At 48.0% G+C, this 144179-nt stretch overlaps 5 protein-coding genes and 1 long non-coding RNA gene across 6 annotated transcripts; 4 read left to right on the forward strand and 2 right to left on the reverse strand.

Annotated features, from left to right (window-relative positions):
• The first annotated feature begins 40360 nt into the window (after positions 1-40360).
• On the forward strand, positions 40361-41612 carry LOC136544993 (uncharacterized). Its single transcript, XR_010780886.1, has 3 exons — positions 40361-40537; positions 40929-41021; positions 41459-41612. It is a non-coding gene; the product is annotated as an uncharacterized lncRNA (long non-coding RNA).
• A 2561-nt stretch (positions 41613-44173) lies between these two features.
• On the reverse strand, positions 44174-46014 carry LOC136544994 (uncharacterized). The gene is made up of 2 exons (XM_066537051.1): positions 45880-46014; positions 44174-45805 (listed from the first exon to the last, which is right to left on the reverse strand). Exon 2 carries the CDS (start codon positions 45758-45760, stop codon positions 44336-44338), a length of 1425 nt encoding a protein of 474 aa, XP_066393148.1. The 5' UTR covers positions 45761-45805; positions 45880-46014; the 3' UTR covers positions 44174-44335.
• Positions 46015-65256: 19242 nt separating this feature from the next.
• On the forward strand, positions 65257-73903 carry LOC136541384 (probable homogentisate phytyltransferase 1, chloroplastic). The gene is made up of 12 exons (XM_066533229.1): positions 65257-65713; positions 69529-69818; positions 69929-70012; positions 70101-70175; positions 70262-70345; positions 70911-71000; positions 71898-71999; positions 72173-72268; positions 72407-72478; positions 72554-72649; positions 72962-73066; positions 73260-73903. The coding sequence occupies exons 1-12, from the start codon at positions 65437-65439 to the stop codon at positions 73299-73301; spliced, it is 1413 nt and encodes a 470-aa protein (XP_066389326.1). The 5' UTR covers positions 65257-65436; the 3' UTR covers positions 73302-73903.
• A 1966-nt stretch (positions 73904-75869) lies between these two features.
• LOC136544996 (uncharacterized) lies at positions 75870-80285 on the reverse strand. The gene is made up of 6 exons (XM_066537052.1): positions 79957-80285; positions 79072-79307; positions 77900-78127; positions 77720-77810; positions 77055-77298; positions 75870-76937 (listed from the first exon to the last, which is right to left on the reverse strand). The coding sequence occupies exons 1-6, from the start codon at positions 80181-80183 to the stop codon at positions 76620-76622; spliced, it is 1344 nt and encodes a 447-aa protein (XP_066393149.1). The 5' UTR covers positions 80184-80285; the 3' UTR covers positions 75870-76619.
• A 7026-nt stretch (positions 80286-87311) lies between these two features.
• Positions 87312-88576, forward strand: LOC136544997 (uncharacterized). The gene has a single exon (XM_066537053.1). It carries the CDS (start codon positions 87626-87628, stop codon positions 88373-88375), a length of 750 nt encoding a protein of 249 aa, XP_066393150.1. The 5' UTR covers positions 87312-87625; the 3' UTR covers positions 88376-88576.
• A 31161-nt stretch (positions 88577-119737) lies between these two features.
• On the forward strand, positions 119738-120644 carry LOC136544998 (uncharacterized). Its single transcript, XM_066537055.1, has one exon. The coding sequence runs from the start codon at positions 119886-119888 to the stop codon at positions 120642-120644; it is 759 nt and encodes a 252-aa protein (XP_066393152.1). The 5' UTR covers positions 119738-119885.
• Positions 120645-144179: the final 23535 nt, after the last annotated feature.

The following is a 144179-nucleotide window of genomic DNA, read 5'->3' on the forward strand; positions in this document are numbered from 1 at the left end:
CATTCTCCATTCTTTATTCTTTTTCTTAACAAGAACAGGATTAGCTAACCAATCTGGATGATACACTTCTTTTATGAATCCGGCAGCTAAAAGCCGTTTTATTTCTACCCTAATTGCCTCCTTTTTGTCTGGCGCGAATCGTCGAAGTTTCTGCTTGATCGGCTTAGCGGTCGGCGAGACATTCAAGGAGTGCTTGATCTTCTCCCGTGGTACCCCCGGCATGTCTACAGGTTTCCAAGCAAACACATCGGCGTTGGCACGTAGGAAGGAGACGAGCGCGCTTTCCTATTTGGGGTCAAGGTGAGCCCCAATTTTCACCGTCTTGGAAGGGTCGTCGAGGCCGAGGCCGATCTCCTTGACTTCCTTGGACTTGGCAGAGGCCCGGGGAGGCTCTGGGATCTCCATGTCGTGTGCAGATGCGGTCTTGGCTTCGGTGACCACGCTGGCCATCTGGATGGAGAGGTCGGTGGCTTCGGCGAGGGTGAGACTTTCCGTCTCGCAGGCGTAGGCGACGGAGAGGTTGGCTCGCAGAGACAGGACTCCAGCAGGCGAAGGCATCTTCAACACTAGATACGCATAGTGTGGAACGGCCATGAACTTGGTCAGAGCCGGGCGCCCTAGTATGGCGTGGTAGGCAGTGTCGAAGTCGGCGACATAAAAGTTGATATGCTCCACTCTGTAGTTGGTTGCCGTGCCGAACTGTACTGGTAGGGTAATTTCCCCCAGTGGTCTGGATGCCCTGCCGGGCACCACACCCCAAAAGGAGGAGTCTGAAGGCGTGAGGTCTGTTGTCCTGAGTCCAAGCTCCCTTAGGGCCCCGGCGAAGAGTAGATTCAAAGCGCTCCCACCGTCGACGAGGACTTTCCTGAAGAGCACCTTCTGAACAGTCGTGTCAAGGACGAGGGGAAAATGCCCTATGTAGGGTATGTCTGCCCACTGGTCGGCCCTGCTGAAGATGATGGAGATTTCGGACCACGGGCGATAGCTGGGGTTGGCGGTAGTTTCTTCTGAAGCTATGGCGAGCACTCGTCGGGCGGCGAGCTTCCGTTCCCTTCTGCTTTCGTTGGAGGCGAGACCCCCGAAGATGGTGGCGACCACCTTGTCGTGGTCCTGGAAGGCGTTATTATTATCCCCTGGTGGTCGGCGTCCTCCGTTCCCACCATTGTCGTCGTTGTACTTTTTCTCCTAGAATTCCTTAGCCAAACCAAGGCAATCTTTCATCTTGTGTTTGGCGTTCTTGTGCAGGGGGCACGGACCGTCTAGAATCTTTTTGTACTGCTCGTCGTAGTTACGCTTTGTGCGCGGCTCATTGACGTTGGCGACAAAGTGATCTGGTCGGCGGCGGCGATTCTGACCAGGTTTGAATCCATCTGGCCGATCACGTCCGCTGTCCCGGTGGAAACTACGGTCATCGTAGCGGCGATCGTTGTACTGTCGGTTGTTGTTGCGGTCGTCGTGGCGGTGAACGTTGTGCTGTCGGTCATCGTTGCGGTCGTCATGGCGGCGAGACGGGCGATTAGTGCCCGTGTCTTCGTTAAAACGCACCTCCGCTTCCTCGGTGTCGGCGTACTGATTGGCTGTTGTGATCATCTCGCCGATGCCGGTGGGTGGCTTTCTATTGAACTTAGAACGGAGTTCTCGGTGATGAAGTCCTCGGACAAAGGCGGTGATGACTTCGGCCTCCGTGATGTTGGGAATAGAATTCCTCATCTCGGAGAAACGTCTGATGTAGCTGTGGAGTAGTTCGAACGGCTTTTGGTTGATGCGGTTGAGGTCGTGCTTGGTGCTCGGCCGCCTGTATGTGGCCATGTAGTTGTCGGTGAAGACTCCCTTCAGATCTTCCCAAGAGCCGATGGAGTCCGAGGCGAGGCTTGTGAACCAGCTCATGGCGGCTGGCGTGAGCATGACAGGAAGATAGTTTGCCATGACGTTGGTGTCTCCCCCGGCGGCTCGGACGACGGTGGCGTAAGCCTGCAGCCACTGAGTTGGGTTCATCCTTCCTTCATAGGGCTCGACTCTAGTGATTTTGAAACCACGAGGCCACTGGAGCGTTCGGAGTGCCCTGGTGAATGCAGGGGGCCCTTCCGGGCTGTCAGGACCAACATCGGCAGTGTTGCCGGCGACGATCGGCTCCAGAGCTACGTCCGGGTTGCCGTATTCCTGCTCGTACTCCTAGCGACGTCGTACTTCATCTTCATGGCGCCCAAAACGTCGTTGGTCGATACGCCGTCGTGTGTCCCGAAGATTGCTGAGGTGCACTCGGGCGTCCTGTTCGACCTCTTGGTCGTGCTGGCGATGATGCTCGGCGCGGTGGCCTCCAACTCCCCCCTGGGGAGGTGGTGACTGGTCGGCGAAGCGGCTTTGACTGGGGCGGCGATTGGATCTAGGATCAACTGATCGGCGGATCACGCTTGTGGAGCACGAAGGTCTCTGAACTTCTCGGATCTCGTTAACTTGATAGTGTGCCGCTTTAAGCATGGCGGCGACCTTGGCGAGCTCGGGCGTCTGCGGGAGGTGAGCGAGTTCGTTGGCGGCCACAGCCAAATTAGCGCTCAGAGTCTTGAAAACGTCGTGGCCGTCAACGTGGAGGAATTCTTCGTTGAGGTTGCGATGAAGGGGCCTTCCTTGTGAATCGATCTGGTTATCACGAGCGGCCTCGGCCATCGCGATGGCGCGTTCGTTATCACGCCGTTGCGCGCGGTTGGCGTTCCTGTTTTCACGGGCGGCGCGTTCCTCGTCTGTTTCGCCGTTCCGGGGGGGGCTGTCGATACTGACGTTGAAAATCGCGCCACCCCGGAAAAGCAGGAGAGGAGGTTGCTTGGTGAAGGTCTCGGCGAGGGGCTCGGTGGATCCTTGAGATTCGGAGTCCGGATTTTCCTCGAGGATAGTTTGGAGGGATGCTCCGAGATCCCGACCGGCGTGCAGCATGTTGACGGTTGGTGGAAATTGGTCGGCGAGCTGGTCAGCGAATTTGCCCCTCAGGGCGTCCTGATATGTAGTTGCGGTGTTGGCGAGCCCGAAAGGCAGGGCGGCGGGCCCTGGAGTCTGCCGAGCATTGATCGTTGATAGATCGGGATCGGAGGGTGCTCGGTGCTGAACAAGGGTGTCTAGAGCCGACTCAGCAATGGAGAGGCAATCGGCGAGTTTTAGGCCGACCTGATCGATAGATTCGATCAGATCGTCGTTGTTGACATGCCTCCTCTGGTAGCAGGGAAGCGAGCGGTGGGTGGCTGATGGAGCCGACCTCGGAAGTGGTTCCGAGATTGGATCTGCAGTTGCGGATGCGAGGGTGGTCGGTGCAGAGCCGATCTGCACCGGCTCGAGAAGCTCTCCAACTCCGTCGGCGTTGATGACCCACGTGATGGATCCGACCGTGAAGATCTGGCCGGGCTGCGGAAGGGACGAAGAGCCTGCGGAAAAAACCATCTTGTTTGACAAGGAAACAGCACGCACACCCCTACCTGGCGCGCCAACTGTCGACGGAATATCGTCGGCAGTCCACCGAGGGGCACCCCGCGATGGTAGATTGATCGGTAGAGGAGCGTGTAATCGAGAACAAGAAGGCAACAGAGACACACGAGTTATACAGGTTCAGGCCGTCGATACGACGTAATACCTTACTCCTGTGGTCTGTTGATTTGCATTAGCTATCGTATGATTTGTCGTGAATTCGTAGGGGTCCCTGCCCGCCTTATATGGTCCGAGGGGCAAGGTTACAAGTCGGTTAGATCTGAGAGATAACCGGAAAGTAATAACAGATTACAAGAAACATGGGATCGTATATATCCTATCAGATCTCGTGACATCTTTAGGATATCCTCTCCGTGCCTTGCAGGGGTCGCCGAACAGAATCGTGCCCCGCAAGGCTCCTTCTTGCGGGCTAGACCGCCCCTGGAAGCATAGCCCATGTGACCTGCCATGGGTATCCGGGGTCGTACCCCCCACAGTTATGATTTTTAAATTTTCAGTCTTGTCATGTCGCTTTCGGTGGCGCGACAGAATAATACTGTCGTGCCAACGGAAGTGGCGTGATAAGGTTTTTCACATTTGAAACACTGTCCAACGTGGCACATCTTGTCGCGCCAACGCATGTGGCGTGACAGCGTTATTTGGTCATGCCAGCCCCACCGGCGCGACAAAAGGGTTAGATCTGAATTTTTTTTGGAGCGGTTATTATTAAAATATTGAATAAAAAATGATTAAAATATTGTATTTTGTGCCAACATAAATCAGTTTTTATCAGGTTTGTAGTTTTGTCTAACGGTTTTTTAAATTTTAAGATGATTTCAAGCAACACTATTATACCCCTAATAACTAGTACATGTAAATTATTAATTTTGTGATTTCTTATTTATCTTTGTGTCATCATATATTAAATTTTTGTCCCTGTCTACCTATAAAAATAATTGTAAATTGCTAATTGTATTTTGTGCCAACATAATTCAGTTTTTATCAGGTTTGCAGTTTTGTCTAACGGTTTTTTTTATTCTCAGTACAGAAATTGTTAATTGCATATTGCGCCTACAGAAATTGCAATGAATGAATATGCAATTTTTGCATAAAATATATGCAATAACCGTCGCCCGCACCAAAATTTAAGCAAATCCCAAATTTATATCATTATTTTGATAGGTCAGGACATATAATAATAAATGAACACTAAAAATATAAAATTGTATTAAACATAATGATATAAAATTGACAATGTATTTTGTCCACTATCACCTCACAAATTTTGAAATTAAAATTCAACTTGTACTTAAAGAAACAAAAAAGAGAAATTTTGTTAGGGGTAAATTGGACTAATTGAAATAGTTATGGGGAGTAAACTGAACTAAACATTAGCTTAGGGGGTTATTTGGAGATAAGTGATACTTGGAGGTAGTAATTTGAACCTTTTCTTTTATTATTATTAGCAAATGTGCTCATGGATTGCAACGAGATATTGTTTGTTGCATAGTCACATGGACAATCTGTGTCAGTGGCATCACCCAACCAAATAGTAGCTCCACAAAAACAAGATCACTACTATACCGTCAAAACCATTAGATTTCGAGTTCTTGTAGGCTAACCAACAAAAGTTCCTCAGTTTGCAAGTTTGATTGGTGCCAACAATTACAACTAGATGGATATGTGAATGGTTCCTGACAACATACCATATCAACACGACGAGATAAACTAAAAATTTTGAATACGATGAAAGTAGAGGAATCTAAAAAGGAATTATTAGACTGCCAAAATACTTCGACATATGTCATCAAGAAATGAAGTCATCAACAACATTTGTGGAAAAATCGACCTAGAAATTAATGGACTGTAGTAATATGATTGTATTGTTGTAAATCAAATTGATCCAACGAATATCATATTGTAATAAAATTGTACAAAATCCCAACTTATTGTTCTCCCGCGGAAGGCCGAGGCTCGCAGGCGCACGCCAGGACAGGGCGGGGGTAGGGGCGGCGGGCGCGGCCGCGCGTTGCTACGGCGGTGGCGGCGGGCCAAAGTTCGCCGAGGTGGGGGCACGCGCAAGCGCGGTGGAGGCGAGGCCGACCATGGTGGGGGCTCGCCGGGCACGGAGGCGCATGGGGCCAGGGCCAAAGCTCGTAGGCAGCGGCAGGACGAACTGAGAAGGAGAAGGAGAAGAAACGCTCGAGGAAGAAGAAGAAAGGAAAATAGACGAACCGGTACGTGGGATGGGGTGTGTATTAAGTGACATGGTGCGTAATTTTTTCCAACTCCACGAACTTTGTTTGGCGGAGGACCCCTTGAGGAGCTCCATTAAATTGGTTAATCTGGCCCCAGAACCACTGTTTTGGTGAATCTAGATTTGGTCGATCTAGAGCGTTTGGGAAATTTTTAGTGAAGTGGAGCTGTTTTCAGTGAATGTGGAGCTGGTGAATCTCTGCCAAATAAGCCCTTAATCAATGTGTTTCCATTGAACTCGGCATTGGTCCAGCAGTACAAACTTTGGGATCTTATAAACTTACAGCTTGTGGAGAAAAGGCTGTGTCAGTTTGGAAAGTTAGTTTTAGGCTAAATACCATTGTAAAAGATAGGACTGTAAAATTATACGGTTGAATTGAAAAAAAATGCTGCTTGGATGGTCGGTCTACCTACTAAAATTACTGGTGTTAGAGGCTATTACAACCAGAAAAATAATCATGTCGCTGGCCAAGCTCCGCCGCTCAATGAAGACGGGAAAAGAGGTTTATGTACAAATGGCAGCTGAGGTGCCTAGACACCATGGTCTGAAGATCGAAGAGAAGAAAAACACTTAGTTTAACAATAGAATTTTCTTCACTGGAATGTCAAGGGTACTGATAAGATTCCGGTATTTATGGCACCACACATTCTTCTCCCCCGCCATTGTAGTGTGGTAAAAGCACAATTCAAATAAGGTGGTGAAAATCTAGCACTAGAAGAAGTATCAATGTAACTGTCAATGGTGTGAGATAGCAGCAAGCTCTGCATGACAGGGCAGCCAGCTAGTAGGGAGTTTAGAGAACTCTCAGAGATTCTGACATCCAAGAGGCTGAGCTGCTTGAGAACCGGCAAGTGGAGTAGCGCGATGGCGTTGCTTCCATCCGGGAAGCCACTGCAGCCGCCGAAGTTGGCAACGCGAAGAGTGGACGAGAAGCGGCGCACTGATGGCGGCAGCGGCGGCCGAATCTCCTCGTCTGAAGATCCGTAGTGGAACTCAAGCTCCTGAAGGATCGGAGCCAGCCTTCCAGTTCCAGGGTCGCGTCAGAGCGGCCGGGCAGATCTATTAAGTACGGCACGGGTACGGAGAAGCGGCGGCTGGAGCCCTGGTGCGAGGAAAGAATGCGGGAGATCTCACCACGGGAGAGCTGCTCGCCGAGCGCCGCCAACGGGGGAGGTCGACGTTGAGAGGAGAGGAGCGCCATAGGGGCCCCCAGCGGGAGGAGAGCACCTGCGTGCGAGCGCCATCCTTGGTGGGGAGCAGGGAGATGATGTCACCGAGGACGCCGTCGGGGAGGCTGCTCACCCGGTCCTGGCCCGGGAGGCGATCTCCTCCTTCCCCTTCCTCCAGTCTTCTCCCCTTGGCTCCGGCGGTCTTCCCCATGGCGGCGCGGGTTGGCGGCCGGCAGCCGGGATTGGGGAATCGGAAAGGGCGACGGCTCGATGAGTGAGCACTGAGCAGTGATTTTTTTTACATTTATATACCCTTAGAGGATTTTTTTTATTTTTAATCTTTTTTATTCAATATTTTAATAATAATCGCTTCTAAATTTTTTTTAGGGATGTGACCCTTTTGGTCGCATCACTCCCTGCGGGTGCGACCAAATTGGCGTGACAATATCTACCACGTTACGGCGTTTTCGACGTGGAAAACCTTGTCGCGCCACTCCCGCTGACGTGACAGTATAGTTTTGTCGCGCCACTAGGAGTGGCGTGACAAGACTGAAACTTTGAAAAATCATAACTTTTTAATACGACGTCGAATGGAGATGAACTTTATATGAAAATTATAGCTCTCAATTAGATCTACAACTTTCTTGTTTTGAGTTTTTTCATTGAAGGATGTTAGAATGCTCAAAAATTAATATAAAATTTTAGGACCATAATAATCGCGTACTTGTGCTCGTCGCATTAGAAAAATAATATCTTTTTTTGTATGTTGTCAAATGAAGATACTTTTTACATCAAAGTTGTAGCACTCAGTTGGATCTACAACTTTGTCGTTTGTTGTTTTTACATTTGAGATCATTAAGATGCACGAAAAATAATATAAAATTCCAGCACTTAACGACCTCAAATGTAAAAACTCACCTAGTGCATGATTATTAAGCTGCAGAAATTTTATATTATTTTTTCGTGCATCTTAACGACCTTAATGTAAAAATTGAAAACAACAAAGTTGTAGATCTAATTGAGAGCTACAACTTTGATATAAAAAGAATTTTCATTTGACAACATACAAAAAAAGATATTATTTTTCTAATACGATAAGCACGAGTACACGATTATTATGGTTCTAAAATTTTATATTAATTTTTTGAGACTCTTAACGTCCTCAAATGAAGAAACTCAAAACAAGAAAATTGTATATCTCGTCGAGAGCTACAATTTTCGTATAAATTTCATCTTCATCCGACGTCGTATTAAAGAGTTATGATTTTCAAATTTTCAATCTTGTCACGCCACTCCCGGTGGCGCGACAGAACAATACTGTCATGCTAGCGGGGTGGCGTGATAAGGTTTTCCACGTTGGAAACGCCGTCCAACGTGGCATATCTTGTCGCGCCAATACATATGGCGCGACAGCGTTATTTGGTCACGCCAGCCCCACTGGCGCGACAAAAGGGTTAAATCTGAATTTTTTTGGACTAGTTATTATTAAAATATTGAATAAAAATGATTAAAATATAAAAATTCACCCCCTTATGACAATAATGTTTTACAGATCTAGTAAAAGCACGGATGCACGTGTACAGTACAGTATACTGATACACATTGTTCCAGGAATTCGTGATACGGTATTTCTGGACTACATAGAGCTGGTTTGTGTTTTTATAATAATAAAATAAAGAAATGGTTGATTAATACGGAGTAGATACCTACTTCAACACTGATAATTTTTTTTGTAAAAGGACTGATAATTAGATTTTGTTTTCTTTTTGCAAGCAAGTACGAGGACTACTATGCATTTGAAGTAATGGAAACCTTTTGCCTTTCAAAAAAAAATCTTCTTAGTTACCACGGAATCTCCTTTTGGGCCTTGTTTAGATCACCTCCAAATTCCAAGTTTTTTCACTCTTTCTCCATCACATCAATTTTTAGCCGCTTGCATGGAGCATTAAATGTAGGTAAAAAAAATAACTAATTGCACAGTTTAGTTGAAAATCACGAGATGAATCTTTTGAGCTTAGTTGATCTACGATTGAACAATATTTACCAAATAAGACGAAAGCGCTACTATTCATCGGGTTGTAATTTTTTGCAATCTAAACATGGCCTTGGGGACACGCCCAACCTTGTGGTGCAAAAAGGGGCTTGGCAGGCTTTGTTTTGATAGCCACCCCGCAAGTTCGGCTAGCGGAGAAGAGGAGGGAAAAACCTATCATTCGACAGACTTTTGGCAGCAATGAACCGACGCCAGACTATTCTTCGGCTTGCCATATTATTATGTCGTCAGCTTGTGGCCAACATGTTACATCTCGACCGCCGCACGACGACGATCATGGGCCTCTGCGTAAGTGCGTAGTGGGATTTGTTAAAACCAGCACGCACGCATGCTTTTTGCGGTCCTGTATATCCCGTATTTGGCTGTGTGTGCCCTCGATTGCGCTATATATATATATATATATATATATATATATATATATATATATATATATATATATATATATATATATATATATATATATATATGTGCGCGCGCGCTACGTACTTACATCTACCCTATTAATTCATTGACTTTTTCTTTGCTAAATCCACACCAAAAAATGTCCCCCGCTGAGAAGCTCCTCGTCCGTCCACCCAAAAAAATGTACTCCGAAAAATAACACCTTTGAAGCGAACTATCCAGATTTACTTATAAGCCTTCTCTCTCCTTACTCAAATTCAACGGTCGAGATTGAGTGTGTCAACCTCCCCGTCCTTCCCCGCCCAGCGAAAGCGCCGCCCCACACGCGCTCTGCCCCAGCACGCGCTACGCCGCCAGAGATCGAATCCCACGGGCACCCAGCACCTGCATTGTCATTTGTTTTTTCTGATTTTTCTTTCTCCCCCGTTCGAACAGGAAACGCACGACTCCACCTCGGCTCGTGACCTCTCGCGAGTCGCGACTAGGCCGGCGGAGTCCCCTCCCTCTCCGACCGGCACCTCCCTCTTCCACTCCTGTCAGCACCGCGCCACCCTCTCTCTGTCCTCTACGAGCGCCTCGATCTCCTTCTCCCAGTTCGGCGGATGACTAGGGTTTCAGTCGGCGGCCTGCACAGAGTATTGGGGCGCGTCTCCCCTGGCCGGCTCCGTGGCTAGGGCGCGGCTGCTCGGGCCACCGCCGTGGCTGCCCCCATGGCTGGCCGCGCGGCGCCAGGCCGGGTCCGAGGTCGCTGCATCGGCAGCGGAGGTGGAGGAGAGGGCGGCGTTAGTTTAGTCGACCGGTTCCTGGACGCGTGGCGGTGGTGGTAGCGCCTGCGATAGGCTGGACCAGCCTAGATCTGCTCGCTCGCGTCTCGGGGAGGCGAGGGGGTTGTTCCTGGCGTTAGTCAAGCGGTTCCTGGACGTGGACGTGGCAACAGCCGCGCCATGGGAAAGCGACCGCACGGCGAGGATCCTTCCGCAGTTGAAGTGCGTCAATGACTGGTTGAGCGAGATTAGGAAGCTGGCGGAGATGACGCCGCATCCGCCCTCAGAAGATTGCAGCCTGGTAAGGTGCGGATTGGTACAAAAGGTGTGTTCAGAAGACCTTCAACTTACCTCTTCTATATGATATTTGTGAGCTTCGTTCAAAATGTTTTGGTCAAGGTTTAGCATATGGCACTGATATATGAAGCAATGGCGAGGCCAGAAAGGATGGACCCAATTAAATTTGAAACTTATTTGTTCTCCTGAATCAAAAGTACAATTTAGAAGATTTTAGTGTTTACTTAAATTATTTTCTATAAATCCTTTGACTATAAATGAGGTATGATATTTTGAGAAAACTACCTGGAGAATTTAAAAAGTGCTTACAACAATCGATTTGGCACCATATTCCACTATGATTACATGAAAATTGTTTTCCCCTTTGAATAGGCTCACAGTCTGTCTTTTCTCCTTCTCCAGACCAATTTAGAATATCCAAGGAGACAATTTCATGATTTTTAATTAAGCTTCAAGTTCTATTTTTGTCGGTGTTTGCATTTGTTTTAGAATTGTTCTATCAGCCAGCAAGTGCCTGGTAAATTTACTTCCCCTTACAAATGTATCAAGTAGTGAAATCATGTAGGCCCTGAAGTTTTCTGCATTCCAATTTCAGGCTAAGGGGATCTTTTGCATTAATCCGGAGAATGACCGAGACGAACACGTGAGGGACCAGCTAAACAAAGGAGTTGTACCTGAGGACATTGGTGTTCCCTGCTTGGCCAGCCTCATTAAGGTAGGACATCTGTCAGCTTGAAACAACCATGGAACTTTGTTTAAATTGGACATACATGGTTCAGAAACTTTAGAACATTTAAATTGGACAGGCATGGTTCAGGGAACTTCCAGAAAGAGTCCTCTCCATGGCCTCTCCCCTGAGCAAGTGCTTCAATATAATTCTGAAGGGGACTTCCTTGAGCTTGTGATGATGGCCTTGGATTTTTGCCACTAAACTGTTGCTACTGAGAACTCACGACATGTTGCATATAGCTGGTATTTTCATGATTGTTTTTCATGCATGGTTCACTAACTGAAAACTCACAAATTATTACTTTTATAGGAGTACTGAAATATGAATCGGCAAGGAGGAAACCAAGGGTAACAAAAGAAGGTCGTCAGGAGTTCAATATATATCACTAACTGAAAATATTTGAAAATGCTATTAATTCATAGAGGGAACATCCTGTATCCCGCTACCTTGTGAGGTCACGATGACTGAACACTACTACAGGACAGCCTTATTGTCCCAGGCGGTAACGGCCTTTAGTCCCGATTACCGCGCCGGGACAACGATCCCGGGACTAAAGGTGGAACTTTCAGTCCCGGGTCATCGAGCCGGGACTAAAGAGGGACCTTTAGTCCCGGTTAGTGTTACCAACCGGGACTAAAGGCCCTCTAGTCGAGTAAACGTGGCCGCACCCTTTAGTCCCGGTTGGTAACCCCAACCGGGACTAAAGGTTCCTTTTCTTTTTCTTTTTTTTTTGTTTAATTTGTTTTCAGTTCAGTTACACATATTTGTTTAATATATAATATGTTTTTATGTACGTATTCTACGCTGCTAATATAAATACACGCACGCATATAATTACATCTAATTCTCATCTCGAGCATTATTATATTCGAATAAAGTATGAAACTATATATATTATAGATATATATGTATATATACAATACTTTTATAATCTTGTTCTCGAAAATAACGATATCAATAAACATTTAATTTACACAATTTATTCCTTAGGATCAAAGTAGAACTCGTCGTTGGGATTTAGCACTTTTTCTAGAAGAAATCCTGCTATTGACTCTTGAACTGCTTTCAGATGGTCTTTTTACATGACCCTTTGTTTCAACCATTCAGTCTTGCATTTGAAATAAAAGGAAAAATATTAATACATATATATATATATATATATATATATTCATTTAAAAATAAATAAAAAATTGATATATATGTACTCTGAGGACATCTTCAGGAGTTTTTCTTATGTGTGCAATGATAAATTCACAAACGTAGTATCCACACAAGTTATTACATGTTTGCTGCCGCAAACACCACTGTACGAGAAGAAGATTATTCTCATCATCTCACACGTAAATTGAAGTACGATATAGTAGTTAAACACGTGGGGAAGTATATATAGTACAACTTACTGGTATTTCAACTATATTAAGTGGTGCCTTGCAATCCTTGCGGTGTTGCCGAATAAACTCTTTCCAAACCCTGTGCGACCAATAATGTACGATCGTTAATAAATTATGGCAAAGTCTATTCAATAATAGTTGTGCGCGAGAAATCGAAATTACCCCTGGATAATGTCTATCATATCTTGGTATAGTGCCCGCTCTTTTCTCAACGAGACCAAGATTACTAACCGACTTGAGTTTAACTCAATGATAATGAGTATCTAGTGAAACCTGCATTGGTTTATACACACACGTACATGCATATAAGTTGTATTGATATTACATAAAATGTGTAGACTACATTATTATTAACACTTAATCAAAGTTGTACGGGAAAAGTATTGTTGCCTTGTCATGCTGCTTCACGAAGAACCTCATGATATTCTTCTGTGCTTCAGATACCCACTGCTCCTTGACAATAATATCGGTTTTGAATATGATATAAGGATCAATGAAGCCAACACTGATGTCTTATATTCTTTGGAGCTCTGACATCTGGAATCTGTATATAAATATAAGTTACATATGAGGATAATTATATACACGTACGCATGGAAGTGAGTTTATTAAATAAAAGTAAGAATCACTTACAAACAAAAGCAGCTAATGATTGATTTGTCCAGAGCGTCCATGTGGTATAGTTGATGCAATTCTTCAAAACTAATATGTAAGATGTCATCGCCACGGAAGTAATGATGGTCTCTAAATCTGACAAAGATCCACTCCTCACCCCTGCCACACGCCTGCATGTACCACTTGTTGTGCAAGTATATTTGCGTACCCAATTCATTCAGAGCCGTAGGGTTATACAGACTTTTGCCAAATTTATAAGTCTTCCAGGTATCAACTTCTAGGTTCTAGATTGGAGCTTTGCCCATCAATTGATCCAAGGTTAAACCAGTTAGTTCAAAAAAAGCATTAAGGTCTTGAACTGACACTTCTCCAGAGTTGTCTGGTCGATAGACTTCTATGTTGGAACCATATTCATTAGCAACAACAAGATTTTGCATTGGTTGTTTCTGTTGTCCAAGCTGTGGGTCATCCTTCCCTGATCCTCTTTTCCTTTTCTTATCTACATCATGTGACTTCACGAGGGAGCGGTCATAGTCTGATAGTGGCGGAGGCTTACGAACTTTAAGCATCTTTTTCTTGTGAGCTTCGACCTTCTACCTTAGTAGATCTCGTGGTATGTAAAAGTACGGCTTCTCGTTAAGCTTCGCTTGTCTCTGCTTTTGGATATCTATAAAAAATCTTTCACTTTTTTGTCTTCTTCAGCTACTATTTGCTCATCAGTCTTTTCAGAAAGTATTTCTTGAGAAATAACTCTTTTTTCAGGGTCTTCTTTGCCGCCGGGACCTTAGACGTCTCTGTAGTGCGTCGCTGTGGAGGGGGTGGGGGCGGTGTTGGAGACCGTGTGGAGGCGATGAGGCCGGTGTTGGAGACCGGCGTGGAGGCATTAGAGATCGTTGTGGAGGCGGTGGGGCCGGTGTAGGAGTTAGAGATCGTTGTGGAGGTGATGGGGCCGGTGTAGGAGTTGGAGATCGTCGTGGGGATGAAGTCGTCTCGCCCCCTGCGATGCTGTGATGGGATGGGGAATGAATGATTGGGCTAGGCTGGGGGAGACCCTGCTACAAAAACAAGTTGTGAGTCAATTATTTTTAAAGCCAATATAAAATTAATGGAAAATAATATTTCATTCACTTTCATTCGTACCTAGGGTGAGGTAGGGGAAGCGGTGGTGCCCTAGGAATGATGATGAAGCGTTTGCGCCATTGAATAAATGTCTTCTCTGCTTCTCCTAGTGTCTTCTCCCCATCACCGCCTTCAATGTCAAGAGGAATATTGCTGTAACCTTTGAGCACTCTATCGACCGAGACGCTAGCATATCTAGGTTGAATAACTGACTCATGGATTCTTGGTGTCTTCGTTCGGTCTATTAGAGATACAACCCCGACAGCCACCATGATTGATGCATTATTACCATCTGAAATGTACAGCTCACATGTTGTTAGAGGCTCGGTAATGTCATCAACAGGGAAGCGCAACCCAGCGTCATCTTGAATAACTGGCAGCTTCGTGGAAGCACAACTGCTTTCATCTGACCAACGGGGCTAATGGTGACTCCCGGCGTTGATTGCGATTGCATTTGACTCATTGCTAGCTGCACTTGCCTCTTGATCTCCTCCTGCATTCTTGCCTCAAGAGATTTTTCTCGTTCACGTGATTCAAGCAATGCTTGTCGTGACTCATTAACAAATTGCTCCAATACACGGATTCGGTCTGCCTCTTCATCCTTCTTTCTCTGGCGGCTTCTGTAGGTATCCTTGTCTGCTGGGAATGCTTGTAGCCTTAGAACCGCCCCATAGCCTCTTGTTCGACCACCGTGTTCGGGATTCTCTAGGGCATATGTCAATTCATCCTTCTCTCTGTTGGGCTTGAAAACACCACTATCAGCTTCTTCCCTAGCACGAGCTAGTCTCTGTGTTGCTCTCTCAATTTTTTGGCCGAAAATTAGCTTGCCAGTGTCTGGGTCTAGGCTTCCCCCATGAGCGTAAGACCAATTCTTGCGTTGAGGCCAGTTCTTCTCTATTGTTTCAGGTATGATTCCCTTGGTAGTAATCTCTGCTTCTAGGTTCTGCCACTTGGGAATAGCACTCCTATAACCACCTGATTCCATGCGATGATGGTATTGCTTCTATCGGGCATTCTGCTGATTCCTCATCACACGTTCCTTACTCTCTTGAGATGTCTTGTATTGTACGAAGTCATCCCAATGGGACTCTAACTTGACAAACGCCTTAGCATTGAAATCCGGCGTATCATTCTTCAAGATAAACTTTTTATACAATGTCTTCTTCCAACTCTAGAATAATGTTGCCATCTTCTTCATTGTCCAATCCCTCACTAGCTCCTTCAAAGCATCATCTGCTTGTAATGTGAAATGCTGAGTGATATCTCTCCAAGCTAGGTTCTTGTCACGATCAGATACAAAACTAACATTAGGAGCGGATATCTTCTGCTTTCATTCACAAGCACTAACTAGGATCCTATCCCTTACAATGAACCCACATTGATTGACATATGTCTGAGCATGTGGTCCCAATGGTTTACCGGTGTCGGTGTCGAATTCTGATATTATGAAACGGCCCTCTAATGGCTTTTTTTGCCCTCGGACTTTCCTACTCTTGCCGGTGGTTGATGTAGATCCAGAGACCGGCTACATGAGTAGAAACACAACGATTTACAACAAATATACGTACGCATGCATCTATAAGAGATGATAGATAATCGAATATACCTCGCCAGTATTTTCTTGCGCGACAATTTGTTGATCTTCAACCACCGGGATATTTAGGATATCCTCATAATCAGCAAAGTACTGACTCGTGTCATCTACATCTGCATTGGTGCCGGCGTTGATAATATCCGCCATTATGTCATCATTCAAGTTATCATCCGGAGCAGCCATTTGTATCTTCAAGATAACACATAGATAGAATTACTATGGCACATAACATAAGTACATGTGATAACACATATAGAATTACTAAATCCAATTAAATATAATAACACATAATATTTCATTAGGATAAACAATAATAAGGTATAGGCTTTGGAATCGAATCAAAAACACTTTCGATCCAAAAACATGGAAATAAGTACATGTATATATACACATAGAATGATACAATTTTCTCTCTCTCTCAACACATAGAAATAAGTGCATATGTATATATCTCTAGATATGCATGTGATAACACATAGAATGTCTCTCTAGATACAATTTTCTCTCTCTCAACACATGAAAATAAATACATATGCATACATATAGAATCTCTCTCTAGATATGCACGTGATATAGATAGAATTACTAATAAAATATCCAAGTGATATATAGATAGAATTACTAAAATAAAATATGCATGTGATATAGAGATAGAATTACTAATAAAATATGCATGTGTCAATTACTAAAACAAAATTAAATCTAACATATATATAGAGAGATAGAATATAATTACTAAATCCAATTAAATATAATAACACACATATATCTAGATAAATTTAATTACAAAATCTAATTAAACCTAACATATATACATAGATAGAATTACTAAATCAAAATTAAATCTAACACATATATATAGAGAGATAGAATAATAATTACTAAATATATCAAAAACTATAATAAAAACTATCTAAAAAACTATCTAAATAAAGTACTAATTAAATTTTAATACATTTAAATCTAATTAACATATATCAAAAACTATCTAAAAACTAACTAAAAAACTAAGAATAAACTACTAATTAAATTTTAATACATTTTAATCTAACATATATATCAAAAACTATCTAAAAAGCTATCTAAAAAACTATCTAAATAAACTAGCCGAGAGCAGCTAGCTAGCAGGCTAGCTAGGGCGGATGGCGGGCCGGGCAGGGCGTGCTGACCGGTCAAGGGGCCGAGCTGAGCACCTCGCGCGAGGACGACTACGGCGAAGACGACGAGATCGCGTGGCCGGGCGAGAGGGACGACGACGGCGCGGCGCGGCAGACGAGCTCGACGGCCGTCGGGCGGGGCTCGACGATGAGGCCGGGCAGGAAGCGATGCGGCCGGATTGGCACGGCCGGGCGGGGGTAGACAACGACGGTGGCGCGGCAGAGACGAGCTCGACACGGCCGGGCGTGGCAGAGACGAGATCGACGTGTAGATCGAAAAGTAAAAGATGAACAGAACAAGAACTGTTCGATATATATAGGCCGGGACCCTTTAGTCCCGGCTGGTAACACCAACCGGGACTAACTCTCCTTTAGTCCCGGCTGGTAAGCCGAACCGGGACTAAAGGTCCAACCCTTTAGTCCCGGCTCGGCTTACCAGCCGGGACTAAAGGAGCTTTAGTCCCGGTTGGTGTTACCAGCCGGGACTAAAGGTATTTTTGGGCGGGCATTCCGCCCACCCTTTAGTCCCGGTTCCTAGCCTAGGCCGGGACTGAAGGCCTGAAAATTTTGGCAGCCCGCCAGAGTAATTGGAAAGGCCTGGGATTTTGATTTTGTTCTCTTTGTTTAATACTAGGTTAATCAATTAATTCTATAGCAACTTCAATACTTTGCAATATTTATTTTAAAAAATACTATTGATTAACTAATTATTTATTGTAAATAGGAAAATTTTGTAACCTAAAGTTTTTAATTTCTTTTATGAATATAGAATATAAATGTTACTTGTCGGGTACCGTAGAACCGGGTACCCCGAGCAAATATCAAAAGGGTCACTCGAATCCTATCAAAAAGCAAGCTAGAAGCTAAGCCGTAGGCTCCTCATCGGCTACGTCCGAGCCTACCAGGCTCTCCGCCCCGCCTCGGGCCTCGCACAGGAGGTCTTGGCGTCCTGACGCAATCTCCGCCTCACGCGAGGCCTTTCACGGAAGGCCTCGGCAGGGAGCGCAATCTCCGACTCGCGCGAGGCCTCTCGCGGAAGGCCTCGGCAAGGAGTCCGATCTCCGTCTCGCGCGAGGCCTCATTCTCCTTATCGCTCGAGGCCGGTTCGTCCATAACCCGTCGCCCCTCGCCTCGACCGACCCCCCCGACAGCACGTCATGTCCCATTAATACACCAACCACTCCCGCAATCTCAGTCGGACGATGGCTCGACACTGCAGAATGGCCGACGGGACCTAAGGTCGCATCAGCGCCATACCGGCTGGGACAGGGCACGACGGGGGTTACCGGCAACTATGTTCTGACGCTGTGCCCACGATCAGCGCCCACACTACACTGTGCCCCACAATCCCCGCCTCGAAAACAACATTGCGCGGACAACTTGGTCCGGGTCATCACCGCCTCCAAGCCAGCACACCGGATCAGCCGCCCACTCGGGGCCTCGACACTTTGCACCGAGGTCTCGGCTATCTCGGGATTCATGTCTGCCGAGGCCCCCCTCTACGGTGCAGCCTCGGCACCGACCGAGCCTCGGCCTTGCCCACAGTCGATCCACGGCGATCCACACCCCGGACGCCGCACCTGCTCCAAGGCAACCTAGGAGCTCCCATGACGCACAGGGACGGATGTGACCAGCACGTCGCCCCAGCGCTCCAAGGACGGACCGCTCCGACGACCGTGCCACCACAGGAACAGGCTACAGGGCCCGGACACGCCGCCTTTGTTCCCACAACACCGTATAGTTAGCACATGTACCGTCCTTATCCTCCCTTCAGGCTATAAAAGGAGATTACTTGGGCCATTTAAAAGAGACGGACAGAGAAGAACCCACACACACATACTCATCCCAGCCGCCTGAGAGCAACGTCTCAAGCGGCCCACACGACATCTCGCCAAGACCTGGGACTAGCTCCCTCTCTCACCCAGCTTGTAACCCCCTACTACAAGCACTTCGTTGCAAGGAATACAAGATCGATCTCTCAGACTGGACGTAGGGCACCGATTGCCTGAACCAGTATAAACCTTGTGTCTCTTTGCATCACCATCTGGAATTGGGAACACGCAGGATAAATTCACTAGTCGGTTGAGGACCCCCCGGTCCGAAACACCGACAGTTGGCGCACCAGGTAGGGGCCTCTGCATGTCAGTTTCGTTATCCCAGCAAGTTCCGGATGGCAGACCCCATACGATCATTGCATCTCGGCACGGTGGTTTGGTTCGGGAGCCTAGAGTTCATGTCTCTAGGGCATGAGTACGACATGGTACTCCTCACTCCTCGAGCCCCACCAACCGACGACGAAGTCATGCACCGGTAGCCCAGGCGTAGGCGGCGCTTGGGCGGCTGCTCTCACCCCCTCGCCAGGCACGACACGAGCAAGACCACCCCGACGCTACGCAAATCTGGGGCGGCACGCCGCTCCCCGCCGATATCCTACGACCAGCTGTTGGCACAGGGTCCCTGGCTAGAGACCTGTCTAGCCTGAGCTTGGACAAAGGAAAATTGTCGGTGGCACACGGCGATGCCCAGTCATCAAGCTCCACTCCACCACTCCCTGAGGAGCCAATTTTGACGGAGCAAAGTCTAGCGATGGCACCATCCCCATACCCCTTTGGGTTGAGAAATGCCGCTGCCTCTTATGCTTACGCTTACGCCGCCGCTCATGAGGATCCCTCAGAACGCCGCTAGCGCTTCACTCTCGACCTAGGCACCCACGCCTACTCCTCGGAGGAGCACGAGGCATGGCCCGGAGTGGATTTCTCTGGACTCCACGACCCTGGGGCTATGCGCCAGTTCTTGACTGCAAGCGACTACTGCTTCGGCTACTCCGACTCCGACGGTGAAGGCACTTACGACCCCACTCGCGAGTGTTTCCACGTCAGGCTCGGGATGTCGAGGGCGAGCGAGGAGGACGAGGGGGCAGGTAGCCATTCCCCGCTTCACCCGGGTACAGGCGCCGCCACACCTCCACGCATTGTCCTACCAGCAGCACGGAACGAGAACCCCGCTCTTGCGCGACCTCAACGTCCAGACCTAGAAAAGCTCCGCGAGCTCCAAGCCAAGGTCGAACAAGACCGACTCCTTCTACAGCAGCTCTGAGACTCTCTTGAACAGGAGCAGCGAGGTCGCGGCGAAGGCGGAGGAGCCCAACGGAGGGCCCGCGATGTACATCACCACATCCACGACGACGAAGGGAGCGAGCAACCCCCGGTCTTCAATCGCGCTAGTCAGAATGTCGCGGCTGTGGCAATGCTGGTCTGCGCGATGCCCGAGCCTTCTACCATGGAGGGGCGGTGGGTCCGCGGTGAGCTCCGAGAGCTCCTAGAGACCGCCACGGTTCAGTAAGCCGAGAGTTCCGCCTCCCGATGGCACGGGGGCGTCTCGAACTTGCCCGCGGCACCGCCTCGGCAGGACAGGGAAGCCGCGGCTCGTCCCGAGCCCGCTCGAGCACCGGTAGCCCACAGGGTCCCCCTGCTGCTTGACCGCCTCAGCAATCGATGCGAGGCATAGGGAGACCATGAGGTAGTCAGCAGGCGATGACGCCACGACAATGAGGGGCCCGCCCGGGGCTACCACCTACACAGAGGCGGCCGCTATGACAGCGAGGAGGACCACAGTCCTTCTCCTGAACCGCCAGGCCCTCAGGTCTTCAGCAGGGCCATCCACGCTGCTCTTTTCCCGGCCCGGTTTCGGCAACAGGCTAATCTCACGAAGTATAGCGGCGAGACCAACCCCGAACTCTGGCTTGCCGATTACCGCTTGGCCTGCCAGCTAGGTGGCGCGGATGATGACCTACTCATCATCCACAACCTCCCCTTGCTCTTGTCAGACTCAGCGCGAGCCTAGCTCGAGCACCTTCCTCCCTCACAAATCCACGACTGGCGCGACTTGGTTAGGATCTTCGTCGGGAACTTCCAGGGCACATACGTGCGCCCTGGGAACTCCTGGGATCTTAAGAGCTACCGCCAGAAATCAGACGAGTCTCTCCGAGACTTCATCCGGCGCTTCTCCAAACAGTGCACCGAGTTACCCAGCGTCGATGACTCGGAGATCGTCCAGGCTTTCCTCTCCGGCACCACCTGCCGAGACCTGGTTCGAGAGTTAGGTCGGAACGTGCCGCGCTCAGCTACCGTGCTCCTCGACATCGCCACTAGCTTCACCTCAGGTGAGGAGGCTGTTGGAGCCATCTTCCCCAACAGCGACACCAAGGTTAAGCGGAGGGACAAGGCCCCCGAGGCCTCAGCCTCCCACCTCCCCAAGAGAAAGAAAAAGGGGCGCCTGGGGAAGCAGGAGGTCCTGGAGGCTGATCTGGTCATGGCCGCAGAACGAAAGAATCCCCGAGGCTTCAAAGGCCCTAGGCCTTTCGACGACATGCTTAAGAAACCCTGCCCTTACCACCAAGGCCTGGTCAAGCACGCTCTCGAGGATTGCTCCATGCTGCGACGTTACTACGCCAGGCTCGGGCTCCCCGATGACGACGCCAAGCAGAAGGGCGCCGGCGACCGGGACGAGGACAAGGATGACTGGTTCCCCAAGGTACGCAACGCCTTCATGATCTTCGGCGGACCCTCGGTGTGCCTTACGGCGTGGCAGCGCAAGAGGGAACGCCGAGAAATCTTCTCGATCAAGGTAGCCACCCCCTGGTACCTCGACTGGTCTCGGGAGGCGATCACCTTTGATCGAGACGACCACCCTGACCATGTTCTGAATCCCGGGCAGTACCCACTGGTTGTCGACCCGATCATCAGCAACACCTGACTCTCCAAGGTGTTGATGGACGGAGGCAGCAGCCTCAATATCCTCTACGTCAACACCCTAGAGCTCTTGGAGATTGACTGGTCGAGGCTCCGAGGCGACACCGCACCCTTCCACGGCATCGTGCCAGGGAAGCGCACGTGACCTGTCGGGCGCATCGACCTTCCCGTCTGCTTTGGCACCCCCTCCAACTACCGCAAGGAAGTCCTGACCTTCGAGGTAGTCGGGTTCGGGGGAGCCTACCATGCCATCCTGGTGCGGCCATGCTATGCCAAGTTCATGGCAATCCCTAACTATACCTACCTCAAACTCAAGATGCCAGGCCCCAGCGGTATCATCATGATTGAGTCCACGTACGAACATGCATACGACTGCGGCGTCGAGTGCATCGAGTACGCCGAGGCTCTTGCGGAGGCCGAGACCCTCATTGCCCACCTCGACCAACTCAGTGGCGAGGCGCCTGACTCCAAGCATCGCGCAGGGGCGTTTGAGCCTGCAGAGGCCATCAAACTCATCCCGGTCGACCCCGCCTGCCCCGACGACCGAGCGCTGAGGATCAGCGCCACCCTCGGCATCAAATAGGAAGCCATGCTCGTCGACTTCCTTCGTGCGAATGCCGACATATTCGCATGGAGTCCCTCGGACATGCCGGGCATACCGAGGGAGGTCATCGAGCACGCCCTGGACATCTGGGCCGGATCTAGACCGGTGAGGCAACGCCTGCGCCGCTTCATCAAGGAAGTGTCCCACCTAGAGTGGTTGGCTAACCCCGTGTTAGTCAAGAAGAAAAATGGGAAATGGAGGATGTGTGTAGACTACACCAGTTTGAACAAAGCCTATCCAAAAGTCCCCTTCCCATTACCCCGAATCGATCAAATCGTTGATTCCACTACAGGGTGTGAGACCCTGTCTTTCCTTGATGCGTATTCTGGTTACCATCAAATCAAGATGAAAGAGTCCGACCAGCTCGCAACTTCTTTCATCACACCATTCGGCATGTACTGCTATGTGACTATGCCTTTCGGCCTCAGAAACATAGGTGCCACGTACCAGCGGTGCATGACCCAGGTCTTTGGCGACAACATTGGGCGGACCGTCGAGGCCTACGTAGACGACATCGTGGTCAAGACCAGAAAGGCCGAGGATCTCATCGATGACTTGAGGATAACCTTCAAATGCCTTAGAGAGAAGGGCATCAAGCTCAATCCTGAGAAGTGTGTGTTTGGGGTCCCCCGAGGCATGCTCTTGGGATTCATAGTCTCGGAACGCGACATTAAATCCAACCCAGAGAAGGTCTCGGCCATAACCAGCATGGGACCAATCAGAGACCTCAAGGGAGTATAGAGGGTCATGGGATGCCTTGCGGCCCTGAGCCGCTTCATCTCGCGCCTCGACAAAAAAGGTTTGCTTCTGTACCGACTCTTGAGAAAATCCGAGCGTTTCTCTTGGACCCCCGAGGCCGAAGAAGCCCTCGACAGACTCAAAGCACTGCTCACGAATCCTACCGTCTTGGTACCCCCGGCCAGGGACGAGGCCCTCTTACTCTACGTCGCCGCAACAACCCAAGTGGTCAGCGCTGCCGTAGTAGTAGAGAGGAAGGAAGAGGGGCATACTCTGCCCACCCAATGACCTGTTTATTTCATCAGTGAGGTGCTCTCCGAGACCAAAGCATGCTACCCCCACATCCAGAAGCTGGTCTACGCCGTGGTCCTGGCCCAGCGCAAACTGCATCACTACTTCGAGTCTCACCCAGTAACTGTGGTATCATCTTTCCCCCTGGGGGAGATAGTTCATAACCGGGAGGCCTCCGGCAGGATAGCCAAGTGGGCCATCAAGCTTATGGGGGAAACCTTGACTTTTGCGCCTTGAAAAGCGATCAAGTCTTAGGTCTTGGCTGATTTCGTGGCTGAGTGGGTAGACACCCAACTACCACCTGCTCAAATTTAGACGGAGTGCTGGACCATGTACTTCGACGGATCCTTGATGAAGATCGGGGCAGGCGTGGGTCTGCTCTTCATCTCACCCCTCGGAGTGCACATGCGCTACATAGTGCGGCTCCACTTCGCTACCTCTAACAACATGGCCGAGTATGAGGCCCTCATCAACGGCTTACAAAGTACCGTCGAACTTGGGGCACGGCGTCTCGACGTCTGGGGCGACTCGCAGCTCGTCGTGGATCAAGTGATGAAGGAGTCAAATTGCCTCAACCCCAAAACAGAGGCTTACTGCAAATTGGTATGTCGCCTAGAAGACAAGTTCGATGGCCTCGAACTAAACCACGTCATGCAAAAGTACAACAAGGCCGCCGACAAGCTGGCAAAGATGGCCTTGGCACGGGCCCTAGTCCCCCCGAACGTCTTTGCCAGAGACCTCCACAAACCCTCCATTGACTACACCTTGACAATAGAGGAGGGCCCACCAGTGGAACCCACGGCAAAACTCGACACCCCCTCTGCTGCCGAGACCTCCTCGACCGAGCCCGAGGTCATGGAAGTCAATGCCGAGCCTCCGCGGACTGATCAGGACGTAGATTGGCGAATCCCGTTCCTCGATTGGCTTGATCGGGGGGAGCTTCCTGACGACAGGACTGAAGCACGACAGCTTGCGCGCCGAGCCAAGACCTACGTCCTCTACAATGACGAATTGTACAGGCGAAGTCCCTCAGGTGTCCTCCAACGATGCATCACTACCGAGGCGGGCCGAGCCCTGCTTTGGGACTTGCACGCAGGCGCCTGCGGGCACCATGCGGCGCCTCGGACGCTCGTAGGAAATGCTTTCCGCCAAGGGTTTTACTGGCCGACGGCGGTCGCCGACGCCACCGGGCTAGTGCGCTCCAGCGAAGGATGTCAGTACTATGCTCGACAAACACATCTCCCGGCCCTGGCCCTCCAAACCATCCCCATCACGTGGTCGTTTGCCGTATGGGGGCTCGACATGGTCGGGCCTCTACAAAAGGCCCCCGGAGGCTACACCCATCTACTGGTATCAATCGACAAGTTCTCCAAATGGATCGAGGCTTGCCCGATCAATCAAATCAAATCCAAGCAGGCAGTGTTGTTCTTCACTGACATTATCCACAGATTTGGGGTCCCCAACACCATCATCACCGACAACGGGACACAGTTCACCGGCAAAAGGTTCCTGACGTTTTGCGACGACCACCACATCCGAGTGGCCTGGTCGGCCGTAGGACACCCAAGGACCAACGGCCAAGTAGAGCGTGCCAACGGCATGATCCTACAAGGCCTCAAGCCAAGGATTCAAAACCGGTTGAAAAAGTTTGGCAAGAAATGGCTCGCCGAACTCCCATCGGTCATCTGAAGCCTGAGGAATACTCCAAGCCGTGCCACGGGGTTCACGCCTTTCTTCCTGGTCTATGGGGCTGAGGCCATCCTCCCCACTGACTTGGAATATGGTTCCCCAAGGCTACAGGCCTATAACAAACAAAGTAACCGCACCACCCGAGAGGACGCCAACGATCAACTAGAGGAAGCTCGAGACGTCGCGCTACTGCACTCGGCCAAGTACCAGCAGACCCTACGGCGCTACCAGGCCCGGCGCGTCCGAGGCCAGGACTTGAAAGTAGGCGACCTGGTGTTGAGGCTAGCGCAGAGCAACAAGGGCCGCCACAAGCTGACCCCGCCATGGGAAGGACCGTACATCGTCGCCCAAGTACTGAAGCCCGGGACCTACAAGCTGGCCAACGAGAAGGGCAAAATCTTCACCAACGCTTGGAACATAGAACAGCTACGTCGCTTTTATCCTCAAATTTCCAAGCATTGTATATATCGTTTCTCGGAATACAATTAAAAAGCGTTCTTTAGTTGGTCTAATTTTTCGTGAAAACCCCCCCGAGCCCATCGTGGGTCTCGGCAATATGGTAATATGGTAAGGGAGACCCGGCTCTGCCTCGGCAGAACCAAGCCTCCCTCGGGGGCTAGATGGGGGACTCTCCCTAAGTCCCACGCACCATTTTTTAGTTGTTTTTCAAAAAATTTCCTACGCCAAGTCCCCAGCACGCTCTGATGAATCGGTTGTAAAAACCCCTCGGACCAAAGTCTGTTTCCTAAACAAGAGGCTAGTAGAGTCGCGAGACGGCCTACGCCTCCGGGCTGCGGCACTCCCTCACTACCTCTCGCCCAAGGGACGGCTTAGGCTCTGAGGAGGGGTTTTGCAAAAGAAATCTGTTCAGAAGCAACAGAGGGTAGAGGCTCAGAAACACGAAAAACAACTAAGAAACACAAATACTTCAAAAAGAAAGGCCTCAACGGCCACAAGCGTTACGATACAAAGATAATTCCTACTCTATTTTTACATGGCCCCTTGGGCCCAGGTCAAGGCTCAGGGCCTCCAGTACCAGTAGATGGGAGGGGAGGGACCACCTCCTCTTCGAAGAGCGTCGCCAGCGCCATGCCAGGGCCTTCCACCGCCTCCATCAGCTTCGTGACCGCCGCGTCGGCCTCCTCGTCATCATCAGGCAGGACATAGCCATCACTGATGGCCGGGAGGTCGACGCCAAGGTAGTGAGAGGAGATGACGGCCAACGCCCGCTTGACACCCGTGTGCAGCGCCCCTCAGAGACGCTCGCGCATCTGGCTGCTCAGCGCAATCAAACGGCTCCCAAGGGAGCTGCCTGACTGAACACCTTCAACCTCCAAGGCCTCGCAGGCGGAAAGGGCGACACGTTTCAGCGCCTCGTGCTCCCCGATCTCGGTCTCGAGCACCGTCTGCACCGCGCTGGAAACCTCGGCTGCCTGAGTAACCTCTGCCTCTGACTCTGCACCATGGAAAACGGAATGAGGTCGAGCGAGGTCCGCCTTGACAACGATGATGTCACCGGCCATGAGTGCGACGGAAGGATCAGATGCAGCTGTGAGTTTTCCTCTCTCCCACGCTCTCGCTTTTTCTCGCTCACTCCCTGGCTCGCTCTTCTCCCTTCTTCTTCCCATCACCTGCTGCTCTAGCGACGGCTCGACGGAGGCAGGGCTAACGCAGGTAAGGGAAGGTGAGGAGGGGCGAGACTCTTTGAGTATTTATGCAGGGGGAAGGCAAAATGAACGGGTGATGAAATCGGGGAAGTTTCCCCCCGATCCGGCGCGGCTAACCACGAGCTGATTCTGTCGCCCACGCGCCCACTCCTTTCTCATTAATTGCGGGAACAGTTACGTCCCATCCACTACGTCACGCTCGGCCACTACGGCAGCAGGCGTCGTTTCACCTCCCCAGGAAACCGCCTCAAAAGGTGCGCCACCCGTTGCCGAGCCAATAGGGAAGTTATTCCCCCCAGCCTATTCCTTTCAGATGAAGGAACTAGGCTCTGAGCCTATTACGGTCCAAGGGTTCGAAGGCTGGGCCCCCAGGGGGTTTCGACAGCCACCCCAGGACAACAGAGTCAGGGACGACCGCGGGCGAGCCTATACGGGGCTGAGGCCCAAGCAAGCGAAATGCATGGGACGCCCTAAGTCATGTCCGAGACTGGCAGGGGGTCTCCGAATGGGATCCCACCGTAGGGAGGCACCGAGCCACCGAGGCCCAGCGAACGGCCTCGGCACCCACTAGAGAAACCCTCAGGTACTCTTGGAGTGCGTCTTCGGACCGCTAGCCGACCCTTAGCGAACGGGGTTCGGGCCTCCACTTGGACTACCCGATAACAGCTCACCGGAAGTGCCACCGCTCATGCCCACCGAGGGTAGCGAGGCACATTCCACCCCTCCTTCTGAGCGAAAAGGAAGCATGAGGGTCGTATGAAAAGTCAGGGGAACCCCCGACGGCCTTCTCGCTCTATGCAGAGGCTAAGGGGCTCTTCCTGCAACCTTGCCGAGACCCAGCGACCCCGGCTCGCACTCGAAGGGGCTCGACAAAACAAACCCTCCTTCCGAGCGAAAAGAAAGCGTGAGGGTCGTACAAAAAGACAGGGGAGCTCCTGATAGCCCTCTCACCCTATGCAGAGGCTAGGGGGCTCTTCCTGCAGATATGCCGAGACCCCACGACCTGGGTTCGCGCCCAAAGGGGCCTCGGCAAACAAACCCTCACGCACGAGGGGCGTATAAAAAGCCAGGGGAACTCCCGACGGCCCTCTCCCTCCGCACAGAGGCTAGGGGCTCTCCCTATAACCTTGCCGAGACCAGCGGCTATGGCTCGCACCAGAATGGGCTCGGCAAGCAAACCCTCTGTCCGAACGAAAAGGACACGTGAGGGTCGGGTGAAAAAGCCAGGGGACCCCTGATCGCCCTCTTGCTCCAAGCGGAGGCTCGGGGGCTCCTCCTATACCCAAGACAAAGACAAATGGTCTAAGTCCACGCTAGAAGTTTCGTTACAAATACGATAAAGGGCACCGAGCCTGTTACGGTCCAGGGGTTTGAAGGCTAGGCCTCCAGAGGTTTCGACAGCCGCCCCAGGGCAACAGAGTCAGGGACGACCTTGGGGCGAGCCTACGAATGGCCAAGGCTCGAGCGAACAATCGCTCGGGGTGCCCTAAGTCATGTCCGAGATCGGCGGGGAAGTCTTCGAATGGGATCCCACCGTAGGGAGGCACCGAGCCACCGAGGCCCAGCGAACGACCTCGGCACCCACTAGAGAAACCCTCTGGTACTCTTGGAGTGTGTCTCTGGACCGCTAGCCGTCCCCTAGCAAATGGGGTACGGGCCTCCACTCGGACTCACCCGATAACAGCTCACCGGAAGTGCTCCACGCTCGTGCCCACCGAGGGTAGCCTGGCACATTCCACCCCTCCTTCCGAGCGAAAAGGAAGCGTGAGGGTTGTACCCAAAGTCAGGGGAACCCCTGACGGACCTCTCACTCCGTGTGGAGGCTAGAGGGCTTTTCCTACAGCCTCGCCGAGACCCCCACGACCCGAACTTGCGCTTGTGGGCTCGGCAAATGCGATAAAAACTCCTCGCTCAAACGCGAAAACGAAAGAAAAAGCCCCTGGAGGAGTAACTCCACTCCTCCAGGGCCTCGGGGGCTACACCCGGTGGGTGCGCTCGCGCGCACCCACTGAAACCTCAAGAAACAAAAACCCGATTCCTACGGGAGTGGCTATAAACCAAGCCTCGGCAAACCCCCAGGAGAGTGCACACACTTCTCCGGGGGCTCAGGGGCTACTGTCGGGTACCGTAGAACTAGGTACCCCGAGCAAATATCAAAAGGGTCACTCGAATCCCACCAAAAAGCAAGCTAGAAGCTAAGCCGTAGGCTCCTCATCGGCTACGTCCGAGCCTACCAGGCTCTCCGCCCCGCCTTGGGCCTCACACAGGAGGTCTCGGTGTCCTGACGCAATCTTCGCCTCATGCGAGACCTTTCACGGAAGGCCTCAGCAGGGAGTGCAATCTCCAACTCGCGCGAGGCCTCTCGCGGAAGGCCTCGGCAAGGAGTCCGATCTCCGTCTCCCGCGAGGCCTTATTCTCCTTATCGCTCGAGGCCGGTTCGTCCATAACCCGTCGCCCCCGCCTCGACTGACCCCCCCGACAGCACGTCATGTCCCATTAATACGCCAACCACTCCCACAATCTCAGCCGGACGATGGCTCGACACCGTAGAATGGCCGACGGGACCTAAGGTCGCATCAGCGCCATACCGGCTAGGACAGGGCACGGCGGGGGTTACCGACAACTGTGTTCTAATGCTGTGCCCACGATCAGCGCCCACACTACACTATGCCCCATGATCCCCGCCTCAAAAACAACATTGCGCGGATAACTTGGTCTGGGTCATCACCGCCTCCAAGCTAGCACACCGGATCAGCCGCCCTCTCGGGGCCTCGGCACTGTGCACCAAGGTCTCAGCTATCTTGGGATTCATGTCTACTGAGGCCCCCCTCTATGGTGCAGCCTCGGCACCGACCGAGCCTCGGCCTCGCCCACAGTCGATCCACGACGATCCGCACCCCGGCCGCCGCACCTGCTTCGAGGCAACCCAGGAGCTCCCATGACGCACAGGGACGGATGTGACCAACACATCGCCCCAGTGCTCCAAGGACAGACCGCTCCGATGACTGCGCCGCCACAGGAACAGGCTACAGGGCCCGAACACGCCGCCTCTGTTCCCACGACACCGTATAGTTAGCACATGTACCGTCCTTGTCCTCCCTTCAGGCTATAAAGGAGAGGACTTGGGCCATTTAAAAGGGACAGACAGAGAAGAACCCACACACACATACTCATCCCAGCCGCCTAAGAGCAACGTCTCAAGCGGCCCACATGACATCTCGCCGAGACCTGGGACTAGCTCCCTCTCTCACCCAGCTTATAACCCCCTACTACAAGCACTTCGGTGCAAGGAATACAAGATCGATCTCTCAGACTGGACGTAGGGCACCGATTGCCTGAACCAGTATAAACCTTGTGTCTCTTTGCATCACCATCTGGAATTGGGAACATGCAGGATAAATTCACTAGTCGGTTGAGGACCCCCCGGTCCGAAACACCGACAGTTGGCGCGCCAGGTAGGGGCCTCTGCGTGTCAGTTTCGTCATCCCAGCAAGTTTCGGATGGCAGACCCCGTACGATCATTGCGTCTCGGCACGGTGGTTTGGTTCGGGAGCCTAGAGTTCATGTCTCTAGGGCATGAGTACAACATGGTACTCCTCACTCCTTGAGCCCCACCAACTGACGACGAAGTCATGCACCGGCAGCCCAGGCGTAGGCGGCGCCCGGGCGGCTGCTCTCGCCGCGCTCGCCAGGCACGACGCGAGCAAGACCACCCCAACGCTACGCGAATCCGAGGCAGCACGCCGCTCCCCGCCGATATCCTACGACCAGCTATTGGCATAGGGTCCCTGGCTGGGGACCTGTCTAGCCTGAGCTTGGACAAAGGAAAATCATCGGTGGCACACGGCGATGCCCAGTCATCAAGCTCCACTCCACCACTCCCTGAGGAGCCAATTCCGGTGGAGCAAAGTCTGGCGACGGCAGCATCCACATACCCCTTTGGGTTGAGAAATGCCGCCGCCTCTTATGCTTACGCTTACGCCGCCGCTCACGAGGATCCCTCAGAACGCCGCCAGCGCTTCGCTCTCGACCTAGGCACCCACGCCGCCAGCGCTTCGCTCACCGATATTACTAATACTAAGTATTTTGTTAATGCAAAAATATATTTGTAACTTAAAATTAATAAAACTAATATTATTCGATTAGAAATTTATTATCACATTATTGTAACGTCAATGTTTCAATTTTTTCTCGGTTTTTGACCAAAATGACAGGAAATTTTTGTTGAACCTATAAAAATAAAGAAAATATAGTATTTTTGTTCTACAACTTTTTCAAATGAAAAAATGGCCTACAAAAGGATTGTAGATCTTGATGAGTTGAACAAACTTAATATTCAAAACTTTTCAATTTGAAACAATCTAGGGTTCCGAAAACTAGTTTGTAGGCGTCAAAATTTAAAAATCATAAATTTGAATGGTCTAAAATTTCTCAAATCGAAAGTTGACCAAAACAACAAATGTATATCTTGATGAACTGAACAAACTTGGTATTCAAAACTTTTCAATTTGAGACAATCTAGGGTTCCGAAAACTAATATGTAGGCGTCGAAATTTAAAAATCACAAATTTGAACCGTCCAAACTATCTCAAATGGAAAGTTGACCAAAACAACAATTGTAGATCTTGATAAGCTTAACAAACTTGGTACTCAAAACTTTTCAATTTGAAGTCATTTAGAGTTCATAATACTAGAGTCAAAGTGTTGTTTTTTCATTTGACCAAATTTGACTTGGTCAAACTTGCTCAAATGAGACACTAAATGACCTCAGATGAAAAAACTCTGAATACCAAGTTTGATCATCTCAGCAAGATCTACAATTGTTACATAGCTCATTTTCCTATTTGAGAAAGTTTTATCAAACACTAGTCACAAATTCTTGAATCTCATATAGACTTTCTAAAACTATGTCATACACTTGTCAAATTTGAACTACATTTTATTCAAACTTTATCAAATGAAAAAATGTCCTATATAAGGATTGTAGATCTTGATGAGCTGAACAAACTTGGTATTCAAAACTTTTCAATTTGAGACAATCTAAGGTTCCAAAAACTAGTTTGTAGACGTCAAAATTTAAAAATCACAAATTTGAGCTATCTAAACTTTCTCAAATGGAAAGTTGACCAAAACACCAATTGTATATCTTGATGAGCTGAACAAACTTGGTATTCAAAACTTTTCAATTTGAGACAATCTAGGGTTCCGAAAACTAGTTTGTAGGCATCAAAATTTAAAAATCACAAATTTGAACCATACAAACTATCTCAAATGGAAAGTTGACCAAAACAACAATTGTAAATCTTGATGAGTTTAAGAAACTTGGTACTCAAAACTTTTCAATTTGAAGTCATTTAGAGTTCATAATACTAGAGTCAAAGTGTTGTTTTTTCATTTGACCAAATTTGACTTGGTCAAACTTGCTCAAATGAGACACTAAATGACCTCAGATGAAAAAACTCTGAATACCAAGTTTGATCATCTCAGCAAGATCTACAATTGTTACATAGCTCATTTTCCCATTTGAGAAAGTTTTATCAAACACTAGTCACAAATTCTTGAATCTCATATAGACTTTCTAAAACTATGTCATACACTTGTGAAATTTGAACTACATTTTATTCAAACTTTGTCAAATGAAAAATGTCCTATATAAGGATTGTAGATCTTGATGAGCTGAACAAACTTGGTATTCAAAACTTTTCAATTTGAGACAATCTAGGGTTCCAAAAACTAGTTTGTAGGCGTCGAAATTTAAAAATCACAAATTTGAGCTATCTAAACTTTCTCAAATGGAAAGTTGACCAAAACAACAATTGTATATCTTGATGAGCTGAACAAACTTGGTATTCAAAATGTTTCAATTTGAGACAATCTAGGGTTCCGAAAACTAGTTTGTAGGCATTGAAATTTAAAAATCACAAATTTGAACCATACAAACTATCTCAAATGGAAAGTTGACCAAAACAACAATTTTAGATCTTGATGAGTTTAAGAAACTTGGTACTCAAAACTTTTCAATTTTAAGTCATTTAGAGTTCATAATACTAGAGTCAAAGTGTTGTTTTTTCATTTGACCAAATTTGACTTGGTCAAACTTGCTCAAATGAGACACTAAATGACCTCAGATGAAAAAACTCTGAATACCAAGTTTGATCATCTTAGCAAGATCTACAATTGTTACATAGCTCATTTTCCCATTTGAGAAAGTTTTATCAAACACTAGTCACAAATTCTTGAATCTCATATAGACTTTCTAAAACTATGTCACACACTTGTGAAATTTGAACTACATTTTGTTCAAACTTTGTCAAATAAAAAAATGGCCTATATAAGGATTGTAGATCTTGATGAGCTGAACAAACTTGGTACTCAAAACTTTTCAATTTGAGACAATCTAGGGTTCCAAAAACTAGTTTATAGGCGTCGAAATTTAAAAATCACAAATTTGAACCATCTAAACTTTCTCAAATGGAAAGTTGACCAAAACAACAATTGTATATCTTGATGAGTTTAACAAACTTGGTATTCAAAACTTTTCAATTGGAGACAATCTATGGTTCCGAAAACTAGTTTGTAGGCATCAAAATTTAAAAATCACAAATTTGAACCATCCAAACTATCTCAAATGGAAAGTTGACCAAAACAACAATTGTAGATCTTGATGAGTTTAACAAACTTGGTATTCAAAACTTTTCAATTTGAAGTCATTTAGAGTTCATAATACTAAAGTCAAAGTGTTGTTTTTTCATTTGACCAAATTTTACTTGGTCAAACTTGCCCAAATGAGACACTAAATGACCTCAGATGAAAAAACTCTGAATACGAAGTTTGATCATCTCAGCAAGATCTACAATTGTTACATAGCTCATTTTCCCATTTGAGAAAGTTTTATCAAACACTAGTCACAAATTCTTAAATCTCATATAGACTTTTCTGAAACTATGTCACACACTTGTGAAATTTGAAACATATATTAAACATATTACAATGTGAAGTCATAACATATTACATAATATCCGTCTCTAAAACGTAATATATTAAACATGCATCGTTGTATCATGCGGGCACAACAGTGAATTTCTTCTTGACATATGACCCTTGGTTATGATCTTATCGTAACCATGGAGTGTCTTCATCATTTAACATGATGCTTGGATCTTTCTTCACTATGAAGGGTGGAATTCAGACATTTCTTTTATAATCTTCTGACATGTCTGACTTGTCTTCAATTCCCACTATATTTATTTTCCCAGAAAGAACTATGTGGCGCTTTGGCTCATTGATCATTGAGTTGATGTCTTCGTTTTTTCCTCTCTTTGATTTTGTAGACATGTCTTTCACATAGAACACCTGACTCACATCGGCAGCAAGGATGAATGGTTCGTCTTTGTACCCAATATTGTTGAGGTCCACTGTTGTCATTCCATACTCTTTGTTGACTGTTACCCCTCCTCCGGTCAGCTTCACCCATTGGCACCGGAACAAAGGGACTTTAAAATTAGGTTCATAGTCTAGTTTCCATATCTCTTCTATGCGGCCATAATATGTTTGTATATTCCCATTTGGATCTGTGCCATCTATGCGAACACCACTATTTTGATTGGTGCTCCTTTTTATCTTGGGCAACTGTGTAAAATGTATTCCCATTTATCTCGTACCCTTGGTACGTGAGGATATGCTACGATGGTTGCCTAGCCAACAAATACAGTTGCTCATCAATATTTTCATCGCCTTGACATTCTTTTCGCAACCAACCACTGAAACTTTCTATGTGCTGACGCCTAATCCAAGCTTCAGTCTTCTCTAGAAACTTGGATCGTAAGAACTCCTTATGTATCTCGATGTACGGATGCACCAATGATGAGTTCTGAAGAACTGTGTAGTGTGCTTTATTGAAATAATCATCTTCCATGCCAATATATGTTTTCTTCCCTAAAGTTCCTTTACCACTGAGTCTCCCCTCGTGTCGCAATTCGGGAACGGCAATCGGGGCAAGGTCAGGAATAAAGTCAACACAGAACTCAATGACCTCCTCTATTCCATAGCCTTGGGCGATGCTTCCTTCAGGCTTAGAATGGACTTTCACATATTTCTTCAAGACTCCCATAAACCTCTCAAAGGGGAACATGTTATGTAAGAACACAGGTCCAAGAATACTAATCTCCTTCACCAAATGAACTAGGAGGTGTGTCATGATATTAAAGAAGGATGGAGGGAACACCAACTCAAAGCTGACAAGACATTGAACCACATCATTCTATAGAGTAGCTAGTTACACTGGATTGATTGCCTTCTGAGAAATTGCATTGAGGAATGCACATAGCTTCACGGTGGCTAGACGTACATGTGGAGGTAGATTTCCTCTTAAAGCAACTAGAAGCAATTGCGTCATAAGCACGTGGCAGTCGTGGGACTTTAAGTTTAGGAATTTTTTCTCTGACACATTTATTATACCCTTTATATTGGAGGAGAATCCCGATGGGACCTTGATGCTGCTTAGACATTCGAACATGCTGTCCCTCTCTTCTTTGCTAAGCGTGTAGCTAGCAGGACTTAAGTAATGACGTCCATCATCTGTCTTCTCTGGATGAAGGTTGTCTTGTTCTTTCATGCCCTGCAAGTCCTGGCGTGCTTCAAGTGAATCCTTTGGCTTCCCATACACACCCATGAATCCTAATAGGTTCACACAAAGATTCTTTGTCAGGTGCATCACGTCGATTACATTGCGGACCTCTAGGACTTGCCAATAGGGTAGCTCCCAAAAGATGGACTTCTTCTTCCACATGGGTGCATGTCTCTTAGCATCTTTGGGAACAGATTCGCTGCCTTGTCCCTTTCCAAATACTACTTTCACATCCTTGACCATTGCGAGTACATCTTCCCCGGTTCGGTTATGAGGCTTCTTTTGGTGGTCTGGCTTACCTTTAAAATGCTTCCCTTTCTTTCTTACTTGGTGATTCAAAGGAAGGAAACGACGATGGCCAAGGTACACGACCTTTCGACATCTTTTCAAATATATTCTGTCAAGGTCATCAAAACAATATGTGCATACATTATATCCTTTGTTTCTCTGACCTGAAAGATTACTTAAAGCAGGCCAATCATTGATTGTTACGAACAACATTGCTCGTAGGTCAAAGTGTTCTTGTTTGTACTCATCCCAGACACGTACACCTGGTTTGTTCCATAAAACTAGAAGTTCTTCAACTAATGGCTTCAGATAGACATCAATATCGTTGCCAGGTTGCCTCGGACCTTGGATGAGGATCGGCATCATAATGAACTTCCGCTTCATGCATAACCATGGAGGAAGGTTGTAGATACATAGAGTAACTAGCCAAGTGCTATGACTAGTGCTCTGCTCCCCAAAAGGATTCATACCATCTGTACTTAAGGCGAACCTTAAGTTTCTAGCCTCATTTGCAAACTCTGGAAATTCCCTATCTATCGCTCTCCACTGGGACCCATCAGCTGGGTGTCTCAGCATATTGTCTACCTTACGGTCTTCTTTATGCCACCGCAACAACTTTGCATGGTCTTTATTTCTGAACAAACATTTTAAGCGTGGTATTATAGGAGCATACCACATAACCTTGGCAGGGATTTTCTTTCTAGGACGTTGTTCACCCTCGACGTCACCAGGATCATCGCGCCTGATCTTATACCGTGATACTTTACATACCAGGCATTCATCCAAATTCTCGTATTCATTGCCATGGTAGAGGATGCAATCATTAGGACATGCATGTATCTTCTAAATTTTTAATCCCAAAGGGCAGACAACCTTTTTTGCTTCGTACGTAGTGGTGGGCAATTCATTTGGCTTCGGAAGCATCTTCTTTATGAGGTTCAATAAATTCCCAAATACCTTATCGGATACACCATTCTTTGCCTTCCACTGTAGCAATTCCAGTGTTATACCCAGCTTTTTTTGCCCCTCTTCGGTCGTCGGGTATAGCAACTTCCTATGATCCTCAAGTATGCGCTCGAACTTAACTTTCTCTTTTTCACTTTCGCATTCTTGTTGTGCATCACGAATGGCATCGCCAAGAGCATCACCGAGATCATCTTCTGCTGCTACCTCTTCTTCATCTCCCCCCATTGTAGTATCATCAAAGGCACCATACTGAGCAATAATGTCATCAATGTCTAAATCTTCTCCTTCACCTTCTTCCATCATGACTCCGCTTTCTCCATGCTTAGTCCAACATATATAGTTTGACATGAAACCTGACTTAAGCAAATGTGAATGAAGACTCATTGAGCTTGAATATTCCTTTAAATTCTTACATAGGGCACATGGACAGCACATGAAATCATCCCGCTTATTTGCCTCGGCCACACCTAAGAAATAGTGCACGCCCTCAATAAAGTCTTGGGAGCGGCGATCGGCATTGTACATCCAATGGCGTGACATAATCTGCATTACACGATAAAGTATGAAAACCTTGAACATAATTAAGTATTTTATTACACAACATAGATAACACACACACGGTTGATTAATTAACTAAGTCTGGCTACAACGTAAGCAATCCCAACTATCACTAAACAAACTAAAACTACAATGCACTTTAGTAACATAATTATTTCGTGACCGTACGCAACTAAAACAGACAAATCATTCGTCTGTTGAATATCAATAAGCTTCTCCTGCTGGCTCATTGCCTCATCATCAGCAGCCGCTACCTCAAGCGCACCCGAATTCTGCACGTATGTAGCATAATCTTCCTCCCAGTACCAACCATCGCATCCATTGCCCTCCCACTGAAATTAAAGCCAAAAAATATTTAGTCAAAAATATTCAAGAAAAGCAGGTCAATTAGCCATAATAATCAAATGCGTAAGAAACTCACATCGCGATCCGGGCACTTGTAGAAAACACGACCCTTGTTGGGTCCCTGTCTCTTGACTCGGTACTCCATCACAATCTTCTGCTTACACTTGCCGCAGATAATGAGAGGGAGTTCTGACCTCAGTCGTTTCGCAACCGAACGAGAGGCCGAGGATCCGGTACCAGTTGTCATCTACTTTCTATACTTATTTTTGCAAACTAGTGTAAATTTCACATTTTCTAAAATAATATATTTAAACAAAACTAAAATTATTTATTTATCTAACTAAACCATGAAATATGTACTATGTATAATAGTAAAATACCAAACTATCAAGTGATTTTACTATTGTAAATCATCATGTGATTTTGAGCTAAAAATGACATAGAAATCATAATCAAATCCACCATATCAAGTTACTTTCTATACTTATTTTTGCAAACTATTGTAAATTTCTCATTTCTAAAGTAATATATTAAAAAAATAAAAATATTTATTTATCTAACTAAACCATGAAATGTACTACATATACTAGCAATACTAAACTATCAAGTGATTTTGATGAACTAATTTAACTTTTGTTTATCCAAACATATATGCAAATCATCATGTGATTTTGAGCTAAAAATGACATAAAATCATAATAAAGTCCAACATATAAAGTTACACATGCATCTACATCACAAAATGAGATAAGCTACTGATAAAACATAAGAGGATTAAGTTTGTTACCTCCAAAATCGAAGAGCAACACCAATGGAGGGGGAGAGAGCAAGAACAACAGTAAGCTGAAGAACAGAGGCAGTGAGTTTGAATGGAATGGCTCGGGCTTGGGGAGGAAGAAATGAGCTGGTCTATAGGCCGGGATAATTAGTCCCGGTTAGGGGGCCAAACTGGGACTAAAGATTAATCTTTATTCCCGGGGCATCACCCAAACCAGGACTAAAGATCCCTGCCCCGTGGACGACCGTTGGGTAGGAACCTTTAGTCCCGGAGACAAAAAATGCCGAGACTAATGCCAAATTGGGATATCGTTCTAAAGTCTGTTCTCTAGTAGTGGAATTCTATGAATTTGATGACTGAATGCTTATCTCTTTTTTTTAAAAAAAACTGAAAGCTATTACTTAGTGGTGCATGCTGTTGTAGTTCTGCACATTCTAAACTGTAAACATGGATGTTTTGTAACTTGTTGATTTAGTGATCATTTGCATTTCTCCAAATATTATCATAGCGTTAGCACGGGTAATATACTAGTAAACACTATTATATTGTAGCGGCTGGCAAGTAGTGTACAAGGGAAATTAGCGTCCACGGTTGGCAGCAGCAAAAAATACTTTTCCACCGTAAGCAGTGCACCGCCATGTCGGGAGATCCAATATAATTCATACACCGTCAGCTCTGGTTGAAACGTAAGAAAGAATCGATTACGTCTGGTTTTAGTGCTTCGGCGATCGGCTCCGGCACCGTGGCCTCCGGGCCCCGTGTGGAGCTGGCGCGGCGTCGGCGGCTCTGGCGCCGTGGCCTGCGGCGCAGTGGCACACTCGCATGGCTCCGGCATCGTGGCCTCCGAGCCCCGTGTGGAGCTGCCACGGCGTCGGCGGCTCTGGCACCGTGGCCTGTGGCGCAGTGGCACAGTCGCACGACATCCCTAGCACGGCGGCGCTCCGACCCAGACAGTTCCAGCGAGAGAACCCTAGCGCATCGGCGCCCTGTAGCGGGTGGCGACCAGCGCGGGAGGCCTCCGGCGCGGTGCCGCACTGGCCCGAGCGGATCTGTTCTCCAACGTGGGAGGCCTCCAGCGCGAGGGCGATGTTGCCTTGTTGGGACCCTAGCGCGGTGGCGCACCAGCACGGACAGCCTCGGCTCGAGCGGCCCCTCTGTTCCGTCTTCCTTGCCGTTCTGCTGGCTGCGCCAGGTGAGCCGCCCGGCCTCTCTCCATCCTTACTTTTCCATTCGTTTCCCGCCTATCTGCTGCAGCTCATTGGTGGCCTGCTTCTCCGTGGGGCGTCTGTAGCTGTTGGGAGTAAGGAGGACGCCAGATCTGTATTGTGCGGCCAAGACCCGGCGAGGCACCCCCTGGCCCGGCGGAGCACCGGGGCGGCGGTCGGCCTCCGGCGGTCTTCCATGGTCGACTAGGGCTAGGGCGCCCCCCGTGCAGCGGTGGGCACACCCAGGCTGTGAGGTTTGCTAATCCAAGATTCGAGCTGTGGGGTTGTACGCGATCTGGCCCCAGTTGGTGAGTAGCTAGCTGTGGAGGCACGCTTGCAGGCCATGGCAAGGAAGAAGCTAGGCAGACGAATTGATGGACGCTGCCTGCGTAGCAGTGCTGTTGCCATATCAAGGTATTTTGATTTTACTTTTTCATGTATACGGCTAAAGCTTCTTTGCCCTGATGCATAGGCAGAAAGGCTTCGCCTGCAATTTGGCTACAGGCTGTGTGTCATGCTTCGTGGACTGGTATGGTTTATGCTAATGATGCTTTTGGGAGCAATTATTAATTTGGACCACGCTTGATTTCTTACCAGCCTAATCTCATGCTTGTTGCATCCATTTTTTTTTGCATTGACTGGGCACCTATGGAAGAAAAGCCTCTGTGCATGACCATAGTGGATTTCTTACTAGCTTTTTGTTGGTCGCTCTTTAGGAGTTGGCTTGCTGGTTTGTCAATTTATGAAATTACTTTCCATTTCTAAATAATATTTATAACCATAGGTGAATGACAGCAATGAAGCAATACAGAAAAAACAGACGATGAGACTTGCAGCTAACACTGTTTCTCTAAATTTGAAGAGATTAGGTGACTGCTAATATCACCTCTTTCTTTTTGTTTCAATTTTGCAGCCTAATGAGCTAAAGGGAGGAACTTTATTCCCTTTTGTTGGTTTAGAAGTGTGAATCCGTAGGATGAACTTTATTGTTTTGTCTGAACAAGGATTAGCTTTAGTTTCTTGCTGTGAAAAGGTGAATTCAAATTCAAACTTTAATTCTCTTGCAGAAGCATATCTAGACATTATTTTAGAAATGTTGCCTACCTGCCAATAAAGTTATTCTATGTCATATAACATATGTTTTCCTTACTAAAATAAAGATACATTGCGATTTCTTTTCTCTTGGATTTGTTCAAATGGATGAAAACTGTGGTTTGCCTTGCCACCAGTTTTGTCCCATCAAATGTTACATTGACTGTTGCGTTCCTCACACGAAATCCGAGTTGTACAGATGTAGGCAATTTTCAGTTTGTTTGTTCCAAGCTTCATTTTATATAACACAGAAAGGCTGTAAGATTAATTGATTGCTCTCCTTTGATAGATAAAAAAAATCTTTTATTGATTTCTAATCTTTATGCATGGAGGAACTATGTAATACCAATACCAATCACTCCAGTGCCTATGCGACCCGGCATCGAAAGTGGTGACTTGCAGTCGACCACCATTTGCAGCTCAAGGTACCACCTGTGCCTCTCCCCTATAAGTTATCTTGCCTTAGCAAGAATGTGTTCCTGACCCAAAGGTAGCATATGTTATTTCCTAGACAATTTGTCATCAAACAGTTTAGATTCGTTGAACTGTTTGATGAAATGCCAGTATAGTGTGTTCCACTGTTTTCAGTTACATTTAAATTGTTGTTGCATGCTCGAAACCAATTTTTCTTAATATAAGTTTGCTAAGTTCTTTCGTTGTTTCAAAATGGAGCTACAGTTGTAAAGTAGTTCAACCGAGGAATCCAGGTATCTGTTAAGCCTTGGTTAGTAATTTTAAAGTTTGTATGGATGTCCTTCAACACATGCTACAAATGCAGTTCTGTTTCGAATTTGTTGACAAATTTTTATAGTCCTTTAGCTGTATACATGAAGGCTAAAAAGTTCGCTTTTGGTGGTTGCAGATCCTAGAGAAGGAGGTGTTATGGACCTTGAAGTTGATGGAGGACAGTCTCCACGAGGTGATCGTTGTTCTCAAATTATCCTCTATTGCATTCCATGCTTTTTTTACTTTAGCAACTATTCTGTTCAGTATTTCTCGGAGAGTAGCATTAGATTGGCCAGTATGTCTTGTTGCCTGTTGCACCTTCTGCTTTGTACAAAACATTTATTTTTAGCTTCCATTCAAATAATACAAATGAAAATGGGTCTGAGAGATGTCTGGTGCATCATGCAACCAAAATTAACCTGTGGCCTTAAAGTGATAAGAGGAAATCTTTCCTACAACATTTTTCAGTGTTATTTAGCTGCTCCTATGTTTGTGCATAATGGGCTAATGACTGCGTTGATGTCTTATTTAACTGCTCCCGTGTTCACCTCTGCTTATATGATTTCCCCCCAATACTGCAGTGTTGGCTAGATTATCCCGTTTAATAGACTTGCGGTTGGGGAAAACTATGGACCCTGCGGTTCAGATGGTCTTGTAAGAAATACACTTGCGGCTGACATTATGTATGGTGGGAAAACAATGAATCTTCCTGCGATTCAGCGACTGGCTTCTATTTTTTTGGTCATTTTTCCTTGGTTTGTGATTGCGTTTTGTGCTATATTTTTGTGGCGATCTTTCTATATACTGTTTGGGTTGCCAGATAAAATAATTTGTTATCTCAGCATTATTTCATTTCTCAAACAAAATCGTAAAGATGTTATCATGCGCGTATGGGCGCGCGCAAATTACCTAGTGCATAACTATCTTGCGTCTCAGTCGCAGCATGAGGCCAGAAGTCAGCGGTCAGCAGCAGAGGTGTCTTCCTCCCACCGCCTCGATCTGCTCTTGCTTCTTTCGGCCACATCATGAAATGAGCTACCATACGCGTGCTGGGCTCAGTATAGATAGAGATTATGGCTCCGTTCGCGCGTCCTTAAACCTGGCTTGATCCATTTTTTTGTTTATTCGGAACAGTATTTTTCTCTCACAAATTCTTCAAAATTTCTAGAATTGCTCCGAGCGAACGAGACCTGTGAAGCATATATATATATATATATATATATATATATATATATATATATATATATATATATATATATATATATATAGGGGAAGGCAGGGACGGGGCGAGCGGCAGCAGTCGAGGTAGCTAGCGCACGATGGAGAAGAGGAGGGGAGGGGAGGGAGGGGAGGGGAGAGCGACCGGTTTCCCCCCGAGACCCCCCTTCTAGTTTATTAAAACACAGCTTCCCCTTGCCTTCTTTGGATTATTAGTTAGTTATTTCATGTTCATACGATCTTCGGGATAGAGAATCCTCCCTGGCAGGAAGGCTTCTCTCTCCCTTGATCTCATTGATACAATTCTTCTATCACTCTGCTATGCTTCCCGGAAAATCCGGATTAAAGAATATAAACTTCTATACCTTTCCGGGAAGCAGAGCAGAGGGAACGGAGCCCTCGCCCCGGAGGGGTATATACCGCATAAATAACAGTATAGATCCCTTATCTATACTATTATTTATTAACAGTGGCATCCCTCCGGGATGTCTTACTACCAGGTGGGAATGGGAGAGCCTCTTTTCTTTCCGCAATGGAATCGGCTTAAGCTCGACCTTTTCTTTCATTTAAGGAAAAAAAATGTAGTTTTTCTTTGTTTAGAATATCAAAAGACATCCCACAACCCGGTCTTAGGTTCAGAGTCGCTTTGTGGGAACTTCAAGAGAGAGAAGAGAGATCATAGCTTAATATCAAAGGTCAGGTATACCTGCCTACGTTCGGCATACACATTCACTAGTTCCATTCGGTACCTTTCTATAGATGGAATCCCGATTCTACTTTCAAATGCAAGAGCAAGAATGCCGTGAGGGAGCCCTATCTCAAAAATGCAAGGCCAGATCCCACTTTCTTTAATCGAGCGGGCAAGGGATCGATCTATTCTTTTCAGAGAAAAGGTTTTCAAAAGATATCCCGAAGGGGTCTTAGATAAGGTAAGGAGTGACAGCTCTATTCAATAAGCTGGCTCTTTAAGGGAAGATAGGGCATCTCCTAAAATGTGGAAGTTTGGTGCTTTAGAGATAGGGCCGGCACGCTTTGCTGGAAAGCAATAAGTCAACAAAACAAGGTAGGTCTACCCCCTAATAAAGGTTTCGCTCGACGACCCTGTATCCATTCTCGATTAAAGCACGGAGAGTTAGGTTTATTATCTCCAGTTTGATGCTATCTTCTCCACGACTTGGTTCTTATGGATCTCCTCCAGGTCCTAGGCATCTTGTCTCTAGCTCTGCTCTCTATCAGTAGTCAAATCAGCACTTTGTCTTTGCCTGTCTCTGTCCATTCCTTCAACACTGATGGACTCGGAGTGGCATAACCCCTTTAAGAAGAAGCATAAGACCTCAAGCGAGGAGATAGAATAGAAAGAATGATAGCCAGTTCTTTGAAAGTGGGAAGAAAGCCAAGGATACGGTGGTGTGTAGGGTCTTTCAAATCAATCAGGAAAGCGTGAGCTGAGAAGGAACACGGCTTTCCGCGCCTTAACAAGTGGATCTAAACCCAAAGTCAGGCCGGGATACGCACGAGAGAACCACGCGGCACAAACGGATTTGGCCCGTATATAGTAGCGCCTTAATACGCAGAATCCACGCAGGATTTATATGGATTTATTTACGTAGATGTACCACGGTAGTTGGTAGCAGAATTATATAGTTTTATATATTTCTCTGCCAGAAGACATGTGCATATTACATATGATGGACAAATGATCGAAATACTAGACACCACTCGATCTACCTTAACATACACCACACTACCTTAAGTTGCGGGGCAATGCAAGCACAAATAAAAGCGACCTAGCTAGCTAGTTACCTCCTGCTACTTGTCCTTGTTCTTGCTCGATCGCGTATTGTACCTTTTTCCTGGTTCTGGGCACACCTGCTGTTTCCACGCTTGCGTTTTCCACAGTAAACGATGCACCACCGTGTACAGAGGCCCAATCTATTCTGTACTCCCTCGGCTCTGGATGACGTGAGAAACAGTTTATTGCCTTTGATTTTATTGTCTCGGCCACTTCCTGTAAGCTGACATCATTTATAAACTTCTCAACATCGTCTCCGATACTCTCTACTGCATAAGTGTAATTACTGGTTTTAACCATCTGCCGCCTTTCCCATAAATCAATAAAGTACTGCTTTATCCACCTCATCAAATAAAAAATAAAGAAATAATGGGGACTGAAGATAATTCTCACTCGCAGAGGTGGCTTCCAACCTCTGCCCACCTCATCAAATGAGCTACGCGTGCTGGACTCTAGTGCTGGTATAGAGCACTCAAACCCCCAAAGAATAACTTGCTCTGGGAATATGTCCGATAACTCTGAGGAGACGTTGTTGTTAGCACAAAGTCCGTGCCTACTTCCTTTGCAACATGCTGGGTCTGGGCGAGCAATTTGTGTCTGCTTGATAAAAAACTCTTCAGAGCGCACCAACGGAGGCCCATAGAATTGGGCAGCGTCTTGTGAAATAGTAGATAGCAGGGTGAGTTCTCCCGTTGCACATTCAGCCGCAAGTTTGAATTCAGCTGTCAATAATTGCAATCCTTTAATAGCAACCCCAACTATGTCTGTGTTTTCTGATAGTCGTAGGGACAACGTCAGAAGAAAATTTTTCTCTATCATTGTGCTATCCATGTAAGAGTATGCTAGCTGTGCCTCTACTCCACGCTCATCAGAATACATGGGAAATATGTAGAAACTTCGTCGCAGGTTATTTCCTTGCTCCAAACGATGGTACCGGAGAGTTTTACCTTCAAGGAGATGCTTGACAATAGGGTTGCAAAAGGTGTTGTGATGAAGCGAACACCCAGACTCCACGTCCCTCACAAACCTGCCAGCATGATCTGCATACCATTCAAATCTTCGAACAGCATCTGTGCTCAAGGCAACAAAAGGTTTCAAGGACATGTTCTTAGCACAATCAAACCATCGCTTGCGCTTTACCCCTTGAGCAACCTGGAGTTCCTGCCCTGGAGGCACCGCCTGCTGCTTGTCCTTCTTGAGCAGCTCCATGGCCTCAACGTAGCCACGCTTGATCATCTTCCTGCGCTGAAGCAGGGAGACATCTGTGATGGGCAGCTTTGCTGACCTCTCAAGCGCAAGCTCCAGCTCGTTGGCTGCCATCTCCAACCTCTCCTTCAAGTGGCCTTGGGATGCCTTCTCATCCCACCTGGCCAACCCAAAGGTGACACCTCTGTTCACGGCTTCCTGAAAAATGACTGGCGACGCCATTTTCACAATGGCAGGGGCAGCTACACACAGTATAGTCCTCTCCGCCTGTAGAAAAAGAGAATTATTTTAATTTGACACACACATGATGATGAAGATTAATATATATGCGTGGTCCTTACACCTTAATTCTCCACTAGATTATTGCTGCTGCATGCCCATCAATCACAGCCTTGCTAGTTGCTCTTCAAGCATGATGGAGGACATGAGATGAGATCAACAACAGGAGCACTTTCAACCTTCAAGGCGTGTACTGATGGTGGTTGTTGTGTTCGTCGATGGGGCAAGCTAGCTTTATTTATAGATGTACAAGTGGAGGTTTCGAGATATGTGCAGTGTATAGGATGGTTCTGTTCCTACGAAGACGACATACGGAGGAAGCTGCTGCGTAAATTCTGAATGCAATGACTTGCAAAAGCTTGTGAGGTTATTGGCAGTAAACAATTGCAGATGGGATTAGCTTTCCCATTGCGAGGATATTGTATCTTCTAAATACAATGACTTGCGTCAGCTTGTATTATTGCATTACAGGTCATTTTACCTACACGTCACATAGTCTTTGCCTGGTGTCCGTCTCAACTTCGTGAGGTAACCATATTACCTGCTGTTTCCACGCTTCCCTTTTCCACAGTAAACAATGCACTACCGTGTCGAGAGTTCCACAGTATACTGTACTCCCACAGCTCTGGCTGACGTGAGAAACAGTTTATTGCGTTTGATTTTATTGTCTCGGCCACTTCCTGTACGCTGACATCATTTATCCACTTCTCATTCTCAGCATCGTGTCCGATCCTCTCTACTGCATAAGTGTAATTACTGGCTTTATCCATCTGTCGCCTTTTCCATAAATCAAAAATGTACTCTAAAAACCTCACAACATTAGAAGTACCCCCAACATGGGGCCTGAACACAATGGCCACTCGCAGAGGTGGCTTCCAACCTCTGCCCACCTCATCAAATGAGCTACGCGTGCTGGACTCTAGTGCTGGTATATAGAAGTCAAACCCCCAAAGAATAACTTGCTCTGGGAATATGTCCGATAACTCTGAGGAGACGTTGTTGTTAGCACAAAGTCCTTTGCAACATGCTGGGTCTGGGTTGTGTCTGCATCGTATAAATCACTTCACAACAGCGCACCAACGGAGTTCCAGACAAATCGGCATGCATGTCTATCGCTATGTGTCTATATATAGAGAGGGAGGAGAGATGAGAAGCAAAAATGTACGGTAGTGTGAACCTGCAGAAACATGTCCTGCTGGAAAAGTAAAGGGAGCGCTGAGGATGCTTCTTAGCAACTTCCGTCTCCTTGCAGTATACAATAATCATGCATTATTAGTTGTAAGTACGTGTGTGGTCCAAAACAATGGACCTTCTCTGCACCTTCAGAAAAGCATGCAATGACTTGCAAGTCTTCTTTGGTCTAAGTCGTCGCCTCAACATGCATTATTAAATGTAGTACGTGCGTGGTCCGCACATGCATGCAGAATTGCAATTTGGACTACTTTTGGTATGCAGTGTCCTGTGTCCACTTCGACGTCGTTCTCGTTCCACGCCTTATCCAAATAAAAAAAACGCCACATAGAAATGCTGCTCTGATCTGTATATGATGGTTGCTCTGTGGTATGCTGGGAAAGATCATTATCAAATGTTAATGCATCAACTCAAAAAGATTTGAAAAACTTGTGTACAAGCAATGTCCATACACGTTTTCACTCAAGGTTTGTATGTACTAGCCCCACCGTTCAATTCGTGTGTTCTGAATATATTTTCCATTTTTCCCTCACCACACGAAAAGAAGTGACCATTTGGCTTTATATAAAGCTCTTGTTTCTAAGGTGACATTACTATTGAATACATCGTGGGTTAGTTAGTTTAGTACTACCAGTAAAATACTTTGTTGGCAGCGTACGTGCGTTTAGATTCGAAAAATTTTGGGTTTTGGGTACTGTAGCACTTTCGTTTGTATTTGGTAATTAGTGTTTAATTATGGACTAATTAGGTTCGAAAGTTTCGTCTCGTGATTTCTCACCCAACTGTGTAATTAGTTTTTTTTTTGTCTATATTTAGTACTCCATACATGTGCCGCAAGATTCGATGGGATGGATACTGCGTAAAAATTTTTGGGTTTTGAATGGAACTAAACGGACATTTAGCTGCGTTATTATTCGTGGGCACGCATGCATGTGTTGTCTGCGCGTTACTGTCTCTGGTGTCTGCCACTCTGCCACAAGCCTACAACCACAAGTTGACAAAGGAGCTTGAGCTAGTTTCACCTACTACTGCGCCTGTTTCCCCGTGACGACGGTGACATCGACTGCAGCGCCGGCCCCACCTCACCTCATTCCCCGTGACCGGTAGCCCATGGTTTCGACAAAACAGCCGACACATGACACAAAACAAGCTGCCACACCCTCCCGTTGCCCCCTCAAATGACCACAGAGATCGAAACCACACCTGGATCCGGCCTGCTTCCCTATAACCACGCTGACCCTCCAGTGAACGCACGCGTCCGCGCATGCAGTTGGCCCCGTCTTACCTTGGCACCTGTGCATGAAGACCAGCTCGCCATGAATCGCTGACGTGGACATCTTGAATGGCTAGATCGGAGGCCACGCGGATCCATCTCCACCGTTCATGCGATTTGTGTTTTCTCAGAGCCGATGACATCCTAGCCCCACCTGACGTCTCGTTCCAATGTTTTGGACGCGCCACTGAGTAGGCCCGCCTCCCTCGAAGCTCATGCTGCCATTTGCACCACGCGCCCAACCTGCTGTTAGGCTGACCTGTGGCCCCACGACTAGTGGTTTTCGGAAGAACTAGCTGCGCTCGCGGTTGTCCACCGCGTCGGTGACACGTGGGCCCCTTGGGCGACGTGTCACTTCGTGATTGGCCGCCGTGACGTGGCTGTTGACCGAGCCTATTGTTATATGGAAGTTGCGGAGTGGCCATGTTCACAGCACGCGGAGACCCTCTCCACACATTTCTTTCATACGTCCTCACCGCCGCCGCTAGAGGAGCTAGTGCCCTGGAGGCCGCTGTGCAGTCATCCCCGAGCTGGGAGCCCCACGAAGAGGAGCGTGAACTGGCATCTCTTCCGCGAGCTGTCACCGTCGCCGTCTACATGCAGCCGCGCAGGCATCCTGTGAACGCATGCATCCGCGCATGTAGCCGGCCCCGCCTTGCCTCGGCACCTGCGCATGAAGACCAGCTCGCCACGGATCGCTGACGTGGACCCCTGAACGGCTGGATCGAAGGCCACGTGGATCAATGTCCACCGTTCATGCGATTTGTGTTTTCTCTGAGCTGATGATACCTTGGTCCCACCTAACATCAGCACGCCCTCCCACCCCGTTCCAATATTTTGGACGAGGCCCTCCCTCGCTGTGAAGAAGGTGTGAAGCACCAGCTGAACCCCGATCACAGCTTCGCCATGGAAGGAAGGGTCCAGGTCTCCAAGATAAGGTGTGCTCAGGAGCAGAGCTGTGAAGAAGGTGTGCAGTGGTTGTTGTGGACTGCACTGTAATCTTTCCTCTGTAAAAAAAATAACCTTTAATTTCAATAAAATCTGTGTAGGGGCAAAGGCCCCTCCAGTTCCCTCAAAAAAAACATGGTATATATTTTCCGTGTTGGGTGTTGTCATATTCTTCCTGTTGTACTGTTTTGCTCGTCCCTTAATGAAATGTACCGTGGTCTTTACTCTTTAATTAGCTACTGGTAGTACTTAACCATCAGTTAGCGAGATTACTCCATCTTATCAACCACTCCGTATGTAAGTGGAACTCACTGTCATCACCCGCAGTATACTAGTATACAACTATAAAACGGTTTGCATCCTTCTGGTTTTCCACAGGAATGACAATGTAGCAGAAGCTTCGTCTTGCTTTCCACGAAGTTGCGTTGTTTGTCTAATTGTTCCGTCACTTTTGTCATTACTATAAATGCTAATGGAGTGTTATCCTTAAGTTACCATATATGTTCTTTCAGCAACCTACTGCACCATTTTAATTTTTAAATACCACAAAGCGTTTGTGCGCTTACGTTGCAACGGAGACCAGAAATAAGACCATATAATTCAAGTCAACACCAGTATTATAAAATTTATAATATCTAAAAAAAATATTGCGTTTGACTAGGATGTCCGCAACATTAAATTTGTAGCCGACCATTATTTTCAATCGGAGCTTATTATCAGGTCCCTCCAACACCATCGCGTTTCCTCCAAGTTAAGGCTGATTGCACACCTCTTAGTTTTCTCCTTTTCTCAAAATTTAATTTCCATGTAACCAATAAACTTATTATTTATGACACCAAATAAATGTATCATAAAAATATATTTGATAGTATATCTAATGATACTAGTTTAGTATCATAGATCTTGATGCTCTTTTATGCATAATATTATGGCGTCTCATGGTTTAGTATCTTTAGTTCGATCAATTATAGTATAGATTAAAAAAGTATCAATATTTATGATATTAAATAAATATCATTAAACTAATTATAAAATGTATTTTCATAATAAATCATTTTGGATCCATAAATATGAATAGTATTCACTAGAAATTTAATTAAACATGAAGTACTTTTGCCGGCATGCAGCTCGTAGTTGCATTCTTTTTTTTTTTGGACTGAGGGAGTAATTGGTTATTATATGTGTTCTATCATCTATCTATGACAATAGGACCAAGAACTGTGCACGGTTTTCTAACTTTTGGATATTGTACCCAAACTATATCTCTAGAATGATACAACTTTTATCTCTCTTTGTTAATTCCGTATTATGAATTGCTGGCGCCCGGACATCCAATGGGATAGGATTTCGCTGGACAGTAACCTGGGCACACTCCCACCAAATGGCCTAGCAGAATGGCCCATCAAAAAACACCATCGCGCGACTCCGGCTTCGATCGCCAGCCCGCCCGCCCGCGCCTGCCGCTGCTCCATTCGCTGCTACACACGCGCGTCCGTGCCCATCCGCCCGCACATGCACCCTGCCCTCGTCCGCCTCGCCCCGTCCCGCGCCCGGAGCTCCTTCCCCCTGATCTCCTCCTCTCTCTCTCTCTCTCTTCACTCGGGCGACACCCAAGAGCCGGGATGAGGATGAGCACGCCCCGTCCGTAGGACCCCAAGCACGTCGCGCGCCCCATCCGCCAGCCCGCGGCTCACCGTGTCCCTTCCCCCGGCGCCCGAGCTGTGCTCCCATGACTCTCTAAACATACCTCGAAAACATGAAAACACTTGTAACATGAAACACTTGAATGCAACATACGTCTAAAGCAGATGAAATATTTGAAACATACACTTACAACATGTGTGTGAAACATATGCAACGTCCAGATAAAAAACTTACAACTTGCAACATGAAAACACTTATTGCAACATAAGACTGAAATAGATGAAACATTTGGAATATACTCTTGCAACATATATGTGAAACATGTGCAACATCCATTCAGATAACAAACGCTTGCAACATACGTCTGAAATAGATGAAACATTTTGAACAAATGCTTGCAACATGCCTCTGAAAACACTTGGAACAAATATACGACATCCCGATCTACTTTTGCAACATCCATATGAAACACTAACAACATACCTCTGATATGACATCTGAAACACTGTAAACATCATAGGGGGAGGGAGAGGCCAGGGCTGGTTTATTCCGGCCTCGGAGAGGGAGCCGGTGCCGAGAGGGAGCGTGAGCACCACCAGCACAGGCCGCGATCGTGGGTGCCCTTGGCTCGGTGGGGACCACCTGAGGCGCGTGATGGCACCACCAGCACCAGCAGAGGCGGGCGGCGGGTCCGACGGCGTCGGTGGGACTGCAGGAGCAAGGAATAAGAGGCGCAGGTGGTGCGCGCGACGAGCAAGAGCGAGGAATGAGTAGCGCAGGATGAGGATGCGCGGGGGGAGATGGCCGCTGCGGAGAATGCGGAATAGGGCGGGCTGACGGCCGCACGGCGCTGTGAAGCGTGCAATAGGCGAGCGAGTAGGAAGATATTTTTGAGAGAGATGTGGGAGACGTACCAGAGGAGGAGGCAGGCTTGTTGGGCCGCTACAAACATGTCTACCTGAATCACGACAAACATAACTTCTAGATAAATTGAACTCTAATAAAAAGAACAAAGTCTTCCGACCGAGAGAGGAGTCTTATGTGGCATTTAATTAATGATGAGTACGCTGCTTCCTCTAAAGCCCACAACATTTACAAAAAAAAAAAAAAAGAGCCCGCAATCAGTAAAGCCTCGGTCAGGCATATGACGACCCGAAGAAATGAGGCCTCGTGCCACTCAATCAATCAATAGAAAGGCCGTTCAGTGAGGTGAGGCCCACACAAGAAGGGAAAAAGAAAAGAGAGCACATACCAGCATATCGCCTCGCTCAGTCGCTCTTCCGCATTCTTCCCCAAATCGGCGAATCTCCACCAAAGCCTAGTCAATCTCCTCTCAGATCTCACCAAGTAGAAGGCTGCCAGCAATGACGCCGCTGCACACGGCGCCGCCAGTGCTCGTCGAAGACACGATCACAGAAATCCTCCTCCGCGTCCCGCCCGACGAGCCCGCGCACCTCGTCCGTGCCTCCGTCGTCTGCAATCTCTGGCGCCGCATCCTCTTTGTCATCTTGATCTGGACAAGAATTGCTTATCTATGATCGATGCGCCTTACATGGTTTGATGTTCTCATTGTAACTGAGGATCGTTCAGGTGTTCAAGCCTTTACTTGTGGTCAAGAAAAGTGGATCCCGAGGGACTTACTAGATGGGTACAATACAAGGTCATCCGCATTGACAATCCGTGGCGCACAACCCTTGCGGTTGGTTTCGCTGATGGTATTGGTGTCATCTGTCTCAGCACAGAGGCCGGTACCTTGGCATTGGACCTCAGGTCAGGTCTCAAGAAGAGGATAACTGAGCTTGTGACTGAATTCACAATCTTCCCATTCATGAGCTTCTACACTCCAGGTACATTCTAGTCCATTGCGTAGATGTTATCGTGCAATGTAGAGCTTGTATGAGTTTTCTTATCTTCTAATTTTGTATATATTTACTAGAATGCAAATAATATTTATCTGTAAAACTTAACATTGCACTTCTATGCATTTTCTTATCTTACTTTTGATTTTGTATATATTTATTAGAATCCAAATAGTATTTATCTATAAAACTTAATATTAGTGACAATCTTGGTCTGTTTTAGAGAAACTAAATATATGACATTATTATGAATTATGAATATCACATCTGATTGTGGTTGGCATCGATTTTTTAAGTAGAATTTGATAAACTACCAAGATGTGTCATGCTGGATGTTGTTCTTCCCTCAACCCAATCATTGTTGATCTATTATTTTCATATATCTTGTACTATGTCAGTTCTAAATCTCGTGCCATAAAAACCAGACCTTGACTACCTTCGGAAGTTGCACTAAGAAACTATATATTATTAATATTTTGTAGCATTCTGGCTTATACATTAATTTACCCTGCTTGTTGATATTACACAGTCGGCACTCTTTATCGTTTCGTCTTTAACAACTTTTTTGTTCTACTACAATTTTATAATTCTTATGCTTGGTGCTTTTCAGATTGTGCTACCAGGAAACTGCAATCGCCAGCAGACAAATTAATCACTGCCAAGCTGCAATATTGTAGCACCTGTCCAATTTATAAATCCACCAAGCTTAATGTACTGCAGTTAGCGTCTTGCAGAGCTAATGCTTTGTAATGTTTGTTAGTATTATGTTTGGTAGTTTAATTTCATGTATTGTAAGCCATGATGGCCAGCTATGGACCTTATGTTTTCCATCACTTGTTTATGATCATGACTATGGAGACTATGTTTGAGGTTTAGAGTTAGTTGCATTGGTGGTTTAAGAGTGCACTTGGAACAGAATTTATTTTGTGGTTCTATTGACTTGAAAATTGAAACTTGAATCTGACTGTTTCAAATTAGTCTTTTTGTACTTCTGCATTGATGATGGTTGTTTCAGCTTTTTCTGAAATGCACTTGGAACTGAATATGCATGTTCAAATCATAGTACAGTCTCTGTACATAACCATGAACTTGGAACTGAATGGTTCATTTGAGGTATGTTGCTCCATTTGTTTGCGCAACATGAGAATGCATCTGAAAGGGTAAAAGTTATCTGACTGACTGTTTCAGCATGTGCTGGAATTAGCTTGTCAACTTTTCATAAAATGAAGCACCATATATAGAGGTTGCATAGATTAGCATATGCCACACAGCATGAACTCTGCAAAACCTAGCTCATGATCTGATTGAGAATTTGTTTTTTATACCAGCTAATTGACTAATCAGCAATTTGACAGATATTTGCAATACCATTGATTGCTGAAAACTGCATGCTGAAAACTGCAAATTCAGAGCTGATGATTTGACAGATATTTGCAATACCATTGATTGCTGTTGTTTAACACACTGAGTTAGCATTTAGCAACTCGGAACTAGCGTATATCTCTTCTCGCGTAATGGATTGCTACCATCTTGAGGTTGTCCTTTGCTAACCACTTGTCAGTAGTGTTCTGTTATGATGTGCAGTAAACCTTGTGTTATGCTATTGCAGTGTTTCATAAACTGGTATTTTGAGAAACCTTTGAAAACTTACCACTGCAGATGGCAATAGTTTCCTTCCTTCGTTCACGTTGAGAAATATTGTTGTTGAATTGAATTTTAGCACAAATCCAATTTTGAGATCTCACACAAGTTGTGTGTGTAACTCCGCCTATGGTGGGGCGCCTTTGGTGTCCCAGCATAGCAGGTCCCAAGCCCTGGTAAAGGAGGAGGGTTGTGTTAGGCGTGGCGAGCCAATGTAAAACTTAGCCACTTTAATGGAGATGAAACCCGAAAGAAAATCGTTGGGGCGTAACCCTCTTAGCGACGCGCCATATCGGAACCCGGGTATGGTGTTAAATGGGCAAGGGCCGGGTCGTCACCCCCGTGACGCGCCGTGTCGTGATCTGGGCATGGTGTCAAGTAACCAAGGATCGGGTCGTCGCTTCCTTAGTGGTGCGCTACATCGGCGCCCGGGTGTAGTGAAAAATGAGCAAGGGTCTTCGCATCTGAGTCGACGGGTGCGAAGGGTAAGGAAGCTAGTCGAACCAACTAGGATCCGTTTAGGTAGTTGGAATGTAGGGTCACTTACTGGTAAGTTAAGAGAATTAGTTGATACCGCGACTAGGAGGCGTGTAAATATATTATGCATTCAAGAGACTAAATGGAAGGGTCAGAAGGCGAAGGAGGTGGACAATACAGGTTTCAAGCTTTGGTACACAGGGACAGTCGCGAATAGAAATGGAGTAGGAGTTTTGATTGATAAGAGCCTCAAGAATGGTGTGGTGGGAGTGAGAAGGCAAGGAGATAGGATTATCTTAGTCAAGCTTGTCGTTGGTGATATGGTCTTGAACGTAATTAGTGCGTATGCCCCCCAAGTAGGCCTCGACGAGAGTGTTAAGAGACAGTTCTGGGAAGACTTAGATGGCATGGTTAGAGCTATACCTAGTAGTGAGAAGCTTTTTATAGGAGGAGATCTTAATGGGCATGTAGGTACTACAAGCGCAGGTTTCGAGGCAGTTCATGGAGGTTTTGGGTATGGTAGTAGGAATCAGGAGGGGGAGGAAGTTCTGGACTTCGCGGTAGCTTTTGACCTGATGATAGCCAACACTTTCTTTAGAAAGAGAGAATCTCATCTAGTGACCTTCAGTAGCGGACAACACTGTAGCCAGATTGACTTTGTCCTCGCAAGAAGAAAGGACAAACGAGCATGCTTGGATTGCAAGGTGATACCAGGAGAGTGTGTTGTTTCTCAACATAAGCTTTTGGTGGCAGATTTTCGTTTTCAGGTACGGGCCCGTAGGGATAAACAAGCTAAGATTGAAAGAACAAAGTGGTGGAAACTGAAAGGGGAGACGTCAGAGGTATTTAGGGAAAGGGTTATCAAAGAGGGCTCTTGGAAGGAAGAAGACGACATAAACAATATGTGGGACAAGATGGCAACCAACATTCGGAAGGTAGCCTCAGAGGTGTGTGGAGTAACCAAGGGAAGGGGACGCGAGGCTAAAGATACTTGGTGGTGGAACGAGGAAGTCCAAAGGGCTATTAAAGAGAAGAAAGAATGCTATAGACGCTTGTACCATGACAGGAGTGTGGACAACATAGAGAAGTACAAGGTGGCAAAGAAGACTGCAAAACGAGCTGTAAGTGTGGCAAAGGGTACAGCGTACGAGGATCTTTACCAACATCTGAGTACGAAGGAAGGAGAGAAGGACATTTATAGGATGGCTAGGGTTCGTGAGAGAAAGACACGGGACTTCAACCAAGTTAAGTGCATTAAGGATGAAAGGGAGCACCTCTTGGTGAAGGAGGATGAGATCCGACATCGATGGCAAGAGTATTTTGACAAATTGTTCAATGGTGAGAATATGGACACAACATTTCAGTTGGATGACTCTTTTGATGACACCAATAGGCGCTTTGTGCGGAGAATCCAAGAATCTGAGGTCAGAGAGGCGTTGAAAAGGATGAAAGGAGGTAAGGCGATGGGACCGGATGGTATCCCAATCGAGGTGTGGAGATGTCTCGGGGACATAGCTATAGTATGGCTAACCAAGCTGTTCAACCATATTTTTCGATCGAACAAGATGCCTGATGAGTGGAGGAGAAGTATATTGGTACCGATCTACAAGAATAAAGGGGATATTCAAAGTTGTACGAATTACCGGGGAATTAAGTTGATGAGCCATACTATGAAGCTATGGGAAAGAGTTATCGAGCATCGCTTGAGAGCAATAACGCGGGTCTCTATGAACCAATTTGGTTTCATGCCCGGAAGGTCAACCATGGAAGCCATTTTCTTAGTAAGACAAGTTATGGAGCGGTATAGGGAGAAGAAGAAGGACCTACACATGGTTTTTATTGACTTGGAGAAGGCTTATGATAAAATACCAAGGAATGTTATGTGGTGGGCTTTGGACAAACATAAAGTCCCAACGAAGTACGTCGGGCTCATTAAGGACATGTACAACAATGTTGTGACTAGAGTTCGAACAAGTGATGGAGACACGGATGACTTCCCGATTAGGATAGGACTACATCAAGGGTCAGCTTTGAGCCCTTATTTGTTTGCTTTAGTGATGGATGAGGTCACAAGGGACATACAAGGGGACATCCCTTGGTGTATGCTTTTCGCGGACGATGTAGTGCTAGTTGATGAAAGCCGGACAGGAGTGAACCAGAAACTGGAGTTATGGCGGGAGACTTTGGAGTCCAAAGGTTTTAGACTCAGTAGAACTAAAACTGAGTATATGAGATGTGATTTCGGTACTACTACTCGGGAGGAGGAAGATGTTAGTTTGGAAGGTCAAGTAGTGCCTAGGAAGGATACCTTTCGATATTTAGGATCAATGCTACAGAGGGACGGGGATATTGATGAAGATGTTAGCCATAGAATCAAAGCAGGGTGGATGAAGTGGCGGCAAGCGTCTGGTGTCCTATGCGACAAAAGGGTACCACAGAAGCTAAAAGGCAAGTTTTATAGGACGACGATTAGACCTGCTATGTTGTATGGTGCAGAATGTTGGCCTACGAAAAGACGACATGTTCAACAGCTAAGTGTCGCGGAAATGCGTATGTTGCGTTGGATTTGCGGTCATACAAGAAAGGATCGAGTTCGGAATGATGATATACGTGAGAGATTAGGGGTAGCGCCAATTGAAGAAAAGCTTGTCCAACACCGGTTGAGATGGTTTGGACATGTGCAACGGAGACCTCCAGATGCACCGGTGCGTAGCGGAATCCTAAGCCATGACAGTAACATGAAGAGAGGCAGAGGAAGACCGAAGTTGACTTGGGTAAAGGCAATAAAAGGAGACTTGAAAGGATGGAATATACCCAAAGACTTAGCTTTAGATAGGAGTGCTTGGAAGACAGTTATTCACGTGCCTGAACCTTGATTGCTTCTGATGGGTTTCAACTCTAGCCTACCCCAACTTGTTTGGGACTTAAAGGCTTTGTTGTTGTTGTTGTTGTACACAAGTTGTGTGTGTAATAAGCTAGTTGCCAAGAAAAGAAAATACCTTATATCTCAAGGTTCAAATCCTCAAAATAGTAGAAGGATTTTTGCATCTTAAATTGAGCACAAAATACAGAGTACAGATTAAAAATATATCTTTTATTGAAAGACAGCACACGGCATTAATGCTAGTCATAATGTTAAAAAAAAGAATAGGTCCCTGAAACACCTTATATAGAGCAACAGGACAAAGTATATAAACATACTACAAATTTCTACGCCTTCTATTTGTAACTCTTGGTGTCTTGGACCTGGAGTTTTCAGTGCTAAGCTTCCGCACACCATAGTAAGCAGAACCATGTGCAGAGATCCAGAGCATCGTCACTCCATAGTCTGTCAGTTCTGGCTGACGGGTGAAACGGCCTATCGCCTCTGATCTTACCATTTCAGTCATCTGTTGTGTGCTACCATCTCTACGCTGTTCTTTCAATCCAATCACCTCATATGCATGACTCTGTTGTTGGTATTCCTGCACAAGATGAGGCGCAATGACAGCTGCTAGCTCCAAAGTTGTTAAGCCTCTCAAGGCATTTCTGTTCACTTCATGAGTTGATCCACGAAAGTTGTACTCTAGCGCTGAAATGTTGCTTCGAAAACTGGCATATATAACAGGCTCTGGAAGTATGTGTGATGACTCTGATGAAATGATGTCGGTAGCACCAAGTCCCTGTCCATTTGTTTTGCAACATACAGGATCTGGGAGCAAAATATCACCTTGTCATATATGCTGTGGTCGAATGCCAACCACCGCAGGAATATATGGATAATTGGAGATGTCTTGTAAATTTGGTAGTAGTTCTCCCATTGCAAAGTCAGTGTTAAGCTTGAACTGAGATGCCAATGACTGCAAGCATTTTATAGCAATCCCTACTATGTCTATGCTTTCTGATAGTCGTAGCACCAATGCTAGATTGGAACCCTTCCCTGGCATCTTGTGATCCTCATACTGATATTGTAGCTCCACCTCTATGCCACGCCCTTCGCCACATATTGGCGGACTTGGGTTCCTTGCACCCTTCCATACCCAAGGGTCTTGCCTTCAAGTAGTTGCCGGACGAGAGGGTTGCAAAAGTTGTAGTGGCGTAGTTGACAGCTTGACTCCACATCTCATACAAATTTCCTGGCACAATCTGCAAGCCATTCAAATCTTTGAACATCGGAGCAACTCAAACACGAAGATTGGTCCTTGTTCAGACGAATGAGAGATGAGAAGTATACAGACTTCGACCATGATTAATATGTTCAGTCTCTTGGCCTTCTTGCTCTGAACGTGGCTTGTGTTTGTTGAGCAGATGCGTGGCCTCTATGTAGGCATGTTTGAACACCTTCCTGTGACGAAGCAGTGACACATCTGTGATTGGCAGCTTAGCAGATATCTCAAGAGCAAACTCCAATTCGGAGAGCGCCATCTTGAGCCTCTCGATGATGTACGTTTCAGAGTCCTTGTCCTCACGCTTTCCTAACAGGATAGAAGAGAGCTCACGGCCTCCTGAAAAATAGCTGAACCCACCATTTCTGCCATGAGGAACCTGTACATGCAGTCTCTTAGAGAGCTGGTTTACCTTCTGATAAAGGAAAGAAAATAGACAAAAACAGCCTTGCTAACCCCACACAAAAGAGCAGTGTTACTGATGGAACCCAGACGCAGCCCTTACCTTGGTGACTTATTGTTGCACCAACTGGCCAGATCAGCCACCATAATTTTATCTGAAGCTCGTTTACCACTGTTTCTGAAAAGAAATATAAAGTCAGAAGCTGCATGATTCATCGCTTCCAGTTCCAGCACTTATGTCTAAGCTGAAAGGAAAAGAATGCAGTAAGTTTTTTAAATAAAATAAATAAACTCCCTGACAAGGTAAAGGTGACCGCGTACGTGACAATTAACGGAAGGGAAGTGGAAGCCTGACATGGTTTGTGCTTGCTTGCCGTCACAGGGATTCAAATCACACACTCATCTAATCATGTAAGAATCCCAATAGGCGAGTAACCAAACCATGAGAAAAGAAGTCAGTGGAGAGTGGAGACAATAATCCCTATGGAGCAGTTGTGGACATCACTTGCCGTGGATTCACAACACATGTCCCTGGTCATGAAAAAAAAACTTTGCTATTTTTTTTAGCCGGATTTGAAAATTCTCGAAAATCATCCATGTAAGAAAACTGCCAGTGTAGATCGATTTATGCAGGCAAGTCAGTGATCTAGCCTAGAAATAGCAATTAATGGTTAGTGAGAGGATGATGAACATAATGCTTGGTGACTACTCAATTCTTCTGCCACATGGATGGACAGATTTAAAGGAACAGGAAGATCCGACGGAGATAAGAACTTGAGAAGCGTGGGCCAGGAGGGAACGATGATGTGGAGGGTTGTGGATTGAGAAAAAATAGGCTAGTGGGGTTTTGCTTTATAAGAGTTTAAGATGTTTTGATAAAATTTAGAATTATCATAATTATTTTATGATAATTTAGAAATAAAAGGATGAATTATCCCTAGCAAACAAATGCTTTCCTCCAACAACTCTGGGATATGGGATAGAGTGAAATTTATGAGCATACATATATTTTTTATAATTTTTTTAATCATATTGGAAGTACGCACAGTTCAATTTGAAATTACTTTTGGTAAACATGTAGAAATTCATTTAAACGATAGAAAATAACAAATAAGTTCCAAAAATTTTGAAACTCCTACACAACAACATATATGTAGGCTATTGCTTGTTAAAAAAGTTTTGGAGTATGAAAGACATTTTTTCTAAGGTGGTTTCACAACGACCATTCTCTGTTTGCTTGAGAAAATAAAATAACCAATAAACAACGATAAAAAAGCAGTAGGAACGTCATGAATTGATAGATCATGATTTTAGAAACTTTTAGGAAAAAGAATCATCACATTTGAAGTTAATATGAGGGAGAAAGATTAGTTACAAATTTTAGTCAGAGATTGAAAACAGAACCCACACTTGTTCAACCATTCAAAAATTTGAATTTTAATATATGGGAACTTTAGACTCAAATTTAGAAATGTAAATGATTCAAATAAAAAGGTCGTCAACAACAAAGTTATAGAACACATTAAGATCTATAACTTTTATTTTGGTCATTTCTCCTTCACACTTTATTTTGAAAATTTGAATTTCAAAATATGAGAAATTCGAACAAAATTTTGGGAGAGCAAATGATTTCAAATGAAAAAGGTTTCAACAACAAAATTTCAAAACTCATCGAGATCTACAACTTTTGTTTTAGCCGTTTCTTCGTTCGAGTTTGTTTGGCAGGTCCTGAGTAGCAGTTCAGAAAAATATATAAATAATCTAATGTAATGTTAGACACGAAGTTACTGTTAGCTTAGTGGTGGACTATTGACTTGTGAACCTATATTTTTTTGAAGATTGAATTTTTTGCTTCTTGCGTCCCCCGCGTTCGGCCAGCCCAAGCGCCTACTGTGCCCATCTCCTGTCCGCGTTGGGACGGCCCAGGTCCGCCTGTCTGCTCCTTGCGTCCACCCGTGTTGGGCCAGCCTAGATCCGCCTCTGGTCTATAAAATTTATTATACTAAAAAAAAACAAACCACAAGTTCGAGTCTTCGAAGGCTCTAACTTTTTTGCATTTTTGCTCGCCTGCGCGTGTGTGCGAGAGGGAGTTGGTGGTGGTCCTTATCGACCAAATTCGACCGTCAATTAAGAGACAAAAAAAACATGAGAACTACTACGTCTTGCACATATATGTTATTCATATTAACGTATTTCCACATGTATTGGAATATCATTGTTATACAGGACACATGCTTGGAATACGGGAAAATAAGGGCAAAAGGCACAACCCAAAAAGCGTAAAAGCATACTTTATACAAAAGAATACAAGAGAAGGCCCACTCCCCTGATCAACTTGGGCCCAAACCTACGGGGACACGACCCATGCCCACAGAGCACCAGGGCGAAGTAGGTCGCGGGCGAACGCCACCCAGGGGCGGGTGCACCAGGGCGCACCCCTGCTGCCGCCTCTTGGGCCCATCTAGCGCCAGGCGGTGCCATCAATGCCCCCAAGGACGATTCGAGCAAGATCGGGGGAATATTCTACCTGCAACCGCCTTAGGGAGTAGTATAAGTAAAGGGGAGAGCCTCCACACACCACACCTTTGAGCTCTACTCTCTCCACATTTGTACTTTTACTTTTCTTAGTAGTATTTGGAGCTAGACAAGACTCTTGTGAGAGGCTTGGACATCTTGGCAACACTTGGTATGAGAAATATATTTGTATCCATTATGTTATTGTCCTCTATTTATCAATATAGCTTTGCATATGAATTAGAGCAAAGTTCTTATGTTATGTTTGTAGCATATAGAACTTTATGCTTAATCATTCATACAATATTTATGATTAGAATTAGAGCTAAGTTGAGGTGGCAGTTCGTTGTGCCTTCGGGTGTGCTCAAGTCCTATGCTTGTCGATCCGTAGGGTCGGAGTCCCGGGAAGATTTGGGTAGTTTCTTTGTATACGGGCGTGGTGCTCGGGTACATGGGAACATGCGAATACATTTTGTGCTCCACGGTTGAGGGGCAAGTGGCAGATGGTGATAACCCTGTCCGTCCTTCGTAATCCTCCACGTTCGGGTATGGTGTAGTAGTCTAAATTGCCTCATAAGGTTGTTGGCAGACCAGTACTTGGAGGTCTCCCGACCCATCTTATGCTCAGTTCTAACTCTTAACCATGAATTTGTATGATCACATGCTATTCTTTGCATAGCTGTATTAGGATATGGCTGCTCCTGTTAAGACTCATTCTTTTATTCTTTATTCTTTCATCCTTCTTTACCTCTGAGATAGGCTCGTGTGTGTATGTCACACTATCTTGAACCATATCAAGTTTACCCCTGCTATGAACCTTGGATTACTATGCAAATATGTCATCTTGCTCATATCCATACTAAAGACTTTTACACCATGTCTTTCTTTGGGAAAATATAAATGAACGATACCCGAATACTTCCGGGTGAAATGCTACAACGGTACTTTCGTGCGCTTGCGGAATCTTTTCTGTAAACGTTAAGAATTACCAACAGTCATTTCTAGTGCCATCACCATGGAAAACAATCCTGGTAATGACGCTAAGAAACGCCAACAAACATTTCTGGTGCCGTTATCGGGGATGGAATCCATTCTCCATTTCTGGTAGCGACGTTTAGAAATGCTAACAGCAGTCCAGGATTTTTTGTGCATGCAAGTAAATAAATCAAAGAATTATTATATGCCTCTAACGTACGTATGCATGCAGGTAAAATGGAAGCCATCAACTATGTAGTTTTCTATCTATGCTTATACCTGCCTATTACTTCTTAAAATAAATATAAACAAGGAAATGCGCCCGAGATAGAAAACTCGTGCGGGAAACCCACGCCAGACAAGGAAAAACAAGCGATTTGCTATTTTATGGTTGCTATAAATTTAATATATAAAAAAATGCACGCGGGACAACATATATAAAGATGGTGATGCTGCCGACTTAGCTGCTAAATTTTGTATATAAAGAATAATTAAGCTACGCCAATTAGCATAAGCATCTCTTTACCTCAATGGCTATGGCTGCTTCTCCTAATGTGCGCGCGCTTTTCTAGGTTCGAGCCCTCACTGGCCTGCTATTTTCTATAGTTTAAGTGATTTTCTATGCACATTTAAAATGTCACTATAGCTTAACTCCATGCTATGTCAAACAATATGAAAATTTAGAAAAAAATATATAAGAATACATTTTCTATTTGGGCTCATTTCCTAAAAATCGATGGAAAATTAAGTGTTTTGTTAGAGATGGCTTCACAACGATCATTCATTGTCCATTTACTTGAGAAATAAAATGACCAATAAACAACAACAAAAAAGCAGTAAGAACACCTTGAATTAATAGAGCATGAGTTTAGAAACTTTTAGGAAAAAGAATCATCACATTTGAAGTTATTAGTACGAGGGAGAAAGACTACAAGTTTTAGATCTTGATAGTTTCAAACATTTTTTTGCCTAGTAAATGATTTCAAATAGACAAGTCGTAGCTACAAATTTGTAGAAGTCATCAAGATCTAAAACTTTTGTTTTGGTCATTTCTTCATTCGATTTTGTTTGAACAAATTAAAATTTGAATTTCAAAATATGACAACTTAGAACAAAATTTTGAGACAGTAAATGATTTTAAATGAAAAAGTCATCAAAAATAAAGTTGTAGAAATGATCGAGATTTACAACTTTTGTCTCGGTCCTCGGCACTTATAGAGAAGTGCTGCAATGCGATGTCGGTGACCGACCACCTGCTCGTTGCCCATCTCAGCAGGATACCACCGGATACATTAATTCACTGCAGGGAGGAAAACATAGTCAAACATGGATACTAAAATTTCCGAAGCAACACAATTACACACTTCTAAGAGCTTATTAGTTTACTGGAGGCAGACATAAAGAGTCCGTCTCCAAAAATGGTCTAACAGGGAAGGGAGCTGGATATATATAAGCCCGATACAGGAGAATTGGATACAGGCTTTTTGCTGGACCTCGTGTACATTTACAGAGACGGTCAACATAAAGAGTCCGTCTCAAAAAATGGTCTTTATTTTCGGAGACGGACCTTTTAAAACACCCGCCTCCGTAAATCTATTTTCGGAGGTGGACATTTTCTAACCGTCTCCATTAATAAAATGTCCGCCTCCGTAAATGTATTTTGCGAGACGGTCAATTATGAGTCCACTTTCCTACCACTCGCGCATCTATTGTGTTTGAATGTAAAGAGAACCAGAACAAAAGAGGAACTATGTTTTCCCTAAGCCGGTGGCGGGCTAGGAGCACACCACCGCGGAGGCCGGGCTGGTAGGCCGCAGTGCACATGGCACGGTTTCTAAATATTTTTACCTGATGAAAAGGTTTCTAAATATTTTGAATGTGGTGTTTCGCAACAACTAAAATAAATGAATGAATATATGTGCACAAGTGTTTTGGCTATTTTATACAAATAAAAAAAAAGAAAATGGAAAATCAAACCACGCACGCACACACGCACCCACCCACCCGGTTAAAAAAAAATACAACGCACACCGGGCCTTGTTTAGATCCTATCAAAGTTTCAAGTTTTTTCACTCTCTCTCCATCACATCAATTTTTAGCCGTTTGTATGGAGTATTAAATGTAGGTAAAAAAAATAACTAATTATACAGTTTAGTTGGAAATCACGAGATGAATCTTTTGAGCCTAGTTGGTCCACGATTGGACAATATTTACCAAATAAGACGAAAATAGTATTATTCATCAGGTTGAAAAAATTTTCAATCTAAACCGGGCCCGATAAAAAGAAGAAAAAATAATAATAAAAACCAAAACGCACACATCCACTCCAGTAGTCACGCCCTTATCCCCAGACAGACTTCTGTCGCTCAGCCTCCCTCCCCTCCCCTCCCCAGTCCCCAAGGCCAAGAGCCCGACGCGGCTCTCGCTCTCTGCCTCTCTCCCTCGGTTTCTTCCCAGCGTGCACTCTCCCTCGGCTCTCTCTCTCTCGCGCCAACGCCGGCCCTCCTCTCCTCTCCGCGGCTCCCCTGCGGCAGGGCCGCGTGCTCCGGGATGGGGCCGCCGAGAGCCATGCTTGGCATGTCGCCGCCGCCACTCCATGGCCGCCAGGCCGGCGCCGCCGTCCCCAGGCCTGGCGAGCTGGCTGCTGGCCGAGCGCCGCCACGCGGGTCGATCGTAGCAGCAGCAGCTCAACACCGCGGTCGTCCCGGGCCGGGATGGGCCTGGATGCGGGCTCAATCCACGTCGTCTCCGTCCGATCTACGTCGTCCAATGGTACTAGTTGCTCCTCCATCCTGTGTGGTCTGCAGATCTGACATGCATGTCCACGGTGAGCTATTTTCTACTCGTATCTCAGATGTGTGTTCACATGATCGCTACTGTCGTCACTGCTAGAATGTCGTAATAACGGGGGTGGTAACAGGGAAAAAATCACCCACAATAAAATATTACGTACTAGTTATAGTCCGACAAACTATGCATGGTGTGCCCCTTTTGCTACTACAGTATACGTGGGAGTTTGGAATTAGTTAAAGAGGAAAAGGAAACTTGAAGGGCTTCCCCTGCTACAGTCTATACGGGAGTCTGGAGTTAGTTAAAGAAGAAAAGAAAGCTTGAAGTGTTTCCCCTACTACAGTCTACATGGGAGTCTGGAATTAGTTAAAGAAGAAAAAGGAAACTTGAAGTGCTTCCCCTACACTAGTTGGGGTAACACTGCTTTTGATTATTTTTTCTCGATCACGCAAAAGATTTGTACGTCTTTGTATTAAGGTAGAAAAGAGTTTGTTTACAAGGAGCAGGCTTTACATGATTCGCAGCTCAGCTCATGTCCGCCCCTGGAGGACTCGCACTAGTGTATTACTCTAGATAATAGACAACCTAGGTTACTAGCGCCAGCTTGTACCCAGAGTTCCGCCTCATACTTCAGCACCGCTAGCAGCTGCGGTACTTGGGTGGTGGTGCCCCGGAAACACCTTGTGTTTTGCTCTTTCCAAAGCTCCCAAGCGACGAGGGCGAAGATAGAATCGGCTCCCTTCCTGTCAGGCCAATTCCATTGATGCCGCCATGCCGTCCACCAGTCCAGGATTGTTGCTGATGACGCCGTCACCATCGGCTACTGGAGCGCCGTGTTGATGTTCCACCAAACCTGCTGCACAAAGGAATAGGAAACAATCATGTGACCGATTGTTTCAGGTTCCTGGTCGCATAGGAAACATTTGTCATTGGTGTCTAGTGCATGTCACCGTCGGCGGTCGTTGGCACAGGGAAATCAATGCTTTTGATTATTTTAGCAAATAGTTTTTGCATTCTACACAATCCATAAAGTTATGAGCAGAAAACTGGAGGCACTTCTACGCATCAAGAAGATGTTGACAAATGTCTTTCCATGAACTAGTCAACAAGGTCACAAGTAAAACATTTACTTGAAACTTACAAAGGCCCTTAGTTTACAAATAACCTTCATTCCATCCAAAATAAGGAAGGTCTTAATTTGAGAAAATTAACAAAAGGAAATTTCAAAACTAATTTAACTCCCCCATGTACATGTAATCATCCTGATAAAGTCAGAATCAGTAGAAACCAAAATCCCTGCAAGGTTCTGACATTTTAGGGCCAGTTTGGCAGAGCTCCGCTCCCAGCTTCTTCGAAATGGATACCGTGGATCCTACCAAACGCTTAAAATGCATCTGGATTTTGGTGGGAAGCTGACGACAACCACTTCTCCATTTACATTATGAGCTCGGAGCTAAAAAATCTTGCTCTTCGCCGCTTCACACTGCTCCCCGTTCAATCGCCACTAGAATCACTTCAAAATTGATTCTCACCTGCTTTCCACCCTGTTCTTCCACCAGAATCACTCTATTGGAGAATCAAGAAGTCAAGCTCAAAAATTAGAAATGAGAGATCTACCAAATTGGCCCTTAATTCTCATCCGCAACCTTTACTAGCGACACTAATATCACGGTCGCACGATCATTTAAGAGCCATTCTTTCTTTGTTTTGAACACTTGCACGCATAGTCCAATCGCGCGATCGCGATCCATGGATGGCGACGGCTGCGGATGCACTCGCTGCGGCCGGGGAGGGGAGACCCGTGTGACGACGCGCCGCTTCACTTCCACTTCTGTGTAGCGGCCCCACCGCCCTGGGCGGTCGGGCCTTTTTTCCTGGCCAACATCGCACGAGGCCTCATACACAGGGGGGACAGTGAGCACTATAGTGTGAAAAGGCATGGGGCCGAACCGCAGTCATCTAGACTTGGCAACCGCCGCAACGCGACGAGCGACACCTGCTTTGCTGCCACGTGCCTGCGTGCGTCCACCACTGTCGCACTGCGCCCGCCACCCCTACCTCTCCACTCGACTCGCTCAATCGTGTCCCACTTCCCTAGCTCGGTCGCGCCGCGACGCCAAGGGATGGATGTGATCTGCCTACGGCCGTCCCTCCTCTCCGCGTGGCCCGACGCCGCCCGCCCCCGAGGTGAGTGAGTTCTTTTCCCCTCGCCACGACAGAACCTTGGCTTACAGGCTTAGTACTATTGAGCTGAATATTTAGTTCGATGGATTAGTCGTGTACTCTCGTAGCCACAAAGACCGTGATGCTTGTGATGCGCTTTGGTGTGCGAGTATTCCTTTGCTCTTTTCCAATCGAGAGATAACACTATAACATGGCTCGTTCTGTCCTGTGGGCTGTGGGGCCTCGAACTAGTGGGAAAATGATGCAGGAGCAGTTGTAGTGTCTAATATTAATATCTTCCTTTTCGAGAGGGGAGTGTCTGATTAATGTCAAAGCCGATTTCGGCAAGAAAAGTGGTTACATTAGGCGTTTGTTTGATAGCCCAGTCTTAAAAATGATGGGTTACTTCCGTGGAATCCCGGGCCAAGGTGGTGTAATCCAATTTCACGTTTAAAGGTTGTGGATGAGAATTAAGGGATAATTTGGTAGATCTCCCATTTCTAATATTTGAGCTTAACTTCTTGATTCTCGGATGGAGTGATTTTGGTGGAAGAACAGGGTGGAGAGCAGGTGAGAATCAATTATGAAGTGATTCTAGTGGCGATTGAACGAGGAGCAATGGAAAGCGGCGGAGAGCAAGTTTTTTTTAGCTCCGAGCTCATAGTGTAAATGGAGAAGTGGTTATCGTCATCTTCCCACCAGAACCCAGCCGCATTTTAAGCGTTTGGTAGGATCCACGGTATCCATTCTGAAGGAAACCGGGAGCAGAGCTCTGCCAAACTGCCCAAAAAATATCAAAACCTTGCAGGGATTTTGGTTTCTGCCGATTCTATCAGCATGATTACATGTACAAGGGGGAGTTAAATTAGTTATGAAATTTTCTTTTGTTAATTTTATCAAATTAAGACCTTTCTTGTTTTGGGTGTAATAAAGGTTATTTGTAAACTAAGGGCCTTTGTAAGCTTCAAGTAAATGTTTTATTTGTGACCTTGTTGACTAGTTCATGGAAAGAGACATTTGTCAACCGCTTCTTGATGCGTAAAAGTACCTCTTGTTTTCGGCTCATAACTTTATTGACCGTGTAGAATACAAAAACTATTTGCTGAAATAATCAAAAGCAGTGTTACCCCAACTATACTTGCATGTGTAGGGGAAGCACTTCAAGTTTCCTTTTCTTCTTTAACTAATTTTAGACTCCCATGTAGACCGTAGTAGGGGAAGCACTTCAAGTTTCCTTTTCTTCTTTGACTAATTCCAGACTCCCACGTATACTGTAGTAGTAAAAGGCGCACCATGCATAGTTTGTCAGACTGTAACTAGTATGCTGATGTCGAGCTTATTGTTCACGTAATATTTCATTCTGGGTGATTTTTTTCCTTGTTACTCCCTCCATTCCAAATTATAAGTCATTACAAGAATCTTGGAGAGTCAAAGCATCTCAAGTTTGACCAAAATTATAAAGAAAATTAAAAAGATTTATAACATCAAATAGGTATACTATGAAAATATAATTAATAAAGAATCTAATGATACTTAGTTGGAACCATAAATATTATTATTTTATCATATAAATTTGGTCAAACTTAAGATCCTTTGACTCTCCAAGATTCTTGGAATGACTTATAATTTGGGATGGAGGGAGTACTTCCTATAGTACTTGGCCTAGTATTGATATGTTTGTCTTTCCAGATCATTTTCTACCACCGAGTTGTTCCATCCAACGAAATGGTCAAGAGCGAATTTGCTTTTCTAGCCAAAGGACCCAAGGCGCTACCTTGTATCACCATCAGAAATTCTTCGATTGGAAATCCTCCTATTGTAGGATATCACGTCAGTCAATAAGTACTTCTGTTAATGCTTCGGGGCAACAGCTGCAGTCTGAACCTGAAGCACATGATTCTACAAGCATCTGGAGGGCAATATCATCTTCTCTAGATGCATTTTACAGATTTTCCCGGCCACATACTGTCATAGGAACAGTTAAGTCGTGTTGCTGTACTGTTTCATTTAGATGAACCTCCAGTAAGTATGTCCTTGTTGTTCTTTTGTTTTCTCTTCATTGATCAAGAGATTTTGCTGCTGTAAGCAGGCATTAAGCATAGTCTCGGTTTCCCTTCTAGCTGTCCAGAGCTTGTCTGATATATCACCTTTGTTCCTCACTGGTTTGCTGGAGGTAGTGAAACTTTGAGCATCTCTATCCTTTCATTACCAGAAAGATGTATTGTTTCATTGTGCTACTTTTACTTTGTACTCATATGTAGGCAGTGGTAGCTGCCCTTTTCATGAATATCTATATTGTTGGACTGAACCAGTTATTCGACATTGAGATAGACAAGGTATTTTGAATTCATTGTAATCTTCATTAAGTACCTTTTACTACCATATTAATAACTGCTAGGAGCTAATGTTTGTACTTCTCCAGGTTAACAAGCCAACTCTTCCATTGGCATCTGGGGAATACACCCCTGTAACTGGGGTTGCAATAGTTTTGGTCTTCGTTGCTATGGTAACTATGCTCTCAGTATGGAAGAAATTGGTATTGTGCCTCATGTTTTATTTTGACTTCACTTTTCTGGATATATTTGATACTGATATGCCTAAAATAGTGGCTCAAAGTAAATGGTATGCTCTTTAGAGTATTCCTACTGAAGCTGTAGAAAGGTAGAAAGCAATAGGGAAACTCTATCTCTAACAGAAATATTGAGTACTAATCTTTGTAAATAATGGTGCTCTCAATCTCAGACAATGAGATCAAGTATCTCAAGTGGACAAGTTTCAGTATGAAGAACTCTAAAATAATTGGTGCAAAATGACAATACTTGATTAAGCAATTGGAAGTCTTCATCAGATTTTCTACTTATAAATTTCTAATGAATTATGAATATATATTGTAAAATTGTAATTCTAGGATCTCCATTTACTAAGTTATGTGAAACAATTAGATTTAGTCACTTATGTCAATGGTGTGTAGATTTGTGCTAATCCTGATCAGGACCTTCAAAAGTTATCTTGAAATTCTTCACTGGTAATCTATCAGACTGATTCAACAGAATGTGCCATGTGTATTGCAGAGCTTTGGCCTTGGATGGGCTATTGGATCACAACCTCTGTTTTGGGCTCTTTTCGTAAGCTTTGTCCTTGGAACTGCATATTCAATCAATGTAAGAGCTCATGTCTTTAGGCCCAGTAGTGCTAGTTGTCAAACTAGCTAGGGATTTTGGTATAAGTAATGATTTCTAGGCTCGTTTATGGGATTTCTTAATGTTATTGATGGTTCATTGGTTCTCTTGGGCATTGTAAAGGATTTTTTTTATGTAAACTGCAATATGAATTTTAACGTATGTTTCATTTGCCTTATGTAAGAACTTATTTCCATTTTTTCCATAATGGCCCTGACTTCTAAGTAAGTGTAAAGTTGGGTTTTGTTTCAGCTACAGTGTTGAATGGCACATGCAAACAGGCAAGTTTGCCTACTAGAGCAATAACACAGTCAAACATCTTGACTATAGGAGAAACATTAGACACTCTGAGCTAACGCCTAGGGAAAACCCATTTTTGAATTATAGAAGCACCAAGCCACCAAGCAATGAAATGCTTGCACAATACATCCTGCTTTAACTTTCACATATCATGAAAGGTGATGCGAACTGCGAGGCATCTGTAAGTGGATCAGAAGACTTAAATGGGCTTTACAAATTAACGGCTCAAGCATGCGACCCACATGTCTCAATCTAGATGGGCCAGAATGGACCACGGAGAGAAATTTAGAGGCTGCAATATGTTACTATTCACTTCAAAGAACATGTGGTAGTTTTAGATAGTCCCGAAGTCTCCTAAATGTTATACTCCTTGGACATACGTATTAAGGGGCATTTTTTTTCTTCTTCATTGGAAGAACATGGACAGCTTCTTTAAAAGTAAATGAACAAATTCTGTAACTAATCATGCCTTTTCTTGCATTATATTTATTATTTAAAATAGTACCATTTTTTGTGTGCAGCAGCTGTCACTACTTGAATTACCTAAAGAAACTGCAATTTATTTCTTTGGCCTTACAGCTGCCATACCTTAGATGGAAGAGATTTGCTGTTGTTGCAGCACTCTGCATATTAGCAGTTCGTGCAGTGATTGTTCAGCTGGCTTTTTTCCTCCACATTCAGGCAAGTCTTCGTGTGGCGTCTTTTGAAATCTCTATGGAGAACAAAAGTTTTAGGAATTTGTAGTTTCATTCTAATGTGGACTTTTTTCTGAAACTCAAATGATAACTGCAGCGTATGGTTTGTGTTGTCTATTTCCTGAGTCCTATCCTAACAGTCTGTCCATAATCTACCAGACTTTTGTTTTCAGAAGACCGGCTGCGTTTTCTAGGCCACTGATATTTGCAACTGGATTTATGACGTTCTTCTCAGTTGTAATAGCACTATTTAAGGTAATAGCGAATCGTATGTTTTGTCTGCTCTGATATATCTTGATCACACTGTGCAATATCTTAATTTCTGTATGTATATTCATCTGCTAAGAAAATGCTCCTACTATTCCACTGAATGAAGTTTGCCGTTTGTTGTAGGATATACCTGATATTGAAGGGGACCGCATATTTGGGATCCGATCTTTCAGTGTCCGGTTAGGTCAAAAGAAGGTTAGTAGGGTCAAATAAATGTCTAGAGAGCTAACACCTGGAGTCCTGGACATACTGATATGAACTTGCAAACAGGTCTTCTGGATCTGTGTTGGCCTGCTCGAGATGGCTTACGGCGTTGCAATACTGATGGGAGCTACTTCTTCCTCTTTGTGGAGCAAAACAGCAACTGTATGTGCCACTGGGTTCCTCCTAGTGTTCCACAGCAATTCCAATGGACGGTTTTATGATTGCTTAATAATGAGTCTGAGCTTCTGTGTGAGCAAGACTGCAACCACGTGTGGTTTCTGCATTACTGCACTTTCTGCATCAACATAATGAGATCACTTCAGTTTCGCCATTTCCAATATTATATATTTTTTTTCCATTTTCTCCCTGAGAATCTGATGCCAATAATTGAAAAGAATTCGCCTGATTTAGCTTGATCTTTATGAATCTTTGTTTTCCATTTTGTTACGAAACTTCCATGACACATTTTTGCAGATTGCTGGCCATTCCATACTTGCTGCGATCTTATGGAGCTGCGCGCGATCGGTGGACCTGACGAGCAAAGCCGCAATAACATCCTTCTACATGTTCATCTGGAAGGTAAGCCTCGTGTCCATTCCCGATCGTTCCTTGGGGCAGTTACCTCTTCCTCCTCTTTCGAAATTGAAAACTCCTTGCCGTGTGGCGCCTACTACTGTCCTGCCCAGCTTAATCACCCTCACGATCTGCACTGCACCCCCTTGAATGAATCCTGATCAGTTACTGACCATTTACTCCCCACGTGGCTCCGCAGCTGTTCTACGCGGAGTACCTGCTCATCCCTCTGGTGCGGTGAGGAGGCGAGGCGATGGATCGGCGGGGGCTGGGCAACAACTCCACGGGAGAACTTGAGTGCTGGAGTAAACTCCCGTTTGAAAGTTGAAGCATGCACCCCGGCAGTCGATGGATGGCGCCCAATAAAATTCCCCTGTGCTCCCGCGGAGTACCACTACACGCTACTTGATGACATCCCATGTGTCCGGGTGACCTGACCTCTGAACTGATCGTCTCTGCGAAGAGAGAGATTGCACAACGTACCCGAAGTAACTAGACCAGGTGAGCTGTAGTCCGTAGGCCTTGGTACCGCTCACTACCAGTAATGATACTCCCACGAGTGCTTACCACCACCAGTGACCTAAAAACTTCGTCGGCTGAGCTCAGCGGCGTACAGTACGTCCATCTGCGCCTTGACTTGTGCAGTGCGTCACGGCCTGACGGTTTGTCAGTCCTTCGAGTACCTCTCGGCCGCGTGTAGATATAGGTGTAATCCTAGCTTATGCACGGTACATGTGCGTGTGGTGTGTGGTGTGAGTTTGTGCTGTTCAGATCCTACAGCTTGTATCTGAAGTATTGAGGCATCAGAAGAAGAAAAAAAAGATCATCTACTCTCTCTGTCTTAAAATAGAAGTTTTTGTTTTTTGAGAAGTCAATTTTTTTGAACTTTAATCAATTATATATATAAAAAATATGAATATTTATAATACATAATTAATATCATTATAGATCATTGAATATATTTTTATAATAAAGTTATTTAGAGATGTAAATGTTACATATATTTAGTCAAAGTTAAGAAAATTTGATCCGCACGTCGTCTTTCATGGAGCGAGTATCTATCAGAGATCCGGATTGCCTCGTCGCTAGGTGCGTTGCGGTGGGCGAATTTGGGCCGCTCTGCATTGCCATCGTGTCGTGTTAGCATCGGTACCTGTATATATCTACCGACTGCTGCGGTGCTCACCGGGAGCAGGGAGATACGTGCCGTCGCAGCGGCGTTTTCGCATCTGGAGTGTGGAGTGCTAAAAGTCGACGCACATTCAACCAACGTAATCCTCGTACTACATGTCGTGTGGAACATTTGGATAGAAGAGGAGCTCTCACCCATGGAGGCCGTCTCGTCTGGCACGTCAAAGAAAATTTAGGCTCTATTTAGATCCCACAGTCTAAAGTTTAGTTAGCTACCAAATTTTGGACCACTTTAGCATGGTTGTATTGTTTAATAAACTAATGTTATTTTTATAAGGCTGGCTAAATTTTAAGTAGGACTTTAGATTGTCTGTTTAGAGTCTCATGAGCTCAAGTTTAGACCATGGAATTCAAAGAGAGTCTTAGCTCAAAAGGCCTTACTTATGTAGTGTTGTGTGAGTGGCATATTTGAAAAACAAAAGTAACCACCTTATCTTTAAAAAAAAGAAATTGAAAAAGAAAAAAGACACCTTATCTTTTATTGGGCGAGGGATTATATTTACTTTAACCGTCCTAAATTTGCTTCAACCAAAAAAAATCAAACCTAGCACTTAGAGATTGTTGCTACTAAGGGCCTGTTAGGGACAGCTTCGAATCTGAAAAACCAGAGCACCAAATCCACCTTGGAGCAGCTCCAACTTGAAATTAGGATCTCACAAATCCTAAAAAAAACTGTTTGGGAGAGCTCTGGATCCAATTTTCTCTCACTGACAATCTAGCCCGCGTGTCAGCCTCTTTGCTCTTTCTTCTTCCTCTTCCATTCTGTGCCACGAGCCTGGACGGGACGGGGCCGCCGCAGCCCGGCACGACGCGGCCTGGGAGTGGGGCGGGGCGGCGTCGCGGCTCGGGGAGGAGGGGCCGAGCCCGCATGCGTCGCGTCTCGGGGGAGGGGCTGCCGCTGCCGGAGGAGGGGCCGGGGCGCGGTCGGGGGTTCGGGGAGGCAGCGCTGCCGTCCGGAGGAGGAGCTGTCGTGGCCGGGGCGCGGCCGGAGGAGGTGCCGGGGAGCTGCCGGAGGTCGGGGAGGCAGCGCTGCCGGGCGGGCTGCCGCGGCCGGCGCGGCTGGGGGCAGACCTCGCTGCGGCCGGGTAGGGGATCGCCGCGGCCGGGCGCGGCCTGTGCCGGGGTGGAGCGGCGCGCGCGGGAAGTATCGGTCACGAGGAAGAAGGAAAGAGTCGCAAGGAGGATGTAAAGAAAAAACGAACCGTTCATTTTCCACTTAGCGGTGGCATTGATGGGTAATTTCGGCCAACTTCACAGATCTGGATCTGGCTGGGTTCTTGGAGCACCTCCATGGAATCCATGAGTCTAACCCCCAGATCTGGATTTTTGGGTGCTTCAATCTGGTTGTGGGGAAGTGTTTGGTAAAAAAAAAAAAAAAAAAAAAAAAAAAAAAAAAAAAAAGGGTGATTTTTGGAGCACCTGGAGCTGTCCCGAGACACCCCCTAAAGTACTACTACCTCTATATACTACAGCCATGTCTCGCTCCCGCACAAAGTGTAGGACTTTACCTGAATTTTTTCTCTCTCCCCCCTTGCGAAATTAACTAAAAATCGAAAAAACCTACAACTGTACAGAAAAAAGTTGCTTTAGAAGTGTTAGTTGATCGGCTACAAGAGGACAATTTATATTAGTTTATTAGTTCCTTCCAGAAAAGATGTCACTGATATAGATAAGAATAGCTACGTACAAAAACAAACTGGTGCTTAATAGATGCAAGAACATTTTGAAAACACTAGAGAATATATATTCTGTATAATTTAGCATCATTTGCTAATTATTCTTAGTGTATAATCCATCCAGACTATTCTAGTTCATTATGAATGGTATTTCAGTTTGCAATAGACATAATGCTACTTGGTAAATATTATGTTTAATTTTGCTGATTCTACAAGCGTTCCCTCAATTTTTGGCACTGGAACTAATTTCACATTAGGTGTCAAATACAAATTTGACATCACCAATCCCTATTAAGTAGGGTCAAGCACATAAATCAGCTGCAAGACCAGGCAAGTTATCAAAGACAAACAAAACCCTAAGGCAAGAAGAAATCTGTACCAACCAAGGCGATGGCTGCCAATTTGCTTCCCCTGATGTAATGGCCATAACAATCTTACAAATGAATGTCTCATACACCAAGCAGACATGACTTACCGCCATGATGATCTCAGCAATATTCAATCTTACAAGGTAAGAAGCTCAGGATGAGTCTGGCTCCAGCAGTCCCTTCTCAAACGTTTACATAGCTTAGCTAGAATGCCCAGAAGGGAGGCACATTAAGCGAAACAGAACTGACATATGTTCCAGCAAGTTAACATTACGGTAGGGCTAATGAAATTGAACTTCTACTTACATACGGACTCGTCACCGTTCAGTTGATGCTGCTGTCACCTTGGGGAGATGGTGAATCGAGTGCAGGTTTCTTCGCGGCTGGTTCAGCAGAGATCGGCTTGATGCTAGCTCGTTTGACGCCTCTGCCTACAACCCCGAGGTCAGTCACAGTGCTTCCAGTGCTTCTGATTGTCGCTGCCGTAGACAGAACCGAGGAGTCGAATCCATTGCTCGACGTTGCCATCTGGGAAGAAGTAAAAGATGCAGCTCTTGGCATCGCATCAGTTACCCTGGATGCAATTGTCTTCACCATCTCTTCCATGGCGGGGCTTGGGTTTGCTTGATCCAGGTCCTCAAGCTAAATGCACAACAAATCAGAGATATCATTAGTCCTTAGAAGCAAGATAAATCATCTTCATCACTGATACAGTACCAGGCCCATGAAGCAAAATAAATGGCATCTGTAACTGTTTACCTTCTTCTCAAGATCAGGCAATATGCTAGTAAGCTGCTCTAGCTCTTTTTCAGCGTCAGATTTTTCTGAGCCTCCTTCAGCTTCAGCAGCAGATGCATCACCGTCTTTACCAGCCAACGAAGCATCCTTGGAACTTTTCAGGCTCTGTATGCGTGACTTGCATAGCGAAATCGCTTTTGCACAGTATGGAATCGCATCTCCAATCTTGGAAACTAGCTCATAAACCAAACATATGCGGAAGTTTCTAAGACTGGATTAAGGCAATTAACAAAGGAAGAGCAACAAACTGATGCTGGGATGCGATCATATCATCTATAGTAACATGTTCATTCAACTAAATACGTTACACATGTGCATTCAACTAATTTATTGACTATTAAAAAGGCATTCTTTACCAACCCAAATTCTGAAGTTTAACAGCCTACAAAAACCATTAAAGTAAAGAGATGACCAATAGAGCGATGCAAGAGCCCTAACAACCAGGTTGCAGATGCTTATTTATGTAATAATACTACCTCCAGGCTCCAGTCATTATTCATTATTATATATGACGTAAGAATTACATTCAAGCCAATTTGATGATCCTAATGTCATATAATTATGACTGTAGGTAGTAATATTTCTCTTCAGCACACAAAATAGTGTAACTATGACAAAGAGGATACAATTCCACAACTCGACGATGATCAGGCTCAACCAAATGCTCCAACATGGATAAAGCTTTCTTGTAGTCACTGAGTGAGTTGTCTATGTCCTCTGAAATTAAAAGTTAACCATGAGTACTAAGACCACTCACCAATCAAAAATTCGAATGCAGGAGTGCGACACAAAGTAACTGTGACTACCTCTTTCCGTTGCGACTTCAGCAAGAGCAGAATATATTTTTACTTTCTCCATAGTGTTCTCTGGGCTCTTCTCAACTATTGCCCTAGCAATGTCCAACATTTTCCAGGAAAGATCCAAATCATTGTCCTCTTCATCTCCCATCTTCTCATCAACGTCGTCATCATCATCATCATCCTTCTCAACTTCACCATTCCCATTCTCCTGATCTTTGCCATTTGAGTTTTGACCTAATAATGAACTATATCAATATTTATCACAGTAAGAAAGAAAAACAGATGGAACATAACCATCAAATTACTCCATATTAATTCATCCTGGGTATTGTTAGCACTGGACTGCTAGTTAAAAGAAACAAACACATCAGGAACAGAAAACAATTAGATATGCCCTGTAAGTCATAAGTTACTAAAACGCAATAACAGCAAACAGGAATCTTAGTAAAGTTAGGCCCATGCAAGCAAAATGATTACACAGCTAGTTGCATGAGAATCAAATGACACAAGTGCACCGAAGATACATATCTGATTAACCTAGCATCTCTTCATGCACAAAAGACATTTAATAACAAATCTAGAATAAAATATCTAAAATCAGACCTATTTAAAATGCATGAGCATTCAAAGGATTTTCTAGTTATCAGTTATCACCTAACTCACCTACTAAAGACAACGCAAAATTGTTCAAGAAAAACAAACCACTTTGATGAACCAACTGAATGCTGATTGCAATGAAAAACATGAGTTGTAACACTCCATACTTAGCATTCAATATACAAGTATAGAAGAAAGCTCATTAAATCAGGTCCAGTTTGAAATATGATCAACATATGATGATATAAACAAACTTACATATGTTATCTCCTACTCATATACTAAAATAGCACAAATATTGTTCAAAAAAATAGCACTTCAATGAAATGGAATCCTATGGAATGCTGATAGCGATTGAAGACATTAGTTCTAGCACTCAACTAATATTTTGCAAGCACACAGTGACACAGGAGATACACTACTGATTAGGAGTTTAAGACTGCATTCTATAGAATACTTAGCAGGTATAAAAAAGCAAGGGAAAGAGATCAAACTTAGTGTTTGGTAATAATAGATCAAAAAGAGAAGAATTAAAGTGCGATTCAGTGAACTTTGCTTAGATGTACGTGGTAAGCATATACCTTCTTCAGCATCAGCTTTCTCCGAAGACACGGCATCCTCCACACTGGTACCAGAGATCTTTGAGGTTCCACTATCATCTTTAGAAGCTGTGCTCTTCACTGACTCTTCATTTGGCATGCTCTTGGGAACATTTCCCAAAAAATCACTTTCCTCCTGAGCTTTGTATAGCAGGGCGCATCCATATTTGAAGTATGTGCTGGCACACTCCAGCGCGAGCTCTCCATAATGTGAAGTCCTAGTGGGCAACGAATGCACAAAATTGTTAGTGCACCACTGTAAAGGTTATTAACATAACTTGCATCAGGCCATGAGGGGCAATGTAAAACGAGATAGAGCAGCACAACTGAAACTGATAGATACAGAGATTTTATCAACCAAGTTACTGATACAAGGTCCTAAGTTAGTTTGTTGTTGATTGACTTCCGAAATGTTTGCATAATCTCAGACAGACAACACATTTTCCTTAACCATTGTATACTACAGGTACACTCCAAAGTTGTTTAAAAAAACAGTACACTCCAATTGATGGTGAACACAATTTAGGCACCATGACAAACCATGGCCAAGTGTTGCTCCACAAAACCACCACAGGGCTCGGAGCCAAATCCAATAGATCCCTGACAACGACAGACTCTCTGCATCTCACTCACCGACATAAACGAAACGATAACACCCCTGTTAAGCAGTCTGCTGCAGAACCCCTTAAACCCTAGTGGACTGAATCCCCGAGCCACCCAAGCGCTGATGCGAAAACCAGCAGATCCGGACAGAAACGCACCGTACCAACCGCCAATTGCTCCAAAATACGCCAACACGCGGAGTCGCTTCACAGCTACATGTCGCAGAAGTGGAGGGGAAATCGGAGCGGGAAAGGAAACCCTAACCTGATCTCGAGCGCTTGGCTGAGGCAGTCGACGGCTTCGACGAAGTCCTCTTCCTCGATGGCCTTGGCGCCCCTGTCGAAGAGCTCCTGCGCCCGCTCTAGGGTTTGCGGCTCCTCCTCCGCCTCGCCGGGCGCCGCCGCCTCGGTAGGCTCCGGGTTCGGCGTCGGCGGGGCCTGGGGCTGCTCCTCCTCCAGCGGCGCGCCCGTGTTCTCCGACGAGGAGGCCATGGGCGGCGTGCTGCGCGGCGGCGGCGGCTGGGTTCCCCTTCTAGGCGCGGGGAGCTGCGGGTGGAAGGGGAGGGGGAGGAAATGGGGAAATTTTGGGGGAACGGAGCGCGAACTCGCGGGGGGGTATGCAGGGGTTGCCGCCAACGGGTTCCAGGTTGGGCCCGTATGGGCTTTGTTGCGGCTGTGAGTGTGGGCCGTGATGGGCTATTTGTCTTGATCCATATTGTGGGAGACCTGCCTCTGGTGGGTTAGCTCGCCAGCAGACCCGAGCCCTCCTCTTCTATTCCCCTCGGGTTTTTTTCTTTTTGTGCCTTTTATGTACTTGACCGAGCTAAATTAACCAACAGCATGAGCATAGTTCATACCTTTGTTCATCTATATTGTTTGTAGAAAATCTATGTTCATCTATGTAGCCTAATGGTTACAAGAGACTCAGTAGCATCCGAAGTCCTATGTTCGACTCTCTGTGGGAGTAAATATTCCAGGATTTAACGACGTTGTGCTTTCAGTAATAGCTGACGTTACCATCAACAGCGAAACGCCTATGGTAACTTTTGTCGGCTTAGACTTCAAGATGCTCATAAGGGTAGGGTTTACATGAGTGCGTTCATAGGTATAACTGTACGTGCGTTATGAATGTCTGCATTGTATTGTGTAATCGCAAAAAAAAATCTATAGATTTTCTAAAAGTCATAGTCGGTTTGGACACGAGCTTTGCAAAGCACTGTACCGTGAAATGCAAACAGGAGGCAAGTAAAAAAAGACGTATACTAGGTGGGTGTTTGGTTTCACGAGGCTAAACTTTAGCCCTGTCACATTTCGGATATTTAGATATCAATTAGGATAATTAAACATAGGCTAATTATAAAACTAATTGCACAGATGGAGGCTAATACGCTGAGCCGAATCTATTAAGCCTAATTAATTCATGATTTGACAACATGGTGTTGCTTGTGAAGCCGGAAAAAAAACAGGTTTACTGGTTAGCTGGAGCTTACTACTAGTTCAGAACGACTTCTTTGCATTGTCAAATCTGATGCATGCATCTGAATGGACCCAGCCAACTAAGGTAGCTAGGTGTTTTGAGTACAATAAGCAGTGTGCTAATCGTCAACCACATGCTCTGGACGCAGCGTGTTGATCTAGGCATGTGTTGTCTTATTATACGCTCAGGCGTACGTTGCGCTAGATTGTCAGATTGACATGGTATTTAGTACGTTCGAGGCGTAGCAGGCACCATATATACAAGTACTCCCTCCCTCCGTCCCTAAATATGTGTCATTTTTATTTCTCGAGAAACAACTTTGACTAAATATATATTAAAAAATATTAATATTTATTATACATAATTAGTATCGTTGGATAGATATTTGAATCTAGTTTTTTAATAAATTTATTTAGAGATAGAAATATTACACGTATTTTTATAAATCAAGTTAAAGCTATCGACACGTAAAACGTGACGACTAACGTTTAAAGACGAAGGAGTATCGCTCAGCTCCGATCCACTCTTTCCTAGTCAACTCGACAAGCTGATAAGACTTAGGAAGCATGACACGCCAGGCGTAGGTGGCAGCTGGGCCAACTTGCATTGGTGTAAATTAACAAAGTGGTTCTTCGTCAACTTTGCGTACGTAGAGTAAGTAAACAATCCGATAAACAATCTGCAAATTGGCGGCGGAACGAATATACTCGATCAAGTTGCAAAGTACTGTAAGCCCATGTTTAGTTCCAACCCAAAATCCCTAAAAAGTGCTACAGTAGCCATCACATCGAATATTTGCGGCCTGTGCATGGAGCATTAAATGTAGACAAAAAAAACTAATTGCACAGTTTGGTGGGAAATTGCGAGACGAACGTTTTGAGCCTAATTAGTCCATGTTTGAACACTAATTGCCAAATAAAACGAATGTGCTACAGTAGCTCAAAATTCCAACTTCCTGGAACTAGACACGGCTAAACAATACATAAAGTGGAGGTGTGGCGTCTTGTTGCTGTTTTGACTGGGACCGGCATCGGTACAGTAATGGGAAAATAGTTTCTTCATCGGTAGTACCCACTCCTTTTTGCATTCCAAGATTGTTTTCAGGCAATATATATATGGTTTTTAAATGAAAAGGTCTAACATCGTTCACCAAAAAAAATGCTACCTCCGTTTTCGTTTACTTGTCACCGAATTTTTACTGTAGCAATTTTGACCGTACGTTTTTTCTACGACCCACGACCCACGACCCAGCAGCAGCTGCGTTTTTTATCCGTTCCGTTATTGTCAATTTTGGCATTGTTTAGATACGGGATGTCATCAAGACGAATTTATTAAGCTTAACTAATTCATCATTAGTACATTTGTTACTGTAGCATTTTATTATCAAATCATGGACTAATTAGTCTTAAAAGATTCGTATCGCAAAGTAGTCACAATTTATATAATTAGTTATTTTTTAATCTATATTTAATACTTCATACATGTCTCCGAACATTCGATAGGATAGAACGTAAAGTTTTAGGTGGGAACTACGCTCTCTCTGTGTCATACTTGTCAATTTTATTGAAGGCGTTCGGCTGGTAGGCTTTGGGCTGATTTTGGATGGTTTTGGATGATTGAATAGTATTCTGTAAGAGGAAATAAGCTGAAACAAGCTGCAAGCAGAACAAGCCGGAACATGACCAGCCGAACGGGTTGATTGTCTGCCCCTGCGTCTGTGATGTGACCGATAGTTTCGTCGCACGTCGTTCATGGTACATGTCAGTGTCAGATGTGGGTGGGTTCTCGAAAGCAAATGTGATTTCGAAAGCAAATGTGATTAAACGTGATTTCGAAAGCAAATGTGATTACAGACGTGAACGAACATGATATTTTTAGTTGAGTTAAATGCACCAGAGGTCCATTAACTCATGAGGAGGTTTCTGTTAGGTTCATCAACTTCTAAAATAATTTTTTGGGTCTATAGATTTTGTATGCCGTATCACTTAGGTTCATACTTCTCCACGTTGGCTTCTCGTGCTGATGTGGTATGATGCCGTAGCCATGCGGGCGTGCAGGCAGGTGCCGCTGCCCTGCCACACGGGCGCGAAAACAGGCCAGCCGCAGCCCCGCGGCACTCGAGCAGAAGCCGATGCCCGTCACCGTGTCGCTCCCCTTCCTCGTGTCATTGTCCCTCGCCGACAACCGGTTCCACGGCGAGCTCCCCACAGGGGTCCCGCTGTCGCCGAGCCTCCGCATCCTTGACCTCTCCGGCAACGCCTTCTCCGGCGCCATCCCGGGGTCCCTGTTCACCGCCTCCTCTGCGCAGCAAGAGCTCTACCTCTCCTGCAACGGCTTCTCCGACGGGGTACCGCCGCAGCTAGCGCTCCTGGGCGCCCTGACGCTGCTCGAGCTACAGCATTGCGAGCTCCACGCCGCCCACACCGTACTGGCAACCGCCTACGCAGGTGCGTCCATGCCGCCCTGCCCGGACGCCGTCCCCACCGGCCACCGCCGAGGAGCCATCTAGCGCCCCTGAACCCTCCTCGTGCGGGCACGCCCTTGCCGCAAAGGAGTCGCGTGAGAGGAGCAGCCGTCGTCTCGGTCGGAGCAGAGGGAGATGACATTGGGGGTGGACAGCAGCACGAGGTCGTAGACGATGCCGTCGTGTCGACGTCCGACAACCGCTCCTCCCTAGCGATGCCACCTGCATGAAGGGTCGAGATGGCGGACTAGAGGGGGGGTGAATAGTCTTTTCTAAAACTTAATCGCGTTGGCTAACCGATACAAATGCGGAATTAAAACTATCGGTCTAGCCAAGACTATACCCCACTATATATGTTCACTAGCACCTTGCAAAGATAACAATTATGCAACAAAGGTGTTGGGCTAGCTAGAGCTCTCCTAACCAATTCTAGGAGCAAGGTCACACAAACCTATGCCACTAGTACTTTAAGCAACAAGGGAGCTCCTACACATGCTAGTAAGCTAAAGCACAAAGCCAACTAAGCTCACTAGCAAAGCTCAATAACAAGGCAACCAATGCCTAATTAGAGAGCGCAAATACTTAGCTACACAAACTAAGCAATGTGACTAACAAGGTTACTAAAACCAAATTAGCCACGCAAGGGAGCTACTTCTATGCTACACAAGCAAGAAGGTAATTAGCAAGCTACACAAGCTATCTAATTACAAGAGCAACTACACAAGCTTAATATGTATAAAAGTAATTGCAAGCTTGTGTAATGGGGATGCAAACCAACGGGAAGAACAAGGTTGACACGATGATTTTTCTCCCGAGGTTCACGTGTTTGCCAACACGCTAGTCCCCGTTGTGTCGACCGCTCACTTGGTGGTTCGGCGGCTAATTAGCATCACCCGCTAAGCCCGCACGTCGGGCGCCGCAAGAACCTACCCCTTGAGTGAGGGTAGCTCAATGACACGCTTTACTAATGTTGCTCTTCGCGACTCCCGCGGGGCGAGCACAAGTGCCCCTCACAAGCACTTCTCCGGAGCGCCGCACAAGCTTCTTGCGCGCTTCGACGGAGACCACCACCAAGCCGTCTAGGAGGTGGCAACCTCCAAGAGTAACAAGCACCACCGGCTCGCAACTCAATCACCTAGTGCCACTCGATGCAACCTCACGATGCAATCGCACTAGAATCGCTCACTCACACAATCGGATGATCGCTATCAAGTATGTGTGTGATGGAGGGCTCCCAAGCACTCACAAGCATGGACACTAAGTCCCTTGAGGTGCTCAGCACCAGCCATGGCCGAGGGCCACTTCTATTTATAGCCCCAAGGGCTAAACTAGCCGTTACCCCTTCACTGGGCAACGGTCGGGACGACCGGACGCTCCGGTCGTTTTGACCGGACGCTGGACCTCGGCGTCCGGTCGCTCGCAGACGACCACGTGTCCCGATTCCAATGGTCACTTGACCTGACCGGACGCAGCAGCTTCAACTGACCGGACGCTGGACCTCAGCGTCCGGTCGTTTCCAGTAAGCTCCCGAGCATGACCGGACGCGTCCGGTCACACTTGATCGGACACAGCCAGCGTCCGGTCACACTCCAGCTACTGCGTCACCGTACGTCAGCCTGACCGGACGCAGCCAGCCAGCGTCCGGTGCTTTCAGACCCAGCGTCCGGTCAGTTGACCGACGCCAGCGTCACTCCACGTCAGCGCGACCGGACGCAGGCAAGTAGCGTCCGGTGCTATTGGATCCAGCGTCCGGTCACTTGACCGACGCTGGCATCTTCTCCATTCTCTTCACCCTTGCTCTAGTGTGCTAACCACAAGAATTTGCATCTGGCGCAATAGAAAATAGGCATTCCATTTTCCCGAAAGCGCCGATCCGCCATTGCCTATGATCGCCACCGCACTAACCTGGCGCAGATTGCAAGGCTATCAATGTCATACCTTGTCCTTACCCCGCTCAATCGTCTTCTCCAAGTGTTCGGCCAGCCCCCATCGCCCCCTCGCAACATCACCAGGCCAACCTTCCACCGGCGGTCCCTTTGAGTCCGCGTCAGGTTAGCCTTGGAACCCTAACCGTAGCCTTGCTGAGTTGGGAAGAGGTCCACACGACATCATTGGATTAAGCAGAAAAAATCAAAGTGAACGTAAGTCTTGAATCAATCGAAAGAAGGTTCCACTTGTACCCATTTGTTTATGTGTGCGAATGAACATGCTATGCTAACACCACAATTGTTTAGGGGGAACGCAGGAAATCTAAACTCCGTACAAGTCATGACATCTTCATACATGCGGGAAAGGAACACCAGACAGAACGCATCACCATGCATCCCAGATGATATATGAATCGATGCGTGCGAACTGAATGTTGGTCTGTCAAGCGCCAAGCAACAACGAGCCTGTCAATAAGAGACGATGATGTGATCAGCAGCCATGTTTCCACAAGGGAACGGGACACATGGAACATGAACTGAAAACTTATAGTGTTGTTTTTATAACGTGGGAGGAATGTAAATGCTCCCGAATCAGGAATGTGGACGGAGGACGTTCTTAACATAACACTCCTGGAATGAGGAGCGTGCACGGCCATGTTTCATGTGTTCCGGCTGGGCATGTGGTGTACCACCAAAAGCACGTATATTTCTTTTACGACGAAAGAAGAATTATATTATATGATAGCTAGGTACGACAACACGTTACAAGCACTCTGGATTACAAAATAGTACCCACACTGTGAATAACACAACTCAAAACCTAACATGTTAGATGCTTTGCAGTATGGATGACCGCACAGGCAAACACTCGGCAAATGACCTGATAACAAATGCCCAACGAACGACGGTTCCGATAGGCGGAATTGAGGAACTTCTTCTTTTCTGGTGTCCTTCTTCTTCTTTCTGCCACCGAAGAGTGAGGAAGACTGATCTGAAAATTATTCTCCCTAGTCCTTCATCATGGCCCGATCTAACCACAACAAAAAAGGAGAAGAGACCGAAGAAAATTATTCCATGGCGGCGACATCATCTTCCGCCTTGATGCCGCCATCCGGAAACAAAAGTCTCCATGTCGTCGTGTCGATGAAGATGCTGACGCCGAAGTTGTCGCCCTCATCTTCAACGGAGCCACAATGGAGAAGACGATTCCACCATTCCCCTTCACCGTCGCCGGAGAGGAGGAGAAGGAGATAAAACTCCAATACCAAAAAATTTGACATGGAAAGACACTAACCCTAATAACTCAATCTACTGGGAAAAGCTTATTAAAAATAATGGATCCCCACTCCCTTCAGCCCCCGGCAAGATGCCGGAGGGGACGGGAGGGGGGACCAGCGGCGGTGTACGGTGGGGGGCGCTAGGGCAGGAGTCGCCCGACTAGGAGGTCCCGGAAAGGCCTGCGGGCACACCCCGAAAGCACGTATATTGACTCAACCATCCTCCCTCTGAGATGCCGGTGTACTAGGCATCTGTGCTTGCGAGCGCGTGAGTGCCCACCGTGCGTGCTCTGAAATGGAAAAAAGAAAAGAAAAGCAAGAAGAAAAAGGGAAGCACTTGCGCGGCCGGCTGGCAGTTATTGGGTGTCACGAGCCGACAAGGATAGCCTTTAGTTGGGTCGTCAAGATACGTTACGTGACACGCCGGCCCACCAATCCACCTGCACCCAACTCACGCACCCGCACGTCCTTGCTTGTTGATTACACCCTGCGCCTGTCCTTGAAGCGGCCTTGCTTGTTGCCGCCATGCTCGCTCGTCAACGGCCGGGGGCGTCAGCGCAGCGCAGCCCACAGATCGGCGGGGCGGGGCGCATCGCATATATCCGCTCTCGCTTATCCTCCACCACATCTCACTTCCTCTCCATCCATCGCCCGTCACTCCGCTTTTCTATGCCCCCTTCTCCACGCCCGAATAAACCCTTCCTCCTCTTCTCCCCTTCCCTTCCATTCCTTCCTTCCTTGGCCGCCAAGTAACCAATCCATCCATCGTCCAGCAGAGACGGTGGACGATGAAGCTGGTGTGGTGCCCCGACACGGCCTCCAAGGCCTACATCGACGGCGTCCGGGCGATCGCGGGCAACGACTCCGCCGACGGTTCGCCCGAGCTCGCCGAGCTCGTCGCCGCCATGGCCGGCGGCTGGAACGCCCAGCTCATCGTCGACGCCCCGTACGTGGACGTGGACGCCTCGCCGTCGCCGTCGCCGTCGCCGTCTAGCAGCCGCCGCCCGCCCGCCACCAGCCTCGCGCTCGCCGCCGCCGCGCGCCGCACGGGCGGCCGCTACGCCCGCCTCGACAACGACAACGACAACGACAACGACGGCGCCACGACTCAGGAGGCCATCAACTCCGGCTCCTCGTCCTCCGCCGCCGAGGCGGCCATGGCGCGGCTGGAGGGCGTCGACCTCCTCGTGCTGGACGCGCGGCGGCGAGACGCCGCGGCCGTGCTGAGGGCGGCGAGGCCGGGGCCCAGGGGCATGGTCGTGGTGCGCCACGGCGACACCACCGGCGGCGGCGTCCGGCGCCGCGGCGCCGCCTCCGCCACCGCGCCGTGGGGGACGATGGCGGCCGGGACCAGGGTCGTGCGCGCCGCCTACCTCCCCATCGGCGCCGGCGGCGTCGAGGTGCTGCACGTCGGGGTCGGCAAGGGCCCCAGCCTGCCGACGGCGCAGCAGCAGCAGAGCAGGAGGTCCGGCCGTGGGCGGTGGATCCGCCACGTCAACCACCGCACCGGCGAGGAGCACGTCTTCCGGCGCCAGTAGCCTACTGCAGCTTTCTCCACCACCGCCCTTGGTTACCGGGGACCAACCAGGCTACGTACTGCTAGCTGGCGGCATCGGATCGAAGTCAACGAAAGTTCGTGTCCTCCCAATTAACACGGCAAAGCTAGCCTAGGTGTTAATTTTCTCGTTAGATTCGTTGAACCTACCCGCGATAGTGATCGAGTACGTATTCCTTACTATATATCCGGGTGGAAATGTGACGATGTATATATACTACAGTACATATACTAGTACTACGACGACCCTTCTTAGCTATAGCTCCTTATTAATTTGTGAATTACTCATGATGCGTGCTTTAAACATTACAGAAGATCTCTTAATCGTCAAGTAGAAAGGTCCTCCCATCCTTACTTTTCCATCCGTAAGGACACATCCTGCCACAGCCTTATTATCATCATGTGCTTCCACCTCTATTGGATAGCCGACGGACCTCAACAGTAGCTAGTCGAGTACTCCCCCGTCCCTAAATATCTGTCATTTTTGCTTCCCGAGAAATAATTTTGACTAAATATATGTAAAAAATATTAATATTTATGGTACATAATTAATATCATTAGATAGATATTTGAATCTAGTTTTTTAATAAATTTATTTGGAGATACAAATATTGCACGTATTTTCTACAAATCTAGTCAAACTTTCGGCACGGAAACCAACGATGACAGTTAATTGGGGACGGAGGGAGTATATGTCTTGGATATCTAAACCTAAACCACTTACGCGGTCTTTCACACACTTGCCATTCTAAAATCGCATCCTTGACCCACGACTTCCGTGAGTAGCCTTCTCGCCATCCTACCAAACATAGCATGCCATCCTTTAATGAGGTTTTGTTCGAGTTTAATCTGTATTTAGTAGTGTCGGGTACCTTAGAATGGGGTACCCCAAGCAAAACATCAAATGGGTCGGCGCCAGCTAGAAGGTAAGTCGTGGGCCCCTCACCCACCACGACTGAGCCCACTGGGTCCTCCCCCTCCTCGCCTCGAGCCTCGAGCAGGAGGTCTCGGCATCCTGACGCAAACTCCGCTTCGTGCGAGGCTCCCCAGGGAAGGCCTCGGCAGGGAACGCCGTCTCTGCCTCGCCCGAGGCTCTCCACGGAAGGCCTCGGCAGGAGGCGCGTTCTCCGTATCGCGCGAGGCCTCTCGCCTGAGGCCTCGGCAAGGAGCCTGATCTCCGTCTCGCGCGAGTCCTCATTCTCCGTGTCGCTCGAGGCCGGCTCGTCCGCGGTCCGTCGCCCCCCGCCTCGGCCGACCCTCCCGACAGCGTGTCATGTCTCATTAATGCTTCAACCACTCCCGCAATCTCAGCCGGACGGTGGCTCAACGCCACAGGACGGCCGACGTGACCCGAGGTCGCATCAGCGCCATACCGGCCAGGACAGGGCACGGCGGGGATTACTGGCCACTGTGTCCTACCGCTGTGTCCACGATCAGTGCCATACCGGCTGGGACAGGGTACGACGGGGATTACCGGCCACTGTGTCCAAACGCTGTACCCATGATCGGCCGCCCGCTCAAGGCCTCGGCACTATACACCAGGGCCTCGGCGATCTTGGGGTTCGAGCCTGCCGAGACCCCCCCACCGCAGTACAAGCCTCGGCACCGACCAAGTCTCGGCCTCGCGCACAGTCCATCCACAGTAGCTTGCACGTTCGCCGCCGCGTCCACTCCGAGGCATTCCCGGGGCTCCCACGACGCACAGGATCTGATGGGACGACCACGCCGCCCCGGTACTCCAAGGACGGACCACTCCGACGACCACGCCGCCACAGGAATAGGCCATAGGGTTCGGACATACCGTCACGCCGCCACAGGAACAGGCCACAGGGTTCGGACATGCCGCCCCTGTTGGCACGACGCCGCATAGTAATACATGTACTGTCCCTGTCCTCCCTTCAACTATAAAAGGAGAGGACTTGGGCCACTTAGAGAGGGGAGAACACCGGGGGGAACACATACACACACACATTCCAGCCGCTTGAGAGCAATGTCTCAGACGGCCCACACGACACCTTGCCGAGACCTGAGACTAGTTCCCTCTCTCCCTTAGCTTGTAACCCCCTACTACGAGCACTTCGGTGCAAGGAATACAAGTTCGATCTCTCAGACTGGACGTAGGGCACCGATTGCCCGAACCAGTATAAATCTTGTGTCTCTTTGCATCACCATCCGGTTCGGGAGCACGCAGAACAAATTCACTAGTCGGTTGAGGACCCCCCCGGTCTGAAACACCAACAGTTGGCGCGCCAGGTAGGGGTCTCTGCGTGCCAGTTTCGTCATCCCAGCAGGTTCCGGATGGCAGACCCCGTACGACCATTGCGTCTCAGCACCGTGGTTTGGTTCGGGAGCCTAGAGTTCATGTCTCTAGGGCATGAGTACGACATGGTACTCCTCACTCCTCGAGCCCCACCGTCCGACGATGAAGTTACGCACCAGCAGCCCAGGCGTAGGCGGCGCCCGGGCGGCCGCTCTCGCTGCGCTCGCCAGGCACGACGCGAGCAAGGCCACCTCGACGCTACGCGAACCCGGGGCGGCACGCCGCTCCCCACCGATATCCTACGACCAGCTATTGGTGCGGGGTCCCTGACTGGGGACCTGTCTGGCCTGAGCTTGGACAAAGGAAAATCGCCGGTGGCTCGCGGCGATGCCCATTCGTCGAGCTCCGCTCCACCACTCCCTGAAGAACCGACCTCGGCGGAGCAGAATCTGGCAATGGCGCCATCCCCATACCCCTTTGGGTTGAGAAATGCCGTCGCTTCTTACGCCTACGCATACGCTGCCGCTCACGAGGATCCCTCGGAACGCCACCAGCGCTTCGCTCTCGACCTGAGCACCCACGCTGACCCCTCGGATGAGGATGAGGCATGGCTCGGAGTGGATTTCTCTAGACTCCAAGACCCTGGGGCTTTGAACTAGTTCTTGGCCGCAAGCGACTACTGCCTCGGCTACTCCGACTCCGATGACGAAGGCACTTACGACCCCACTCACGAGTGTTTCCACGTCGGGCTCGGAATGCCGAGGGCAGGCGAAGAGGACGGGGCGGCAGGTAGCCGCTCCCCGCTTCACCTAGGGGCGGGCGCCGCCACACCCCCACTCAATGTCCTGTCGGCCACACGAAATGAGAACGTCGCTCTTGCACGACCTCAGCGCCCAGACCTAGAGCAGCTCCATGAGCTCCAGGCCAAGGTCGAACAAGACCAACTCCTTCTGCAGCAGCTTTGAGACTCTCTCGAACAAGAGCAGCGAGGTCACGGCGAAGGCGGAGGAGCCCGACGGAGGGCCCGCGATGTGCATCACCGCATCCATGACGACGAAGGGAGCGAGCAACCCCCAGTCTTCAATCGTGCTAGCCAGAACGTCGTGGCTGCGGCGATGCTGGTCTGCGCAATGCCCGAGCCTTCTACCACGGAGGGGCGGCGGGTCCACGGCGAGCTCCGGGATCTCCTAGAGACCACCGCGGTTCAGCAGGTCGAGAGTTCTGCCTCCCGACGGCACGGGGGCGCCTCGAGCCTGCCCACGGCGCCGCCTCGGCAGGAGAGGGAAGCACCGGCTCATCCCGAGCCCGACCGAGCGCCAATAGCCCACAGGGTCCCCATGCTTCTGGACCGCCTCGGCAATCGACGCGAGGTGCAGGGAGACCATGAGGTGATCAGCAGGCGACGATGCCACGACAACGAGGGGCCCGCTCGGGGCTACCACCCACACCGAGGCGGTCGCTACGACAGCGGGGAGGACCACAGTCCTTCCCCTGAACCGCCAGGCCCTTGGGTCTTCAGCAGGGCCATCCGCGCTGCTCTTTTTCCCACCTGGTTCCGGCAGCCGGCCAATCTCGCAAGGTACAGCGGCGAGACCAACCCGGAGCTCTGGCTTGCCGATTACCGCCTGGCCTGCCAGCTGGGTGGCGCAGGACGATGACCTGCTCATCATCCGCAATCTCCCCTTGCTCCTGTCGGACTCGGCGTGAGCCTGGCTCGAGCACCTTCCTCCCTCGCAAATCCACGACTGGCGCGACTTGGTTAGGATCTTCGTCGGGAACTTCCAGGGCACATACGTGCGCCCTGGGAACTCCTGGGACCTTAAGAACTGTTCGCCAGAAGCCGGACGAGTCTCTCTGAGACTTCATCCGGCGCTTCTCCAAACAGTGCACCGAGTTGCCCAGCGTCGGCGATTCGGAGATCGTCCAAGCTTTCCTCTCCGGCACCACTTGTCGGGACCTGGTCCTGAGAGTTAGGTCGGAATGTGTCCGCGCTCTGCTGCCGTGCTTCTTGACATCGCCACCAGCTTCGCCTCGGGTGAAGAGGCTGTCGGAGCCATCTTCCCCGACACCGACACCAAGGGTAAGCGGAGAGACGAGGCCCCCGAGGCCTCAGCCTCCCACCTCCCTAAGAGAAAGAAAAAGGGGCGCCTGGGGAAGCAGGAGGTCCTGGAGGCTGATCTGGTCGCAGCCACGGAACGCAAGAACCCCCGAGGCTTCAAAGGCCCCAGGCCCTTCGATGACATGCTCAAGAAACCCTGCCCTTACCACCAGGGCCCGGTCAAGCACGCTCTCGAGGATTGCACCATGCTGCGGCGTTACTACGCCAAGCTCAGGTTCCCCAACGAATGACGCCAAGCAGAAGGGCGCCGGCGGCCGGGACGAAGACAAGGACGACGGGTTCCCCGAGGTACGCAATGCCTTCATGATCTTCGGTGGGCCCTCGGCCTGCCTTACGGCGCGGCAGCGCAAGAGGGAACGCCGAGAAGTCTTCTTGGTCAAGGTGGCCACCCCCTAGTGCCTCGACTGGTCCCGAGAGGCGATCACCTTCGATCGAGATGACCACCCTGACCATATTCCGAATCTCGGGCAGTACCCACTGGTCATCGACCCGATCGTTGGCAACACCCGACTCTCCAAAGTGTTGATGGACGGAGGCAGCGGCCTCAACATCCTCTACGCCAACGCCCTGGAGCTCTTGGAGATCGACCGGTCGAGGCTCCAAGGCGACGTCGCACCCTTCCATGGCATCGTGCCAGGGAAGTGTACGCGACCCCTCGGGTGCATCGACCTTCCTATCTGCTTCGGCACCCCCTCCAACTACCGCAAGGAAGTCCTCACCTTCGAGGTAGTCGGGTTCGGGGGAGCCTACCACGCCATCCTGGGGCGGCCGTGCTACGCCAAGTTCATGGCAGTGCCCAACTACACCTACCTCAAGCTCAAAATGCCAGGCCCTAGCGGTGTCATCACGGTCGAGTCCACGTACGAACATGCGTACGACTGCGACGTCGAATGCATCGAGTACGCCGAGGCTCTTGCAGAGGCCGAGACCCTCATCGCCCACCTCGACCAACTCAGTGGCGAGGTACCTGACTCCAAGCGTCGCACGGGGGCGTTCGAGCCCGCGGAAACCATCAAACTCATCCCGGTCGACCCCGCCTGCCCCGATGACCGAGCGCTAAGGATCAGCGCCTCCCTCGACATCAAATAGGAAGCCGTGCTCGTCGACTTTCTCCGCTGCGAACAGCCGACATATTCGCATGGAGTCCCTCGGACATGCCGGGCATACCAAGGGAGGTCGCCGAGCACGCCCTGGACATCCGGGCCAGATCTAGACCCGCGAGACAACGCCTGCGCCGCTTCGACGAGGAAAAGCGTAGGGCCATCGGTGAGGAGATACAGAAACTCTTGGCGGCCGGGTTCATCAAGGAAGTGTCCCACCCAGAGTGGTTGGCTAACCCCGTGTTGGTCAAGAAGAAAAATGGGAAATGGAGAATGTGTGTAGACTACACCGGTTTGAACAAAGCCTGTCCAAAGGTCCCCTTCCCATTACCTCGAATCGATCAAATCGTTGACTCCACCGCAGGGTGCGAGACCCTGTCTTTCCTCGATGCGTATTCTGGTTACCATCAGATCAAGATGAAAGAATCCGACCAGCTCGCGACTTCTTTCATCACACCATTCGGCATGTACTGCTACGTCACGATGCCCTTCGGCCTCAGAAACGCAGGTGCCACGTACCAACGATGCATGACACAGGTCTTTGGCGACAACATTGGGCGGACCGTCGAGGCCTACGTAGACGACATCGTGGTCAAGACCAGGAAGGCCGAGGGTCTCGTCGATGACTTAAGGATAACCTTCAAATGCCTTAGGGAGAAGGGCATCAAGCTCAATCCCGAGAAGTGTGTGTTCGGGGTCCCCCGAGGCATGCTCTTGGGATTCATAGTCTCGGAACGCGGCATTGAAGCCAACCCAGAGAAGGTCTCGGCCATAACCAGCATGGGACCAATCAGAGACCTCAAGGGAGTGCAAAGGGTCATGGGATGCCTTGCGGCCCTGAGCCGCTTCATCTCACGCCTCGGCGAAAAAGGCTTGCCTCTGTACCGACTCTTGAGAAAGTCCGAGCGTTTTTCTTGGACCCCCGAGGCCGAGGAAGCCCTCGATAGACTCAAGAGGCTGCTCACCAATCCTCCCGTCCTGATACCCCCGGCCATGGACGAGGCCCTCTTACTCTACGTCGCCGCAACGACCCAAGTGGTCAGCGCCGCCGTAGTGGTAGAGAGGCAGGAAGAAGGGCATACTCTGCCCACCCAACGACCTATTTATTTCATCAGCGAGGTGCTCTCCGAGACCAAAGCACGCTACCCCCACATCCAGAAGCTGGTCTACGCCGTGGTCCTGGCCCGGCGCAAACTGCGCCACTACTTCGAGTCGCACCCGGTGACTGTGGTATCATCCTTCCCCCTAGGCGAGATAGTCCATAACCGGGAGGCCTCGGGCAGGATAGCCAAGTGGGCTGTCGAGCTTATGGGGGAAACCTTGACCTTCGCGCCTCGAAAAGCGATCAAGTCTCAGGTCTTGGCCGATTTCGTGGCTGAATGGACAGATACCCAACTGCCACCTGCTCAAATTCAGACGGAATGCTGGACCCTGTACTTCGACGGATCCCTGATGAAGACCGGGGCAGGCGCGGGCCTGCTCTTCATTTCGCCCCTCGGAGTACACATGCGCTACATGGTGCGGCTCCACTTCACCGCCTCCAACAACGTGGCCGAATACGAGGCCCTCATCAATGGCTTGCAAGTCGCCATCGAGCTTGGGGCACGGCGCCTTGACGTCCGAGGCGACTCGCGGCTCGTCATAGATCAAGTGATGAAGGAGTCAAACTGCCTCGACCCCAAAATGGAGGCTTACTGCAAGATGGTACGACGCCTAGAAGACAAGTTCGACGGTCTCGAACTAAATCACGTCGCGCGGAAATATAACGAGGCCGCCGATGAGCTGGCAAAGATGGCCTCGGCGCGAGCCCCGGTCCCCCCGAACGTCTTCGCCAGAGACCTCCACAAACCTTCCATCGGCTGCACCTCGACAACAGAGGAGGGCCCACCTGTGGAGCCCATGGCGAAGCCCGACGCCCCCTCTGCTGCCGAGACCCCCTCGACCGAGCCCGAGGTCATGGAGGTCAACGCCGAGCCTCTGCAGACTGATCAGGACGCAGATTGGCGGGTCCCGTTCCTCGGTTGGCTTGATCAGGGGGAGCTTCCTGACGACAGGACCGAAGCGCGATGGCTCGCGCGCCGAGCCAAGACCTACGCCCTCTACAATGGCGAATTGTACAGGCGAAGTCCCTCAGGTGTCCTCCAACGATGTATCAGTGCCAAGGCGGGCCAGGCCCTGCTTTGGGACTTACACGCAGGCGCCTGCGGGCACCATGCGGCGCCTCGGACGCTCGTAGGGAACGCTTTCCGCCAAGGGTTCTACTGGCCGACTGGCGGTCGCCGACGCTACCAAGCTAGTACGCTCCTGCGAAGGATGCCAGTACTACGCTCGGCAGACACATCTCCCGGCCCTGGCCCTGCAAACCATCCCCATCACATGGCCGTTCGCCGTGTGGGGGCTCGACATGGTCGGGCCTCTGCAAAAGGCCCCCGGGGGCTACACCCATCTACTGGTATCAATCGACAAGTTCTCCAAATGGATCGAGGCTCGTCCGATCAATCGAATCAAATCCGAGCAGGCGGTGCTGTTCTTCACTGACATTATCCACAGGTTTGGGGTCCCCAACACCATCATCACCGACAACGGGACGCAGTTCACCGGCGAAAAGTTCCTGACGTTTTGCGACGACCACCACATCCGTGTGGCCTGGTCGGCCGTAGGACACCCAAGGACCAACGGCCAAGTAGAGCGTGCCAACGGCATGATCCTACAAGGCCTCAAGCCAAGGATTCACAACCGGTTGAAAAAGTTTGGCAAGAAATGGCTTCGCCGAACTCCCGTCGGTCATCTGGAGCCTGAGGAATACTCCAAGCCGAAGCCACGGGATTCACGCCTTTCTTCCTAGTCTATGGGGCCGAGGCCATCCTCCCCACCGACCTGGAATATGGTTCCCCGAGGCTGCAAGCCTATAACGAACAAAGTAACTGCACCACCCGAGAGGACGCCCTTGATCAGCTGGAGGAAGCCCGAGACGTCGCGCTACTACACTCGGCCAAGTATCAGCAGAGCCTGCGGCGCTATCAGGCCCGACGCGTCCGAGGCCGAGACTTGAAGGTAGGCGACCTGGTGTTGAGGCTAGCACAGAGCAACAAGGGTCGCCACAAGCTGACCCCAGCCATGGGAAGGACCGTACATCGTCGCCCAAGTACTGAAGCCCGGGACCTACAAGCTGGCCAACGAGAAGGGCGAAATCTTCACCAACGCTTGGAACATAGAACAGCTACGTCGCTTTTATCCCTAAATTTCCAAGCATTGTATATGTCGTTTCCCGAAATACAATTAAAAAGCGTTCTTTAGTTGGTCTTATTTTTCGAGAAACCCCCCGAGCCCATCGTAGGTCTCGGCAATACAATCAACATGACAAGGGAGACTCGGCTCTGCCTTGGCAGAACCAAGCCTCCCTCGGGGGCTAGATGGGGGACTCCCCCTAGGTCCCACGCACCATTCTTTAGTTGTTTTTCACAAAAATTCCTACGCCAAGACTCTAGCAGGCTCTGACGAATCATTCGTAAAGACTCCTCGGACCAAGGTCTGTTTCCTAAGCAAGAGGCCGGTAGAGTCGCGAGACGGCCTACGCCCCCGGGCTACTGGCACTCCCTCACTACCTCTCGCTCAAGGGACGGCTTAGGCCCCAAAGGGGTATTTTGCAAATGAAATCTGATCAGAAGCAACAGAGGACAAAGGCTCGGAAAGCATGAGAAAAACAACTAAGAAACACAAATACTTCAGAAACAAGGGCCTCGACGGCCACAAACGTTATGATACAAAAATAACCCCTGTTCTATCTTTACATAGCCCCTGGGGCCCAGATTAAGGCTCGGGGCCTTCAGCACCGGCAGATGGTAGGGGAGGAACCACCTCCTCTTCGAAGAGCGTCGCCAGCGCCGCGCCAGGGCCCTCCGCCGCCTCCATCAGCTTCGCGACCGCCGCGTTGGCCTCCTCGTCATCATCAGGCAGAACATAGCCATCACTGATGGCCGGGAGGTCGACGCCAAGGTAGTGAGAGGAGATGACGGCCATCGCCCGCTTGACACCCGTGTGCAGCGCCCCTCGGAGCCGTTCGCGCATCTGGCTGCTCAGCGCAATCAAGCGGCTCCCAAGGGAGCTGCCTGACTGAACCCCCTCGACCTCCAAGGCCTCGCAGGCGGAAAGGGCGGCACGTTTTCAGCTGCCTCATGCTCCTTGATCTCGGTATCGAGCACTAGTCTGCACCGCGCTGGAAGCCTCGGCGGCCCGAGGAGAACTCCGCCTATGACTCTGCACCGCGGAAAATGCAATGAGGTCGAGCCAGAGAAAAGACAACCTAAGTTAGGGATGGAAGCCCACGGAACTCACCCTTGGCCTTCAGCTCCCAGCGTCAGGGTCTCGGCCTGACAGGCCTCGACCTTCTCCCTCAACCGCTAGGGCCTCGACCCGAGAGGCCTCGGCCGCCCATGGAAGCTTCACTCCCCAGCTCTGCGTCACACAAGGAAGTTAGGGAGCGAACATAAGGAGAAGAAAACAAAACAAGGGGACTCAAACTCACCCTCGACCGATCCCCCTCAAAACCACAGCCTCGATTTGCGAGGCCTCAACCACAGCAAGGGCCTCGTTCAGAGCGCCTTTGGTCAGCCGGTGCATCACTCTCCTCTACCCCTAGCTACCCGGCGAGGGCCTTGCCCGAGGCCGTCGCTTCTTCAGCCCAGGATCTGAAGGCATCCCGATCGCTGATGGCCGGGGTAAGCTCCTCCTCTAGCTCCTTGATCCGCGCCGCCAAGGGGGCGAGCTGCGTCTGGGCTGTGGCCGCCTCGACCTTCGCGTCGGCACAGCGAAGGCAGAGGTCCTCCACCTCCACGCTTCGTGCCGACAGAAGCTCGTTAGCATCGGCAAGAAGGCCCCTCTGCCGCTGAAGCTGGTCCTAGATTCCCCTCTCCCACCGGAGGAAGACCGACTTCCCGAGGGACCGGGTCTCGAGCTCCTGAGGAGGCAGAGCAGAGGTCGTCGATTATGACAAAACCGAGAAAAGAACAACGTCACGCGAGAAAGGAAAACACGAACCTGGGCGACTCCGGGCAGTTCGTCGGCCACCACGGATAGCGCCGTCCGTAGCGACCGCTCCGCCAGCTCGCGGTACTGCTCGAAGGTACTCCAGCGCCCGCCCTCGGCCGTGTCCTCGAGGGCGAACAGAGGCTCCCCCTCAGGGTCGTCCCGGCTCCGCCACAGTACCCGCGGGTGATCCCACCCGTGGGGCTCGAGTCACACCCGCACTGAGGGCCGAGCCTCCCTCGTCTAAGAGCGGCGCCGGCTGCTCCACGGCATCGGTCTCCTCGGTGCCGACCACCTCCCTGCGCCCGGGAAGTATCGTCGGAGGAGATCGGATAGACCTTCGTCTCCCAGGCGCTCTCCCGCAACAATGGCGGGCCCTGAGCCAAGGGCACGGCCGAGGCCTCCGCCGCCTGCATCTCCACCTCCTGCACAGACGGCCTCGCCGCCATCACAATGGCCTCGGTAACCTCGGGGGCTCCGGCCTCTGCAATCACAGGCCTCGGCGGTCTCGGGGGCTCCGGCCTCCAGCCATCGTGGCCTCGGCAGTTGTGGGCGCCGTGGCCTCCATCGCCTCAGCCTCGGAGGCCCCGGGAGCCTTGGCAACAAAGGGCACGACGGCCCCATCCGACTGTGTAGGGGCCACCTCGGCAACCCCTCCGTGGGCGGCCGGTCCCTTCGGGTCAACCCTCACCGACGCCGCGCCGCGTTGGATAGCGGCTTGTGCCTCCGCCACCTAGTGGGCGGAGGACCCGGGGCTCGCCTTAAGCGCCTTAAGAGGCGCCAAGGGGAGGTCATCCGCAGGCCGCTTCTGACTAAAGAAAATTAACCTACAAGGTCAACGCGAGACCAAAAAAGCGAACGGAAGACACTACGACCCTGCCAAAAATACACTTACTTGGAACGGGGCGGCCCCCGCTTCGCCACGGCATACTGCATCCACAACGGCGGAGGCGGCGGTAGTGGCGTCGCATCTGTATCCATCAGCGCTGGTCGGTCCTCAGCGGACCCCGGCGCCCCTTCGGTCCTCTGCGGGGGCGGTGGCGTCGCCTCCACCGCCACCTGCTCCGCTGCGGCCGCCGAGCTTACCGGGCTGACGGCGCGTTTGCCTAACGCCCGCGCCTCAGGCGTGTCGGCCTCGGCCCCGGAGCGGGCAACTGCCGGCCCCGGGTCCGCTTCTCCTCCCCTTCCTGGGGGTGCCGGGCTGCTTGCCGACGCCCCGGGCGCCACCTCCACGACGTCAGGAAGGTGGTCTAGGGGACCTCGCCCTCCCTCGCCCTTGTCGTTCCCGTCCGAGGCCTCCGTCGACAACGACGTCGACGGGGATTCCTCCAACGGGAGACCATCCTTCCGTTGCTGACGGCGGCGCTTATCCAACTGCCTCGCGCGCAAGGAGGTGCTTCGTGCGCTTCGCCGCCTTAGCGTCCTTTCGCTTCTTCTGCGCGTCGGCGTGAGCGCGGTTGATCGCCCGCTGCCCCACGTCCTCGGGAACAGGGCGGCGGGGAGGAGCGCACGTCCCTCATCCCCTGAAGGAACGACAAGCGCGCATAAGGAAACAAGGGATAAAGGGAGATTGAGGAGGCTCAGAGGCCACAACGGCACTCGACTTACCAGCGAAAGGAACCCCCGCGACGGTCGCATCGCGAAGGGGGTCAGGTTGCCGCCCCTCAACTTCGCATCCACCGTCTCCCCCACCCGACGGAGAATTTCCTCATTGGAGAGGGCAGAGGAAGACATCCGGGTGCCTTCAACGGGCTCACCCGGCCTCATCTCGAACTAGCCGCCGCCGCCGAGCCATCAGCGGCAGCACCCTCCGGCGGTGGAAGGCGGCCACGACCACAGCGACCGTGAGGCCATGGCTCCGCAGCCTCGCCAGCCCCTCCAGGAGCGGCTCCAGCTTGGGCTGGTCGACCTTCGGGACGCCCCACTTCCATTTCTCCGGGCAACTCCCCACTAATCCGCCCGGTGTAGGGGGGAAGTCCTCCGCCGTCGTTGCGGAGGTAAAACCAACTCGTGTACCACCGGCGGTTGGAGGACGCGAGTTGGGCCTGGGATGTAGAGGTGCAGGCGGTCCTGACGCACTTGGAGAGTGCAAGCCTCCAGGCCCTCGACTGCCTTCCTCTTACCCGACGTGCCCATTCGGCTTGGTAGTATGCCCCGCCCGGAACAGGTGGAGCCACAACTCCCAATGGGGAGCGATCCCCAAATACCCCTCGTAGACTGGCAACGAAGATAGCCGCCTGAGCGATGGAGTTGGGATTAAAGTTGTGGAGCTCCACGCCGTAGTAGTGCGGGAGCGCCCGCATGAACCGGTCCGTCCGGGACGCCGAGGCCTGCGCTCGTAGGAAGGAGACGAAGCTCACGACATAGCTATCGCAGGGCCTCGGCTCCGGCTCGCCGTACGGAGCAATCCACTCCGGCCTACTAGGGTCTATCACCGGGCGGAGGAGTCCACCGTCGACAAGCGACTAGAGCATCTCCTCGGTGACGTCCGACGGATCCCAAGGGTCCGCCTCGACAACGACGACGTTGCCGGCCATGGGTGCGATGGAGGAATCGGGCGCGGCGGTGAGTTTTTTCTCTCTCCCTCCCACGCTCTCACTTTTTTCCTCGCTTTCTCCCTAGGCTCGCTCTTCTCTCCTCTTCTTCCCGGCACCCTGCTGCTCTGGCGACGGCTCGACGGAGGCGGTGCTAATGCAGGCAAGGTAAGACGAGGAGGGGCGAGATTCTTCGGGTATTTATGCAGGGAGGAGGCGAAACGAACGGGCGATGAAATCGGGGAGGTTTTCCCCCGTCCGGCGCGGTTAACCACGAGCCGATTTCGGCGGCCCACGCGCCCACGTCTCCTGCATTAAATGCGAGGACAGTTACGTCCCGTCCATCATGTCGCGCTCGGCCACTACGGCAGCAGGCGTCGTTTCGCCTCCCCATGAAACCGCCTCAAAAGGCGCGCCACCCGCGGCCGAGCCGATAGGGAAGATATTTCCCGTGGCCTGTTCCTTTCATAGGAAGGAACCGGGCTCTGAGCCTATTACGATCTAGGGGTTCGAAGGCTGGACCCCAAAGGGTTTCGACAGCCGCCCCAGGATAACAGAGTCAGGGGCGACTGCGGGTGAGCCTATACGGGGCCGAGACCCAAGCTGAGCGAAACGCTTGGGACGCCCAAAGTCGTGTCCGAGACCGGCAGGAAAGTATCCGAATGGGATCCCACCGTAGGGAGGCACCGAGCCACCGAGGCCCAACGAATGGCCTCGGCACCCACTAGAGAAATCCTCTGGTACTCTTGGAGTGTGTCTCTGGACCGCTAGCCGTCCCCTAACGAACGGGGTTCGGGCCTCCACTCGGACTACCCGATAACAGCTCACCGGAAGTGCCACCGCTCGTGCCCACCGAGGGTAGCGAGGCACATTCCACCCCTCCTTCTGAGCGAAAAGGAAGCACGAGGGTCGCATAAAAAGTCAGGGGAACCCCTGACGGCCTTCTCGCCCTATGCAGAGGCTAGGGGGCTCCTCCTACAAATATGCCGAGACCCCATGACCCGGGCTCGCGCCCAAAGGGGCCTCGGCAAACAAACCCTCATGCGCGAGGGGCGTATAAAAAGTCAGGAGAATTCCCGACGGCCCTCTCACGCAGAGGCTAGGGGCTCTTCCTGCAACCTTGCCGAGACCAGAATGGCCTCGGCAAACTAACCCTCCTGTCCGAACGAAAAGGACATGTGAAGATCAGATGAAAGGGCCAGAACACCCAAGACAAAGACAAACAGTCCAAAACCGCGCTAGAGGTTTCGCTACAAACACGATAAAAGGGCACCGAGCCCGTTACGGTCCAGGGGTTCGAAGGCTGGGCCTCCAAAAGGTTTCGACAGCCGCCCCAGGGCAACAGAGTCAGGGACGACATCGGGGCGAGCCTACGAATGGCCCAGGCCCGAGCGAACGGTCGCTCGGGGCGTCCTAAGTCGTGTTCGAGACCGGCGGGGAAGTATCCGAATGGGATCCCACCGTAGGGAGGCACCGAGCCACCGAGGCCCGCGAACGGCCTCGGCACCCACTAGAGAAACCCCCTGGTACTCTTGGAGTGCGTCTCTAGACCACTAGCCGTCCCCCAGTGTACGGGGCTCGGGCCTCCACTCGGACTACCCGCTAACAGCTCACCGGAAGTGTCCACGCTCGTGCCCATCGAGGGTAGCCTGGCACATTCCACCCCTCCTTCCGAGCGAAAGGAAGCATGAGGATCATACCCAAAGTCAGGGGACCCCTGACGAACCTCTCGCTCTGTGCGGAGGCTAGAGGGCTTCTTCCTGCAGCCTCGCCGAGACCCCCGCAACCCGAACTTGCGCTTGGGGGCTCGGCAAATGCAATAAGAACTACTCGTTCAGACGTGAAAATGAAGAAAGCCCCTGGAGGAGTAACTCCACTCCTCCGGGGGCTCGGGGGCTACACCTGGCGGGTGCGCTCGCGCGCACCCACCGGAACCTCAAAAAACAAACCCCAATTCCTATGGGGCAGGTATCAACCAAGCCTCAGCAAACCCTCAGGGGGAGTGCACGCACTCCCCCTGAGGCTCGGGGGCTACTGTCGGGTACCTTAGAATGAGGTACCCCAAGCAAAACATCAAATGGGTCGGCGCCAGCTAGAAGGTAAGTCGTGGGCCCCTCACCCACCACGACCGAGCCCACTGGGTCCTCCCCCTCCTCGCCTTGAGCCTCGAGCAGGAGGTCTCGGCATCCTGACGCAAACTCCGCTTCGTGCGAGGCTCCCCAGGGAAGGCCTCGGCAGGGAACGCCGTCTCCGCCTCGCCCGAGGCTCTCCACGGAAGGCCTCGGCAGGAGGCGCGTTCTCCGTATCGCGCGAGGCCTCTCGCTCGAGGCCTCGGCAAGGAGCTTGATCTCCGTCTCGAGCGAGTCCTCATTCTCCATGTCGCTCGAGGCCGGCTCGTCCACGGTCCGTCGCCCCCCGCCTCGGCCGACCCTCCTGACAGCGTGTCATGTCTCATTAATGCTTCAACCACTCCCGCAGTCTCAGGCGGACGGTGGCTCAATGCCACAGGACGGCCGACGTGACCCGAGGTCGCATCAGCGCCATACCGGCCAGGACAGGGCACGGCGGGGATTACCGGCCACTGTGTCCTACCGCTGTGTCCACGATCAGCGCCATACCGGCTGGGATAGGGTACGACGGGGATTACTGGCCACTGTGTCCAAACGCTGTACCCATGATCGGCCGCCCGCTCAAGGCCTCGGCACTGTACACCAGGGCCTCGGTGATCTTGGGGTTCGAGCCTACCGAGACCCCCCCACCGCAGTACAAGCCTCGGCACCGACCAAGTCTCGGCCTCGTGCACAGTCCGTCCATAGTAGCTTGCACGTTCGCCGCCGCGTCCACTTCGAGGCATTCCCGGGGCTCCCACGACGCACAGGATCTGATGGGACGACCACGCCGCCCCGGTACTCCAAGGACGGACCACTCCGACGACCACGCCGCCACAGGAACAGGCCACAGGGTTCGGACATACCGTCACGCCGCCACAGGAACAGGCCACAGGGTTCGGACATGCCGCCCCTGTTGGCACGACGCCGCATAGTAATACATGTACTGTCCCTGTCCTCCCTTCAACTATAAAAGGAGAAGACTTGGGCCACTTAGAGAGGGGAGAACACCGGGGGGAACACATACACACGCACACATTCCAGCCGCTTGAGAGCAACGTCTCAGACGGCCCACACGACACCTTGCCGAGACCTAGGACTAGTTCCCTCTCTCCCTTAGCTTGTAACCCCCTACTACGAGCACTTCGGTGCAAGGAATACAAGTTCGATCTCTCAGACTGGACGTAGGGCACCGATTGCCCGAACCAGTATAAATCTTGTGTCTCTTTGCATCACCATCCGGTTCGGGAGCACGCAGAACAAATTCACTAGTCGGTTGAGGACCCCCCCGGTCCAAAACACCGACAAGTAGGCTACAATACAAACATTTTTTTTGCATGATGTTGCAATGTTTTTAATAAGATAGAGAAGAATTGAGTTTTATTTGGATGAACTCTGTTGGCTCGGTTTTTTACTCTAGATGGTCATGGAATAGAGAAGAATTGAGTTTTATTTGGATGAACTCTGTTGACTCGGTTTTTTACTCTAGATGGTCATGGAATTAAATGTCTATAAAATACTAGAATGAAACCATGTATGCAGCCTGTTCGATTGGCTGGTTCGTATTGTTGCTGGTTCGTTTATGTGAGAGAGAAGTACTGCTGGCTGGTTCATGTGAATAGTGTCCATATGAGGGGGCTGGCCAGCCAGCCCAGAGCCAGCCCCAGCCGATCACGCCAATGGATGATAGTTGTTTCAACCATGTCTCATTTTATTTTAAATAACATGGTATTTGTGAAAACAATGCTATAAATCTTTTCACCAAGAATGACCTATTTCCTTTTAGCCCTTAATATCTACGTCGGTTCGTAATATGTGCCAACACATATACAGTATATTCGATGACGTATCTGAACCAATTAGTATTATTATAAGCCAGCATGAATACTTAGCATACGTGTCACCTACTTAGTAACACGATCTGGTATGTATAGTCATCAAGGCACCATGTAGATACACTTCAGACTTAGTATTATTGCTAGCTAGATTCACTGCCAGTTAGGAATGCCCCATCACTAGCGAGTTTCACTTCACCCTGTTGGTGATAATCCAGCTAATGACCGCCGGTTTGCATCCGATGATGATAAAACTAATGTCACCGCCTACTTGATTAACCACATGGTGGTGATAAGTTGACAATGACGCTATCTTCAGTAACCAACCAGTGGTGAAAATCAATTGTAAAAACAAAAAAGGTCATTGACGATGGAGAGGTTGTGCTAGTGCCAACAAACACCCACGTCGGGCTCTCGGGATGCCCCCCTCCCCCCTCCCCCCTCCCCATGGCGAACCATTGAGCACCGGGAGGAGGGGGGCTACGCCAGGCCTCCAAGCCACCTCCGCGTGCACTCACGGCCCACTACGTCAAAAAGGGTTTTTAAGGGCGGTTGTACACTATTTGTAGGGGCGGTTTGCCCAGCCGCCCCTACGCAAGGGTCTCTACAAATCATGTATTTGTATGGGTGGTTTCCAGGCCGCCCCTACAAATCGATTTGTAGGGGCGGTTCGTATTACCAGCCGCCCCTACAAACAGGTATTTGTAGCGGCGGTTCAATCTAGAACCGCCCCTACAGTACGTTTTCCCGCCAAAAAATCAAATTTACAATTCAAAATCGTGTTGCCGAACGTGCCACGACCAACGCTCCGAACAGCGTTCGCGTTGCCGAACGCCCCGCGACCAGCGTTCCGAACCGCGTTCGCGTTGCCGAACACTCCGCGACCGCGACTACAAGCACAAGAGTATTCTATAAACTACAATTACAAGTCCAATTTACAAGAATATATATAATCCATCATTAAATATATAAATTCCATATACATTGTTATCAACGTCCTAGAGCTAGTCTTTCAGTCTCACGAAGGTGTTGGTACTGAGGATTTGTACCTAACTCAGACTCTCGGTCATGGTAGGCGCCTCTGACATGTACAATCTGGTCCAATATGAAGTTGCAAAGGTCACCGACGAGCTCTAAGAGTTGGTCATCCTTGTATGGGTCTCTTTTCATTCCTTTCTCTTCTCTCCACTACAAGAGAACAAGTTTCGGTTTAGTATTTCATACCATTTACGAAGTTTTTATACTATGGGTGAAGAGGTTCAAACTTACCCTTAAGGAGTGTCTCCTGTAGGCACCGGTGTTACTCATTATAGAACATATATAGTATCCACAATATACACTCCTAGGCTTCTGCTTGGGGCACTGTGTGTTTTACATATGAAAATGTTAAGTAATGCTTTTGACAGCCATGTAATGGAGTACTGAAGAAGTAAGTTACACTTACCGCACATGGTGTTTTTATAGCCAGCTTTTCCTTCCTTGCTGGATCATGCCTTCCATGATGATTAGTGACATAGAACCTAAATGCCCTGTTCGAATTATTTTAGTAAATACAACTTGTTAGTATCCAAAAGTGAACGTTATAAGTATGTATACAAACATATAAGCTAATGAGGATTGTCGATATGTATACGTCTTGAGAATCGATATGAAGTCTTTGTATGTCGCCGGGTCCTTATCTAATGAATCAAAGACCCATGCCATGCTCCTCCCGACATCGATGGCTATACAAATCCAGTGGTTACAGCATGGATTTAATCATAGAACTAGATAAGCTCTTTTGCATCGAATAAAATATATCGAACAAAACTTTAAGTATAGAGTTGAGCCTACTCGAAGTTGTATGGTAGCCATATAGTAGAGTGTTGTTGGAGATTTTTGAAAGCCAGGGCTATGTATGCCGTAACCTTAAGGGACTCTTCCCTTAGTTTCGCCGTACGGATGTGCTCTTTCTCCCGAAGAGTCTTTGCAGCAGCTAGCTCTTTGGCATCAAGTGTCCACCGTTTAGGGTAATTGAAATTTGTTTGGGCTATAGCTTGAGGGTCCACATACCCGACTTTTACACTTGGCATTTGTTTGACAATGTGCACTTGCATTCTACAAATCACGGCGTGGGTTAGTTACAACAAAATTTAAAGATTACATTCATATCATATCGAGAGGACAAGGACTTATAGGCACCACGTGCGAATTAGATTCATCTCCATTTCTCCCAGGTGAAAGCATGTTTGCATGTCATTGAAGTCAAAGACAATTTTCCCGGCTGGGCTTCCAAATGTGCTGGTGGGAAAGCATGCTTGTATGATATTTATGCTCGTTGGGAGAACATGCAAGTACCAATCATAGAACCTTCTCATTCCAAGTGGTAGGCGCTGGATGTCCCGGTTTGGTAGGAAGGGCTTGACTCTTTCATATGTTTTCGGGCAATCCTTTGACCATTTGATGGCATCAACATTTGGATACTGCTTTGCAATTTGGTAAAGTTTGCTAGTGACGGCCTCCTCAGAACCCCGTGATGGGACTTTTTTAACTTGGTTCTCAGGCTTGAACTGGTCATGGGAATACCACTTGGACACCGACGAGACGTCTTTGATCGGAACATAAACTGGCCTTATGGTGATTGGATGCTTCTTTCGAAGTTCCTATTCAAGCATGTCCTCATCTTCTTGTGTTGCAGCTTCTTCAGGAGGCACTTGTTGTTCATGTATTGACTGTGCTTGTTGAGAAGACTGTGGTATCTCATGATGCACTTGCTTGGTACGAGCTAGAGAAGGTTGTGGCATCTCATCAGGCACATGCTCGCTAGGAGGCGGGGAAGAATGTGGCATCTCAGGAATGTGGGGGTCACGAGACGGTGAAAATATCTCCCCGACCTTAATAACTCGCTCCAAATTTGGGAGAGGGGGAGGCGGCGAAGAAGCAGTCAATATAATGTCCTGTTTGTGCCAGAGGATGAACTGCCCCATAACGTCTCCGAGTAACACCAGCCCCTCGGGAGTTGCATAGTCTATCCTCCACTGCATGAACTCGGGCTTCACTGTATGCACCTCGACCCTAGTGTAGTCCAGAGGTATCTTATTATTGTGGTGTAAGCCACCGGGAGGATGTGCCACACCCGTTGCCACCTCCATCATAGTGTTTTGCCAGCCGCTGAGAAACACCAAGGTGCAACTAGTTGGTTCCTGTATGCGATCGACTAGGGTTGTGGCTGCAGTGGAACCTTGGTTGCTAAGAACTTTCGGAGGGCTACCAACTAATGCCAGTTCTCCTGGCGACGTCTCTAATATCCGTGGCTCCATAGACAGTCCTTGCTCCTCCAGCGCCTTCACAAGTAGAGCCTTCACTTGGAGCTCAAGACTAGTCTCCCAGTCTCGGTCATGTTTCTTGTACATGTGCCTATCCTCTTCGAATCCTTGCTTCCAGGTCATCCTTTTCTCTAGCCCCCTGGTGCGTCCTGTGTGCCCCCAGGTCACTCTTTCTAAATTTTCTAAACCTTTCGGGCTATTTAGTAAAATCTCTGGTCCAAGGGCTCAAATCATATCCTCCAAATAATCTTCATCCCTGACATGTGCTCCACCATTATTATTGGCACCACCTTCGTCGTTACCATCCCAACCACCAGCATCACCACCTTGTTCATTGCCAAACTCGAAATCCATTCGTGCATCAAACTCTGCTGAATATTGGGACAGGGATTCTATGGTTTCGTCGTCGTATTCCTCCTCATCCTCGTCGTTAACAATAACCGTTTTAGCATGATGAATCCACACTGTGTAGTCCTCAACAAATCCTCGCATAATCAAATGTGATCTGATGATAGTCACATCTGTCCATGCCATACGGTTCTTGCAATCTTTACATGGGCAAATAATTGTATCCTTATTCTATTTCAATATCGTTGCATGCTTCTTTGCGGCTTCAATAAATTTATCCACCTCTTCACAAAAACCTGCCTTGAACCATAACGAACCATACATCCAAGAGTTCATGTACTCCATCTTTTACAACAACAACAAAACAAACATTAAAGGACTACTGATTCAGATATATATAAAAATGAAACAAATTAATAATTACTTGAGAATAATTGTATATACTTTAGATATATATGAATATAAATCTAATATAATTACATGAAGCATACAAACACACCATGGTAAAGGAAAATTAATTAATGGCCCATTTATCCATAAATAATTAAAATACATATTTATTGATTACAATAAACAATTTCAAAGACAACAATTAGCAACAATTATACTTTACCCAATATCTTTCATACAAACCCTACTCCAATTTCATCAAACATAAATTTACAAAAACGAAATTAATAAAAAAACCAAACCCTAGATCTAGATCCACATGCACATGAAACATCCATAAAACTAACTAATTGTTCACTAAAATCAAGAAACATCGACCAAATAAGGGTATGGTCTTGTTCACCTCCCTAATTTACCCTAGTATATTTAAAACTTGGGTCTAATTTGCTTCATAAGTAGCTCAAGCACCATAGAAGAGAGAGAAAAACAAAACTCTAATTACTCACTAACCAACCATTAAAACTTCAAAAAAAAGTATGGAATAGCATTTTCTTACCTTCTACAACCTCTCCACCAAAGGATTTGAGACCAAAACCTTCCCCCCTTAGTAGAGCAATTTTTGGGAGGTGTCCAAGGCCTCCCCACCTTTTTTTACGGGTTGGAGTGAGTGACCCGAGGATGAAGAAGGTGCTGCATCTGTTTTATATGGGGGGCATTTGTAGGGGCGGCTGGTGATTGAGCCGCCCCTACAAATCGGAGCTACAAATACGGGTCATTTGTAGGGGCGGCTCAATCACTAGCCGCCCCTACAAATATAATTTCTAGGGGCGGCTGGTGATTGAGCCGCCCCTACAAATCAGACCCCATTTGTAGGGGCGGCTCGTAACACCAGCCGCCCCTGCTGTTACATTTATAGGGGCGGCTGGTGTCTGGCCACCCGAGCACGCCACTGTAGGGGTGGCTCCATCACCAACCGCCCCTACAAAAAAATCGAACCGTTGCTAAAAATCGTTTTTTACGTAGTGGCCGCTGGGCATGGAGAGGATGAGCAAGAGCAAAGGGAGAGGAGAGAGGCCGGTGCTCTTGTGGGTGTGGAGAGAGGGAGAGGAATGGGAGAGACTAGAGAGATCGAGCGGGCGTGAAAAAGGAATGTAGAAAAAACTGAGTAGGTGTGGGGTTGAGTCCAATAGATTTCAGCAATAAAATTTTAGGTGTGGTGGTGTTATATTATCAATTTATAATAAACACCAAATAATATTATTACTATCGATTGTACTACCACTACCGATCGTAGACGTGAACCAGTACTCCAGTAGTGATTCTATATCTATGGTAGCGCGTGCTATTCGAGGTTTTGGGCTCCAAGGACAAGACAAGGTCAGGATGTGTGCTACCAGCCAAACAGGGGTGTATGACCATGACACTCCGTGTCGGGTATCAGTATTAAGGATACTCGGAAGTGAGATGCTGATGGCCACGTGACAATAATTCGCACGGATGATCAGAGGCGTATTTAAGTTCTCGACCGACCCTAAGGGCGCGGGCCTCGTGTCACCCGACCCCGAGGGCGCAGGCTCCGCCTCGCCAGACCACGAGGGTGCAGGCCCCGTGTCGCTTGACCCCGAGGGCATGGGCTCCGCCTCGCTAGGCCCCTCGGGTGCGGGCTGCGTGTCGCCCGATCCTAAGGGCACGGGCTCCGTCTCGCTTGACCCCTCGGGCACGGATTCCGTCTCGCCCGACCCCTCGGGCGAGGACTCCGCCTCGCCCGACCCCTGATGATGTGTGCTTTAAACATTATAGAAGATCTCAGGCTTTTGCTTTTGTGGAAGAAAGAGGAGAGAAAGAAATAGACTCTTATTTCCTACGCTCGAACGAACTACGAAACTATTATTTAGTTTACTACGTACCTCAATTTCTTAGAGGTGCCCTTATTACGACTTTTAGGGGAAAAATAAGCGTTATATTCTAGTGGTATTAAGAAATTTCCGTTTGAGGAAACTCCCATGATAATTGGATCATAAATCATGATCTCTTAATCGTTAATTCATCATAAGGAAGTAGAAAGGTCCTCCCATCCTTACTTTTCCATCCATAAGGACACGTCCTGCCACAGCCTTATTATCATCACGTGCTTCCACAAGAATAAGAACAGATACAGCTGTTATGCACAAAAAAGTTTTAGAACATACTTCTTTTATTTGCTCGAAAGCATTTATAAGATCAACAGGATCAACATAATCCTCTGACAAATTTGGATCCTTAGGCCTTGTTTAGATACACTCAAAATTCCAAGTTTTTTCACTTTCTCTCCATCACATCAATTTTTAGCCGTTTGCATGGAGCATTAAATGTAGGTAAAAAAAATAACTAATTGCACAGTTTAGTTGGAAATCACGAGATGAATCTTTTGAGCTTAGTTGGTCCACAATTGGACAATATTTACCAAATAAGACGAAAGTGCTACTATTCATCGGGTTGAAATTTTTTCGCGATCTAAACGAGGCCTTAATTAAAAGGGCACAAGTGTATCTGCTTTTATTCTCCATCTAGCAGCTGCGGATAGATAAGTACGGCGTGCATCTTGCGTCCTTCGTTGGATTGCGTCCGCTAGCTGCTTTGTCGTCGTCCTACTGCATACTGCACTGCACGTCAGGAGGGCGACCAAGCTGCCTTCTTTTTCTTTGTCCTTTCGTACGTACGTCTGCCCTGCCGCGCCGTTGCGACTTGCGCGCGCACACACCCAGACGGCCAGACCCACGACCCAGCAGCAGCTGCGTTTTTTATCCGTTCCGTTATTGTTAATTTTGGCCTTGTTTTTTATCCGTTCCGTTATCGTTCTCTCTGTGTGTCAGACTTGTCAATTTTATTGTCTGCCCCTGCATCTATGATGTGACCGACAGTTTTGTCGCACGTCGTACATGGTACATGTCATAGTGTCAGATGTGGGTGGGTTCGGTGCCGAAAACGTGATTTCGAAAGCAAATGGGATTACAGAGGTGAACGAATATGATATTTTTAATTCCATTTGTTTCTAAAACACATGCAGTAATAACATCGGGAAACTCGCCATCATGCAAGCAGGATTTCAAGAGAAAACTATGGACGATGCAACTCCCTTCCTGCTATCGTCGACGCGGATGTCATCAGCGTGTTTCTCTCCGAGACAACCTGTGAGTCTTTGATTCATAAGCTTGGCTGTCTAAAGCCCCGGACAACCTGCGACCTGCTCGACATCGCCACGAACTACGCCTCCGGCGAGGAGGCGGTCGGAGCGGTCTTTAGTGGAGGCCGGGACAAGGGCAAGGCCAAGCGCGAGGACCAAGACGAGGGCCCCTCCACACAGAGGGGCAAAAAGAACAAGAAGGATCAGCGCCGATTGGTCAACTCCGCGTTGGTCGCCGCGGCCGATCGCGCAGACAAGCAGCCCTAGCAGGCTAGCCCCGCCACTTCGACAAGCTCATGGAGAGACCGTGCACCAACCACGCCTACCCTGTCAAGCACCTCTACAAGGACTGTGACCTCCTCAAGCGCTTTCTGCGACAGGCTGACGGGCCGAAAGAAGAAAAGGGCAAGGATGCAGCAGCCAAGAAAGGAGGCGCAGCGTGTAAGGATGAGGACGGCTTTCCCGACCCGAGGAATGCATCATGATCTTCGAGGGATCCAATGCCATCTACTCCAAGCGCCAGCATAAAGTGCGCTACAGAGAGGCATGCGTCGCCAAAACGGCCGTCCCCACCTTCCTTTGCTGGTCAAAATCTCCGATCACTTTTGATCAGAGGAACCATCCTTCCCACGTCGCCAGACCAGGTCGCTACCCGCTCATCGTCAACCCCATTGTTCGCAAGAAGTGCCTCACCAAGGTGCTGATGGACGGAGGCAGCGGCCTCAACATTCTCTACGTTGACACCCTCGACGCCATGCGCATCCCCGGTCGAAGCTTCGTCCAGCGAGCTCTTCCTTCCACGGCTTGATCCCGAGGACGCAGGCGTACCCGCTCGGGCAGATCGACCTGCCCGTCACGTTTGGTGACCAAGCCAACTTCCGCTCGGAGGTCCTCACCTTCGAAGTGGTGGACTTCCCAAAGTCCTACCACGCCATCTTAGGACGACCATGCTACGCCAAGTTCATGGCGGTCCCCAACTACACGTGCACCTTTTCGCACGCCTACATGTGCGACCGCGAGCATTACGAGCTCGCCACTGCCGCCATCAACTCATCCGAGCTCCTGCGGCTCGGGGAGCTGTCGACCCTAGCAGTCCCGGACTGCAACAAGCTAACCTCCTCGACTGCCTTTCGCCCACTGGAGGAAACTAAGGCGGTGGGGATTGACCCCACTGACCCTACCAAGATGGTACGGATCGGGACCCAGCTCCTGGCCAAATAGGAATGCGAGCTCGCTGACTTTCTACGCGCTAATCACGATGTCTTCGCATGGAAGCCTTCCGACATGCCAGGCATACCACAGGAGGTCACCGAGCACGCACTACGCCTCGTCCCGGGCTCGAAGCCCGCCAAGCAATGCTTGCGTCGCTTTGACGACGAGAGGCGCAGGGCCATAGGTGAGGAGGTCACCAAACTCCTAGGAGCTGGATTCATCAAAGAGGTATACCACTCCGATTGGCTCGTCAATCCTGTTCTTGTTAAAAAGAAGACCGGAAAATAGAGAATGTGTGTTGATTATATTGGCCTTAACAAGGCATGTCCAAAGGACCATTTTTCTTTACCACGCATAGACCAGATAGTTGACTCCACCTCAGGATGCGAAATCCTCTCCTTTCTGGATGCCTACTCAGACTATCACCAGATCGCGATGAAAGAGTTCGACCAGCTCGCAACTTCGTTCATCACTCCATATGGTTCGTACTGTTATGTAACCATGCCTTTTGGTCTAAAGAACACTAGCGCCACCTATCAACGGCGCATGCAGCAATGCTTCGCCGATCAACTCGACCCGCTCGATCAGCCTGACCAAGTCGAGCGGCCAAAACCAACAATCGCCGTCTATGTTGATAACATAGTGGTCAAAACGGCCCAAGCTTGCGACCTGATCAGAAACTTATCCGCAACGTTCACGAACCTCCGAAAGGTTCAACATCAAATTAAATCCCGAAAAGTGTGTTTTCGGGGTTCCAAAAGGAAAGCTGCTTGGATACATCGTGTTCGAATGCGGCATCGAGGCCAACCCCGAAAAAATCACGGCCATCTCCAATATGGGCCCTATACACAACGTCAAGGGTGTGCAAAGGCTCACCGGTTGCTTGGCCTCCCTGAGCCAATTCATCTCCCGGCTCGGCGAACGGGAATGCCTCTCTACAAGCTTCTCAAAAAGACAGAAGCTTTCGTCTAGACTGAGGAAGCACAACAGACTCTGGAGAGCCTCAAAGTGTCACTGACGTTGGCCCCAATCCTCGTCGTTCCCGAACAGGGAGAACCCCTCCTCTACGTCGCGACAAGCAACCACGTGGTGAGCGTCGCCCTAGTCATCAAAAGGGAGGAGCCGGGACACCACCTTAAGGTCCAATGACCCATATACTTCATCGGGGAGGTACTCACTGACCCCAAGGTTCGGTACCCCTAGGTGCAAAAACTCCTATATGTCGTGCTGATGGCGACTCGAAAGCTCCTGCACTACTTCACTGACCATGAAGTCTTGGTTGTCACTTCATACCCGCTCGGAGACATCATCCACAACCGTGACGCCGTAGGACGAATCTCCAAGTGGGCACTCGAGCTAATGGGCCACGATATCAGGTATATCCCCCGCACCGCTATTAAGTCTCAGGCTCTCGCGGATTTTGTCGCCGAATGGACGGAGGTCCAGCTATCGACTCCGGACGTCACCCACGAGTACTAGATGATGTACTTCGACGAGGCCGTAATGGCGCCTGGCTCGGGGGCTGGAGTGGTTTTGATCTCCCCGAACAGGAGTAGGCTCCGCTACGCAATCTGCCTCCACTTTTTGGCCTCAAACAACTCCACAGAATACGAGGCCCTCATCAAGTGACTGCGCATCACCATCGAGCTCGGCGTTACGCGGCTCTACGTCCATGGCGACTCGGAGCTGGTCATCGACCAGGTCATGAAGGAGTCCTCTTGCAGCATACTACCAGGAGGTGTCCAAGCTCGAGGACAAATTCTAGGGGATCGAGCTACACCATGTCCCCCAAAAGGTCAACGATGCCGCCGATTTTCTCACAAAATTGGCTGCTAGGCGGGTTCTTTCTCCGGATGAGGTCTTCATCTACGACCTTCATGAACTGTCTACCCGCATCCTAGAAGGTTCGATCTAGACACACCCCGATGCCAACTTGGCGCTTGGGGGCTTCGACCCCGGTGCCTCCATGACGACGACGCCCGCCGACGTCGCCATGGTGGCACTCGATCAAGCCGACTAGCGAGCATCGCTACTCACCTACCTCCTTGAGGATGTTCTCCCACCCGAAAAGACTGAAGCATGACGAATCGCTCAACGTGCCATGACATTCGTCGCACTCGGTAATGAACTCTACAAGCGAAGTCCGTCAAGAGTACTCATGAAGTGCATCCCTACCGACCAAGGCAAGCAGCTCCTCCTTGAGGTCCATGCCGGAATATGCAGACACCACATGGCCCTGAGGTCGCTGGTCGGAAAAGCCTTTCACCAAGGCTTTTACTAGCCCACCGCGCTACGAGATGCGGAGGAGGTCGTCCGCACGTGTGAAGGATGCCAGTTCTATGCTCGGTAAACTCATTTGCCAGCACAGGAGCTCCAAACCATCCCCATCACCTAGCCGTTCGTGGTCTGGGGCCTCGACATGGTAGGACCCCTCAAAAAGGGCCTATGCGGCTTCACTCACCTACTCGTAGCGGTTGACAAATTCACCAAGTGAATAAAGGCCAAGCCCATCACCAACATTCACTCGAAAGAGGTGGTTAAATTCTTCCTCGACATCATCTACCGGTTTGACGTTCCTAACTGTATCATCACTGACCATAGAACTAACTTCACCGAGAAGAAGTTCCTAGACTTTAGTGATGGATACAGCATCAGGATCGACTGGACCTCAGTCGGACATCCGCGTACTAACGGTTAGGTCGAGCGAGCCAATGGCATGGTCCTCTAAGGACTCAAGCCACGCATCTTCGACTGACTCAACAAGTACGCCAAGCGATGGGTTGCAGAGGTCCCAGCGATCCTCTAGAGCCCAAGAACAACCCCAAACCAATCCACATGGTTCACACCCTTCTTCCTGGCCTACGGAGCTGAAGCAGTGCTGCCCTCCGGCCTCAACCACGACGCCCCAAGAGTGAAGGCCTTCGACCGCGACCGAGCCACGGAGGCTCAACAAGACACAGTTGACCTGCTCGAGGAGGCCCGTGAGATGACCGTCATCTGCTCCGCTCGCTACCAGCAAACTGTCCGTAGGTACCATGAAAGAAAAATCAGAGGGAGAATCCTCGAAGTTGGAGGCCTCGTGCTTCAAAGGACCCAATCGACCAAAGAGAAACACAAACTCTCATCGCCTTGGGAAGGACCCTATACGGTGACCGAATTGGTTAGGTGTTGTGCACACTTGTCAAACTTAGCACTAGGTAGCTCAGAAATAGCCCTAAGATCAATTAGAGTCAACTTCATTCACATAGGATTTCGAGTTGGAAGTAAATGGAGGGTCAAATGACTGACCGAACGCTGGTCTGGTTGTGATCGGACGCTGGAAGGTGAGTCCGGTCAGTTCATTTGATCAACTACAGTCATCTGGTACTGACCAAACACTGAGTAGAGGAGCACTAGACGCTGGGTACCTACGTCCGATCTACTCCAGAGAGGTTCTAGAGAGTTTTTTTCTTGACCGGATGCGTCTGGTGGGTGCTGACCGGACGCTGGTCAGAGTCCGGTCAGAGCTTAACGGCTCTCTCTCTAACACAATGGCGGGTACAACTGACCGGAGCATCCGGTCAGCCCGCAGAGTGATGACTCAGCCTCCAAATGTTATGTTTTGAATGATTGGGTACAAATACTTACTCCACTCGTCCATGGGAGGTTTCTTGCCCATTTATTCAGATGAGAAACACCTTTGGAGTGCAAGGGAGAGCAAGAGCCTAGTAAGGTGATTGAGATTTGATAGTACAAGATTGAGGACCTCATTAGTGCATAAGGAGTAGCAAGTGTGTATCCACCTTTCTCATTAGGCTTGTTTTGGTCAAGTGAGAGTTTATGCTTGTTACTCTTGATGATCGCCATCACCAAGATGGCTCGGTGGTGATTGGGAGCTTGGTGATCATCCGACGGAGCTTGTGGATGACTCAAGTCATGTTGTTAGCGGGTGTGGGCGATTCACCGTGACGGAGTATCAAAGAATCAGCCCGTAGAGAGCACTTGATCTTTGCATGGATCAAGGGGGAGCTACACCCTTGCGCGGGTGCTCCAACAAGGATTAGTGGGAGTGGCGACTCTCCGATACCTCAGGAAAATATCACCGTGTTCCTTTCCCTCTCTTTATTTTGAGCATTTACATTTGGGCAATTCATTTCATGTCTTTACATTTCTAGAGTTGCCATGCTAGAGTAGGATTGGAACCTAGGATGCAAAACTTTTGTAAGGAAGAACAACAGAAACATATTTTAGATACAATTGGTGAAATGGGCTAAGTGTAGTGCCTAATTATTGCACAAAATTAGAATTAACCCAATTCACCCCCCTCTTGGGCATCTTGATCCTTTCAAACGGGACACATGGAACATGAACTGAAAACTCCGTACAAGTCATGACATCTTCATACATGAAAGAAAGAACACCAGACAGAACGCATCACCATGCATCCCAGATGATAGACGAATCGATGCGTGCGAACTGAATGTTGGTTTGTCAAGCGCCAAGCAACAACGAGCCTGTCAATAAGAGACGATGATGTGATCAGCAGCCATATTTCCACAAGGGAACGGGACACATGGAACATGAACTGAAAACTTATAGTGTTGTTTTTATAACGTGGGAGGAATGTAAATGCTCCCGAATCAGGAATGTGGACGGAGGACGTTCCTGACGTAACACTCCTGGAATGAGGAGCGCGCGCGGCCATGTTTCATGTGTTCCTGCTGGGCATGTGGTGTACCACCAAAAGCACGTATATTTTTTTTTGAGACGAAAGAAGAATTATATTATATGATAGCTAGGAACATCAACACGTTACAAGCACTCTGAATTACAAAATAGTACCCACGCTGTGAATAGCACTACTCAAAACCTAACATGTTAAATGCTTTGCAGTATGAATGACCGCACAGTCAAACACTCAGGCAAATGGCCTGAGAACAAATACCCAACGAACGACGGCCAACATTCCGATAGGTGGAATTGAGAAACTTCTTCTTTCTGGTGTCCTTCTTCTTCTTTCTACCACCGAAGAGTGAGGAAGACTGATCTGAAAATTATTCTCCCTAGTCCTTCATCATGGCCAGATCTAACCACAACAAAACGGAGAAGAGACCGGAGAAAATTATTCCATGGCGGCGACATCACCTCCGCCATGACTGCCGCCGTCCGAAAAAAAGTCTCCATGTCGTCATGTCGATGAAGATGCCGACGTCGAAGTGGTCGCCCTCATCTTCAACGGAGCCGCCATAGAGAAGACGATTCCACCATTCCCCTTCACCGTCGCCGGAGAGGAGGAGAAGGAGATAAAACTTCAATACTAAAAAATTGGTATGGGGAGACACTAACCCTAATGACTCGATCTACTAGGTAAAGCTTATTAAAAAGCATGAATTTCCACTCTCTTCAGCCCCTGGCAAGATGCCGGAGGGGAAGGGAGGGGGACGGCAGGAGTCGCCCAACTAGGACGTCCCGGAAAGGCCTGCGGGCACACCCCGAAAGCACGTATATTGACTCAACCATCCTCCCTCTCTCTGAGATGCCGGTGTACTAGGCATGTGTGCTTGCGAGCGCGTGAGTGTCCACCGTGCGTGCTCTGAAATGGAAAAAGAAAAGAAGAGCAAGAAGAAAAAGGGAAGCACTTGCGCGGCCGGCTGGCAGTTATTGGGTGTTACGAGCCGACAAGGAGAGCCTTTAGTTCGGTCGTCAAGATACGTTACGTGACACGCCGGCCCACCCATCCACCTGCACCCAACTCACGCACCCGCACGTCCGTCCGTTCACAGACCCAGCCTTTCCACATTGATTTGATTACACCACTACTACACCCTGCGCCTGTCCGTGCTGTCCTTTTCCTTTTTGCTGGTCAGCGCAGCGCAGCCCACAGATCGGCGGGGCGGCATCGCATATATCCGCTCTCGCTTATCCTCCATCCATCGCCCGTCACTCCGCTTTTCAATTCTATGCCCCCTTCTCCACGCCCGAATAAACTCTTCCTTCTCTTCTCCCCTTCCCTTCCATTCCATTCCTTCCTTCCTTGGCCGCCAAGTAACCAATCCATCCATCGTCCACCGAGCGAGCTGCAGCAGGATCAAGAGGCCAGCAGAGACGGTGGACGATGAAGCTGGTGTGGTGCCCCGACACGGCCTCCAAGGCCTACATCGACGGCGTCCGGGCGATCGCGGGCAATGACTCCGCCGACGGTTCGCCCGAGCTCGCCGAGCTCGTCGCCGCCATGGCCGGCGGCTGGAACGCCCAGCTCATCGTCGACGCCCCGTACGTGGACGTGGACGCCTCGCCGTCGCCGTCGCCGTCTAGCAGCCGCCGCCCGCCCGCCACCAGCCTCGCGCTCGCCGCCGCCGCGCGCCGCACGGGCGGCCGCTACGCCCGCCTCGACAACGACAACGACAACGACAACGACGGCGCCACGACTCAGGAGGCCATCAACTCCGGCTCCTCGTCCTCCGCCGCCGAGGCGGCCATGGCGCGGCTGGAGGGCGTCGACCTCCTCGTGCTGGACGCGCGGCGGCGAGACGCGGCGGCCGTGCTGAGGGCGGCGAGGCCGGGGCCCAGGGGCATGGTCGTGGTGCGCCACGGCGACACCACCGGCGGCGGCGTCCGGCGCCGCGCTGCCGCCTCCGCCTCCGCCTCCGCCTCCGCCACCGCGCCGTGGGGGACGATGGCGGCCGGGACCAGGGTCGTGCGCGCCGCCTACCTCCCCATCGGCGCCGGCGGCGTCGAGGTGCTGCACGTCGGGGTCGGCAAGGGCCCCAGCCTGCCGACGGCGCTGCAGCAGAGCAGGAGGTCCGGCCGTGGGCGGTGGATCCGCCACGTCAACCACAGCACCGGCGAGGAGCACGTCTTCCGGCGCCAGTAGCCTACTGCAGCTTGTCTCCACCGCCCTTGGTTACCGGGGACCAACCAGGCTCGTACAGGCTACGTACAGCTAGCTGGCCGCATCGGATCAAAGTCAACGAAAGTTCGTGCGTGTCCTCCCAATTAACACGGCAAAGCTAGCCTAGGTGTTAATTTTCTCGTTAGATTCGTTGAACCTACCCGCGATAGTGATCGAGTATTCCTTACTATATATCCGGGTGGAAATGTGACGATGTATATATACTACAGTACATATACTAGTACTACGACGACCCTTCTTAGCTATAGCTCCTTATTAATTTGTGAATTACTCATGATGCGTGCTTTAAACATTACAGAAGATCTCAGGCTTTTGCTTATGTGGAAGAAAGAGGAGTGAAAGAAATAGACTCTTATTTCCTAGGCTCGAACGAACTACGAGACTATTATTTAGTTTACTACATACCTCAATTTCTTAGAGGTGCCCTTATTACGACTTTTAGGGGGGGAAAATAACCGTTATATTCTAGTGGTATTAAGAAATTTCCGTTTGAGGAAACTCCCATGATAATTGGATCATAAATCATGATCTCTTAATCGTCAAGTAGAAAGGTCCTCCCATCCTTACATTTCCATCCGTAAGGACACATCCTGCCACAGCCTTATTATCATCATGTGCTTCCACCTCTATTGGATAGCCTGACGGACCTCAAGCAGTAGCTAGTCGAGTACTTCCCTCCGTCCCTAAATATCTATCATTTTCGCTTCCCGAGAAATAAGTTTGACTAAATATATGTAAAAAATATTAATATTTATGGTACATAATTAATATCATTAGATAGATATGTGAATCTAGTTTTTTAATAAATTAATTTAGAGATACAAATATTGCACGTATTTTCTACAAATCTAGTCAAACTTTCGGCACGGAAATCCAACGATGACAGTTAATTGGGGACGGAGGGAGTATATGTCTTGGATATCTAAACCTAAACCACTTACGCGGTCTTTCACACACTTGCCATTCTAAAATCGCATCCTTGACCCACGACTTCCGTGAGTAGCCTTCTCGCCATCCTTCTCGCATGCCAGTCTTTAATGAAGTTTTATTCGAGTTTAATCTGTATTTAGTAGGCTACAATAGAAACATTTTTTATGATGTTGCAATGTTTTTAATAAGATAGAGAAGAATTGAGTTTTATTTGGATGGACTCTGTTGGCTCGGTTTTTTACTCTAGATGGTCATGGAATAGAGAAGAATTGAGTTTTATTTGGATGAACTCTGTTGACTCGGTTTTTTACTCTAGATGGTCCTGGAATTAAATGTCTATAAAATACTAGAATGAAACCATGTATGGATAATAGTTGTTTCAACCATGTCTCATTTTATTTTAAGTAACATGGTATTTTGTGAAAACAATGCTATAAAACTTTTCACCAAGAATGACCTATTTCCTTTTAGCCCTTAATATCTACGTCGGTTCGTAATATGTGCCAACACATATACAGTATATTCGATGACGTATCTGAACCAATTAGTATTATAAGCCAGCATGAATACTTAGCATACGTGTAACCTACTTAGTAACATGATCTGGTATGTATAGTCATCAAGGCACCATGTAGATACACTTCAGACTTAGTATTATTGCTAGCTAGATTCACTGCCGGTTCGGAATGCCCCATCACTAGCGAGTTTCACTTCACCCTGTTGGTGATAATCGAGCTAATGACCGCCGGTTTGCATCCGATGATGATAAAACTAATGTCACCGCCTACTTGATTAACCACATGGTGGTGATAAGTTGACAATGACGCTATCTTCAGTAACCAACCAGTGGTGAAAATCAATTGTAAAAACAAAAAAGGTCATTGACGATGGAGAGGTTGTGCTAGTGCCAACAAACACCCACGTCGGGCTCTCGGGATGCCGCCCCCCCCTCCCCATGGCGAACCGTTGAGCACCGGGGGGAGGGGGGGCTACGCCAGGCCTCCAAGCCACCTCCGCGTGCACTCACGGCCACTGGGCATGGAGAGGATGAGCAAGAGCAAAGGGAGAGGAGAGAGGCCGGTGCTCTTGTGGGTGTGGAGAGAGGGAGAGGAATGGGAGAGACTAGAGAGACCGAGCGGGCGTGAGAAAGGAATGTAGAAAGACTGAGTAGGTGTGCGGTTGAGTCCAATAGATTTCGGCAATAAAATTTTAGGTGTGGTGGTGTTATATTATCAATTTATAATAAACACCAAATAATATTATTACTATCGGTTGTACTACCACTACCGATCGTAGACATGAACCAGTACTCCAGTAGTGATTCTATATCTATGGTAGCGTGTGCTATTCGAGGTTTTGGGCTCCAAGGACAAGACAAGGTCAGGATGTGTGCTACCAGCCAATCAGGGGTGTATGACCATGACACTCCGTGTCGGGTATCAGTATTAAGGATACCCGGAAGTGAGAAGCTGATGGCCACGTGACAATAATTCGCACGGATGATCAGAGGCGTATTTAATGTCTCGACCGACCCTAAGGGCGCGGGCCTCGTGTCACCCGACCCCGAGGGCGCAGGCTCCGCCTCGCCAGACCCCGAGGGTGCGGGGCCGTGTCGCTCGACCCCAAGGGCATGGGCTCTGCCTCGCCAGGCCCCTCGGGTGCGGGCCGCGTGTCGCACGATCCTAAGGGCACGGGCTCCGTCTCGCTTGACCCCTCGGGCACGGATTCCGTCTCGCCCGACCCCTCGGGCGAGGACTCCGTCTCGCCCGACCCCTGATGATGCGTGCTTTAAACATTATAGAAGATCTCAGGCTTTTGCTTTTGTGGAAGAAAGAGGAGAGAAAGAAATAGACTCTTATTTCCTACGCTCGAACGAACTACGAGACTATTATTTAGTTTACTACGTACCTCAATTTCTTAGAGGTGCCCTTATTACGACTTTTAGGGGAAAATAAGCGTTATATTCTAGTGGTATTAAGAAATTTCCGTTTGAGGAAACTCCCATGATAATTGGATCATAAATCATGATCTCTTAATCGTTAATTCATCATAAGGAAGTAGAAAGGTCCTCCCATCCTTACTTTTCCATCCATAAGGACACGTCCTGCCACAGCCTTATTATCATCATGTGCTTCCACAAGAATAAGAACAGATACAACCGTTATGCACAAAAAAGTTTTAGAACATACTTCTTTTATTTGCTCGAAAGCATTTATAAGATCAACAGGATCAACATTATCCTCTGACAAATTTGGATCCTTAATTAAAAGGGAACAAGTGTATCTGTTTTTATTTTCCATCTAGGAGCTGCGGATAGATAAGTACGGCGTATCTGCTTTGTCGTCGTCCTACTGCATACTGCACTGCATGTCAGGAGGACGACCAAGCTGCCTTCTTTTTCTTTGTCCTTTCGTACGTACGTCTGCCCTGCCGCGTCGTTGCGACTTCTTTAGTTCCAAATTTTTTTTTTCAAAAAGTGCTATAGTAGCCATCACATCGAATCTTGCGATACGTACATAGAGTATTAAATGTAGACGAAAAAAAACTAATTGCACAGTTTGGTTGGAAATCGCGAGACGAACGTTTTGAGCCTAATTAGTTCATGATTGAACACTAATTATCAAATAAAAACGAAAGTGCTACGGTAGTCAAATTCCCAAATTTCCTCCAACTAAACAGTACCATCTTTAGAAGCTGTACTCTTCACCGACTCTTCATTTGGCATGCTCTTGGGAACATTTCCCAAAAAATCACTTTCCTCCTGAGCTTTGTATAGCAGGGCGCATTCATATTTGAAGTATGTGCTGGCACACTCCAGCGCGAGCTCTCCATTATGTGAAGTCCTAGTGGGCAACGAATGCACAAAATTGTTAGTGCACCACTGTACAGGTTATTAACATAACTTGCATCAGGCCATGAGGGGCAATGTAAAACGAGATAGAGCAGCACAACTGAAACTGATAGATACAGAGATTTTATCAACCAAGTTACTGATACAAGGTCCTAAGTTAGTTTGTTGTTGATTGACTTCCGAAATGTTTGCATAATCTCAGACATACAACACATTTTTCTTAACCATTGTATACTACAGTACACTCCAAAGTTGTTTAAAAAAACAGTACACTCCAATTGATGGTGAACACAATTTAGGCACCATGACAAACCATGGCCAAGTGTTGCTCCACAAACCACCACAGGGCTCGGAGCCAAATCCAATAGATCCCTGACAACGACAGACTCTCTGCATCTCACTCACCGACATAAACGAAACGATAACACCCCTGTTAAGCAGTCTGCTGCAGAACCCCTTAAACCCTAGTGGACTGAATCCCCGAGCCACCCAAGCGCTGATGCGAAAACCAGCAGATCCGGATAGAAACGCACCGTACCAACCGCCAATTGCTCCAAAATACGCCAACACGCGGAGTCGCTTCACAGCTACATGTCGCAGAAGTGGAGGGGAAATCGGAGCGGGAAAGGAAACCCTAACCTGATCTCGAGCGCTTGGCTAAGGCCTTATTACGACTTTTAGGGGGGGGGGGGGGAATAAGCGTTATATTCTAGTGGTATTAAGAAATTTCCGTTTGAGGAAACTCCCATGATAATTGGATCATAAATCATGATCTCTTAATCGTCAATTCGTCATAAGGAAGTAGAAAGGTCCTCCCATCCTTACTTTTCCATCCATAAGGACACATCCTGCCACAGCCTTATTATCATCATGTGCTTCCACCTCTATTGGATATCCGACGGACCTCAACAGTAGCTAGTCGAGTACTCCCTCCGTCCCTAAATATCTGTCATTTTCGCTTCCCGAGAAACAATTTTGACTAAATATATGTAAAAAATATTAATATTTATGGTACATAATTAATATCATTAGATAGATATTTGAATCTAGTTTTTTAATAAATTTATTTAAAGATACAAATATTGCACGTATTTTCTACAAATCTAGTCAAACTTTCGGTACGAAAACCAACGATGACAGTTAATTGGGGACAGAGGGAGTATATGTCTTGGATATCTAAACCTAAACCACTTACGCGGTCTTTCACACACTTGCCATTCGAAAATCGCATCCTTGACCCACGACTTCCGTGAGTAGCCTTCTCGCCATCCTACCAAACATAGCATGCCAGCCTTTAATGAGGTTTTATTCGAGTTTAATCTGTATTTAGTAGGCTACAATACAAACATTTTTTATGCATGATGTTGCAATGTTTTTAATAAGATAGAGAAGAATTGAGTTTTATTTGGATGAACTCTGTTGGCTCGGTTTTTTACTCTAGATGGTCATGGAATAGAGAAGAATTGAGTTTTATTTGGATGAACTCTGTTGACTCGGTTTTTCACTCTAGATGGTCATGGAATTAAATGTCTATAAAATTCTAGAATGAAACCATGTATGCAGCCTGTTCGGTTGGCTGGTTCGTATCGTTGCTGGTTCGTTTATGTGAGAGAGAAGTACTGCTGACGGGTTTATGTGAATAGTGTCCATATGAGGGGCCCAGCCAGCCAGCCCTAGCCGATCACGCCAATGGATGATAGTTGTTTCAACCATGTCTCATTTTATTTTAAATAACATGGTATTTGTGAGAACAATGCTATAAAACTTTTCACCAAGAATGACCTATTTCCTTTTAGCCCTTAATATCTACGTCGGTTCGTAATATGTGCCAACACATATACAGTATATTCGATGACGTATCTGAACCAATTAGTATTATAAGCCAGCATGAATACTTAGCATACGTGTCACCTACTTAGTAACACGATCTGGTATGTATAGTCATCAAGGCACCATGTAGATACACTTCAGACTTAGTATTATTGCTAGCTAGATTCACTGCCGGTTAGCAATGCCCCCATCACTAGCGAGTTTCACTTCACCCTGATGACCGCCGGTTTGCATCCGATGATGACAAAACCAATGTCACCGCCTACTTGATTAACCACATGGTGGTGATAAGTTGACAATGACGCTATCTTCAGTAACCAACCAGTGGTGAAAATCAATTGTAAAAACAAAAAAGGTCATTGACGATGGAGAGGTTGTGCTAGTGCCAACAAACACCCACGTCGGGCTCTCGGGATGCCGCCCCCCCCCCCTCCCCATGGCCAACCGTTGAGCACCAGGGGGAGGGGGGCTACGCCAGGCCTCCAAGCCACCTCCGCGTGCACTCACGGCCCACTACGTCAAAAAGGGTTTTTAGGAGCGGTTGTAGACTATTTGTATGGGCGGTTTGCCCAGCCACCCCTACGCAAAGGTCTCTACAAATCATGCATTTGTAGGGGCGATTCCCAGGCCGTCCCTACAAATCGATTTGTAGGGGAGGCTCGTATTACCAACCGCCCCTACAAATAGATTTGTAAGGGTAGCTTGTATTACCAGCTGCCCCTACAAACAGGTATTTGTAGGGGCGGTTCAATCTAGAACCGCCCCTACAGTACGTTTTCTCGCAAAAAAAAATCAAATTTACAATTCAAAATCGTGTTGCCGAACGTGCCACGACCAATGTTCCGAACCGCATTCGCGTTGCCGAACGCCCCGCGACCAGCGTTCCGAACCGCGTTCGCATTGCCGAATGCCCCGCGACCAGCGTTCGCATTGCCGAACGCCCCGCGACCGCGACTACAAGCACAAGAGTATTCTATAAACTACAATTACAAGTCAAATTCACAAGAATATATATAATCCATCATTAAATATATAAATTCCATACACATTGTTATCAACGTCCTAGAGCTAGTCTTTCAGTCTCACGAAGGTGTTGGTACTGAGGATTTGTACCTAACTCAGACTCTCGATCATGGTAGACGCCTCTGACGTGTACAATCTGGTCCAATATGAAGTTGCAAAGGTTACCGACGAGCTCTAAGAGTTGGTCATCCTTGTATGGGTCTCTTTTCATTCCTTTCTCTTCTCTCCACTACAAGAGAACAAGTTTCGGTTTAGTATTTCATACCATTTACGAAGTTTTTATACTACGGGTGAAGAGGTTCAAACTTACCCTTAAGGAGTGTCTCCTGTAGGCACCGGTGTTACTCATTATAGAACATATATAGTATCCACAATGTACACTCCTAGGCTTCTGCTTGGGGCACTGTATGTTTTGCATATGAAAATGTTAAGTAATGCTTTTGACAGCCATGTAATGGAGTACTGAAGAAGTAAGTTACACTTACCACACATAGTATTTTTATAGCCAGCTTTTCCTTCCTTGCTGGATCATGCCTTCCATGATGATTAGTGACATAGAACCTAAATGCTCTGTTCGAATTATTTTAGCAAATACAACTTGTTAGTATCCAAAAGTGAACGTTACAAGTATGTATACAAACATATAAGCTAATGAGGATTATCGATATGTATACGTCTTGAGAATCGATATGAAGTCTTTGTGTGTCGCCGGGTCCTTATCTAATGAATCAAAGACCCATGCCATGCTTCTCCCGACATCGACGGCTATACAAATCCAGTGGTTGCTGTATGGATTTAATCAAAGAACTAGATAAGCTCTTTTGCATCGAATAAAATATATCGAACAAAGCTTTAAGTATAGAGTTGAGCTTACTCGAAGTTGTATGGTAGCCATATAGTAGAGTGTTGTTGGAGATTTTTGAAAGCCAGGGCTATGTATGCCGTAACCTTAAGGGACTTTTCCCTTAGTTTCGCCGTACGGATGTGCTCTTTCTCCCGAAGAGTCTTTGCAGCAGCTAGCTCTTTGGCATCAAGTGTCCACCGTTTAGGGTAATTGAAATTTGTTTGGGCTATAGCTTGAGGGTCCACATACCCGGCTTTTACACTTGGCATTTGTTTGACAATGTGCACTTGCATTCTACAAATCACGGCGTGGGTTAGTTACAACAAAATTCAAAGATTACATTCATATCATATCGGGAGGACAAGGACTTACAGGCACCACGTGCGAATTAGATTCATCTCCATTTCTCCCAGGTGAAAGCATGTTTGCATGTCATTGAAGTCAAAGACAATTTTCCCGACTGGGCTTCCAAATGTGCCGGTGGGAAAGCATGCTTGTATGATATTTATGCTCGTTGGGAGAACATGCAAGTACCAATCATGGAACCTTCTCATTCCAAGTGGTAGGCGCTGGATGTCCTAGTTTGGTAGGAAGGGCTTGCCTCTTTCATATGTTTTCGGGCAATCCTTTGACCATTTGATGGCATCAACATTTGGATACTGCTTTGCAATTTGGTAGAGTTTGCTAGTGACGGCCTCCTCAGAACCCCGTGATGGGACTTTTTAACTTGGTTCTTAGGCTTGAACTGGTCATGGGAATACCACTTGGACACCGACGAGACGTCTTTGATCGGAACACAAACTGGCCTTATGGTGATTGGATGCTTCTTTCGAAGTTCCCATTCAGGCACGTCCTCATCTTCTTGTGCTGCAGCTTCTTCAGGAGGCACTCGTTGTTCATGTATCGGCTGTGCTTGTTGAGAAGACTGTGGTATCTCATGATGCACTTGCTCGGTACGAGCTGGAGAAGGTTGTGGCATCTCATCAGGCACATGCTCGCTAGGAGGCGGGGAAGAATGTGGCATCTCAAGAATGTGGGGGTCACGAGACGGTGAAAATATCTCCCCGACCTCAACAACTTGCTCCAAATTTGGGAGAGGGGGAGGCGGCGAAGAAGCAGTCAATATAATGTCTCGTTTGTGCCAGAGGATGAACTGCCACATAACGTCTCCGAGTAACACCATCCCCTCGGGAGTTGCATAGTCTATCCTCCACTGCATGAACTCGGGCTTCACTGTATGCACCTCGACCCTAGTGTAGTCCGGAGGTATCTTATTATTGTGGTGTAAGCCACCGGGAGGATGGGCCACACCCATTGCCACCTCCATCACAGTGTTCTGTCGGCCGCTGAGAAACACAAAGGTGCAACTAGTTGGTTCCCGTATGCGATCGACTGGGGTTGTGGCTGCAGTGGAACCTTGGCTGCTAGGAACTTTCGGAGGGCTGCCAACTAATGCCAGTTCTCCCAGTGGCGTCTCTAATATCCATGGCTCCGTAGACAGTCCTTGCTCCTCCAGCGCCTTCGCAAGTAGAGCCTTCACTTGGAGCTCAAGACTAGTCTCCCGGTCTCAGCCATGTTTCTTGTACATGTGCCTGTCCTCTTCGAATCCTTGCTTCAAGGTCATCCTTTTCCCTAGCCCCCTGGTGCGGCCTGTGTGCCCCCACGGTGCAGCAAGGCTTTTTGCTCCCGGTTGGGAAACCCCTTTAGTCCCGGTTTCCCAACCGGGAGCACCAATCCGGGACTAAAGGTACCCTCCTTTAGTCCTGGCTTGACGCCCGGGACTAAAGGGGGACCTTTAGTCCCGGTTGGAAACACCAACCGGGAGTAAAGGGGGCCTCCAGGCCTGGCCAGGGACCGCCACGGGGCAGGACATTGAGTCCCGGTTGGTGTTACCAACCGAGACTAAATGTTCCTCTTTTTTTTTCCTTTTTCTGGTTTCTATTTTTGGTTTCTTTTTTCATTTAATGATTATTAAAATACATTTTCGAATATGCTGCTAATAGTAATATATATGTGTACTTCGCACGCGTAAGTTTTTGTTCGAACTTTGTACATAAATAACAAACGAATATACGCGTACATGCATATATATATGATGATCATATATACACACACGTTATTTTATGTACATATAATATGTGCATATATATATATTACAAAGGTTTGATATATAAATTGTTTATGTCCTTAGCAATTCACTCATCCAGATTTGGCATCCACGTTTCGTTGTTCGGGTCATTGTAGAACTCGCCGTTGGGGTTGATGACCTGGTCATTTAGAAATCCTGCTATAGTCTCTCGAATTGCTTTAAGTTGGTCAAGTCGTATGACTCTTTCCCTCAACCATTCAGTCTTCAATAAAAGTTAAAGAAAAAAGTATTAATATATATATATATATATGTATGTGTATTGCTCATGTAATTACTTATACAAATGAGAGCAATAAAGAAATTGTAAATATACGATCGAAATAATATAAAGGAAAAAGTATTTATATACATACTTTGAGTTGCTCTTCAGGAGTTCTCTTTGAGTATGCCCTGATGAACTCGCAAACATAGTATCCACAGTAGTTGTTACCCTGCTCCTACCTTAGAACCCACTTTTACGACAAAAAAATCAATTAGGGTGAATTGAAATCATCATATGGTGTTAATTGAATATAAATGTGTAGTTATAGTACTTACTTTGTGTGCGATTACACCCAGTGGCGCTTTGCAACGTTTCATTTTTTGTTCCTCAATGAACCTTTTCCAAACCCTGCTCCCAATAAAATAAAAAAATAATTTAACCTTTAATCACCCTGTTCGCTTGTTGGTTTCAGCCAGCCCAAACCAGCCAGCCAACAGTGTTTTTCTCTCACAATAAACCAGCACCAACCAGCCCAAACCAGCCCACAAACCAACCAGCGAACAGGCCGAATAATTGTTGAGAGATCGGTGCCATTATATATATATATGTTGTTATAGAGAAACTAAATTAATTACCTTTGTATAATATCTATCATGTCTTAATACTCCGTTTGCGGTTTTCTCAACGAGTCTAAGATTTTCAATCTACTATTGGCCATATCGATGACCATCAATATCCAGTGACTGCTGCATAAATATATATATATATATATATATATGTGTGTGTGTGTGTGTGTGTGTGTGTGTGTGTGAGAGAGAGAGAGAGAGAGAGAGGTAACTAGCTATATATATATATATATATATATATATATATATATATATATATATATATATATATATATATATATATATATATGTGTGTGTGTGTGTGTGTGTGTGTGTGTGTGTGTGTGAGAGAGAGAGAGGTAACTAGCTAGTAAGGAAATATTGATGTCCCATATATATGATCGACATTAATTACTTATAATAACACTCACTTGAAGTTATAGGGGAAGAGTATCTCCTTCTTGTCGCGTTGGTTCACTAAGAAATTCATGAGATTTCTCTCAGGTTGAGGCTTATAATCCTTCGGGGGGTTAGGGTGTTTGTATATGACATACGGATCAACGAACCCAACATCATTATTCTTTCTCTTTCTAAGTTCTGTCATCTCATATCTACATACATGAAAATTGTGAATATATATTGTGAATATATAATAAAGAAATTGTGAATATAGTAGAAAATAATCACACTTACAGACAATAGTAGCTAATGAGACTTTTGTCGAGAGAGTCCAGGTGGCATAGTTGGTGTAATTCTGGAAGCTTGACATAGATAATGTCATTGCCACGGAAGTAATGGTGGTTTCTAATTCTGACAAAAAGATAGATTTGTCCCGCATCAGACGCCGACATGTACCACCCGTTTAGTAGGTACATTTGCGTACCCAGTTCACCTAATTTCTCTGGGTTGTATAGACTCTGGCCTGGTACAAATTTCTTGTAAGGATCCACTTCCGGAGCAGATGGTCCTTCAGCGAGCACTTCAGCAAGGTTCAAACTAGTGTCCTCATAAAACCAAAGAAACGACTCATAGCCGCCTACCTCCTCCACTAAGTTTAAGTTTGAACCATATTCGTTAGGAATGACAAGGGGGGGATTGATTGTTGCGATTATTGTCCGAGTTGTGCAACACCTTTCCCTACTCTCTTCTTTTTTTGCGCCGCCTCATATGACTTGGTGAGAGAGCGGTCATAGTCCGATATCGGTTGTTTCACGGCGCTCTTAAGAGAATCCTGTTTTTTCCAACTTCTTTCTTAGCTGATCTGGAGGTAGGAAGAAGTATGATGGTTCCGGGTTCTCCCTCGCTCGTCGTGCCTGCTTTGCACCTTCAAAGAAATCTGTCACTTCTTTTTGTACTGCATCCTTTAATTCCTGTCCACTTTTCTCATAAGATAGTTTTTGGGGAATAACTGGATGAGTATTTGCTTTCTGCTTCTTTGCCGGTGGGCAGGGCGACAGCTTTGTTTGCGGGGCGGACCTCTTAGGGGCTGGCTTCCTTAGAGGCCGGGGAGGCATTAGAGACCGCCTTAGAGGTAGTGCAAACTTTGGAGGCGGCGAAGGTGTTGGAGACCTCGGCAGAGGAGTTGTGGACTTCCTTGGAGGCGGCGGAGGAGTTGGAGATGGTGGGGATGCAGCAGTGCCTTCGAAGGCGTCATCATTGCCCTGAGCACTATGATGGTCGGGAGAAGCAACAACTGGACTTTGGTTGGCGGAGGCCCTGCTTTGTGAGTACAAAAAATAATGAGATATAAGTAAATGCTTATTATTAGTCATGCCCATAGAAAATTATCAAAAAATTGTTTTGTTAACTTTTGTCCGCACCTAATGTCTGCTGGCGGTGGAGCAGACGCCCCAGGGATAATGATGTAGCGCTTGCGCCATAGTATATATGCCTTCTCTGCTTCTCCTAGAGTCTTCTCTCCATCACCTCTAGGAATGTCAAGAGCTAGATCCTCATAACCTTTGCTCACTTTATCCACTGCGACCCTAGCATATCCAGGTTGTATTGGTGCCCTATGGATTCTTGGTGTCTTGGTAGGGTCTGGAGGAGTAAAAACACCGACAGCGACCTTGATTGTGTCATTCCCCCTTGGAACATGTAGCTCAATTGATGTCATTGGAGTAGTGACATCATCCATGGTGAAGCGCAGCGCTGTGTCATCTTGCTTTGGTAGCTCAGTGGAAGCGCAACTGCTTTTCAACTGACCAGGGGGGCTAATATTAACATTCATTCCTGGCTCTGATGCCTGCCTCTGGGCACTCATTGCTATCTGCACTTGCTTTCTGATTTCTTCCTGCATTCTTGCTTCCATTGCTTTTTCTCGCTCCTTTGCTTCAAGCACCATTTCCTCCAACATTGTCACCCGCGCTGCTTGCTCCTCCTTGCTTCTCTGGCGGCTTCGATAGGTTTCCCTGTCATTAGGGAAACCATGAACCCATGGAGTGTTGCGTCCTAAGCCTCTGGTTCGGCCAGTGTGTTCAGCAGTCCCGATGGCATACGTCAGTTCATCCTTCTCTCTATTGGGCTTGAACACACCAATCTCTTTAGCTTCTATAGCAAAAGCCAATCGGTGTGCTGCTATTTCGAGTTTTTGCCCATACACTGCCAAACCGGTCTGTGGGTCGAGTCTTCCCCCATGACCGAAAAACCAATTCTTCAAGCATGGGGGCCACTTGGCTGATTCTGGTTTGATCCCCTTGGCAATAATGTCCGCTTCCATTTTTTGCCACTTCAGAATGGCAGTATCGTAGCCACCTGATCCCATGTCATGGTGGTATACCTTTTTTTGGGCATTCTCTTGGTTCCTTCTCACCCGTGCCTCACCCTCTGCTGATGTCTTGTACTCTACGAAATCATTCCAATAGGGCCTCTGTTTCGAGATCGGGCCCGTAGCAGTATTGAAATTAGGTGTTTCGTTCTTCTTGATGTATGTGTTGTATAGGTGTTTCTTCCAAGTTTAGAATTGTGTGGCCATCTTCTTCATAGCCCATGATCGAACTAGCTCCTTCAATTCATCATCGTTGATATCATCATAATCATCCGCTTGCAACGTGAAATGGGCAAGGATATCATTCCAGAGCAAATTCTTGTCAACATCAGAGACAAAACTAACATCAGGCTCGTTGATCTTTTTCTTCCATTCATGGATACTGATCGGAATTCTGTCCTTTACAAGGTACCCACAGTGTTCCACGAATTTCCTTTTATGTGGACCAAGTGGTTCGCCTGTCTCGATGTTGAATTCCGATATTATGTACCGGCCCTCCAGTGGTTTCTTCGGTCCTCGAACATTTTTGCTCTTCGCCGTTGTGGTCGCCGATCCAGAGGGCTACATATAAAAAAATAATAAATAAATATATTTTGTACACAGAAATATATACAATATTCACATATAATATATATTTAGTATATATACATCGCCTGTATTTTCTTGCAAAACATTTTCTTGCTCATTTTCAAGAGCTAGGTATTGACTTCCGTCATTAACATCCTGCTCACCAGCATTGGCAATAATATTCATCATTTCTTCCTCCATGTTGTCTCCCGGGGCAGCCATATCTAACAAATTTAACAAAATTTAAGTCACATATATAAACAAGTCATATATATACAATAAGTCATATACAAATTTATCTACGTCACATATATATAAACAAGTCATATATGTAAACAAGTCATATATGTACAATAAGTCATAAACAAAATAAATCTAAGTCACATATATAAACACGTCATATATATAAACAAGTCATATATGTAAACAAGTCATATATGTACAATAAGTCATATACAAAATAAATCTAAGTCACATATATAAACAAGTCATATATATAAACAATTCATATATGTAAACAATCATATATGTCAACAAGTCATATATGTAAACAAGTCATATATGTAAATAAGTCATATAAACAAGTCATATATATAAACAAGTCATATATGTAAACAAGTCATATAAACGACGAATTCGCCCTAGCGAGAACGACGAATTCGCCCTATCGTTCTTGCTAGAGCGAATTATCGTTCTCGCTAGGGCGAATTCGTCGTTCTCGCTAGGGCGAATCGTCGTTCTCGCTAGGGTATACAACAACGGGGCGGTGTTGCTCCGCATATACAACAACGGGGTGGCGTTGCTCCGCATATACAACAACGGGGCGACGTTGCTCCGCATACAACACAACGAGGCGGCGTTGCTCCGCATACAACACAACAAGGCGGCGTTGCTCCGCATACAACACAACGACGGCGTTGCTCCACATACAACACAACAAGGCGTTCCTCTACATATATCACATACAAACACATATCGACGTACATAGGGGTCGGCGGTGACGATCGACGTACGTAGGGGTCAGCGGTGATGGGCATCCGGAGGCGGTGATGACGAGGGCGGTGTCGGTGGCTAGGTCGGGTGGCGTCGGTGGCGGCGCGAGTGTCGTGGCCAGTCAGGCCGGGGTGGAGTCATCAGGGCCATGTGCGCGGTGTCAGTGGCGGCGTGGCGTTGGGCGCCAGGGGCGGCGTGGCATCAGGGGTGGCGTGGCGTCGGGCGTCAGGGGCAGCGTGCGTCAGGGGAGGCATCAGGGGCGTGGCGCGGCGTCAGGGGCGGTGTGGCGTTGGGCCGGGCCATAGTGTGGCGTCGGGGCCGAGCGTCAGGGCGGTGGGGCATCGGGGCGTCGGGCCGGGGTGGTCGGGGGGCGGCGCGTTGGCGAGCGCGCTTAGTCGGGGCGTGCGACGTCGGGGTGGTGGGGCGCCGGTGTGCGTGCGGGCGTTCGCGAGGTGCGGCGTCGACGGCGGATCGGACGAGCGGCGGCGGGTCTGTTTGGGCTTGGCTCGGCAGTGGGGAGGAGGAAGAAGAGGGGCCGGGGCGGGCGCAGAGGCTATATAAGGGAGAGGACCTTTAGTCCCGGGCGCCACCACCAGCTGGGACTAAAGGCCCTTTAGTCCCGGGCCCTGTTAACGCCCGGGACTAAAGGTCGCACCTTTAGTCCCGGCTGGTGGTGGCGCCCGGGACTAAAGGTAACTAAAGGTAACCTTTAGTCCCGGCTGGTGGTGGCGCCCGGGACTAAAGGTTTTTGGCGGGCAGCCAAACTGCAGTTTCGCTGCCCGCCAATTCATTAGGATTTTAATATATTTCTTTTTACACAAATGATAAAAGAATAGTTAATTGCATAGAAAATTAAATAAAAGACATAAAAATATTTAAAAAAAATATAGATTCTATTTTGCTTTATTGCACACAGGAAAATTATGTGACCTAAAGTTTTAATTTTTTTGACAAGTTTTAAAACACAATATAGTGTTTAAATTACTATTTCGATAATGCAAAAATATAGTGTTTAATTAAATTCAGAAAAACTCTTGTGTTTCGACTGGAAATTTGTTTTCACATCATTTGAACATGACATAATCCCACCATCAAACATAAATTTGTTTTCACATCATTTCAACGTGACATAATCCCAACATCAAACATAAATTTGTTTTCACATCATTTCAACGTGACATAATTCAACATCAAACATAAATACACAATTATTACATAATATCTCTAATACACACTATTGAACATCAATATATATATCAAGCGGGCATAGTAGTGAACTTCTTCTTGACGTATGTCCTTTGGTTATGATCGCGCCGTAACCATGGAGTGTCCTCATCGTTTAGCTGGATGCTAGGGTCTTTGTTCACTGTGAAGGGTGAAATTCGGTCATCCTTTTCATAATCTTCTGACATGTCTGACTTGTCTTCGATTCCGACGATGTTTCTTTTTCCTGAAAGAACTATGTGGCGCTTTGGCTCATCATTGATTGGGTGGTTGTCGTTTTTCCCTCTCTTTGGTTTTGTAGACATGTCCTTGACATAGAACACCTGAGTCACATCCTTCGCAAGGACAAATGGTTCGCCTTTGTACCCAATATTGTTGAGGTCCACTGTTGTCATTCCATATTGGTTGTCGATTGCTACGCCGCCTCTAGTCGTCTTTACCCACTGGCACTTGAACAAAGGTACCTTAAAATGAGATGCATAGTCTAGTTCCCATATCTCCTCTATGCGGCCATAGTATGTTTGCTTGTTCCCACTAGGGTCGGTGGCATCTATGCGGACACCACTGTTCTGGTTGGTGCTCCTTTTATCTTGTGCTACTGTGTAAAATGTATTCCCATTTATCTCGTACCCTTTGTATGTGAGGATATGCCACGATGGCTGCCTAGCCAACAAATACAGCTCCTCATCACCCTGACATTCTTTTCGCAACCAGTCACTGAAAGTTTCCATGTGCTGATGCGTAATCCATGCTTCAGACTTCCCTGAGAACTCAGATTGAAGGAGGTTCTTGTGTGTCTTGATATACGGATCTACCAAGGAGGAGTTCTGTAGAACTGTGTAGTGTGCTTTATTGAAATAATCATCACCCTTACCAATATATGTTTTCTTCCCTAGTGTCCCCTTTCCACTTAGTCTCCCCTTGTGTCGCGATTCAGGAACACCAATCAGGTTAATATCGGGAATGAAGTCAACACAGAACTCAATGACCTCCTCTATTCCGTAGCCCGTGGTGATGCTTCCTTCTGGCCGAGCACGGTTGTGAACATATTTCTTTAGGATTCCCATAAACCTCTCAAAGGGGAACATGTTGTGTAGGAACACAGGACCGAGAATAGTAATCTCCTTGACCAGATGAACTAGGAGGTGTGTCATGATATCAAAGAAGGAAGGAGGGAACACCAACTCAAAGCTGACAAGACATTGAACCACATCATTCTGTAGTTTCACTAGATCCGTTGGATCGATTGCCTTCTGAGAAATTGCATTGAGGAATGCACATAGCTTCATGGTGTCTAGACGTACATTTGGCGGTAGAATTCCTCTTAATGCAACTGGAAGCAATTGAGTCATGAGCACGTGGCAGTCATGGGACTTTAAGTGTCCAAATTTCATCTCTGGCACATTTATCATACCCTTTATATTCGAGGAGAATCCAGACGGTACCTTAATGCTATCTAGGCATTCAAACAAGCTGTCCTTCTCTTCTTTGCTAAGAGTGTAGCTGGCAGGACTTAAGTACTGGCGTCCATCATCTATCTTCTCTGGATGCAGGTTATCTCGTTCTTTCAAACACCGCAGGTCCTGTCGTGCTTCAATTGTGTCCTTAGGCTTCCCATACACGCCCATGAAGCCTAGCAGGTTCACACAAAGATTCTTTGTCAGGTGCATCACGTCGATCGCGCTACGAACCTCTAGGACTTGTCAATAGGGTAGCTCCCAAAATATGGACTTCTTCTTCCACATGGGTGTGTGACCGTTGGCGTCCTTCGAAACAGGTTGGCTGCCAGGTCCCTTTCCAGATATTACTTTCACATCATTGACCATATTTTGGACGTCCTCACCAGTTTGGTTGCGGTTGGTGGATCCAACCGGGACTAAAGGTCACTTTCTAGTCCCGAGCCACGCCACTAGCCGGGACAAGAGCTTTACTCCTGGTTGGAGCCACCAACTGGGAGTAAAGGTCAACCTTTAGTCCCGGTTGGTGGCTCCAACCAGGACTAAAGGTCCCCTACCACAACGTCCTGGCGCAGGAGCCGTTGGGCAGGGACCTTTAGTCCCAGTTGGAGCCACCAACCGGGACTAAAGGTCTCTCTAGTCTCGGGCGCAATATTTTTCGAGACTAGAGCCTGGTTTGGCCCTTGGATCAAAGGTCTGTTCTCTACTAGTGCCCCAGGTCACCCTTTCCAAATTTTCTAAACCTTTCGGGCTATTTAGTAAAATCTCTGGTCCAAGGGCTCGAATCATGTCCTCCAAATCATCTTCATCCCCGACACGTGCTCCACCATCATTATTGGCACCACCTTTGTCGTTACCATCCCAACCACCAGCATCACCACCTTGTTCATTGCCAAACTCGAAATCCATTCGTGCGTCAAGCTCTGCTGAATATTGGGACAGGGATTCTATGGTTTCGTCGTCGTATTCCTCCTCATCCTCGTCGTTAACAATAACCGTTTCACCATGATGAATCCACACTGTGTAGTCCTCAACAAATCCTCGCATAATCAAATGTGATATGATGATAGTCACATCTGTCCATGCCATACGGTTCTTGCAATCTTTACATGGGCAAATAATTGAATCCTTATTCTCTTTCAATGTCGTTGCATGCTTCTTTGTGGCTTCAATAAATTTATCCACCTCTTCACGGAAACCTGCCTTGAACCTTAACGAACCATACATCCAAGAGTTCCTGTACTCCATCTTTTACAACAACAACAACAAAACAAACATTAAAGGACTACTTATTCAGATATATATAAAAATGAAACAAATTAATAATTACTTGAGAATAATTGTATATACTTCAGATATATATGAATATAAATCTAATATAATTACATGAAGCATACAAACACACCATGGTAAAGGAAAATTAATTAATGGCCCATTTATCCATAAATAATTAAAATACATATTTGTTGATTACAATAAACAATTTCAAAGACAACAATTAGCAACAATTATACTTTACCCAATATCTTTCATACAAACCCTAGTCCAATTTCATCAAACATAAATTTACAAAAACAAAATTAATAAAAAAACTAAACCCTAGATCTAGATCCACATGCACATGAAACATCCATAAAACTAACTAATTATTCACTAAAATCAAGAAACATGGACCAGATAAGGGTATGATCATGTTCACCTCCCTAATTTACCCTAGTACATTTAAAACTTGGGTCTAATTTGCTTCATAAGTAGCTCAAGCACCATAGAAGAGAGAGAAAAACAAAACTCTAATTACTCACTAACCAACCATTAAAACTTCAAAAAAAGTATGGAATAGCATTTTCTTACATTCTACAACCTCTCCACCAAAGGATTTGAGACCAAAACCTTCCCCCTTTAGTAGAGCAATTTTTGGGAGGTGCCCAACGCCTTCCCACTTTTTTTTCACGGATTGGAGTGAGTGACCCGAGGAGGAAGAAGGTGCTGCATCTGTTTTATATGGGGGCATTTGTAGGGGCGGCTAGTGATTGAGCCGCCCCTACAAATATAATTTCTAGGGGCGGCTGGTGATTGAGCCGCCCCTACAAATCAGACCCCATTTGTAGGGGTGGCTCGTAACACCAGCCGCCCCTGCTGTTCCATTTGTAGGGGTGGCTGGTGTCTGGGCACCTGAGCACGCCACTGTAGGGGCGGCTCCATCACCAGCCGCCCCTACAAAAAATCGAACCGTTGCTAAAAATCGTTTTTTACGTAGTGGCCGCTGGGCATGGAGAGGATGAGCAAGAGCAAAGGGAGAGGAGAGAGGCCGGTGCTCTTGTGGGTGTGGAGAGAGGGAGAGGAATGGGAGACACTAGAGAGACCGAGCGGGCGTGAGAAAGGAATGTAGAAAGACTGAGTAGGTGTGGGGTTGAGTCCAATAGATTTCAGCAATAAAATTTTAGGTGTGGTGGTGTTATATTATCAATTTATAATAAACACCAAATAATATTATTACTATCGGTTGCACTACCACTACCGATCGTAGACATGAACCAGTACTCCAGTAGTGATTCTATATCTATGGTAGTGCGTGCTATTCGAGGTTTTGGGCTCTAAGGACAAGACAAGGTCAGGATGTGTGCTACCAGCCAAACAGGGGTGTATGACCATGACACTCCGTGTCGGGTATCAGTATTAAGGATACCCGGAAGTGAGAAGCTGATGGCCACGTGACAATAATTCGCACGGATGATCAGAGGCGTATTTAAGTTCTCGACCGACCCTAAGGGCATGGGACTCGTGTCACCCGACCCCGAGGGCACAGGCTCCGCCTCGCCAGACCCCGAGGGTGCGGGGCCGTGTCGCTCGACCCCAAGGGCATGGGCTCTGCCTCGCCAGGCCCCTCGGGTGCGGGCCGCGTGTCGCACGATCCTAAGGGCACGGGCTCCGTCTCGCTTGACCCCTCGGGCACGGATTCCGTCTCGCCCGACCCCTCGGGCGAGGACTCCGCCTCGCCCGACCCCTGATGATGCGTGCTTTAAACATTATAGAAGATCTCAGGCTTTTGCTTTTGTGGAAGAAAGAGGAGAGAAAGAAATAGACTCTTATTTCCTACGCTCGAACGAACTACGAGACTATTATTTAGTTTACTACGTACCTCAATTTCTTAGAGGTGCCCTTATTACGACTTTTAGGGGAAAATAAGCGTTATATTCTAGTGGTATTAAGAAATTTCCGTTTGAGGAAACTCCCATGATAATTGGATCATAAATCATGATCTCTTAATCGTTAATTCATCATAAGGAAGTAGACAGGTCCTCCCATCCTTACTTTTCCATCCATAAGGACACGTCCTGCCACAGCCTTATTATCATCATGTGCTTCCACAAGAATAAGAACAGATACAACCGTTATGCACAAAAAAAGTTTTAGAACATACTTCTTTTATTTGCTCGAAAGCATTTATAAGATCAACAGGATCAACATTATCCTCTGACAAATTTGGATCCTTAATTAAAAGGGAACAAGTGTCTCTGTTTTTATTTTCCATCTAGGAGCTGCGGATAGATAAGTACGGCGTATCTGCTTTGTCGTCGTCCTACTGCATACTGCACTGCACGTCAGGAGGGCGACCAAGCTGCCTTCTTTTTCTTTGTCCTTTCGTACGTACGTCTGCCCTGCCGCGCCGTTGCGACTTGCGCGCGCACACACCCAGACGGCCAGACCCACGACCTAGCAGCAGCTGCGTTTTTTATCCGTTCCGTTATTGTTAATTTTGGCCTTGTTTTTTATCCATTCCGTTATCGTTCTCTCTGTGTCAGACTTGTCAATTTTATTGTCTGCCCCTGTGTCTGTGATGTGACCGACAGTTTCGTCGCACGTCGTACATGGTACATGTCATAGTGTCAGATGTGGGTGGTTCGGTTCACCGAATCTACGGAGACGACAAATTTGTGAGCCGGCGTCAATTACGGTGCCGAAAACGTGATTTCGAAAGCAAATGGGATTACAGAGGTGAACGAATATGATATTTTTAATTCCATTTGTTTCTAAAACACATGCAGTAATAACATCGGGAAACTCGCCATCATGCAAGCAGGATTTCAAGAGAAAACTATGAACGATGCAACTCCCTTCCTGGTGTCGTCGACGCGGACGTCATCAGCGTGTTCCTCTCCGGGACAACCTGTGAGTCTTTGATTCACGAGCTTGGCTGTCTAAAACCCCGGACAACCCGCGACCTGCTCGACGTCGCCACGAACTACGCCTCCGGCGAGGAGGCGGTCGGAGCGGTCTTTAGTGGAGGCCGGGACAAGGACAAGGCCAAGCGCGAGGACCAAAACGAGGGCCCCTCCACACAGAGGGGCAAAAAGAACAAGAAGGATCAGCGCCGACTGGCCAACTCCGCGTTGGTCGTCGCGGCCGATCGCGCAGACAAGCAGCCCCAGCAGGCCAGCCCCGCCACTTCGACAAGCTCATGGATAGACCATGCACCAACCATGCCTACCCTGTCAAGCACCTCTACAAGGACTGCGACCTCCTCAAGCGCTTTCTGCGATAGGCCGACGGGCCAAAAGAAGAAAAGGGCAAGGATGCAGCAGCCAAGAAAGGAGGCGCGGCGGGTAAGTATGGGGACGGCTTTCCCGACCCCGAGGAATGCATCATGATCTTCGAGGGATCCGATGCCATCTACTCCAAGCGCCAGCACAAAGTGCGCTACAGAGAGGCATGCGTCACCGAAACGGCCGTCCCCACCTTCCTTTGCTGGTCAAAATCTCCGATCACTTTTGATCAGAGGGACCATCCTTCCCACGTCGCCAGACCAGGTCGCTACCCGCTCATCGTCGACCCCATCGCCCGCAAGAAGCGCCTCACCAAGGTGCTGATGGACGGAGGCAGCGGCCTCAACATTCTCTACGTTGACACCCTCGACGCCATGCGCATCCCCCGGTCGGAGCTTCGTCCAGCGAGCTCTTCCTTCCATGGCTTGATCTTGAGGACGCAGGCGTACCCGCTCGGGCAGATCGACCTGCCCGTCACGTTTGGTGACCAAGCCAACTTCCGCTCGGAGGTCCTCACCTTCAAAGTGGTGGACTTCCCAGAGTCCTACCACGCCATCTTGGGGCGACCATGCTACGCCAAGTTCGTGGCGGTCCCCAACTACACGTGCACCTTTTCGCACGCCTACATGTGCAAACACGAGCATTATGAGCTCGCCACTGCCGTCATCAACTCGTCCGAGCTCCTGTGGCTCGGGGAGCTGTCGACCCCAGCAGCCCCGGACTACAACAAGCTAACCTCCTCGACTGCCTTCCGCCCACTAGAGGAAACTAAGGCGGTGGGGATCGACCCCACTGATCCTACCAAGATGGTACGGATCGGGACCCAGCTCTCGGCCAAATAGGAATGCGAGCTCGCTGACTTTCTACGCGTCAATCGTGATGTCTTCGCATGGAAGCCTTCCGACATGCCAGGCATACCACGGGAGGTCACCGAGCACGCACTACGCCTCGTCCCGGGCTCGAAGCCCGCCAAGCAACGCTTGTGTCGCTTTGACGATGAGAGGCGCAGGGCCATAGGCAAGGAGGTCGCCAAACTCTTGGAAGCCAGATTCATCAAATAGGTATACCACTCTGACTGGCTCGTCAATCCTGTTCTTGTTAAAAAGAAGACCGGGAAATAGAGAATGTACGTTGATTATACTGGTCTTAACAAGGCATGTCCGAAGGACCATTTTTCTTTACCACACATAGACCAGATAGTCGACTCCACCTCAGGATGCGAAATCCTCTCCTTTCTAGATGCCTACTCAGGCTATCACCAGATCGCGATGAAAGAGTCCGACCAGCTCGCAACTTCGTTCATCACTCCATATGGTTCGTACTGTTATATAACCATGCCTTTTGGTCTAAAGAATGCTGGCGCCACCTATTAACGGTGCATGCAGCAATGCTTCGCCGATCAAATCGACCCGCTCGATCAGCCTGACCAAGTCGAGCGGCCAAAACCAACAATCGCCGTCTATGTTGATAACATAGTGGTCAAAATGGCCCAAGCTTGTGACCAAGGTCC

This window comes from Miscanthus floridulus, chromosome 3 (assembly GCF_019320115.1).
Source record: "Miscanthus floridulus cultivar M001 chromosome 3, ASM1932011v1, whole genome shotgun sequence".
NCBI lineage: Eukaryota > Viridiplantae > Streptophyta > Magnoliopsida > Poales > Poaceae > Miscanthus > Miscanthus floridulus.

Bases quoted from the DNA above. Each gene is read 5' to 3' on its own strand.
- LOC136544994 (XM_066537051.1), bottom strand. From the start codon at position 45,760: ATGGCGTCGCCAGTCATTTTTCAGGAAGCCGTGAACAGAGGTGTCACC.
- LOC136541384 (XM_066533229.1), top strand. From the start codon at position 65,437: ATGGGGCCGCCGAGAGCCATGCTTGGCATGTCGCCGCCGCCACTCCAT. The intron at 65,714-69,528 runs GTGAGCTATTTT...TTGTCTTTCCAG, and splicing joins ATCTGACATGCATGTCCACG to ATCATTTTCTACCACCGAGT. The intron at 73,067-73,259 runs GTAAGCCTCGTG...GTGGCTCCGCAG, and splicing joins TCTACATGTTCATCTGGAAG to CTGTTCTACGCGGAGTACCT.
- LOC136544996 (XM_066537052.1), bottom strand. From the start codon at position 80,183: ATGGCCTCCTCGTCGGAGAACACGGGCGCGCCGCTGGAGGAGGAGCAG. The intron at 78,128-79,071 runs GTATATGCTTAC...GTTCATTATTAG, and splicing joins GAAAGCTGATGCTGAAGAAG to GTCAAAACTCAAATGGCAAA. The intron at 76,938-77,054 runs GTAAACAGTTAC...TTGTGCATTTAG, and splicing joins TGCCTGATCTTGAGAAGAAG to CTTGAGGACCTGGATCAAGC.
- LOC136544997 (XM_066537053.1), top strand. From the start codon at position 87,626: ATGAAGCTGGTGTGGTGCCCCGACACGGCCTCCAAGGCCTACATCGAC.
- LOC136544998 (XM_066537055.1), top strand. From the start codon at position 119,886: ATGAAGCTGGTGTGGTGCCCCGACACGGCCTCCAAGGCCTACATCGAC.